Here is a 121,440-nt window from a genome sequence, read left to right as displayed (position 1 = left end):
TAAGTCAAAGCGTGTAATACTTTTGCTAAAGTTTATAAAGTAAGCCCCAGAGAAAGTGCTTGCCCAGTTTTATTGTCCAACTATCATCATCTCCCTCTCTCTCCTTTTCAAATCTGTGGACAGGACTAATTCTGTGCGGCCAGTGGATAGAGGAGGTGGCCCTAGTACGTGTGTGTGTCGTGCTGCGGCTCATTGCCAGAGCTCGGACCTCCTTTGCCGTGGGGAGATCGTGGCTGTGTGGGTGTACGTCCAGTGCGGGAGATGTGCCCCTCTGCTCACCGTAGGTGGTGGTAGCTGAGTGCTCGCATTCTCTTGTCTCCTGGTTGCTTTACAGCCGCCTGTATTTGGATGAGGCTGTAACCCTGGAAAGCCATGAGCCTATTAGGTTGACAGAAACTGACAACCCGCCCCTGGGAGAGTGCCTGTTGCAGTCGCTCAGTGAAATCGGCAAAATCGAGTCCTTGGTTACTCTCATCTATGGGAACCCTGCTGTGTAAGGCTGCTTACACAGGGATGCATAGTTGTTTGTGGCTGTGTGTTGCAATATATGTGAGCATTTCTCTTGAGTGTAACTCCCAGATGGACGGCATGTTTATGTTAGCCATCTGATCATCTGTGCTATCTGTAGCAAGACTGGTGTGTATCTCAGCAAATAACTTGTGGATGGGTTTATATGGATGAGTGTGTGAAAGTCCGTGTGTTTCTACATAGGCCCTGTGTTTGAGAGATTTCCTAACAATACCCATCTTCTGGGAGGTTACTCTGAAGCCAGTTACTTCTCCCTCCCTCCCTTCTCTCCTTTGCTTCAGTTACACTGGCTTCTCCCCAGGAGTAAATGACTTTAGCATAGTGAGGTCTTCTAGAGCACCGCTGCCCTCCAGGCAAGTCCATTAGACTCTTCTTTGCCTCTGGACCCTGAAAACAGAAAGGAAGAAAGGTCCAGCTCCATGATAAGCAACTGCTCCAACTTCACTACCCTGGAAGCCTTAACGTAGATTTCTTTATCTAACTTAAAAATTGAACTTCATTTTAAAAAAGTTTATGACTAAAACCACAGAAATGGTGCCGTAATATTTAAATAGTCCAGCAGAGACCCTGCAGTTGTTAAGTGATTTATTTCTGGGTAGGGTTTCTACTTTATAGTAGATCTTGTTTTACCAAAAAAAACACAAAAAAACACTACCATGAATTTACTACTATGTAACCTTATGGTCATAATCCATTGTAAATGAAAAATGAGTTGCTTTCCTAAGCCCATAGCACAGTGTTTGAATGGTAGTCAGTGTGGTAGTTGTATCAGGGACCATAGACACTACATTAAATGATAGTGAAGTTGCTCGGTCGTGTCCGACTCTTTGCGACCCCATGGACTGTAGCCTACCAGGCTCCTCTGCCCATGGGATTTTCCAGGCAATAGTACTGAAGTGGATTGCCATTTCCTTCTCCAGGGGATCTTCCCGACCCAGGGATCGAACCCAGGTCTCCCGCACTGTAGACAGACGCTTTACTGTCTAAGCCACCAGGGAAGTCCAGACACTACATTATTGAGCTTTAATTAAGTGGATGCCCAGAAAGTTAGATTTTGGATCACATTTTTGACAAAACATATTTGCGTCAAAGAAGGAAGAGAAGGGTAATAGGCTGTGTTTATCAGCTATTGTTATGTTAGATGCTGTCCTCTAATGTGAATTCCTGTAAATCAGGGGTTATCTCAGTTTTACAGGTGGGAACAAGAATGATCAGAGAGAGAAGAACGTGCCTAAAATCTCACAGCTAATAATGAAATTTCACATCTAATGTTTGGCTCCAGTCCCTTGGTCAGTGTACCTTGAGGTATTACCTATATAATTTGGCATTTTCTGGATGTGGAGGAGAGAGAACCATAGGACACAACCTTGAGTCAGACCCTGGGGAGGGGGGTTCATTGGAGGTGGAAGCACTTCTCTTTGACTTTGGATTTGTACCCAGACTTTGGCTCCAAGGAAAGCTGCCCTGTGGCACTGGCAGATTTCCTCAGGACTTTTGATGGAAAGAAGTTGAAAACTCCCCTTCCTCTAGGAAAACCGGCCCTGCCAGTGCTGCGCTTGCTGTAGAACTTGGGTGCTATTGTTCCTGGCAGTCACTTTTGTTTTTGCCCCTCCCACCCTCCCACTCCCACCCTGCTGGCTTGGGGAGGTGTGCTGGGGCTGACCTGGCCTCCTCCTGACCTGAGGAGGCGTCTTCCTGGTGCTTTGTCAACATTGTGCCCCAACAGCGGCCCCCCACCCCACCCCCTGTTGAGATGGGGAAGGGACTGCCTACAGCTCCAGCCGAGGGAGGTTTGCGACTGGAGCCCCTGGCCTCCATGCCTGACTTCCTCGTTCTCAGCAAGCACTTCCATCGCACTATTTTCCCCCACATTTGTCCTCAAGAGTTTTAATCAAGAGACCTAAACCAGGGCTCTGAACACACTGTTTGCCTCTCTTCCACTGTCTTGAGGTTTCTATTGCGCATAAACTACCTTCTTCTTGCCTGCTGTTTGCTCTCGGTGGAGGATAGGAAGGGAAAGATGACACGCCTCTCAGCTTTGCTATTAGGTTGACTCAAAAGTTTGCTCAGATTTTGCCATAAGAGGGTATGGAAAAACCCGAAGGAACTTTTTGACCAACCCAACACTTCCTAGGAAAGAGCACGACACATTTTCAAAGGGTAGGTAGAAAATGTAAAACTACTGACTAAAAGATTTTAGTACTCTGTGTCCCTTTTAACCAGGCCTGCCCCGTTTCTCCTTAGATAACCCAATTTGTTTTGTATCACCTGAAACATAAACCTCTTCAATGAGTTGTTTTAGAGCACCCCAGCACAACTGCAGCTCTCTGATACCTGAAGCAGCAAAATCAAATGTTACTCCCAGTATGGCACCGGGAATCTACAATTGATATGTCTCTCAGCTTGAAAACATCAGTGTTTTGTCCTTGTTTTGATGGGATAAAAACACTCTTATCTTAAGCCCTGGGGACAAACGTGACCAACCCCAAGGCTTTTATCTTGAGTGTCTTTGGCACTTCTTTTGGCACTGAAATAATGTTTGGATAAAAATAGTTGAATATACAGTGTCTGGTTTTATATTTGCTTGTACTTATCTGAGTTTTCCCTTGTAGACATGAACTTTCACTCTGAAGGAGGTCCTCCTTTAGGAGTAATTAAACCCCCGAAAGCCCTCACCTTGGGAAAGCTTCATATCTAGGGACCAGAGACTGTTGCTCAGGGAATTAGTAATAGGACCTGGACATCTGGTCTTCAGATGTCAAGTCTAGTTCAATTCATGTTATAGGGAACTTAGTTACACATCATCACCATTCCAGGGGTCAGGTGCAAATAAGTGGCTGACACTTTTCATTTGGCAGTGCCCCACAGTTATAGAAATAATAAGAGTATTCATCTAGCATTGATTATCGTTCTAAAAAAAAAAATCCAAAGTGTGCTAATAAGTCCTTATTGTTAATGGGTTCACAGTAGGCTTTAGCTAAATAGCAAACTCTTCTGGGACTCCTAAATTATGACATAATTAACAAAGTTTGATTTTCAAGAAGTTGTTTATGACAACTATTGCCTGGACACCAGCCAAGATGAGGGCAGGGGTGGATACAGGCTCACTGGAGTGGTGAATTAACTTGTGTTATCAGGACCACTTCTTCAACAAAGATGCTAGGGAGAAGACCAGAGAGACTGGGACCAGGTCTTACTCAAGAGAAATGTATTTAACAATCACTTTTGTGCTGAAAGAACTTTACATTTCTGGATTTAGAATCCAGTATCAGTCCAGCAAGTACAGTAAGGAAACCATCTGTCTCTATCGGATGGAGCCATAACTGTGCAGAGATGTGGCCAGGGGTCTTTTGTGTTCTCTCTTATTAGTTGATACTGCACTTTGTAACCAGGAGGGGCAGTTTGGCTGGTTAGCAAAGTCCACAGTCACCAGATAGGTATGACAAAGTCTGAGTGTGACCTCTTGCATAAACTGGGTGGTGGGCTTTATTGAGACGTTTCAAATATGTGAATGAATGAATTACATACCAGCAACCATCTGCCCAAGTACATCTATATACATTCATAAGGTGTACCCTGTGAAGCCTCTTCTCACTGTAACATCAGTAACAAAGTTCGAGTCTATGAGGGGCATGGTGAACCTGGTATCTAAGTTATTTTGTTCTTTTGGGTCTCCAGTTCCAATGAACTGTAAAACATTTTACATGTTACATTTTTTATACTGTAAAACTTGGAAAATAAACTGAAATCCCAAATTACATTTTGTTACTTTTTTGATGTGATTACTTCAATCTAAAAAGTTTATTTATTTGTTGAGATATAGTTGATTTATATGTTGTGTTTATTTCAGGTGTATAGCAAAATGATTCAGTTTTACATACCTACATATATATTTTTCAGGTTCTTTTCCCTTACAGGTTATTACAAAATATTGAGTATAATTTCCCATGCTGCACAGTAGGTCCTTGTTTTATATATAGGAATGTATATATGTTAATCTCAAAACTCCTAATTTATCCCTCACCCGGCACGATTGAAGCGACTTTGCAGCAGCAGCAGCAGCTACTTGCTCTTTGGTAATCTTAATTTTGTTTTCTGCTTTTTTAGGGGACATTTTTACTCTTGACATAATTTTGATACCCTTTTAAATATAACCTATCAAGTTTCTCTGAAAACCAAGACAATGTAATGATAGATTGAATGGGAAAGTGGAATTGTCATTGTATTTTATGGTCAAGAGAATGTTTTAAATGAATAAAGTACTGAAAATTAAATTCTTAGGTTCTAAAACTTGGAGGTGAAACAGGCTTTTGAGTAAATCAACAAGTGAAAAAAGATCTTCAAGTTGGTAAGGAGGGAAGAAAATGTCAGACCCTGGATTTGTGAGAAAGGTGAATGTTAGATTGTTTTTGTGAGTGGCTTGCTAATTGAGTTGAAATTATTGACTTATTTTCAGTAGGTCTACTTAAAGGGAACTTGATTATTTGACAAAGAAGTATTAGAGCTTGCCTTCTGCTACACTCAGCTATCCTTAGTACTGAGGACCTGTAGCACACAATGAAATTCTTACCTGTTCCATGGACAAAGATCAGACTAAGCAATTGATGTGAAGATATTCATTGTATGGATTATTGATAAACTCTGTCTCTCTGTGCCATCAGCTAAGATGGACACAGTTTACACCTACACAAGCAAAACCTACTCAAGAAAAGATTAAAAGTGTGTAACAAACATAAAGCAAAGGCTCTTTTTCCTTCATTGCCTGTGATAAAGATAACAGAATTTTGGAAGAGTTTTGAGGATGTTAGGTGACAAGCCATAAGATTATGGAAGTGGAGAAAGGATTATCAGGATGGGACCAGCTGCAGCCACTGCAAGCTTTCCCCGTACCAGAGACAAGGTCCACCAGTAGTGTGTGGGTCTGCGAGTATCCCTGCACCAGAGAGACTTGGTAATGCCCTATCTGTGTCGTGTAGCATCTTCTAGTTATACAAGCTAATGTTGACATGGAAAATCAAAACCATGTTTAGGTTCTCTGTATTTACACCTGAATGTGTTTCTGCAGTTCTGAGAATTCATCTGGTTTTAGACAAAATGATGATGCATTTGTAGAACTGACATGGGAGCTTTAAACATTTTTCCTTTTCTAGCTCCTTGCTCAGCTCTCCCGTCTTACCCACTCAGTTTTGCCTCCTGTGATCTGCATGTGGTAATGAGTTTTCAGGGTCCATTGACTGAATATTGCAATGGGTGAATGAATGAATGGGAACATGGCACACACTCAATGCTAAGACTACTGGATGTAACCTAATCATTTGACTATTGTAAGGGGAATTATTGGCATTTTGTGGGGCTCTAGGGCTGACGTTAAGAATTCTAGTCATCACTGCTCTAAAGAGTCCAGATTGATACAATACCAAGTTAACTTGAAAGAGGTCTTTAATTAGTCTCCCTACCATTTGGGTCTGTGTATTAAAATAAATGCATTTGACATTTAGGTGGCTGTGGTTATCCCATTTTCAGAGAATGGAGCCTGGGACTTCTGCTGTCCTGGGACACTGCTTTGATTCCCACCATGATGAGTATATTCCTGGGAGACTTTGCTAACCCAAGGGAAGAGAATATCCCCCGTTGGAAATCTTACTGAGCCAAGGAGATAGTGTTCCTATTCAGCAGTTGGCTAACCTAAGCAAATCTGAACAGATGACACTGTTGCCAAAAACTTGGAATGAGACTGACTTTCAAGAATCACTAGCACATTCTTAATGGTACTAATAGCTGTTAAATTAGCTTTGTATAGGGTTTAGCAGAGTATTTAGTCAAACACGGTTAATTAAGTACCAAACAGAACTTAGACCCTGAGGTTAGAACAGAATCAGCCAAAATCTCCCTAAGGTCACTCTCAGACTGAGGTGGGGGGGTGCGGCAGGGAGAGGCAGGATCTGCAGAAGACCACCACAGGGTGCTGTGAGGACTAAGCAGAGGATACGGCTAGTTTGCCTGGGACATGACTGGAGAAGAGTCATAGAGTGTATCTCTGGGAGTTTGCTAGGCAGGCACAGATGGGGAAGGACATGCATTCTGGTAGATGGAACATGAGCCAAGGCTTGGAGGTGTTAAACAGCCAAGCAGCTTTGGCCAGTTTCTGAGAGTAGCCGTTTAGTCACTAAGTCCTGTCCAACTCCTTACGACCCCCATAGATTGCAGCATGCCAGACTTCCCTGTCCTTCACTATCTCCTGGAGTTTGCTCAAACTCACGTCCAGAGTAGAGGGGTAGACAGTTGGGAGGTGCCATGAGAAGTGAGGCTCGACAAGAGACAGTTTGCATAGACTTCCATGTCCTACAAAGGAAATTGGTTTTAACCCCAAGACAAGGCTAGTCCTAACCCCTCAGTTCACTGGCAGTGGTACTGACCTGACTTCTGCTGAAGTAACAGCTGGATGTTATCATCTTAATGAGGCGTTTGGATGCCATCATTCCAAGACGGAACTCCATGTTTGCAGCAGCAGTCACCCCAGCAAGACCAGTGCTCTTCCCATCCCTGAGCCCAGATATCACCAGCATCAGCTCTACTCAGACTTTGTTTTTCTCTTGTGGAGGAGAGACTCTTCAAGGAGTTTTAATTTTATAGGTGCTACCTCATTTTTTCCTCCCCAACCTCATGCCCCACAGCCTAGACTGCACAACTGGCCATCAGACAACTTTCTGATCAATAGTTGCTCTTTGTCCTTTTAATCTTTAAAAACAAAATGCTTAAACATTTGTTGGGAATAGAATACCACTTTCCTGATGACTGAGAGGGTAAAGAATCCACCTGCAATGCAGGACATACAAGAGACATGGGTTTGATCCCTGGGTTGGAAAGATTCCCTGGAGAAGGAAATGGCAATTCATTCCAGTATTCTTGCCTGGGAAATCCCATGGACAGAGGAGGCTGGCAGGCTACAGACCACAGGATCACAAAGAGTCAGACATGACTGAGCAATTAAAGCACGATGAAGAATTTTAAGCATGTACGTGACACAATCAGTTTTTCATTTTCAAAAAAACCCTTGATTGCATTGTGCAGGACTGGCAATGGGAGGGCAGTCAGAACCTTGCTGTCACCCAGCTGAGACTGTAAAGCCGTAATTATACAGTAAGAGCAGGTGAAGGGACGAGGACAGGACTTGCTTCCTGTCAGATGTGGGAATAGGAGACAGCGAAATGGCGCCAAGATTTCTGGCTGGGAGATTGTAGGAGGGCAATACCTCTTCCCCGTTCCTGTGCTTCTGTGAAGGACTTTCCCCAAACACTGCTGGCCCTTTGCCCAGCCCTCATTCCTGTACTGAGATGGAGTGAGTTACCTGGTTCGCGGGTGGCAGCCATTTGTCCATGTTTCTTAGGATGAAGTTAATGTGTGTGTTGGGGGAAGAATCCGGTCCATTTCTCCTGCCTCTCCATCCATGACCCCTGAGGGCAATGTCCTCTCTGCACACTTGATTCCCTCGGATGACTTGAACTTGGAGGCAGGAAACTGGGAAGCCCATTTCCCTAATCTTTAGTCTCCAAATTACTGCTTCTCTGTAATCAGGCTGGTATTCTGGTGACTTTTGGACCTAATTTCTCAGTTGGTTCAGATCTCAGGAAAAGAAAGCTACTTTTTTATTTTTTTGACTGTGCTGGGATATAGTTGAGGCATACAGGATCTGGTTCTCTGACCAGGGATAGAACCCAGGCTCCCTGCATTGGGAGCTCAGAGTCTTAGCCGCTGGACCACCAGGGAAGTCTCAAGAGAGCTACTTTTTAAGGGCATCCCCTTAAAGCCCCCAAAATGTTGGTCTGAGGTGATGCTGTCCAGGGAAAATGGCTGGAGCCAGGGGCTTGGAACTCAGAAGCAGCCTGGCTAGAGACAGGTGGTGTTGGATGCTGTGGGCTGGATGAGATGACTCGGGGAGTGGGAAGAGCAGCAGCAAGAGCAGCGGGCAGTGTTGGGTCGCATTGGTCCCCAGCAGAGGGTCAGGCCCGGGTCTGGAGATGGTATATCAGTAGGTCTGGGCTGGTGACAGTTATCTGTGTTTTCTAAAACTCAGACATGATTCTGACCCTGAGCAGACTTGAGGAGACCTGGTGAGAGTGGGAAGTTCGAGGACAGGCCACGAGACCCGCCAGTGCTTGAGGGGGTATCAACTGGGGAGTGTTGATCCAAAGCTATTTGATAATGACCTCTGACTGGTCACATCATTGATAGAATGGGCTTCCTGGGTACAAGCTAGGGCCTGGACAGTATGCAACCTTATTACAGAAAAGACACACTCATTTCAGTTATGAGATGATATTCTAAACAGATACATGTAAATGTTCCTTCTTGATAACAACGATATTTGTTTTTTGCTTTGCTAGCAGAATGGTCAGATCACACAGTTCTCATTAGGCAACATTACTAGCACTGCAAATTGATTACTTGCTTCCAGAATGAAAGGGAGAAAGACATCTTGGCTTAAATAACAAAAAGGATTAAAAGAAATTCCCTTGAGTCCATCTTGGGACACCATCTGAGTAACGGAAATGGAATCTTTAGATTGCTTTATTTAAAGGATTAAATTTAGTTTAAATCTTTAAGTATGAAAATGGGGTTATGTTTACATTCCTTTTAAGTATTTGTGTGACTCTGGGAAAATTACTTGAAGCCTCTGTGCCTCATTCAGTTTTCCCATCTAAAATGGGAAAAATAACAAAACTCATATAAGATCTTTTTAAGGATTAAATGGGATTGTACATTAAAAGCATATAGCATAGTGCTCTGAGCACATACCAAATATTCAATAAATAGCTGAAAAAGTTTTAGACAAATAGCACAACAGTGCTACTACTTACAGATAGTACTAGCTTAACACCCAGTGCTTCTAAAACAGGAGCAGCCTGGCATGATTTAAACTTAATGCATATTATTAGTCAGGCCTCTGAGAACCAGGGAATTTTCCTGGGTTGGGAAATAAACCACTCTGATGACAGAACACATTTCTTGGCTATTTGAAAGATTAGCTTCAAAGATCACTTTATACATTCACCTCTCCCAGAGCTTATTTGAGTCTCTCTGGATGGCTACATAGCCCAGCTTGGGAAGTGTCTGCCTTGCTTTGTGAGGCAGAGAGAAAAATAAGGAGGCCTTGGAAGCACTGTGATCCAACAGAGCTGATAATCATTCACCCATCACTTCAATAAATGAGTGTCTGCGTCATACTAAGCAAAGTGCTAAGTGTTGGGGATACAATGGTAAATAAATCTCTTGTCTTTGAGGAGCCTACGTAGGATTTAATGAAAGAACAGACATGCAAATATGTGTTACACTTTAAATGATAAGTGCCAGGATGTGGGGTAGGTACACCAAGCCATGGGTGCAGAGGGGAAGGGCTCCCCTTCAGACCACCCAGGCAATTGGACAGATGCTGATATTAATCATTTGAACTGGGACTTCATGAAGGGGAGGACAAGTTTAAGGGAGAGGGTAATGAGTTTTGGTCTTGTGATGTTGTTTGAAGCACTTGTACAACATCCAAACCCAGATGTCCAGCAGCAGCCGAATGAGTGAGTCTAAAACCAAGGAGAGGGGTCAAGGTTAGAGACCCAGACTTGGAAGTTATTAGCTGATGGGCATGGATGATAAGCTACCTTGGAAGAATGTTAGAGCCGAGAGACACAGTGGAAGACTGACATTTAAAGGGTAGGCAAAGGAAGAGAGAGGAGAAAGGAAAACTAAGACGGAGTAGAGAGGAGAGAAGGAGCAGAAAAACAAAAAAATCAAGAGAGGATTTTCAAGATAGTCTCAGTACTTTCAAAATAAAACTTTAATGACAGTTAGCTGCTATTCCATAAAAGGATTGTCCTATTTTTAAAGAATCTGCAGTGTCTTACACATGTGTTAAAAGACTGAGAAAATAAATTAGAACATTAGAATGCACACCCAATGCTAGTACTACAGAGCACAATATAACTTCTAGATAGTTTGAAAGGCACATCATTATGAATCCTAATGACTGTCGTCCTGTTCACCTGTGGGAGCACTGATCAGTGGAGAGTGAATTGCCCTCTGGAAAAACCAGCTTGGACTCTGAATGGGAAGGCTGACTAGCAGCGACGAGGCAGAGGGTTATCAGGATCCCAGCTCAAGCTAGGACACCAGCTGACCCAATCGGAGACCTAAAGACATTAAAAGAAAGAGTTAAAAACATTTAATCCTTCTAGCTCCCCAGACCCCTGTGTATATGCACAAAGGTCATCTACAGGGAAGTTCAGAGAGCAAATCAACCTCCCATCCCAATATCCTAATATACTAGAGATGATGGTGACATCAGTACGCATGTTTTTCAAAACCTCACAATAGCCATCCAAAGGCTTGGATCTGAGTTCATAATGGTCAGAGCTACACCTAAAATAATGTTTGATAGAACCAAGAGAAGCTGATTTACAACACTTATTTCCAAGACTGAGCCTTCCCTAAAAGGGATCTTCTCGGCTTGAGGAGGGATCCTAAGTAATATTCTAAGCACAGGGGCTAAATGGATTGTGTGTCTCCCCTGGGCTCTGGTTTTAAGGTCACACTGTGCTTGTGACTTAGCAAGCTGTCCATTCTGCTACTATCATCTTCAAACAAGTAAACTTGAATCGAGGTGTTAGGGGACTGCTCTCTCTAGACAACCAGATTCGGGCACTGCCATGGCCACTGATGATCTGACAATGAACGAAAGCTTTTTTGTAACAATCGAGACCGCCAACATGGGAATAATTCCCCACTGTCCTTGCTGAGCGAGTGGGACTGCTGGATTTAGAAAGGCATTTGCTGAGTTGCACATCTGATGAGAAAGAAGTGGGAAAAGAGACGTCGGTAAAGGGAAAGGAACTGGCTGGACGCGGGCCGGGGCTGCGGGCCGCCACCTCGTGCTGTCTGCATGGTAGTGGGTAGCTGGGGTTCCGTCTTCGTGAAACTCATCTGGAGCTGGAGGCTATTCATCATCGTCATCACTGTCATCATTGTCCTCTTCATCAGAATTGTCATCGTCATTGTCGTCATCTTCATCCTCTTCGTCGTTGTCATCATCCTCAGTGTTTATCTTCCCAGAAAGCACATCCTCAATCCAGTCTTCCAGCTCCTCAGCTGTGGGCAGGTCATCATCATCTGGAATCTCCATCCACACACTGTCAGCCTGCATCCAGAGACAGAAGGAGTGTGAGAGTGAGCGCACTAAGGATCAGCCAGGCCAGAGGGTTCCCAGCGACTGTGCTCAGTGAACCGCAGGCCACTTACACTTATCAGGAATATGTGCACACGGGATCTTCCCGACCCAGGGATCGAACCCATGTCCTGCATAGGTAAGTGATTCCTTACCACTGCGCCACCTGGAAAGCCCGTTAAACAGAAATGCTTAGTAGCAAATGGTACGTGTAGTATCCTGTTTGTGCAATATAAAAGGAAATCTATATTCCATTGCATTATATTATATATATATTCCACTATGTTTTTTAATTTTTTAAAAATTGTTTTCTTTTATTTATTGGACACACAGCATATGGGATCTTAGTTCCCCAACCAGGGATCGAACCCATGCTCCCTCCGTTGGGAGCTAAGAGTCTTAACCACTGGACCACCGGGGAATCCCTCCACTATTTGTTTATATAGCCAGTTAGCAATGTTCTTTTTTTATTTTTTAGCAATGTCCTTTCACTCTCTTGGTAGATGTTCAGTTACCTGGGAAATTCTACATTTATTATTTTGTAAACTAATTTTTAAATTACTGGGCTTCCCTGATAGCTCAATTGGTAAAGAATCTGCCTGCAATGCAGGAGACCCCAGTTCAATTCCTGGGTCAGGAAGATCCCCTGGAGAAGGGAAAGGCTACCCACTCCAGTATTCTTGGGCTTCCCTGTGGCTCAGCTGGTAAAGAATCCACCCACAATGTAGGAGACCTGGGTTCAATCCCTGGGTGGGAAAGATCCCCTGGAGAAGGGAAAGGCTCCACACTCCAGTATTCTGGCCTAGAGAATTCCATGGACTATATATGGTCCATGGGGGTCACAAAGAGTCAAACATGACTGAGAGACTTTCACTTTTTAAAATCACTAATAATGATTAAAATTCTGCTTACATTAAACCAGTTTAAAAAGAGAATGGTAGGATATAAGGTGAAAAGCAAAAGTATCTTTGGTTGCCCTGACCCCACCCCTGACTCAGACTAGGATCGGTCCATGCTGGCAAGTCTCCTGAGCTTTAGCAAGACCAAGAGTCCTGCTTATTTCATGAGGGGCTGGACTCCTATACAGGATCTCACAGTCTGGGCTGTGTGGCAGAAACCAGGGCAGGTGGACGTTATCTGAGCAAGCTTTCATGAGGTATACTCACATCTGTCACATTCACCACCCCAATCTGTGGCTTGAAGAGGTCAATCTTGAAAGTCTTTTCCCAATAGGCAACAAGCTGTAGCAACAAAAAATAAAATTAGACAGCAGGCATCATCCCCTGTTCAAGCCACTTTTTGTGGCTGGACGCACCTGCCATCCCATCACAGTAATGAAGCCACCATTGGTTAAAGGTCTCCAAAACAGCTGTGGGCATGGAGGAAATTGCAGACTTGGCATTCAGCACTTCAAATAAGCATGGAAAAAAGATGTCATAACACAAACTATGAAAGCATGTAATATAAAAGCTTCTAAAGCTGGAAGGAAGAATATTAGAGATCATCCAAAGTTGTTTCCCAAATTCCCTGTGGCTCTTTTATAGTTTATGTGTGGTGAAGGAGCCATTCCCCTCCACAATATCTCACTTAAAAACCCCTTACCTTGAGCCCTTTTGCTCGTGAGATGTCTGGGAAAGCAGTGGTGTGCCGTAAGTGGGCATGCAAGAAAGAAGAAGCCTTCTCCATTCAAACAGACTTGGGTTCATGTGGAATAATATCTGACTGGGGCAGGACTCAACGAGTAAGGGACCATGAAGTAAGAAGATAAAGATATTCAGGGATAGAAAGTCTCCCAAACAAATATATGGTCTGATGGAGATTAGAGGATAGTCAAGAACTTGGATATCAGAAGTCTGAAGATTTCTCATTTGCAAAAGCAAGGCAAACACAGAGCAGGTCAGGAGAAAAGCAGAGCATCTGTGAGCTTGCAAAACAAAATAGTTCAGGTAAATGAGAACTAAAGCCAGGTAGCTGCTAAACAAACAAAACTATAATTACAGCATCTTATAAGGCCATGACTTCGTTATGGTTGCCCGGAATTATGACATTGACCTTAGGTGACATGGAATTCTCTGCCTTTGATTCACTCATCCTCTATGTAGGACTGGGTTCCAGGACCCCTGAGATCACTGACACCCTTCATTTTTGTATATTTAATCATAGTTTGATCAATTGTGACCTATGCAACAAATGATAATTCCTGGAAGAAGATAGAGATCATTTATAGTCTTTTATTTTTTTTCCTATCTTTTGTCTCACCGAAAAGCATGTGGGATCTTTTTGGTCCCCCGCCAGGGATGGAAGCGTGCCCCCTGCAGTTGAAGTGGGGCATCTTAGCCACTGGACCACCAGGGGAGTCCCTATCATTTATATCCTAATGATAGCTAGTACTGAGTATCTGCATTTAGTTCAACCTGAAGTCTATTGGTCAGGAAGCAACAGTTAGAACTGGACATGGAACAACAGACTGGTTTCAAGTAGGAAAAGGAGTACGTCAAGGCTGTATATTGTCACCCTGCCCATTTCACTTATTTGCAGAGTACATCATGAGAAACGCTGGGCTGGAAGAAGCACAAGCTGGAATCAAGATTGCCGGGGGAAATATCAATAACCTCAGATATGAGATGACACCACCCTTATGGCAGAAAGTGAAGAGGAACTAAAAAGCCTTGTGATGAAAGTGAAAGTGGAGAGTGAAAAAGTTGGCTTAAAGCTCAACATTCAGAAAACTTAGATCATGGCATCTGGTCCCATCACTTCATGGGAAACAGATGGGGAAACAGTGGAAACAGTGTCAGACTTTATTTTTGGGGGCTCCAAAATCACTGCAGATGGTGACTGCAGCCATGAAATTAAAAGACGCTTACTCCTTGGAAGCAAAGTTATGACCAACCTAGATAGCATGTTCAAAAGCAGAGATATTAAATTTGCCAACTAAGGTCCGTCTAGTCAAGGCTATGGTTTTTCCTGTGGTCATGTATGGATGTGAGAGTTGGACTGTGAAGAAAGCTGAGCGCCAAAGAATTGATGCTTTTGAACTGTGGTGTTGGAGAAGACTCTTGAGAGTCCCTTGGACTGCAAGGAGATCCAACCAGTCCATTCTGAAGGAGATCAGCCCTGGGATTTCTTTGGAAAGAATGATGCTAAAGCTGAAACTCCAGTACTTTGGCCACCTCATGAGAAGAATTGACTCATTGGAAAAGACTCTGATGCTGGGAGGGATTGGGGGCAGGAGGAGAAGGGGATGACAGAGGATGAGATGGCTGGATGGCATCACTGACTCGATGGATGTGAGTCTGAGTGAACTCCGGGAGCTGGTGATGGACAGGGAGGCCTGGCGTGCTGCGATTCATGGGGTCGCAAAGAGTTGGACACGACTGAGTGACTGAACTGAACTGAACTGAAAGTCTATTGACTAATAGACCAAACTTTGGCATCACATAGACCTAGGTTAGAAGATCATATATTCCACTTACAGCTTAAACCTCTCCAGTTGTCACCCTGTAAGATAGGTATTGTAATGGTCTGTACTTCATAGGGTTGTTGAGAGGATTAGATGAGATGATGCTTGTAAAGAATTTACCATAATTCTGGGCATATAATAGAGTTTATTAGCTACATTCATTACCACTGGGCTCACATATTGCTACAAATTCTGTTTATTCTCTTTAAAATGAAGCATAATCAAGGCTTTGATCATTGACCCAGCAAGAGTTTAAGGGCCTTACACATTCACCAGGTGCTAGATATTATGCTAGGAGGGCATGATGAACAAGACAGACAGGGTCCCTGCCTTCCCAGAAGTTGTTCTTAACTCCATGCAGGATGTTCATCTCTGAAGGTTTAGAAACTTGGGTTGCCTCAGAGTGATGGTCCCCCTCAGAAAATGAAAGAGGTTATAGCAAGGGGTGGTAGGCAGCTATGGAACTGTTGGCAGAAGAATTTCACCCATGCTTGAGTGGGCCCCAGAGGAACTCTGGCCTCCAGGGAGTGAGAACAGCAAGTCTTACCAGGTCAGTGTAGGCACCAGGCCTTAAGCTCAGTGCTGTCCCAGGGGCTAAGACCTTCACATTGGGTGGAGGCAGCCACTGGGCTTCTGCAAGTGCCCCTCCTATTTTACCTCCTCCTTTGTGCATCCGGTTCTCATGCTAAACACAAACACGAGACTGCCACGGTGACCAAGGACGAGGCCCCAGTCTGAGCCACTCACCAGGGGAAAGTCATCAGGATCAATCCATACGATACTCAGGTCCGGGTTGTCTGTGTTGTCCCGGGCAACCTGCTTCAGGATCTCCAGGAACTCATAGCCATCTGAAGCAGGATGCAAGAAGGGTGAGTAAGCTCTGCGCATACATGGTTTCTAAGAGGAAAAGCAGAGCACCGCTTTTCCATGAGGGTTTCTTAGGTTATTTGGTGCATACCCTCAATTACAGGATTATTCTATAAAATGAGCCAGATGAGAACTCCAGACACAAAGCAGCTTATTCAAAGGAAACGATAAACATTTTGAATAAAGAAATTAAAAGTTTCACAGGGAAGTGTCTGGTTGTAACTCAAAGCTAAATTCCGTTTGCTAAATTGCCTGTAAAAACTGACCAGTCTGGGAGTCAGAAAGTGCAACCCCAGAACAGAGAAATTCCAGTCTGGTCCTCAGTGCTCTGCTCCATCTCTTAAAACAAATAATTTGTTATCCCTCAGAGTTCCGGTTCCCCAGGACATTCACTCTGTTGACCAAGAACTTTTCGCCTAGATCCTTAGTTTTCTATAATCTGGAGTTCCTAAAACTTTCAAACCAAGTGGGCTTCTGATTGATGTGTGCGTGCTAAGTCGCTTCAGAGTGTCAGACTCTGTGTGACCCTATACTGCAGCCTGCCAGGCTCCTCAGTCCATGGGATTCTCCAGGCAAGAATACTGGAGTGAGTCGCTGTGCCCTCTTCCAAGGGATCTTTTTGACCCAGGATCAAACCCGCATCGCTTACGTCTACCTGCATTGGCAGGTAGGTTCTTTACGACTGTTGGTTTCAAAGCTGTGAGTTAGTGAATGGGGTTCCCTTCCTCCCTGTCGCTATTTCCCTGAGAGCTCTGCCCTCTTCTTATTCAATTCACAGCACTCATTGCCCCCCAGGGGAAGGATAATTCATATGAAAAGCAAATACAAGCCTCATTAAGACAAGCTGATGGCTTCAAGAGCACAGAAAGCCTAAACCTTCAAGAACTAAAAAAGAGAAACTTTATGTCATAAACAAAAAGTGTGTTTAGTAAGAAAAAAAGGAATGTTTATTAAGAGAAAGCATATCCTAAAGCTTCAGCATCCCTCTCCCCGACTCCCAATCAGTAACAAAGAGTTTAGGTTGTAACAAGTCCCTGAGAATAAGCTCTGTGCCGGTGTGTATGTTTGTGTGTACAAGTCCAGGTGCTGGAAAAAGCACGCCCATGTGTCCCCATATAAAAGCTCCATGGTTTCAGGGAATCCCAGAGTATAGGGGACTCAATGGTTTGTTTTAGAATAAAACTCAGGAAAATGGAAAGACCTCAGAGTCTCTTGGTGAACTCTCTGGTGCAAGAGCCCTAGGACGGAGGCCTCACTGAGTTCTCTGGGGGGACATAGATGAGGTTGAGGGGAGATGGATCTGAAGAGGACCAGCAATTGGGATGAAGAGGACCAGTGATGACTTTGTAGCTCAGATGGTAAAGCACCTGCCTGCAATGCATGAGACCTGGGTTCGATCCTGGGTTGGGAAGATACCCTGGAGAAGGAAATGGCAATCCACTCCAGTATTCTTGCCTGGAGAATCCCATGGACAGAGGAGCCTGGCAGGCTATAGTCCATGGGGTTGCAAAGAGTTGGATATGACTGAGTGATTAACACACACACAGATACAAGGAAGACCTGTCCCCATGCCTGGGTGGACCACATACTGGAAAAGAAATCTATGGCATCCAGTCAATTTGGCTTCCCTGTGGCTCAGACAGTAAAAAATCTGCCTGCAATGCAGGAGACAGGGATTCCATCCCTGGGTCAGAAAGACCCCCTGGAGAAGAAAATGGCGATCCACTCCAGTATTCTTCCCTGGAGAATTTCAATGACAGAGGAGCCTGGTGGGCTATAGTCCATGGGGTCGCAAAGAGTTGGACACGACTGAGCGACTAACACCACCGGTCAATTTGAACCTCTCTCTGCAGCCTCTGCGGAACACGCCTCTCCTCTCTCCGGGCACCCTAGCCTTTGTTTGGCCACCTGGGGCCTCTTGGGAAAGTATTTTCCCTGCACTTCCTCTTCCCTAATACACTCTAGGCAAAATGCACACTATTCTTAGCAGCTCTGCTTTGAGTGGGTGTAGTCTCTTTAAGTGTGGCTGCTGCTGCTGCTAAGTCGCTTCAGTCGTGTCCGACTCTGTGTGACCCCATAGACAGCAGCCTACCAGGCTCCCCCGTCCCTGGGATTCTCCAGGCAAGAACACTGGAGTGGGTTGCCATTTCCTTCTCCAATGCAGGAAAGTAAAAAGTGAAAGTGAAGTCGCTCAGTCGTGTCCAACTCCTAGCGACCCCATGGACTGCAACCTTCCAGGCTCCTCCATCCATGGGATTTGCCAGGCAAGAGTACTGGAGTGGGGTGCCATTGCCTTCTCCTAAGTGTGGCTAAATCATACTAAAGATCCAGAGTGGACCCCTCGCCCTTGTTACCTGGAAGGCAGACCTACCTCTAGCAGAGAAGAGGGTCTTTATGGCCTGCAGCCCTATCCTGCAGAGATCTGGGTGGTTTGGGTGATGTTTCCATCTATCCTCTGAATTGTATGACAGAGATGGATGGGGTTTTGTGCTTTACAGTTTATCATCTGTCACTGCAGGGGTGGAAGTGGAGGTGGGGCTATTCCTCCTGCTGCCCGCAGGTGTGGCCGAGAAGGTCCCTCCAGAGTGCCATTGGCTGCTGCTACCTGGACACTATGAATCTGCCTTCTCTGGGCGTGTCGCTGTGTCACAGGATAGGGACTATGGTGCCACCTGGGTTATCTGTGGGTTTACGTATTATCAAACACACAGACTGCACTGGGGGGTTTTCAGCAGCCGAGAAGAGATGGATGGCTACAAATAAGGTGCAGCTGCCAGTACTCTGGAAAGCGAGAATCACATGTGACAAATCAGAAATTCACAAAGAGGATGAAATTCAACAACACAGTCCGGAATTCATGTAGAAAGCAAAGCTGAAGTGCAAAAGACTGACCGACGTAAGGGAAGGCAGAAGCGGGTCTAGGTACGAGTGTAGAGGAAGAAGATCTGAACGGAAGCCAAATACAAGATGGTACTGCTTGTTTCTGATGGAAAACCCACATATCACGATTTATAAACAGGAATGCACATACAGGGGCATTTTTGTTTCAGAGCAGGTTTGGCGATAAAAAGAGAAAGATTGAAGAGACAAAAATTGGGTCCTGCAAGAAAAACCAAATGATCTGGAGTTTTTACAGAAAATAAGTCAAAATTGTGGTTTAATGCTTGTTTTTAAGAATACAGAAAGGTTTTTTGTGAGGAGAATATTCTTTGTGCCTATGGAGAAGCGAGGAAAGCTCAAAAAACATGCCTCAAATAAATTAATAAATGAGTTACCATTAACATTTCATCCAGAGTCAAGGGCAGTTTTTGACATTCCGGATGATGTATTCTGTAATGGGCCTACTCCCTCTGCAACCCTGAATATTTCCAAGAACAGAACCTATTCTTCAGGGAGGCAGCCCAGCTTGATTCTTAAACATGTGGACACCTGGGCCAAATGGTCCAAATCCTGGGTCTGCTGTTTGGAGTGTGACTTAGGGCAAGTCATGTAATGTCTTGGTTTCTCGTCTGTAAAAGAGGGATGATAACAATAGTACCGATTTTGTGGGATTGTTAGTTAATGAGTTAGTGTCTATAGAACTTAGATGGTGCCTGACACAAAGTAAGGCTTAGCTATTATTCTTCTGAAATTCTCTGACATTCTTCTGCCTGAATACAAGGAACCTGACCATTCATCTGTTTATCCAATCCATATGTCTTAAGTGCAATGATCTGGGCACAAGGGTGGGCTAGATACAGTTTTGGCCCCATGTGGCAGAGAAGACATTTTCCTATGCAGTTACACCAGGAGGTATATCCTAGAGTGATTCCTTCTGGTCCCTGTTGCTGATTGAAGGCTGCAGGGGTGGCTATAGCAGCTGTTACGACTATGAGAACCTTGCCTCAGTGCAGGATTAAAGCAGGGTTTACTTACTTTGTTTTAAAGTCATGAAGCTAATTTTTATATTCCTGATCCAAGGCTCACAAGCCCTATTTACCTCCATTAATTCCCAGCCTGAAATCCTTGTTGGAATGAATTCTCATTCATCTGTGAAAGCAGAATTAAGACAGCCACAATGGCCTCATATGTATTTAGTCACTAAAATTTTAACTTACAAGTTCAGTTTCGTCTTAGGGACCACTTCTGTTTCGTTATAAAATAGGTGTCCTGGAAAAGGGACACATCCATTGTGGACCCCTATTTTTGACCAAGAAGGCAGGCGTTGGGAGCCATATTTCACCTTCGTAATTCAATGTTAAGCACAAGGCTAGTTCACAGTTGCAACTATATGAATGAATGAATGAATGAGTTTGAAATTAATGAACATTTTCTTATCAATGATATACCCAGCCTAGAGGCCTTTTAAGATTGTGACCATGTATTTCTCAAAAAGAATAGCCTGTAATTCTTTTTTAAAAGGTAGATTAAGAAAAAAGAGGAAATATTATTGCTTTGAGAGTTGTAGTCTAGCAGTTATCTCACCATTGAAAGTAGAGAGCTATTCTCTGTGGTCATTAGTTAGAGAAGCCACCATTCTCAAAGCCAGAAGGGATTCCCAAATATCCCACATATCCAGGCAGGTGTATAGATAGCCCCCCCCCCCCGCCCCCACCCAGAACATTGGTCTGTCTTCTGTCTTGAATGTTTCCAGCGCTGAGACCCTCTGGCCTCCCTAAAGGTCTAGTACAGAATCAATAACCAAGACAGTCAAAGTTGTTTTCTTTCATCAAACTGAGATTTCCTTTTTTTCTCAAGAAGTCCATCTCCCAACTTCTTCCTTTAAGCACACAGGGCATTGTTCTTTATATGCAGGAAGCCTGCGATCATGTTGCCCAACCTTGATTTTACCAGTATTTCTCGAGCGTTTACTGGCTACTGGCTAAGTGCTTTTGCATTTAATCTTTGTATCTAGTCCTGATGGAGGGTAGGAAGCTGTTATTATCTCCATTTTAAAGAGGGTGAGATTCAGACACAGGGAGAGTCCCTGATTTGCCCAGCATCTCACACCAGCAAGTGGCAGAGCCAGGATTCTAACGCAGGTCTTTGGTCTACACCGCGGGTTCTGTTTCCATAGTCCATAGCACGTGGGCTCCACACTGACCCAAACTGCCGCGCCTTCTTGCTCAAGTCTGTGCTTGAGACTCGAGCACCAGGAGTGAAAGCATCCACGTGAGGGAGGCGAGGGCATGGACAGTGGGAGACACATGGGTGGACCTGGGGGCTGGTGGGCTGGCCTTTGCCTCCCCTTCCCCCAGTAGCCATGGGCCCCTTCCCTGCTTTCTAGTCTGCAGCTGAGGCACAGCCTGTTCAGTCGGCTGTCAGTGATTTCCCTGAGTGTGCCTGGAATCTCAGAGCTGGATCCAAATACAGAAGAGGGGCCAGTGGTAAAGAATGCAAGAAATGCAGATGCAGACACATAGATCAGACTTATGGACACAGGCGAGGGGGAGGACGGAGAAGGTGAGACGAATGGAGAGAGTAGTATGGAAGCATAAACACTACCATATTTAAAATATATATGCGTGTATGTTAGTTGCTCAGTCGGGTCTGACTCTTTGCAACCCCATGGACAGTGGCCCACCATGTTCCTCTGTCTATGGGATTCTCCAGGCAAGAAGACTGGAATGGGTTGCCACTCCCTTCTCCAGGGGATCTTTCCTACCCAGGGAGTGAACCCGGTCTCCTGCACTACAGGCAGATTCTTTACCATCTGAGCTACCAGGGAAGCCCACGTAAAATAGGTAGCCAATGGAAATTTGCTGTTTGACTCAGGGAACTCAAACTTGGGCTCTGTAACAGACAACATATGTACATACGTATGTGTGGGCTAATGTGCAACTCTTTGCAACCCCATGGACTATAGCCTGCCAGGCTCCTCTGTCCATGGGATTCTCCAGGCAAGAATACTGGAGTGGATTGCCATTTCCTTCTCCAGGGGATCTTCCCAACCCAGGATTGAACCCTCATCTCTCACGCCTCCTGCATTGGCAGGTGGGTTCTTTACCACTAGTGCCATCTGGCAAACCCTGGACATATGTACACCTATGGCTAATTCATGTTGATGTATGGCAGAAACCAAACCAATATTGTAAAGCAATTATCCTTCAATTAAAAATAAATGAATTAAAAAAAAAACACACACACAATAAACCAGACGCAGGTTTGATCCCTGGATCGGGAAGATCCCCTGGAGGAGGAAATGGAAACCCACTCCAGTATTCTTGCCTGGGAAACCCCATGGACAGAGGAGCCTGCTGGGCTATAGTCCATGGGGTCACAAAGAGTCGGACACGACTGAGCACACACACATGCATGCCCAATGCAGTAAGAGCCCTGATTCCTTCCCTGCCAGACGAGACTGGTCCCTGAGATCCCACGACCCAGAGCCGAGGGCTCAGGCTGAGCCAGGTTTCCCACGGTGAGCAGGAGGCCTCTGGGAATCACATCTTTGTGGGAGGAGACGATGATGATTATGCTTTCCTCCTTCCCGGGCAGGGAGGGCTTGGTGGGAATGAGGCTGCGCAAGCCCTGGGGGACCAGTTCCAGGCCAGTCCCAGCCGTGCCAGAAGCCAGGGCCTGTCTGGCAGACACACGAGTGTCTCAGACCCAGCAAGGGCCCCACAGTAACAGGTCCAGGCCCTCTGCATGCTGCCCACCAGGCCCTCACACTGTCCTCCTGACCCATCCTCAGGGGCTGGCGGCACTCATCCCATAAATACGCTGAGAGACACCCCCGCCCCCACACTGCCCCCAGGTGCAGTTATGGGACTCGGAGTCTCGCTCCTGGAGACAGGCCTAGGCTTGGGGAACCGGGCTGGATGGCCAAGTCCTGTGACTATTGCTTCTGGGGGAGGTGACACAAATAAGCTGGCATCACGTGGCTCGCAGGTTGTGTCTGGACTTAGAAGACCCTGCACAGGTCACTTAACCTCTCTGGGGCTTCTATCTCCTCAACTGACAATGGAGAGAAAAGCTTCCCCATTACCTTGGGGGCTCGTTAATAATAATGATACTATTGTTATCATGCCAGGCACTTGCAGAAGAGACTGCAAAGATTTTCCCTGTCTTCTTTCTTTCCCACTCCATCAGCATTTAATTTATGTCAAGTGTTCTTCACTGTATTCATCCTTCGTTAGCAGGAGGGCTCCTGGTGTCACTGGGCGGGTGTATCCTGTGTGCCCACTTGTATCAGACCCAGGGCCAGATGCTGGGACACAGAGGTGTGGAGGGCAGTCACCTGAGAGGTCTCCTCTCAAAGGCCCACTCAGTGCGTAAGCAGCAGCATGGCGTCTGAACCTGGGCCTTTGGGAGCCGTGCGAGACAAAGTTGAGAGTGCATCCCTGACAAGTGAGTCACTCAGTCACCTGTTAGAGAGAGATGGGGGCCTTGGTATAGGCCCCACAGTCCTGAGCTGGCCCCTGAGACATTAACACACCCTATCACTCTGTACACAGCGCTCCTCTTCTCTGTCTTAGCTCTTGCGTGTGTGCATATGTGCTAAGTTACTTCAGTCGTGTCCACCTCTTAGCAACTGCGGTCTATCAGGCTCCTCTATCCATGGGATTTCCCAGGCAAGAATACTAGAGTGGGTTGCCATGCCCTTCTCCAGAGGATCTTCCTGACCCAGGGATCGAACCCTCATCTCTTATGTCTCCTGCATTGGCAGGTGGGTTCTTTACTACCAGCGCCACCTGGGAAGCCCGAGCTCTTGGGGCCTGGAACTGGTGGGCAAGGCAAAGCGTACAGGGGCAGAGGCAGCAGGTACAGTCCAGGGCTTGGGGCTGGACTGCCTGGGTTGGAATCCCAGTTCTACCACTGATTAGTCACGTGACTGAGGGATGCTGCTTAATGTCTCCATCCCTTTGTTTCCCTAACTGCATATCAGGGAAGATGATAATGACAGTACCTATTGCTTACAAGGGCTTCCCTGGTGGCGCAGTGGTAAAGAATCCGCCTGCAATGCAGGAGACACAAGTTCAATCCCTGGGTTGGGAAGATCCCCTGGAGAAGGAAATGGCAACCCACTCCAGTAGTCTTGCCAGGGAAATTTTTTGGACAGAGGAGCCTGGTGGGCTACAGTCCATGGGGTCGCAAAGAGTCAGACACACGATTTAGTGACTGAACAGCGATGACTACCTATAAGCACAGGGCTGCCGTGAAGATGACATGTGCAGATATTTCAGTGCTTGGAACTATATTTAGCAAGAACTGCATTTTGAATTTGATCAAATTTACATTTGGAAGCTCAATTAAGCAGTCAGTGCTCCTGTTTGAGGCAACTAGTGTCAAAAACATTTTACAAGAAACTGAGGCTGTTGAAACTCAATTGGAACAAGGGCTTGGACCCTTGTACTCGGGGCCCCCCACTGGTTGTATACCATAGGCTCAGACAGCAGCCTCAGTGCATCTCCAGCTTGTTAGTGCTAATGTCCCCAGTGCCCTTGGAGGATATCCATCCAGCATGAGCTCACGCAGAAATGCCACTTTGTGACCCTTTAATCCAGTGCTCTAAAGAAGATGTCAGCCTGATGCACACACCTCTGGGGGCGGCAGGGGAGATGGTTCATTTTCACAACTATCAAACAGTAGATCTGGCTGCATTCTGAGCGCAAGAGCTGAGAGGAGGCTGCGAAAGAGGAAGCCGGGCAGCACCACAGGGCACTGGGCAAGACCAGAGAGCTGTAAAGGTCCTTTCCAGCCAGGCCTGCCTGCAGTCCCAACAGGGAGGAGAGCTCACCGCAGAGGAGAGCAGTTGTGCTCGGGGCCAGAGAGCAGGCAGGGTCTGCAATCCCTGAACACAAGCCCTCTTCTGGGACTGTCAGAACTGCTGGGAGAGTCCTTGAGAGACTAGGTCACTCAGAGAGACCTTTATTACTGCTGCTGCTGAATAATCGTAGATTCCAAATCTGGGAGCATCAGTGGGGAGGAAGTTTTCTTCATTGATTGGGCTCTCAAGCTTCCAGGCGGCTCCTTTCTCCTCACTCCCTCTTATTTTTCTTGCTCTCTTGGCTCCCACCTCCCCCATCCCTTGCTCAGAGCCCACAGCTGGCTGGGGCGACCCCAGGGAGGTAGTGTGGTCAGGTGGACAGTGCCCAAAGGAGCCATCCAGAAATCTAAACTCCTGTGCCTGCCATGCCTCTAACCGTGCCATCTTGAGTGCTTCACTGAACTTCTTTGGGTCTTTTCAAATGTTGGAGGTGCAGAGGGTGGTGAAGGACAGCAGAGAGGAAGGAGGGCAGGCTAAACGGTCACTCAGACTCCACAGGGTAGTAATTCTGAGGGACGGGTAGACACGAAGTAGGGCTTTGTGGTTCAGGGTGGGGCTAGGCACCCAGTCGGCGCTCAGCTTAATTCCAGCTCCGCTGCTCCCCAGCAAGTCAGCTGCTCTGGGCCTCCTCGGCTTCATCAGTTGTAAAATGGGAATAAAAGTAGGACCTCCCACATGGGGTTACTTCATCTAAGAATACAATAAGTCACCATCATCCTCATCTTTATCAGAATCACGATGTAGTCAGAGGTCAAGAAAGCCTGCCAGAATTTGAATCTTGGCTTGAATACAGCAAGTGATTTGGGCAAGTCATTTCACCCTTAAGAATCACTTTTCTCATCTGATGCTGGGAGGATCGTCATCATGCATATATCCCAGGGTGGCTTTAAGGACCAGATAGGACCACCTCCAGAAAGCTCACAGCACACTTCTCCAGACTCTTAGCTCTTTAAGAGAGCTGTATTATTTTCTTTGGTGAGTGGGTAGGGGTTTGTTTGGTGCAGCGGGCCATGCAGAGCATGTTAGCAAGAGCAAGGCATATCAGGAAGCACTGTCTGGGTAGGAATGAAATTCCCAGTCCTGCAGTCAGGCCCCTCTGCCCTGGTTACACATCAGTGACCTGCAGTAATGACTGACTAGTCGCAGAGTCAGGGACTTTCACGGGAAAGCCTTTCTCTTTCCCAGCCCTGAGCGGGCCAGTCCCCCACCCCCTCCCTGAGGAAAGATGCTGTGAGCCCGTCCTCCCTCCCCAACCTCCACCCCCAGCGCATTTCTTCCAGCTTCCCAGTAACAAGCCCCAGCATGGGCTCCTGTGGGGCAAGACACGGCTTCGGGCCCAGGGATATTTGTGCAGGGAGGAGGTGGAAGTAGTTTCAGGAGCTTGATTCATTACAGCAGCAATCTCGGTCAAACAGGTTCCTGCAACTTCTCCGAGGCCTCTTTGTTCCATTGTTCCAGAGAGCCAGACAGGCCTCCCCACAATCCTGGGAGGGGGCAGGGGGTGGGGAAGGAAGCCCCCTGGAGTCTCGCCAGCAGGCTGCTGCTGATGGCCATTTCATCTCTGTTCACACAACACCAGGGATCCCATTCTGTTTGATTATAGCTTGTAAACCTTGGGCAACTGGCTTCTTTGCTATTTTCTTCTCCAGGGGCTGGGGGTAGCCAGAATTGTGGAAAAAAGCTGGAAACATACTGATATTTTTTTTGGACATAGATTAGGTTTTCTTGAAGAGTTTTCCCAAATCTCTAAGTCAATGATGGGAAAACTGGGACATGGGTGAACATTCCAAAAACTTAATGAAAAAAATTGGAAGGAAGCTTTCAGATAATTTGGAGCATAAATTTGTTTTTCATACAAAGGAATATTATTTGACTCTAAAAAGGAATGAATTATTGATATATACCACACACAGATGAATATGGAAAACATTATGGTAAGTGAAAGATGCTAGGTACAAAAGGCTGCATATTACATGACTTCATTTACATGAACTATCCAGAACAGTCAAATCCATAGAGACAGAAAGTACACTGAGTTGTTGCCAGCGGGTGGAGGAAAAGGGAATAGGAGTGGCTGCTAATTGAGATGAGATTTTTTCGAGATGATGAAAGTGTTCTGGAATTAGATGGTGGTGATGTTTGCACAACTTTGTGAATATAGTAAAACTGCTGAATTGCACACTTAGAAAAGGTGAACCTTAGGGACTTCCATGGTGGCCCATGGCTAAGACTCAGTGCCCCCAGTGCAGAGGGCGGGTTCAATCCCTGGTCAGGGAACTAGATCCCACATGCTGCCACTAAGAGTTCGCGCATCACAACTAAGACCCAGGGTAGCCAAATACATAAATATTTAAAGAACAATGTATCTTATGATGTGTGGATTATACCTCAATTTTAAAAATTGCATGATAAAAACATCTGGGTTTCAGTTTGTAAGTAACTGTGGAGGCTGACAGTGTTTTACCAAACAAACAAAATGCTGGTCAGATAGTGAAGAGCTGGGCTCGGTCTCAGCCAGTCATCAGCATATCTAATTACCTGCTCACAGGTATTTATTCAGCACCTACTCTGTGTCAAGGCACGGACAAGAACCAGGTATGTATTGATGAATGGGACAATCGTCCCCTCTCTGTGGCCTCCCACTAGCTCATTGAGCCCTCTTCTCTGACCCTCTACTTCCTTATCTGTCTTTATGAATGAATATATGAGAGGCTGAGGCAAATACCATACAAATGTGTCTTACCCGGAACAGTGGCTCCCAAATCCCACAGGGCATCAGCACTTGGCTCAGAGCTTGTTTCAGTCAGTCCCAGGTGGCTTGGTGGCACTGTCGGGTTGGGAAGCCCTGCCCAGGCACCTCACAGCCTGGCTGCTTACCCATCCTAAAGGAAGTTCCCTGCCTTCTCTGGTTGCGTTCTGGACAGTCCCAAGTCTTCCAAAACACACTTTAGAATCACCGCTTACCCTTCCCTTTGGGAAACTTTATTTACAGAGCACTGCTGTAGGAATCCAGAATTTTACCACCTGCAAAATTAATTTTTCCTGCACTTCACTCTCCACTAGTGTTAAAAAGAGTGAAACCAGGAAAAACTTAACCAGGTTAACACCCATTTATAGGGTCATTTTGTACTTTAGGAATAAGCTGCTCGTTTTGCCCAGTTCTCATTATTTGGCGGAATATTTTCTATGAAGTTTCCCAAGCATAGACAATATTTTGCAGACCAAAGGACTCACAGTTGTTATTTTAAGGTAGGATTGTAATTCATATAGGCTAGATCACGACATTGGTAAATGAAGTTTAAATGTGAACAGAAGTTTACCTCCATCCCCCAATACACAGGGGCTTCCCTGGTAGCTCAGCTGCAATGCAGGAGACCCTGGTTCCATTTCTGGGCTGGGAAGATCCCTTGGAGAAGGGATAGGCTACCCACTCCAGTATTCTTGGGCTTCCCTGGTGGCTCAGATAGTAAAGAATCTGCCCGCAATGCAGGAGACCAGGGTTAGATCTCTGGGTTGGGAAGATCCCCTGAAGGAGGGCATGGCAAACCACTCCAGTTATTCTTGCCTGGAGAATCCCCACGGACAGAGAAGCGTGGCGGGCTACAGTCTTTGGGGTTGCAGAGTTGGACACGACTGAGTGACTAAGCACAGCACCCGCATACACATACACATCCTTAAACCTGGGATGTTTTAGCATCCTCCTCCTCAGTCCTTGGTGCTTCTTAATAGGCAGCTAGGCAGCATGAGGTTCAGACTCACTTGTGCTGTGCTTAGTCGCTCAGTAGTGTCTGGTTCTTTGTGACCGCATGGACTGTAGCCCACCAGGCTCCTCTGTCCATGAGATTGTCCAGGCAAGAACACTGGAGTGGGTTGCCATTTCCTTCTCCAGGGTCATACTCTCTTGCTGCTGCTGCTGCTGCTAAGTCGCTTCAGTCATGTCCGACTCTGTGCAACCCCATAGACGGCAGCCCACCAGGTTCCCCCGTCCCTGGGATTCTCCTGGCAAGAACACTGGAGTGGGTTGCCATTTCCTTCTCCAATGCAGGAAAGTGAAAAGTGAAAGTGAAGTCGCTCAGTTGTGTCCGACTCTTAGTGACCCCATGGACTGCAGGCTCCTCCGTCCATGGGATTTTCCAGGCAAGAGTACTGGAGTGGGGTGCCTTTGCCTTCTCCACATACTCTTAGCTGTGTGCAGATTTGAATGTGGAATCACCCCTAACAAGCTACCTACCACCAGGGGGCGCTCGATACCTTGCGGTTGCGGAAGACCGGAAATGACGGAAGAGAGGGTGAGGGCTGACAAAGGAGAGAGGTCAGTTTTGGCTTAAGGTGCGTAAGAGTGGGGATGAGGGTTAGGGTTCCTACCTGGGTCACTCCTCTCCGCAAATGCCACAATGTGGATTCCGTTCAAATCATCTTCCTGTGGGAGAGAAGAGTCAAAGTTACTCTCTTGGGTGGAAAGATACCAGGGAGTGAGTCCCGGACAGACTCAGAGGCTGGAATGAAAATGGGAGGCGGTGGAGCGGGGTGGACGCAGGGGCACACATTCAGGAAGGGAATAGCGATGAGCCGCGGGGAAGAAGACTGGAGTTTAATCAGTGGGTTTGCAAGACAGGAAAACAGCAACCACACACAGACATTAGCATGAAAAGGGCCTCACTCGCGTGGGCTGGAGGATCCAGGGAGCAGCAGTAAAAGGCAAAATGAGGAAGAATGTGAGTTTGGTTCATCAGGAGCTCCGAGAGCCACAAAGCATTCTGGACACAGCTCCGCGAGTGCGTGTGTCAGTGTGTGTTTCAGGAATTCACCGCCAGCAAATATAGTCAAATACCAGATTACAGAAACTTCCGAATGCTGCCAACAGATCCTGAAACTGTCCTTAAACAGGTAGCAGATAAGACTCTATGAGATAAGTGAGGATGTGGGTCTGTTTTGTTCACACAAAAATCTACACCTGTGTAGTCCTTTTGTTAAAGACATCTCTTACTGAAGAAGCAGAACCTGTGTAGGGGGCGCTTTGCTGAGTGTGACCTCCCAAGTTGTTTCCTTGGGGTCCTTTCTGCTTGCCAAAGCAGGATAGATCCTGAGAGTGGGCAGCTGCAGGAAAAGTCTGGAATTTAGACTTAGGGAAAGTTGAGGGTGTGACAGTAGAAGTGTGTGTGGAGGCTGGGATGGAGTAGAGAATCTAGAGAGAGTGTTTCAAATCCATGGGCAACCAAGTGCATCTCGTGTTTGTGTGTCCTGCGCAGAAAGGACCATATATGCACCTTGTGTCTCCTCTGCACTGATTATTCCTGCAGAAGGAGAAGCAGGAGCTTGGAGGGGCCCCTCTTATGAGAAATGTGAGCCTCAGGAGACCTGGAGAGGAAGCTGTGTGAGAATGGGGCGCCAGGGACAAATCTAAGTGAATATGATTATCGCTGACACCGGCAGAGGGATTCACTGGGTGCCCTGAATGTCATATTAGAATCATCCTAGGGAAAAAAAAAACAAAACTCCAGGCATCTCAAACCTCTCATGATCTCTGTTTCCATTTCAGTTGATTTTAATGCTGGTGCAATCCTATCTAAATGCTAATTTTTTTTCCTTTGAGTTTGGAATGGACAAAAACCTCCAAATGGTCTAAGAAAGATTACATGGAAAATATTATTATTAAAAACAAGAGAGTGGGCACTGCCATGGTCAGACTCTAGGGAATTGAATTTTACAGATACGTGTGTGCACGCATACGTGAGTACAGGTTTATTACACAAATCTGACGGCAACCAGAAGGGGAGTCTGAGTTTTCACTGTTTTACATTTGCTATTATCGCCAGACAGAACATCCTCATCAGTTCTCATTAGGCTACCCTGTGTCTCTGTTGCCTGTCATCAGTTGGAAGTAAGCAGTGTTAACTCTAGGAAGAAGGCTTCATTTCTGTATTCCCTTCTACAGTGCATTTGGAAATTAGTTTTAGAATTAAAAATCCACATTAATTTGCTAAGAAGCTGTTCTTAATATGGCTGTCACTCCCCAGGCCTGAGATGGCCCTTGGATGAAGAACCATAACGCAGAGAAAGAGGCTGTTTCTTTATGGACCTCAAAGATTCAGCACGCAAACCTGTATTGAATACCTGCAAAGAGGCAGTTGCTTCTCAGTGCCAGGTATTTTCAGTAATAAGCTCACAGAGCAAGAATCCATGGTCAGGCCGGTAAGCCAGGGCTCCTCAGTGTGAATCCAATGTGTGAGGTGGGGGAAGAGCCAAGCTGACCATCCACCAGCCTGAGAACACCCCAGGGGCTTTCTGTGAACCCCACAGCCTTTGCTGTGCAGATCATGCAGTTAGTCATCACATTACCTTGAAAATAACCTTTTTAATTGCGCAAATCTCTCTCAACTCGATGGCAGGCTCTCTGAAGGAAGGGATTATGGCTTAAAATAATAATGATGGTGAAAATGGCAACAATGATATTTGCCACTCGCCACACAATGCATCAGTACTTTGTAAATACAATATTTCTGAATCTCAAAGTCTGATTCCTATTTAAGGCTTCAAGAATTGAGTGACTTACCTAAAGGCGTGGAGATGGTACATGACACAACTGGCGTTCAAGCCAGCTCTGTCTGACCCCAAAGTCCACTCCTTCTCTTTCTCAATGACGGGGTCCCAGATAGGCCACTGTGACATAAAGCTGTTTTGGCTGAAGGCATCTGAATTCCTGAAATGTTTTAACTGCCTAAAAGCAGAGCCTCCCCAAGAACTCAGTTGTCATCACTCAGACAGACATTATCACAAAATTATCGTTATCTGCCATCTAGTCTCCTAAGGGCCCATTTATCATTCAAAAAAGTCATTTTGTTCTCCCAGAAGTGCTTCTCTGCCCCCCACCCCACCCCCATTCCCCATTAAGACGGTGTATAAGCCCCTCCTTGAGTCACGTTTCTCCCATGCATGAATAGCTGATTAAATCTGTGGTTTTTTCCTCTTGCCAATCTGTCTTTTATCGTTTAATTTGCAGGCCCTAAGAAATAGACCTAAGAGGGTAGAGGAAAAATTTTCCTCTCTGACATTCCCAACAAGAGAGAGAATGGGCTCTGCTAATCTCTTGTCTCTCCACAGGCTTTGCAGAAGATGTTGCAAATGCTGGTCAGTAGCTCTTTCTTAAGTTGAAAGAGGCCAGGGAGGGGCTTTTAGGCCAAGTGTCTGAGCACCAGATCCCCCAAAGAAGTGGAAATTTGGGAGTTACTTTGATGACTCCCTTAGTGTAGATTTGCTAGCACTTTGTATGTCCCTCTGTCATAGCAGCAAACATACTGGGCTGACATACCAGGCTGGGGTTCTATTATTATTGGGACTGTTTCATCTACTCATCTAATTCATCTAATTCATATAACCCTGAATTCCTAAGGACAGGACAGCAATGCTTATTTTTATAACATGATTAGCACAATGTAATAGGTTCTTCTTAATGTCTGTTGAATTTTTTAATAAAAAGAGTATAGTGATAGAAATCTTACATACCTCTTGAAGAAAATTGGCAAATATTAGAGATACCAAGGAAAAGGAAACATCAGTTACCCACCAATCAGATATTACCATTGTTCATATTTAACTCTGTTTCCTTCTAGCCTCTGATGAATGTTTGCTCTCATGTTGAATGAAGAGATGCAAAGAGAAGAAAAATAGTCAAAACTGTCAGATTCCCTAACTAAGGGGCAATCAGTGATGTAGGGGTTCACTGGAGGAGATCCCTGGCCCCCTCTGGGAATGACTTTCCTATTGCAACTAAGGGAAGATTCTTTCAGAAAGAACTAGTGAGTCCCAATTTCTGTGGGCTTTTGCCAAGGACTGTGGCTGACAACTGGCCAGGATGGAGGGCCAGTGGGGAGGTGGAGTCTCAAAGCAGAGGGACAAGTCAGCATTGAGTCTGGACATTCATCGAATATTCTAAGTAAATAAATAAATAGCTGTCTGATTTACACACAGCAAATATTACTAGGTACCAGTATTTTGGAAATAATAATTTATATTTTCTGTGATTTACTGCTGTAAAAGCCTGTACAGTTGGGGAGAGAAGCCAGTCAAAGGTTGCTTTAGCCCTACCTAGTTTTTCTATTTTATTTAAATATCTTGCAATGTCTAAGCAAGTGGGTGTTGAAGATCAAGATTTTGAAGTTCACAAATTGGTCACTTTCCCCAGCCTGTGCTGTGTAAAATAGCCCCTGAAAGTGGGTACATGTGGACGGGATAGGGACCGAGTGGCTTCCCCAAGGTCCTTCTGACAGTCTGATTTCTGCTCCTCTTTCAGGATGTGAAGATAACCCTGGGTGGCCTGTCCTGCCCTCTCTCCCTAGTTGGAGACTTGGATGAGGGGCTGGCTAGGGCTTCTGGGGATGTTATATGGATATTACACGATGGGGTGTTGGAAAGGACTAAACCCCTCTGGTTGCCCTTTTCTCTGCCTGGTTGAATTCAATACACAGCCCCTTTCCAAATAGAAAGCAGTTGAATATACTAATGTGGAAAGTATGAGCCATCACTTTTATTTTATAGTATAGCAAAAGCTATAACTTATTCATTAAGTGAAAAGAAAGCAGATACTGGGTTCCAGTGAAGTCAGACGGCAAACTTCCTTTCTGAATATCTGCCTCTGATATGGGAGAGGGAGCATTTCTTCAGAGCAGTGTGCAGGGGGGTGATTTGAGAGGTGTCCATGATCAGAAGGAGGGGGCAGGACTCTCCTACAGTGGTGGTGTGGTTTTGGGTGTGATACTGCTCTGTCGGTGAGGAAAGGCCTGAGAGAGAAGGGTTCTACAACTTTGCAGTGTTTCCCTTCCAGGAGCCTAGAGACTTATCTCTTAAGAATGAACAAAATAAGAATTAAAGGCATAGCTGAACAGAACAGTAATAATCACTCTCGATTTGAAATAGTACCTTGTCTCATGAAAGACAAAGACAGACCAACAACCTATTTCAGATTAAAGGCAACTAAAAAAACATAGCAGTCAAACACAAGCCTTGGATCAAGGTTTGGATCCTGCGCCAGGAAAAAAATGTTTTCTCTTGCTATAAAGGATACTAGTGACGACTGGTCAATTTAAATGTGGAATTGTGTTAGTATTAACTTCCTGATTTGGATAAGCATACTGTGATTATGTGGGCGTCCCAGGTGGCACTAGTAGTAAAGACCCGGCCTGCCAATACAGGAGATGCAAGAGACTCTGGTTTGATCCCTAGGTTGGGAAGATTCCCTGGAGAAGGGCACGGCAACCTGCTCCAGTATTCGTGCCTGGAGAATCCCAGGGACAGAGGAACGCGGCGGGCTAAGGTCCATAGGGCTACAAAGAGTTGGATACGACTGAAGCAATTTTGCATGCATGCACACACTGATTATGTAAGAAAAAGTTCTTGTTTTTATACAACTTCTGAAGTGTTTAGGAGCAAAAGGGAATTGGGTCTGCTATTTACTCTCAAACAGTTCAGAAAAATTCTATATCAAGAGAATGTGATAAAGCCAAACGTTAACACTTGGGGAATCTGGGTAAAGAGGTCATGGAATTTGTTGTGCTGTTTTTTATAAGTCTGAAATTGTTTTAAGTGAAAGGTGGGAATATTTTTAAAAAGGAATATTATTTTTAAAGCATTGTTATACCCTTTTTTTTTTAAATTTTAAAATCCAATAACAAGACCTCCTAAATGTTAAATTTTTGAAAGGTTTAAATGTTAGGAAAAGATGTTTCTATTGTGCTGTGTTGCTGTTAAATAATCCACTCCTCCAGACTGAATTATTTGCCTTTGGTGTGAAAAGTTTGTTTTACCTTCAGATATCCAAAGAAGTTACATGCCAGTAAAACAGAGAGTGTCAAGTTACCCCATGATTCTGTTCATCTGTCGCTTTAGACTCTGAACTAGAGAATTAATAAACACATGCTTCCATGTTAATCTCTTTCTCCCTACCACCAACCCTTCTCTCCCTCTCCACCAAAATGTTGCCTTATGGGGACATGGTCCACTCTAGGATATATGCTGGAGAAAACAAGAGATTTGGTTCCAGGTGATTTAAATTTAAGTCCCCAGATCTAATGCTTATTGGTTATATATCTTTCAGTAATTGACTCCCCTGATGGCTCAGATGGTAAAGCATTTGCCTGCAATGCGGGAAACCCGGTTCAATTCCTGGATCGGGAAGATCCCCTGGAGAAGGCCCTGGAGAAGGAAATGGCAATCCACTCCAGCACTCTTGCCTGGAAAATCCCATGGGTGGAGGAGCCTGATAGGCTACAGTCCACGGGACCCGCAAAGAGTCGGACATGACTGAGCGACTTTACTACAATTGATTTAATCTGTGCGATTGTCAGTTTTTCTAGGAAGCTAAAATACTACTTGTTCTATGTCACTTTCCAGAACTGTTGAGAGATCCAAGTAAAGGGGCACATGAAATGCTTTGAAAAAAGCTTCACAGATTTCGGTTGTTACTGTTTACTCAATTTTGTATAAAGCCGGGGTGGGGTGGGGGTGTGTATCTTCAAGGCCCTCTTTATAATGCTAACCCACCTGACATATTGTCTGTGACATAGACCTCGGGGACAATCTGACTTGGCACTTTTCAGTGCCCTGAGTTGGTATTTACAAAAACAGCTACCACGCACTAATGGAGTACCTACTGTGTCTGGGTTCTTCGAACCTTTCATCCCTACAATAAGCCTGATTTTAGACGCAGGAGCTAAAGCTCAGAAAGGCCACATGATTTAAGGTAGGACACAAAGCTAATAGGTGGCAGATTCTGAACTTGAGCCCAAGTCTGAAATGCGTGGTCTGAGCTGCTTCTACCTGTGACCTTGGGTTTCTGGTGGCCACTGAATAAAAGCCAGTAGTCACTCTAGGAAATGAGCTCAGAGATACAGTAGTTTTGCCTCGTGGCCAGCCCAGGGGAACGGAGTTGTAACTCACTGTGATGCTGTCCACATGTCAAATTCTCCACCACCCCAGACACCCACTCCAGGCAAATAAGACTTGGTTTGAGGTTTGGAACTCAAAGGGCTATTCCTCTTGGGGAATGTACTCATCTCTACAAGGCAGAAAGAGTTTGCCACTTTCTTACCCATGTTTCAAACATATCTTCTGGGCGCAGGCGACGTAGAGTGGGTCTGGGGGAAAAAAAAAAAAAAGAAGATAAACTTCCTTGAATAGAGATAACCTCAGCTGACACCAAAGCCCCAGCACAGTGAAATGTAGGATGAGATGTTGGTTCACTTTCCCAAGTCCTACATACTTGTTCTCTCTCTTAAGGAAACAGCAGATCGACCCTGTTGTGTGTGACACAGAGCTGGGCCTAAAGGCTTCCCATAGGCCCATTTGAGCCCAAGATTATAAAGTCTATCACAGAAAACGGGTCACAGGGAACGGGGTCAGCTTATGCCCAGGCCAAGAAGCCATTTCCCTTCTCACTGACAGGGATCACTCCTGAGAACCCTGAGCAGGCCCAGAATCAGGAGACCCAGGAGAGGAAACAGCCCAGAGCTACAGTAGTTTTATCACCAGGGTGATCCATCAAAAGCCCTTGAGGGGTGTTTGGAGGAGCAGGTTGGATCTATCTTTTGCTTTCTTTTTGAATGTGGGCAAATACTGTTAGCTTGTTGGTATTTATTCATCCAAGTGCTGCTTCCCTGTGGGGACCAAGGCCGACCCAGTGATGGAGTCATTATGCTCCACGTTCAGTGAGCCTGTGTGGCCGTGAGGAGGGGAGGGTGGGTAGATGAGGCGGTAAGCCCACCACCAAGTTCCATGTGCTGCTATTGTCTCTCCTTAAGAGCTGGGGTCAGCAGACTATCACTGGTGGGTCCAGTCTCCACGTTCAGTGAGCCTGTGTGACTGTGAGGAGGGAGGGGTTGGGTGGATGAGGCGGTAAACCCACCGTGTTCCAGTTTCTGGTATTGTCTCTCCCTTAAGAGCCGAGGTCAGCAGACTACCTACAGATGGAGGGGCCAGTCCAGCCAATGGCTCCTGTTTTTATAAATAAACTTCTGTTGGGACACAGCCACACACATTTGTTTACATATGGCCCATGACTGTTTGCTCACTACAACGGTGGAATTGAGTGCTTGCAGCAGAGACCATCTGGCCCACAAAGCCTGCAATATTTATTTTCTGGCCCTTTACAAAAAAAGTATGCTGATCCATGCTAGTGCTAATGGTATCAAATACTCCTCTCCCAGAAGTTCTATGCACAAAATGTTCATCCTTGGCTTCATTACTTAACTACCCTGAGCCCAATTCCTTGATCTGTAAAATTCGGATATAATTTGTTATATCCCCCATAATGTTGAAGATTAGGTAAAATCGCTTCCCAAAGCACCTGGCATCATACTTTAGGATGCTAACATTAAATCACTGTCATTATCATTGTGGAATTTTACTTGTGACATCTTACTGTATGAGGTGATTTCTTCACTGTGGGGAGGGGGTCTAACCTTGTTTGCAAATGTAAACCCATATTCAGAAAATGTGGCCACTGGTCAATGACCAGCAAAGCCACACTGCTGAGTTCAGTTCTGCTGGGGTACTAACTCCAGGTTGTTACTCTTGGGGGTCTGAAATGCTGGGACTGAGAGGCTTGTCCCCATCCCCCAGGCCCTGGATCACCCTTGCTGCCACTCCCTGCATGCCATCTGGGGCACCTTTGGTGCTCTTTCACAAACTCCACGAGCTCCTCTTCTGTGTAGGGTTTGTCAGGGATGGCAATGGGCTCTTCCATAAATGGCTCGTAGAAGTCAACCTCATTCATCTTCAGGGACAATTTCTTTGCAACCTGTAACAATTAGAAGCAACACAATAGTTTCCTTGAACGGCAGTCTAGAGTAGCAGTGGGCTGTCCAGCTACAAGTGTGTGTGTTCTCTGCAAAAGACATGGGAGCGTATGTGTGGTTTTAACTTAAATGTTGAAATGATAGAAACTCAACACCTAGGCCTGGCTGGACCCATCTCCTTTTGTGATCAAAGGACAGATAGGAAAAATCCTCTCTGGCAGATGAGATCCAGTCAGGGCCAGAGAGCAGTCAGAATGGAAGGTGGGAAATTTAATTCCATAATCACCATCACTGAACTGTGTTTGCCAGGGCCTGGAGGAGGAAGCAAATGTCAGCAGATCATGTTCAGTGTCCTGGGATGCATGGATTTAATTGAACCGATTTTGATAGACCAGGCAGTTGATGGAAACCATGGAAAGCACACAGGTACTCAGAATCAGAGGCCAACCCATTAGTCTGTCCCCGATCAGCTCATAAACTGTAATTACTATTTCAGTTGAAGCATTGGCCCGAGGCTGTCTCTCAGTCCTGGGTGTGTCTGATGGTTTCTGAGGCTCTGGAAACTGCCTGGTTGGTTACCTGTCAGAAGGTGACCTGCCATCCTGGTTTGTCCAGGGTGGAGGGGTTTCCCAGGATTCAGACTTTCAGTGCTCATGCTGGGAGAGTACCCAGCAAGCGAGGATGGGTGGCTCACCCTGTGTCAAATAGAAGGCACGGGGAGCCAGCCTATAGACTGGGAGCTGTGTGCTCTTTTGATTAACATGGCTGTGCAGCCTGGTCAGGGCAGAATGGTTGCTGTGTTCACTGGCAGAGCTGCTGAACTCACATCTCCTTTTGTGAAATGATTCGAGAGGCTTGGAATGTGCAATGCTCTGTAGAAAACCAAATGCCATTCTTTTCAAGTTCAGAGCTGTGGTCCCAGAAAGCACAGGGATGAACAGTGGTTCCCTTGAAGCTAAAGAGGAATTGCCTAAGAGCTGACGCCCCATGGTGGTAACCAACGGTGCAGAGGCCCAGGGCACCCATGACTAACTGGGGAGGGGGAGGAACTGGGTGTTACATAAGCGGTTACACAAGGAGGTCCATTCTGAGCCAACACTGCTATCCCTATGGCTTTTGTCATCACTTGCTATTAATTCTGGGTCACTGTATTCCAAAAAGACGTGTTTTAAGGACTTAAGGGAAAGCAACACCCACATGCTACTCAAGAGCTAACAAAAACAGCTGTGTTAAGAGCCAAAGTCTGTCAAAGAGATTTAATGGTGATGTTGATTTTGCTTTAAGGAACAAAAAGGTGTGGGGTTTTCTCTTTTTTCCCCTCTTCTATGGTATGGGGGTGGTGTGGATGATGGGGTGGGGAGTGTGGTTAGGGGAAAGGGGAGGAAAGAGCAACCATAGAAGCATGGGTTGGGTTTACACACAGTTCTTCACTAAGCTGGGCCCTCGCAGAATGAGCTTGAAAATGACATTGGATTCTGGTTTTCTGAGTTCACCTACCACATATCTTAGGAACCAGGAAACTGTGTTTGTAGGTGACGACCAGATGAATAAAAACGAATCATAGCAAACACATGGAGAGCTTGCTGTGTGCCAGTTACTGTTGCAAAGTGTTTTAAGTTGATTACTTTATGAATCTCCACTTTGATTGTACGAGGTCGGAGCTATTATTATACTTATTTTACAAATGATGAGCTTGAGGCACAATTTGAGGATGAATTGTTCAAGTGGAGCGTTCTGAACTGCCAATTTGCCTCCATTCCAACTTTTCATTTCATTTCCTTCCAAATTACCTTTTCCTTGACATTGTACAGAAAGGAATGCATGCTCCTTTAAATACCAGATTGGCACTGCGCATGGTGTAGGGAGATGTTTCCTTATTCCTCTTGTAACAGGTTCTCATCAACTCATCCACAGATCAGCCTACCAGCATGAAGGCTTCCGGAAGGTGAGAAGGAGCTCATCACACCCTCCGTTAAGGTAAACAGTGGAGATGCACCTGTGTGTTTGAGTGTGTGTGTGAGTGTGTGTGTGAGTGTGTGTGTGTAAGGATGTGCAGTGTTAAGACCATGAGTGTGAAGTTGGGATATGATGTTTGTAAGTTTAAATCTCGGGCACTCTGAGCAGAATTTTCTAGAGGCCAATATCCTCTATATAGGCCCGTTTTCTATATCCCCGTCACTACCATAGAATTTTCTCATCTTGAATCTCAGATAATTCCTTCCTTTTCCTTTCAGTTGTATCTTAGATGGTAAAGACTGAAGGAAGCTTAACTGATTGAGGCACTGATTGATTCTTCAATAAATATTTAGTGAGGCCGACTATATCCAAGGGACCCAGACCTGTTTCATGGATGGTACCGTTAAATAAGAACGGATTTTACTATTAAAATCTGAGGAGATTCAATCATGAATTCTTTTGTCTTTTTTATTAGTTGGAATGGAGTTTGCCAAGGCAAGAAGATTATAAAGTACAATGGCCGTTCTTCTGACTCTTGCACGTGTATAAATCTTGATAACATGCTTTTCCACAAGTTAGCAAGTCATTTCGGTTGTTGCAGATGAAACCAACTCAATGAATTTAGGTCTTCTCAACATCTGTCTTCTCTGTCAACTTTGTTTAGAGAATCACAGCTTCTTTTGGCCCAAAATGGTTCCAACAAATGATTTTGCTTCTCACTGTTTTACTCCAAGAAAATAATAGGTCAGTGGGAGATGGCAAGAGATAATTAGAACTGACATTTTTCAAGCTGTGAGGTGCCATAGAGTGGACGCCATCCTCAGTCCTTTGACTCTTTTTCCATTTGCTTCAGGCAGGTTGGGCCCTTGTGTGGCTTGATACAGAATCAAGATCCATTGATCAGTGCTGGTCCCAAACCTGTGTGCCAGCTAAAATCTCCCAGGGAGCTCTTAGAATATGCATATTTCTGGGTCTGGCCATAATGCTAAAAAAAACCCAAATTTCCAGGTGTGAGTTCCAAGAACCAATGTTTTCAAAAGCTCCTTGGGGCCTACCAACACGGAGAGTGGTTGGAAACTGGTAAACTCCCAAATCTACATGAGCAGCCCTGATATCTCATCCTCATTACAGTTCTCCAACTCTTATATGTATTGAACCTAATATATTTATTGGTTTGTCTACTTACTTTGTGTCTTCCCATCTTCTCCTTCCCCCAACACATAATAAACTCTAAATCCTACAAGGAGAGAAATCTGATTTGCTCAGTGTTGGGCCCCTGGCATCTGGAAGAGTATCTGGCACATAACAGGCCCTCAATAAACGCTTGCTAGGTGGGTGGATAAATAAATAAACGAAAGATCCTTGCAGTTGAATGTCTTCCCAACTTGTAGAAATTAGAGCTCAGACCCCGTCTTATGTTCCTCAATAGATTCTTCTTCCTAGATTTCCTGGTGTTTTCAGTAGCTTTACAGTCTTTACTGTTCCAAAGCAGAGACTTGCAATCTTAAGCTGTTTGTGTGTCTTCTCTTGTCTTTCTCTCCATCTCAACAGTGGCCAGGTCCCCTTGTCATCTCAACCTCTGCCACTTGGTTCTTTAACTTTGGGACTGTATTAGGGTTTCCTGGACTCTTGCCTGTCCTGCCTTCAAACCTCTATAAAGCCCCTCCCTTTCCAGATCCCTCTGGCATTCCCTACGGTGGAGTGTCTCACTAACAGGTCCTTCTGCCCACTTCTTCTGCTCTAGCACCCCCTGCTGGGCACCAGTGAGGCTTAGACTAGGGACAGCCGTGCCTCCTGGACCTTACCGTTCCCCCCACTCTGCAACTGATGACTATAAATTCTTAAATACCTTATGGCATGATCAAGACTGCCCAGTGCCACAGCTCTTCCTTCTGTGTTCTATACAGAGGTATAGAGTGTATCTTTTTATAAATGTCATAAAATCCCACAGGGCTACGTGACAGGGGCACTTGTGACTCAGTGTCTTTCAGAGTTTTTAGTGAAGAGCCCTGTGAGTTTTTAATTATAGCCTGACCTCACCTTCATGGGCCACATATGGTTGGGCGGGAAGGCACAGCTAAAACCAGACACTACCCTGAGTTTAGCATTGGACCAGCCTTCTAGGAACTGAGGCCTTCCTGCTTGGCCAAGCTTATCTGTCTGACCGTCTTCCTTCAGATGAGTTCTTACCCAGGAGCTTCCGTATTCCCTCCCAGCCCATTATAACCAAACGAGAGTGATGAATTTCCTTTATGCTTCTCTGGGCCTCCCCTTGTCTACTAATACTCCCCTCCCAGTCTCCCTTCGCCTGGGCTTAGATGACTGCCTCTTCGTAACAACAGTACTGGCTCACCCTTACTGAACATCTACTATGTGCCAGATGGCAGCTAAGCGTTGACATGTATTGTTTCTTTCTCTTGAGAGCAGTAGGACAGAGCATTTGACTTTGAAGTCAGGCTGACCTACTAACTATGTGACCATGAGCAGAGCTATTTTGTCTCTCCGTGCCTTGGTTTCATCTTCCATGGATTGAGAATCCTAATTCCTCTTACACAGGAGTGTTGAGAGGATTAAATGAGAAAACCTACACAAAGCTCTTAGCACGAAGCTTGACACGTTAAAAGTACTTAATAAATGATAGTTATTATTCCTTTTGATATTCTTGTTCCAGCTGTCTCCCAACTCTAATCCACACAATTAGGGTACGCATTCTTCAAGTTTGGGTTGTATTACTTATAGAGCTCTCTTCTGGATTATAGGCTTGCAGACGGGGGTCATACCCATAGAAGTGGTTATGTATATATATTTAATGCAATCTCTTTCCATCATACTCCTTCCCTGCTCCAGCACTTACAGGCTTCCTCTTGTTTTTTAAAGAAAACTTGAACTCGTGAATGCTGTTCCTCAAAGCCTCACTCCTCACTAGGAGTAACTTTTTACCTTTTTTGCCTTTAACTTTTGCCACTTGAATTCGATCAAGACTCCAGAACTTTGTCCTAGATTTATTTGTTCTAGTAAATATTGCGATTTAGAGCTTTTAGTTTGGGGTATATGTGTATGTGTGGTGTATGGTTGTGAGTTTATTCGTGTTATATATGTGTGGGTGTAAGTGTGACTGTGTGAGGAGGTATATGTTATGCTTGTGTGTTGAATGAGTGTATGTATTGGTGTGTTGTGTGTGGTTATATGCATGTTGTGTGTGTTGTGTATGTGTGTTATGTGTGTACTGTGCAGATGTGTGAATGTGAGTACCTGGGTGTACACCCTGAATCGCAAGAGAAGATACAGAGTCTCCTACTTAATGGTGTGGTACAGAAGAAAGGTCATGGATTTTAGGTACAGGGTGTCCTAAATTGTGATCTCAGCACTACTACTAATTCGCTGGAGACCTTGGATACTACTTAACATTTCTAAATCTTTTTTCTCATCTGGGAAATGGTCTTTTTCCTTTTCAGAGTTGTTTTGGAGTTGTTTAAAGGATTAGAAACAGTATAGATGCAATATATCAAATTGTGCCCAACACAGAGAAAACCATAAATAGCCCTTTTGCTAATAACTGGAGCAAGAGTAGAGACTCCAACCATAGTAGGCCCCAAAGAAATTCCCCGCTGATTTAAAGTCCCTATATCACTGCAGTTCTTTAGCTTAAAAAAGACTTGCCATATGCAGAAAATCTGCCATATGCAGATCCACTGAATTATAGCCGAGTACACCAGTGACATCTCCTGAGGAGTAGGAATGGGTAACTTTCTGAAGCACCAGGGCTTTAGATGGTCTGTGCTCCTCCTGACTCCATCCCCTATCCTTGCCCAGTAGTGGGGTGGTACACAACCCCAGGAAGGGAGAGGATGGCCGTAAACAAAAAGGAAGCAATGACCAATGGCCCAGCACATCTGGGCTCATACACTTCCCATTCTTAGTGTTGAAGGTGATAAAGAATGGTTTATCTGTTTTTATTGCATGTTTTCAGAAATATCCTTACATCCTCTGAATTAATAATTGTTGTATTCGACTGTTATTCAATGGTAATTTAATGCCATATTTCTAACACTTCTGGCAAATGTATTAATGGATGGAGGAGTGTTGGTCTTGCGAAAAGAGAAAGAAAAGTGGTGGGAAGTTCAAGTTTAAAGTGTTTAAACAGGTTTCTTAGGTACTTACGCCTTTGTCGAAAGTAGCAAAAAATTTGATATAAGGCTGGAAGTGTTCAGCTGCCTCTTCAAAAGCCTTGTAATCTAAGAGGAAAGAGATAAAAGGGAGAAACATTCTCAAGATTCACGTTGCATCAGAAATTTCTCTCTTTGAATAATGTAGAGAAAGTGGGAAGCCAGTTAATTCTGATTGGATAGTTATTTGGTAGATATTATTTAGATAAGCATTTGATACGATTTTAAATCCCAAGGAATTTGGGTGGACTGTCGTTCAGCCATCCTGAAAAGGATCTCTTATTTATTTGTTTATGTTTGCGCTGGGTCTTTGTGGCTGCTCCCTGGCTTTCTCCATTTGCAGCAAATGGGGGCCAGTCTTCGTGGCAGTGGGAAGCTTCTCGCCGCGGCTCTCTTGCCGCAGAGCTCAGGCTCTGGGGCTCACCGGCTTCCGTAGTTGCGGCACGCGGGCTTAGCTGCTCCCTGGCATGTGGCTGTGTCCCCTGCCTTGGCAGGTGGACTCTCAACCACCGGACCACTAGGGAAGTCCCCTAGAAAGGAGCTTTCATCGCACTTTTATGTGTTTTAGGAAACCGGGTGAATCCAAGAGAGGACAAGAGAGAGAAAAACCAAAAGAAGTTTTTTCTCTCAAACTCACTGCTAGTTATAAGTGTACCCTCTAAAGAGGATGCATCCTGCTGTAAAAGTGAGCACTAAGTAAGACGAAAACTCACTTAGTATGCAAAGCAACTCAATCAAAAATGACATCACAGAAGAATTTTAAACTTCCTAGCAGGAGTACTTCTTTGGGTAAATCCTAGTTTTTCTTTCTCTCTTTTTCAGTTTTCTTTTTTCATTCTGATCCCTTGAGAGGAAGACTTAAAGTTAACCAAGCCCAGGCTTGATTCTCTGTCCATAGAATTCTCCAGGCAAGGCTGCTGGAGTGGATAGCCATTCCCTTCTCCAAGGGATCTTCCTGACCCAAGGATTGAACCCAGGTCTCCTGCATTGCAGGCAGATTGCTTACCGTCTTGAGTATGGTAAAGAACCTGCCTGTAATGTAGGAGACCTGGGTTCAACTCCTGGGTCGGGAAGATCCCCTGGAAAAGGGAATGGCAACCCACTCCCATATCCTTTCCTGGAGAATTCCATGGACAGAGAAGCTTGACGGGCTACATTCCATGGGGTCTCAAAGAGTCAGACGCAACTGAGCGACTATACTACTATTAGACTTGACTTTGGCCCCAGACTTGAATCTAAATAGGTCAAGATAAGCATGAGAGCCTGTGAGTGTGGCCATGCTGGGCCTCACTACACCTAGGCAGTTACTGCTTGGTAAAGACATTCATACTCTTGCCTGATATGTGAGGGTGATGGAAATGGTGCTCGTGTGGATGATTCTGCCTAAAGTCTATAATCCTGAGAGTCAATGATCCTACCATTCATTTTCAATAAGATTACCTTTTTTTTTTCCATTTCATGAAATTTCATGTCCCTTCATCATCAGAGGCATAAGCTTTATCTAGAATCCTAGAAGCAGGCAGAATTTTCTAATATTTAATCAAAAACATTTCAAGAATAATGCTGACTTAGGGGACAGCAAGTTGAGTAAGACAAGTACACTGATCTCAAAGGCTCACGGCCAAGGAGGGTTATGGGTCCTCATAGGACCACAATGCAGTGTGATGATTGTTAGAATAGAGGAAAGCGCATAAGCCCAGGCAAGACAGGCGTTGGAAAATCTACAAGAACAGCTGTACAAGCTGATGCAAATTTACACAAACTCATTCCTCATAAAAGTAGTGGAGTTGTCGGAAAATATATCACAAAACCTGAGAGCTGGGCTAGACGATTAGGTGGAGGGGACGAAGATGGGTGAGAGATTCGGAGAATGAATAGAGAGAAGGTGAGAGAATGAAGAAAGTGGAATGGTTATAGCCGTACCTGAGTTATTTATGTCTATCTAAGGCAGCAATGGGCTCCATCAGAATCCTCTGTCCCCCCTTCCCTGACCTCTTGTTCCTGATGAACCTCTCCTTGCCTCCAGGAACCCGTCTTGATAGAAAGAATGGCCTTTACCTGTGTCCCAAGATCTCCCTTCTTCACTTGAGGAGCCGGTCTGTATCCCTCTTAAGATGCAGAAGGGTAGAGCAAGGTAATTTGCCAGCTTCAAACTGTGGTTTCAAGGCTTCTAACTGCGGTTGAGCCTTCAGCCTCACCCAAAGAGCTGCTGGCTTCTAGGAAACCCAGTGTAGTCTTCTGCTCTGTTTGATCTCATGTGATCCCAAGCTTTCTCCTACCCTTGTGTGTGGTTTTGATGCTGACCAGGTCCTTCCTGGCTCCACCCAGTCTGACTCTGCAGTTACTTTGATCTTTCCCCTTCTGGAACATCAACTTTTAACCTCAGACTTACTGCAGTCGTGTCTTAGCATTTCCTCACCTTTCTTCCTTATCACTCTGAGTTTTCCATACTGGGTATTGACGTTTTAGCTCCACATTTTTCTTAGTTGGGTATTCTTAACCATTACCTGATCTCCCTCAGTAAGTTTTTGTCACGCTGTCTTAGCACTAGCATCCATAGTTACATGTTCAAACTGGAGATGGACCTTCATGTCCCTGGGAGATGTTGCCTCCCAGTTCTTCCAGATCCCTTCTAATTTGGTACCAAACGTCTTAGGCAGCCTTCTGTCCTAAGACCATTGCACTCTACCTATGTTTTAAATCCTTCCAGTTTCCCCACTGCCTATCCATTTTTCTTGCTCAATAGAAAAGCTTGAGATCATTTGCAAAGCCCTTGTCTTCTGTGCCATTACACTCCCTTGACCAGTCACCTTCAAAATACAGCAGAAAACACAGGATTCTCAACAATTGCTTTCCTGGGTGCCTTACCACCTCCTAGCTTCCCCACTCACTGACCTTGGCCTCTTCTGAAAGGCAAGAAGGAAACAGATAGATGGGGATGCCTGGTAAAACAACATGATTTCCGCCAGTGTGTGATGGCCACGGGTGTGTTACAAGAGGCATGATAGATATAAAATATTTTACAGTGATAAATCTTTCCAGATATTTTCTACAACCATTCAGGTTTTTGAGTAGTTAATATTATATTTGAAAGCAGTGGCTCCCTCAGTGAATGTTCTGTCTCAGCAACAATTATTTTGTGCCTAAGACTAGTGAGCATCACAGCTAGAGACAGGCTGCTCCCCTGTCTTCCCCACTGGATCATCTCAGTGTGATTGTTGCTTTAGTCCAAGTTGGTTTTGGTTTGTGAGGCTCTGTAAAATATTTAGTTTTTTCTTTTGATTTAGTTTATTTTTTTCTGCTAATACCAGTGGAATGATGATAGCCATTTATTATGCTAATAATCATCACGATCAACATTATCAACAAAATCTGGTATTAGGTATCTCTAAAGAGGATAAAACTGATTTTCTTAATTTTCTGAATTATTCAATTTATGCCTTCCTTCTTCCCTTTCTACTGTTCTATCTTCCTACCTTCTTTCCTTTTTCTAATGCCTGTATACATTAACAATTAGCCAATCAGATTCTAGATGGGCTTTCATAATGTATTATTTATTATTTTTGTAAATTAAAAAAAATTATTTCTTTCAAAAATAATAATTGGGAATAATTTAATTAGTTGATTCATTAAAGAGGACTGTAGGCCTTAATGGCTTCAGAACTGATGGTGAAGCTGTAATGACAAGAAGGTGTGAAGACTGTGTTGTCCAGTTTTTTCTGAAAATTTTGAGATTCAAGCAGTATTTACTCACAAAAATTCTTTGTTAAAAAACTTTTATCTGTTGGTATGAATTCCATATAAAAGATTGTTATTTTAAAAAGTGACCCCAGGGACTTCCCTGGTGACCCAGTGGTTAAGAATCCACCTTGCAGTACAGGGTACATGAGTTTGACCCCTAGTCAGGGAACCCAGATCTCACATGCTGCGGAGAAACTAAGTCCATGAGGTGCAATTACTGAGCCCACGTGCTACAGCTGGAGAATCTGTATACCACAGTGGAAGATCTCGCAATGAAGATCCTGCATGCCACAGCCAAGACCTGAGGCAGCCACATAAATTAATTGAAAAAGTGACCCATAATATCCAAACCTCCATAGGCCCTTTTCTTCTTGTGTGTGTGTGTGCTCAGTTGTGTCTGACTCTTTGCAGCCCCATGAACTGTAGCCCTCCAGGCTCCTCTGCCTATGGAATTTTCTAGCAAGAATACTGGAGTGGGTTGCCATTTCCTACTCTACGGGATCTTCCCGACTCAGGGATTGAGCACACATCTCTTGCACTGGCAGACAGATTCTTTACTATTAGCAACAGCAAGCTTCTCTCCTTCATTCCAGGTAAAGAAATAGGTTCAGAAGACTTGTCTCTGCTGTATCATACTCAAGCAGGCTCATTGTGCAAGGGGAATTTTACTAAGAGTTTATGATCCACTGGATCATGGAAAAAGCAAGAGAGTTCCAGAAAAACATCTATTTCTGCTTTATTGACTATGCCAAAGCCTTTGACTGTGTGGATCACAATAAACTGTGGCAGATTCTGAAAGAGATGGGAATACCAGACCACCTGACCTGCCTCTTGAGAAATCTGTATGCAGGTCAGGAAGCAACAGTTAGAACTGGACATGGAACAACAGACTGGTTCCAAATAGGAAAAGGAGTACATCAAGGCTGTATATTGTCACCCTGCTTATTTAACTTCTATGCAGAGTACATAATGAGAAACGCTGGACTAGAAGAAACACAAGCTGGAATCAAGATTGCTGGGAGAAATATCAATAACCTCAGATATGCAGATGACATCACCCTTATGACAGAAAGTGAAGAGGAACTAAAAAGCCTCTTGATGAAAGTGAAAGAGGAGAGTGAAAAAGTTGGCTTAAAGCTCAACGTTCAGAAAATGAAGATCATGGCATCTGATCCCATCACTTCATGGGAAATAGATGGGGAAACAGTGGAAACAGTGTCAGACTTTATTTTTCTGGGCTCCAAAATCACTGCAGATGGTGACTGCAGCCATGAAATTAAAAGACGCTTACTCCTTGGAAGCAAAGTTATGACCAACCTAGATAGCATATTCAAAAGCAGAGACATTACTTTGCCGACTAAGGTCTGTCCAGTCAAGGTTATGGTTTCTCCTGTGGTCATATATGGATGTGAGAGTTGGACTGTGAAGAAAGCTGAGCGCCGAAGAATTGATGCTTTTGAACTGTGGTGTTGGAGAAGACTCTTGAGAGTCCCTTGGACTGCAAGGAGATCCAACCAGTCCATTCTGAAGGAGATCAGCCCTGGGATTTCTTTGGAAGGAATGATGCTAAAGCTGAAACTCCTGTAGTTGCCACCTCATGTGAAGAGTTGACTCATTGGAAAAGACTTTGATGCTGGGAGGGATTGGGGGCAGGAGGAGAAGGGGCGACAGAGGATGAGATGGCTGGATGGCATCACTGACTCGATGGATGTGAGTCTGAGTGAACTCCGAGAGTTGCTGACGGACAGGGAGGCCTGGCGTGCTGCGATTCATGGGGTTGCAAAGAGTCGGACACAACTGAGCGACTGAACTGAACTATGAGCTAAGAGATGAATTGAAAAAAATTGTGAATTATGTTTGATTTGAAAGCTCTTCAAAGGATAAATTATTGGCTTCAAACATGCTGGACCTTGCTGAGCTCCTGAATAAAGTTAACTGGATATTGCAACAACACTGTGAAATATACAGTGTACAAAGTTTATCAATTTAAAAGCAAAAATTTAACCTCAGAAAGGAGGTTAAAATGACTCACTAGTAACTTTATTATTTAAATCTTAAGTTGTAAGACCAGTAGAGTGATAATTGCATATTCCAAAGCAAATGCTTCATTATTATTTTTAAATATGTAGTATGGAAAAGCTTAGCTGGGTTTGAAATTTTTTCGGATGATCATAAGAAATATTAACATTACATTTGTCATTGAAAAGGAGAGCAATATCTGTTAGATGGAAAGAATGTTCACATCCTTGAAGGACAATTTAGAGATTAGATTATCTAAATTCTGTTCAATGGCAAGAAAAGATGGTTCATCAATCAAAGGAAAAAAAATGAATATTGTCCTGTCATTTGCCACCATCTACATGTGCCAGCAAAGTCTCTGGCCAAGGGTGACTATCCAGAATTTGAAAAGACCATTTAAAACCTTGATCAGGAACTGTATATTGCTATTTCAAACATAAAACCTGATATCAAAAGCTGTATTCTCAAAAGCAAGCACAAGATTTTCATTCAAAATCTATAAATATTTTACTTGGAAGTTTTATACAATGTAATATTTGATATCTTTCCTATTATTTTGTAATTATTATATTAAGGAAGTGAAAAAACATTTTTTTTTTGGTAAGCCCAAATAAATCTCTTCCAGTTTACCCCTACATGCCATACAAGCATGGTCACATTTCGTGTGTGCCTTGACCTGACACAGCTGTGCAGTCTTGAAAGTATGGCCCAGTGGGTCAGTGTATGAGCCTTGAAGCCACCTGTCTGGGGCTGTCTGGGATGTAAATCTTGGCTCTACCATTATTACTAGCTGTTTGACATTGGGTGAGTTCACTCCACCTTTCTGTCCCTTTATATCCTCATCATTAAGCTGATAATAATGGTAGCTACCTTACAGGCTAGTTATGAGAATGAAACTAAGGCATCTACAAAAAACTCCTAGCACAGGCCCTGGAATATGATAAACGTTAGTTGAATGGAGCTATTACTGTTATTCATTTAGGGTTGGGGAAGGTAGACAGTGGAAGATGTGCTTCTCTGTCTCTCTCTCTTTGGCCACATTGTGCAGCCTGTGGGATCTTAGTTCCCTGGCCAGGGATCAAACCCAGGCCCTTGGCTGTGAAACCACAGAGCTGTAACCACTGGACCATCAGGGAAACTCTGGAAGATGTCCTTTTCATCCCAATCCTCCCCCCGTCTATGCTGTCCTAAGCTCAATGGAGGAAGAGAGAGAAACAGGATGGGAATGGATAGAAACAATTGAGGGGGTCGGGGAAGGCAGAAAAGGATTAAGGGAAATGAAAGGAAGAGGAGAAAGTAGAAGGGGGTGGGAGGAGAACCCAGAGTAGCCAGCCTCTATATAGGAATGTGAAAATTGAAATAAAGTCACCTGAAGAACTGGGTTGAAAGTTCTTAGCTAGCCTTCTTCCCAGAAAAGCATCCTTAAGGAGGGTGAATCTCTATTCACCTTTTATGTAGCAAATTAGAAAAGGGTTGAGTCATAGGAGAGAGAAAATAGGTGGGTTGTTGATGAGATGACTAAGGATGCCAGTTGGCAGATGGAATACAGAAATGGCTTCACAAAGAATTTCAAAACATTTTGGAGATTACAGAAATAGTCATAAGCAGCCCTTATTTGTACCCTCCCACGGGCTGCCATCTATGGGGTCGCACAGAGTTGGACACGATTGAAGCGACTTAGCAGCAGCAGCAGCAGCAGCAGCGTGTACTAATGCTACCCAATTCTCTTTCATAATTATGCCCACTCCTACTAGCACTGTCCCTCTCGCCACAACTCAGACTCAAGAAAAAGCCTTAACTCATAGGACCCTGGGAGACGGAAATGGCACCCCACTCCAGTACTCTTGCCTGGAAAATCCCATGGATGGAGGAGCCTGGTAGGCTGCAGTCCATGGGGTCGTGAAGAGTCAGACATGACTGAGCGACTTCACTTTCATGCATTGGAGAAGGAAATGGCAACCCACTCTAGTGTTCTTGCCTGGAGAATCCCAAGGACGGGGGAGCCTGGTGGGCTGCCATCTATGGGGTTGCACAGAGTTGGACACAACTGAAGTGACTTAGCAGCAGCAGCAGGAGACCCTTGCGGCCAAAGCACTTTACAAAAAGTCCTCAAGTAGTTGGCCGTCCTGGTTCCTCCTCTTCCTGTCCCTTCCTGGCTCCCACTGGCTACCCCAGTCACCTCTGTGTAGGTTGTAGTGATGCTCCTCTATGTTCCTCTGCCCACCCAAAACCTGGCCACAAAGCTCTCAAAGGGAATATACCCAAGGGTGTGGCCATGCCACTGCAGGCAGCCTTGGTGGTCTGTGGGGGTTGACCAGCAATTTCCCACATTGTGCTGCAGCTGCCAAGCTGATCCCTACCCAGATTTTCCTCAAATGCCTTCCAAGTGACTGAGAAGCTCTCCAGCTGCTGACCGCAGGAGCTGCCACTGTCAGGGAGACAGCCCTTTCTGCCCCATCTTGGGAGAGAATCCTGCAGGTAGATGGGCAGGTGGAGATGGCCCTACCTCAATATTCTTTCAGCTCCCCCACTTGTTTTGCTTAATTTCTGCTCATTTGTCCCACTGCACAGGGTACAAGGAATATTCTCCCTCTATGTGCTGATGGCTCATCTTCTTTCTGGATAATCTAACACACATTGTTGGGAAAGGAGTCTTTAGACTGACAAGCTGGGGTGGACAGACAACTTACGTTCTGATTCCTCACTCTTGAAAAAGCCGATGAGTTTGATGTGGTCCTCAATCCGCTCAAAGGCTTGGACTTCCAGTTTGCTATTGATGATCTCCACCGGGTCTTCAATGAGCTGGAATACCACACATACAACACAAAAGATGTTCAAATAAAAGAACTGTTCCTGCCCAGTAGGAGAGTCAGGCGCATGTGTAGAGTGCTTTGAGGGGAAGTTGTGAACTTAGTCTGAGTTCTTCAGGATCCATTTCACTTTCCCCAGTGAGGTGAAATTTCTTCCTTTCTTAGAGGAACTGACCCTAACACATGGAGTAGGCTGACTGGTCTAGGAGCAACCTCATTTCTCTTGCCAGCTATTGATTCAGGAATGGCCTGTGACTCACTTCTGGCCAGTGAATCTCCAGAGTACATCAGCTTGAAGGCCTGGGGAAAGTTCTGCTTTCCTTTTAAGAGAGCAGTGGAGGCCAGATTCTTTCCCCTGTCTCATTGGATACGAATGAGGAAATGTGGTGTGTCAGCTCCTGCTGCTGGACCTTTATAAAAATTTATTTTTAATTGGAGGATAATTGTGTTACCACGTTGTGTTGCTTTCTGCCATACAACACGGACCAGCCATAAGTATACATATGTCCCCTCTGTCCTGAACCTCCCTCTCACCTCCCATCCCATCCCACCCCTCTAAGTTGTCAGAGAACTTGAAAACAGTCAGCTTGAGGACAAAGCCAACACAATTACCTGATTTACAGAAAGAAATGGAGCTAGAGCCCTGATTTGGTCAAGTCTAAAATCTGCCTCCCCCTGGTCTTCCGTTTGTTAGCGATGTTGCTCATCATTTAAGGTACTTGCATCTAAAAGCCCCCTCCTAGCTGACAGGGCCGGGGCAGGGCCATGTGGGAAGTTGTTCTCTTGCCTCCCTCAGCCTTCTTTAGGGCTTGCCAGCATGGGTCAGTGAGATGAGAGTCTATGAGCACTGGTTTATAGGAGGTAACCTTCGACTTAGCTTCTGACCCTCTCATAGAATTTTTGAGACAGTTGGGAACAGGCAGTAGTCCACGGTGTTCTAGCTGGTAGATAAGGAATCACCAGTATGGATGGTCTTTATCTGCCTCAGGCACCTGCGTTCCAAAGAACTTGACTTCACAGCTGTTAATGAAAGTGTGAGTTTAGCTATGGAAAATATGTCTGTGTAGTGTCTGTTCCTCTACTGGCCTGAGCACGCGGACACCAGGGTGTTGTCCGTCCATGGCTGAGCAGGAATGTGGTATCGGAGGGCTCCTCAGCCCTGCCTCTATCCTGTCTGAGGGTCACTCAGCAGGTTATTACTCCTCTCCCTCCTCCATCTTCCACTGACCATCCTCCTCTCTTCCTTACACCCCCTTCAGAAGCCCTAGAACAAAGCCAAGGGGATTCTGGGTGACCATCCTCCTCTCTTCCTTACACCCCCTTCAGAAGCCCTAGAACAAAGCCAAGGGGATTCTGGGGATGTTTGTGTATACTTGCTCAGAGAGTTAACATCCTACTACTACGATGTCCTAATCTGTGACCCTCTGGTCACTAATAAAACAGATTCTGAAGTGATTTACAGGCCAGCTGCTGAGTAGACATAAATACTGTTGTGATGTAGGCGTGCTTTAGTTTTTTCCTGAGGCTTGAGAAATCTTTCTTAGACCAGGTCAGGTTATCTACCTTTTCCGTTGTTACTTTGGAGTCTTACGTCCCCCTATATTTGAACCCAAACAGTGCCATGCGGGGCCACTGGGCGCAGAAGCTTACATCCAGGAGAAATTCCACCAAGACGTCAGCTGCAAACTCGCCATCAAACTCAATTGTGCGATCACCCTTAAGAACGTACAGGCTTCCTTCTTCAACAAAACCTAAAAGAAACAGAGTTCCCAAAATATAATCATCCTGATGAAAGAAGAGCCATCCTGTTGGCCAGGGTCTGGCTCAGGTTTCCTGGGTGACATGGGGGTCAGGCTCAGTGGAACTAGCATTAACCCTAAGATTGGTTCCCTTGCAACCACATTTCAGAGGGGTTCCCAAAGTGGAAGCTCAAAATGAAATAGTCAGGAACCAACAATTCCGCCTGGACTTTAGCTTCAAAGAAAAACCTCATCACCACTCTACCACTGTTTTCATTTTCCAAAACCTACTGCTGACTCCATCCTTCTTATCAGAAAGTGTTCACACCCACTGCCCATCGGGCTCTGTAGCCTGGCATGAAGCCTTCCACAGCCTAGTGCCAGCCCTGTCCTCTACGTTCTCCCTTGGGTTGAGAGCTTCGCTTTTCATCCCTGTGCAGCTCCCTTGGCTTTTTGCCCAAGAGCTGAGGTGAAAGGGGACAGAAAGGGAAAGCCATAGAGCAGGATTCCCTGTACAGTTGTTCTCCTTGAGCCTGGAGTGACCTCCCACCACACCAACACTACTACCACTCATCTTGGTCACCTCCTGTGGGTCTTAGCTTATGGCCCATTTTTCAAGAGAGCTTCTCCCGTCTCCCTTGCCATTAAGGATCTGCTCTCAGCTCCGTGTACAGGTACTCACTCTAGCAGCGATCCCTCTAGAAGGGTAGGGCTGTGGTCTTCTTGGGACCCCAGCACCATGCTTGGAGTCTGGACCCCTTGGCATCCCATAAAAGTTTGCAGTCAGAGTGAACACCTTGCTTTCCTATTGTAGCTGAATTCTGCACATCTTCTTTTCCCAGTCTGCTGATAATGCTGCAAGAGCAGGTTCTGCATCTTCTTTCCTGCCCGCCTCGCTCTCGGCTGTGTACTTTCACAAATGCTCGCTGGAGAACTGCATTTCCCCCCAGGAATGCTAAATAGCTGAGGCTGGCACTTGGTCCAACTGCATGGCATCCTTAATTCCTTAGATTAATTGTTCTCAAACTCTCAATTAGCTGGAGGACGCTCTCTCCAGATGAACTCTTCTGCAGAATCTCTAGGGGAAGGGAGGCTGGCCCACTGCCCACCATGTCCCAGGGCACTTCTGAAGAAGCCCACGCATGCTGTGGAGCTCTTTCTGTAAATCTAAAGGAGCAGAGTGCCAGGTATCCCCGAGGCAAGCAGTGACCGATCACAGAGGGTGCATGGTAAACCTCAGCAGTGTCCTGCTGTTGGACTTTTCTCTGAGCCTGAAACCAGTGAGGAGATTGTTGCATTAATTCAGAGACCAAACTCTGGCAAATGGAAATGGGGATGGAGTTCAAGGAGCAGGTTTACAAGATACAACTGTCCTGTAAACTTCGGGGATTGAATAATCAGAAAGAACCTGCCCCATGTCATTTATAAGTTGATTTAGACATTTAAAACCCATCACATCACTGGGAGAATATCCATCAGTCCATTCTTAAGAATGGTTGCCAAGCTTGAGCTCCCTAAATTCCTAGATTGCTAGAGCACTAGTGTTTTCCTCTAACTATACTTACTAGAAATTCTCCCAAATTCTCATTAAGAGTGGGAAGAGAGAAGACTAGGGAATCAAGAGGCACTGGACTGAATTCATCAACTCGCTTTTGACAAGGGAAAGAGTTGAATATGCTTTGCACAAGGGGAAAAAGTTCTTGTCTCCAGGGAAGGAGATACTCCAGGCATTCTTAATAATAGTCATGAGTCTGCCTTGTATCCTACAATTTAAATCTTTTTTTAAAAAACTGGTCTTGAAAACAAAATAGGAAGCCGTTGTTTGAAATTCTCGAAGATAATGAACTTTCATATATATCTGAAGGTGTTTACTGAACCACCGCTAATCTTTTTCTTTATTCTGTGATTACTACTCCCAATCCAATTAACCTTTCTTTAAAGGTCCTGTTTTATAACCTTCTGCTCTCTTTTACTAGCCATCCTTCACTGGTGATGCAGAAAAAGTGAAATGGTCAGTACAGGTGCAGGGGTTTTTGCAAACCAAGGAGTAACCTATATTCTCTCTCCTTGGGATTAGAGGTGTAAGAATCTTAAAGTGCACTCGCACTTAACCGTGACATATTGACACAAGAGATTACAACTTGCACTGTGCGGTCATTTAACCATACCTCCTCTAAATCCTCCCTTACATCCTTGGTGACAGTGCCCAGCTGGGGTTTGGCCTTCCATATAGAAACAACTGGGGCCCTAGAGTCACTGCTATTAATGATATCCTTTGTTGGCTGCTTCAGCTAAGAGGTCAGGAAATAATAGGTGACGGAAGAGGAGATTTGATCTCCCTCAAACAGACCACTGTGTCAGTGAGGTTGGCCCCCCTCCCCTTTTTTAAAATCAATATATAATTGATGTACAGTGTTGTTAGTTTCAGATGTACAGCAAAGTGATTCAGTTATACATACATGTATTTTTCAGATTCTTTTCCCATATAGGTTATTACAAAACAATTGAGTATAGTTTCCTGTGCTATGAGTAGGTCCTTGTTGTTTTTATGTAGTGTATACATGTTACTCACAAATTCCTAATTTATGTTCCCCCATCCCCTGCCAAGAAGCCAGCCTTTTAACCTTTTCTAAGAGCTGGAAATTAAGGTTTGAACCATTAGTGTCCATTTTCCCACGAAGAGACCCTCTTTCTTGTACTGATCCAAAGATATATTAAATGTCTAATGTGAAATCATTGAATTCAGGCCTGTATTTACTTTTTGTGAAACTCTTCCCTGAGCTAAGACTAAGCTGTACAGGATCATTTTATATTTATTTAAAAACAAGTCTAGTTATCATGCAAGAAAAAAAAGTGACTGTACCTTTTTTTTTTTGCAAGACACATTTGTTTCTTCATGATATATCTAAAAAAAAAAAGTCACACTTACCCAATTTCTTGGCAAGCTTGGCTTCTTTCTTGGCATCCACCATCACAAAGCCTATATCTTTATGTTCCAGGACCTGGGCCACAAGCTGAAGGGAAAGACAAGTGGGAGAGTAAGTGAGTCAAGGGCAGCAAGACGGTAGAAAATACTGTGGGATACTCTTCCGATATGTTGACAAGAAGATTTCTCTCCATACTTCCTATTACTCTGTGACCAGTTCAAGAAGCGATGTAGAGATTCTGTGTTTATACCCTCAGGAGAAGGATGATTCAGCAGAATTCCGAGAACCAAGGAGAGACAAACGTGAGGGCCAGAGCTCCGCTTTGGAAGACCACACCCATTGTTGCACACCCTTCTCTGCCCTCGGGGTAGATAAAATTTGAATTGGGAGAGAGCAGAATCAGAAAGGAGACAAAGAGAACTCGGTACAAACAGATTCCTACTAAGGTGCCTGGAGCCCGTCCCCAGCCACTGGGGTTTGGCAGGGTCAGGAGAGACGCCAGATAGGCTGAGGGACCTTCGAATAAAGGAGACTTTGTCCCCAGTACCCAAGATAGTCTTCAAATCCCTCTACCCCGTGGACTTGAGGAGTAGGAATGTCCATTGAGGGTATCTGGTAAAACGACCTGAGATGACCTCTGACGTTTTCCTGCTTCCAGCTGAGAGGAAACACTAGCAGAGTACCTGGGTGGATTCATAGCCTCAAAGGTGAAGGGTGTCAGGTGGACAGATGGCTGGACTGGGTGGACGCCAGCCCCTGCTGGCACCAAGCACAAGCCTGGCATCATGGTAAGCTCCCTGAAACTTAGTTATGAGGAAGTAGTGCTCAGCTGCTCAGTCGTGTCTGACTCTTTGCAACTCTGTGGACTGACCATAGCCCACCAGGCTCCTCTGTCCATAGGATTCTCCAGGCAAGAATACTGGAGTGGGTTGCCATTTCCTCCCTCAATTGACTGAGATCTAATTCCTGCCATCCGGCTGAATGGAGGCTTAAAATAGAATAGAGTGGGGAAGCTCCCAGAAAGATCATGAAATATTAATATTACATTTCTTTATTTAAAATTTTAAAAAAGATAATTGCAGATTAACATGCAGTTGTAAGAAACAGTACAGAGAAATCACTCATACATTTTACCCAGTTTGCCCCCAAAGTAACATCTTGCAAAACTATAATACAACATCAAAACTGAATATTGGTATTTATATAGTAAAGATACAGAAGATTTCCAGAACAATGAGGATCCTTCATGTTGTCTTTTTATAGTCACATCCACTTGCTTCCACTGTCATCCCCTCCCTAACCTTGGCAACCGCTGATGGCATCACCAAGTCAATGGACATGAATTTGAGCAAACTCTGGGAGATAGTGAAGGATGGGGAAGCCTGGTGTGCTATAGTCCATGGGGTCACAAAGAGGGGGACATGACTTAGTGACTGAACAACAACATGTTCCCATTTTCTGTAATCTTTTCATTTCAAGAATGTTATATGAGTTGAATCATATCATATGCAACCTTTGAGGTTTTGTTTTTTTTTACTCATATTTCTCTAGAGATTCATCCAGATTCTTGGGTATATTAATAGATCATTCTTTTGTATAACTGAGCAGTATTTCCATATTATGGAGGTACCATAGTTTCTCAATTATTCATCCACTGGAGAACATCTGGGCTATTTCAAGTTTGGGGCTATTGTGAGGAAAGCTGCTGGAAACATTCATATACAGGTTTTTGTGTGAAGGTTAGGCTTAACATCTTTAGGAAAAAATACTCAGGAGTGCAGTTGCTGGGTTGTATTATAATTGCATGTTTAATTTTAAAAGAAATTCCATTTGAGTGGCTATACCACTTTACATTCGGGCTGCTGCTAAGTCACTGCAGTCGTGTCTGACTCTTCATGACACACTTCAGTCGTGTCCCACCAGGCTCCCCCATCCCTGGGATGCTCAAGGCAAGAACACTGGAGTGGGTTGCCATTTCCTTCTCCAGTGCATGAAAGTGAAAAGTGAAAATGAAGTCGCTCAGTCCTGTCTGACTCTTAGTGACCCCATGGACTGCAGCCTACCAGGCTCCTTCGTCCATGGGATTTCCCAGGCAAGAGTACTGGAGTGGGGTGCCATTGCCTTCTCCCAGTAGCAATGTAGGGATGAGGAATCCAGTTCTTCTGCATCTTTGCCAACATTTGGTGTTGTCACTTTTTAATTTTAGATGTATAGTGATATCTCATTATGGTTTTAATGCATTTCCCTAATGATGATGAATACTTTTTCATGTACTTGCCATCAGTATGCTCTCTTCTATGAAATACCTATTCCTGTCTTTTGTCTATTTTCCAAATAGATTTATTTTTGATAGCTGAGTTTTGAGAGCTCTTTAAATATTAGTCCCCCAGAGAAGGAAATGACAACCCACTTCAGTGTCCTTGCCTGGAAAATTCCATGGACGAAGGAGCCTGGCAGGCTATAGTCCATGAGGTTGCAAAGAGTCAGACACAACTGAGTGACTTCACTCGCTTTTGTTGGATGCTTGGTGTACAAATATTTTCTTCCACCCTGAAGCTTATCTTCTCATCCTCCTAATAGGGTCTTTCTCACAATAAAAGTTCTTGATTTTAATGAAGTCATATTTATCAGTTTTCCCATTTATGGATTGCACTTTTGGTGTTAAGTCTAAGAATTGTTTGCCTAATCCTGTATCCTGAAATTTTTTTCCAATTTTTCTTAACAGTCTTATTATTTTCTCTTGTTGTTGCCTGTGGCTTGAGGGATCTTAGTTCCTTAGCCAGGGATTGAACCTGGACCATGGCAGTGAAAGCACTGAGTCCTAAGCACTAGACTGCTAGGGATCTCCCTAGAAGTTTTGGAATTTTAATTTTACGTGTAAGTCCATGATCTGGTTTGAGGGTTTTGTGTGTGTGTGTGTGTGTGTGTGTGTGTGTGTATTTTTAACCAATGGTGTCCAGCTGTTCCAGCACCATTTGTTGAAAGGGCTGTCTCCTGCTGTAACTGCTCTATTTGCCTGTTCATTCTTCCCTTCTTGACCTCCTATGCTGTCTGTTCTCTTTCTTCCTCTCTAGCGCCTAATCACTCCTTTCGTCTAAGGCCAAGGATATTGGGCAGAAGCACAGAAAGCTGCTCTGCGGAGTCCCTCTGATGACTGGAGGTGGAGGGGCAGGTAACAAATGACGCCTCCACCCCATGGACAGTTTTCTTTCTTGAATTTTGGCTGAGACTAGGGAAGGGTTTGGAAGAAAGATATCATCAGTGTTTATTTCATGACTCATCTTGAACGTCCCTGTAATGCTTAAAGAGGCCTATATTTCTGCAAAGTCACTTGACTTTAATCTCTTGCATTCAGTTTATTAGACAAGGTCATTTTTGAGTTTTCTGGTGTTCAGTGCAAGCTACTTTGTCCTGTTTAGTGCTATCAGTACATTAGCTGAAATGCTCCCTTTCTATAATTAAAAATTAATGATGATGAGACCTGATAGCTTTGTGATTTTAGACAGTTTCCCTATTCCGAAAGTGTGAGCCTCTAACAGTGGTTCTTAAACCTGGAGCACTGGGTGAAATGGAGCTTCCTGGCCTTCACTCCGGAAAGTAGAGAATAGAGCTGGGGTGGAGCTCAGGAGAAAATATTTTCATAAACCATACCACCACACCCCATGATTCTGACACAGCAGATCCTGTACCACATTCTGGAAAACACTGCTATAAATGGTTGTCAGTTCATCCAAAAGTGATGTGGTGTGGTGTTTTCCAACTGTGACCCACTAGCCATGCTTAGCCCTGTTGGTTGCTTCATCTTAAGTGTAGGAGAAAAATATTATTAATAGTAAGAGTTTTCAAGATTAACTTGAAAATTACAGAGAATTTAATTCCAACCTCTCCTAGGCACATACCACCACATTGTATTGGTTTTTAAGTAGATGCCAAGTGTGCCTTGCCTAGGCTTGTAAAGCATAACATTCTGATTACCTTATTGATATTGATACATGACAATTGAAGATACATGAGTGGAAGGTGCTATCGCAGACAAAGTCAGTTCTGTTTTTTTATGGTTTTCTGTTTAAGCCACAGCCAGTTACTGTTCTAGGCACAGATGAAGAGACAGATGCTGGCAGCCACAGATGGGTCAGGAACCCATGCTAGCTAAGACCTGTCCACCTTCTCCTTGGCACCCTTTGCACAATCCGTGAGGTGTCCTGTCACTCTCGCCTCCTACCCTGATTAGGCCCAAAGCCTGCCCACTTGAGCTCTGTCATCACCTCCATCAGCCCGAGCAAGCACCCTTCTTGGGCCTGAGCCAGGGGTGGCCAAGGCTGGCAGCCACCCAAGAGAGAGCCATGAGACTGGGCTGGGGGAGAAAGGGTGCAGTGAAAGACTGGGGCCTTCTGGGCTGACTCCTGACATGACCATTCTCCCCAGGATCAAGAGCCCCTGCTGGGCTGATGGGGCAGGCCAGACATTTTCCACCTCTCCTACTTAGCTTAATCCCCACCATTGCTCTGCTCTTATATCTCCAGCTCATATTTTCCATTCTCCATTCTTCTGTAGCCTAGTCTCACTGAGCTCTCTCAGGTTGCTTCCAGCCTGGCCTTGGCTGCAAAGCCCAGCTCCAGACTCATCTTTGACTCCAGTCTCTTTTCTGTAAATTCCAATAGCCCGTTATAGGGACACAACACTCTGGCACTTATTTTGCAGTCATTAGAGTTCTATATTGTGCATCTTTCCTCCCTAAGGAAAAAAATGCTGATTTTGTGCTTCTTTTGTATCTCATATAGTTCCCTAGAGACCTTCAGCATACTTTGGATGAATGGACTGGCCCAAGCACTTCATAAGTTTAAGAGACTTTTGAGCCAAAAGGAGAAGAGTAAATTACACCCTGTCACCAATTACAGGGATGCCTCCCTCATAGCTCAGCGGGTAAAGAATCTGCCTGCAATGCAGGAGACCTTGCTTTGATCCCTGGGTTAGGAAGATCCCCTGGAGAAGGGAAATGCTACCCACTCCAGTATTCTGGCCTGGAGAATTCCATGGACTGTATAGTCCATGGGGTTGCAAAGAGTTGGACAGGACTGAGCAACTTTCACGTTCACGTCACTTCACTTCACAGTAATTAAAAGTTACAACCACCAGGAGGAGAAAGGATAGAGTCAATGTGTCTCCCAAATTTCCAGAAAACCAGAATGCTGTTTTCAGATTAGACTCTAGTTTTCTCATGTTGACTTCTGGCTCTGTCTGTTTTATTGATTGGTTGGTTGGTTTCTTCTCACATGGTCTTGCCACCTGTCCATCCTAGAGAATGAAGTTGTCTCTTATCAGTTGGTACGTGTAGCTGCTGGGCATGAGTGCAGTTCCAGAAACATTGATTTGTTTGACCATTGCTGATTCTTTTGAGTACAGAAACAACGTTATATTAAAAAAATCATATTAAATAATATGCATGTCAACAGCAAAATTGTAGATATTTATAGTATGTCTTTTTTAAATTTTGCATCATATAGGTATTTATTATACTATTGTTACCTCTGTAATGATGTGGTTGAAGTAGATCTCATCTTTAAATGAGTAAATAACCCAGAGGTAATATATCCTAGTGGTTAAGAGTATACAGCTTGGCATCAGAGACCTGGATTCCTGACTTGGTCCTTGCTATGACTCAGCTGTAAAGTATGGGGAGTACCAATATCTGTTTCATAAGGCTGTTCTGAAGAAGAGTAAATGAGATGATGCATGTAAACGTCTTGACACAGTTTTTGGCATCAGTAAGTGCTTAAAAAATGTTATATTTTCTTCTTACTATGATGACAGCTTGAAAGGGTCAGCTGTGCCAATTAAGAAATACCAATGCCTAATGTATGGTGATGGCAAGAAGACAATAATTATTAGTTGAGGACCTACTATGATCAAGGTGCCATCCAAAACAAACGTGCAAGACACATTCCATAGTCAAGGAGTTTGTGATGTCATTAGGAAGCTAATGGAAAATTAGCTGATAGGAATAATTGTAATATATAGCGGAGCTATATGTAACCTTGTTCTGTATTTTCTAAGTCTCCTGTAAATATGTTATTGTACTTTCATAAGTTTAAAAAATAAAAATTAAAACAAAAAAAATTAGCTGATAGATGTCGAAGAACTAAGACAGAAAATAAGGGTTCTGGAGCCAGAGCATGAGAGTTCATGGGCAGGGAGTCAATCATACAGAGCTTTGAAAGTGATGCGAAGAAGTGTGGATTTTATTTCCACACACTCAGGATGAAATCTCAGATGCCTAACATGACCACAAAGGCCCTACACAGTTTGGCCCAGCTGCCTCTCCAGCCTCCTTGGGGCCACTCTGCCTCTGACTAACACATCATTTTCAGTTCCTCAAAACAGCAAGTTCTTTCCTGGATCAGGAAGTCTTTGCCCAGGATCACCTCATTCAGCTGTGCTCCCAAGTCCTAGGGCAAGGCACGGACTGCAGCTGCCTCTGGGGACACCTTGATCTATTTACACAAAGACACTCAAGATGCTCCTCTACTGTGCACGCTCTTTCCTCTTTCTAGAAGAGCCTTCCCTCCACTCCTATTTCTCCTTGAAGTCTATACATTAATGTCAGTAGCTCAAAGGGCATTTCCTGACTCCCTGGTGCTCTTTCTGAACTGGGTCGGAACTGGGCGCTCTTTCTACCCTTGTCCATAGTGCTTTGCCTTCACAGTCCTTTCTCAGTTTGTATCAATAAGTACACACTTACTGTATGATCGTTTGTCCGTCAACTGTCTGCGTGTGAGCCTGTAAGCTCCACGTCCCTGCCTGTTTTCCTCTGTGTACTATCTCCTGCACCAGGATAGAACCTGAGAAGAGGAGAGCTGAAAACAAAACAAAATGAAACATTAGTGTATTAAATAAATAAATGGAAGAAAGAAGGGAGGCTAGCTAGACCTTGAGAGGGGAGGTGTGTCTGAATAGGCAGAGGAGAGCTGCACGGACATCTGAGGAAGAAAAAAAATGGCACAAATGTTTTTGAAGGTTTGGAGGGGCAAACGCGCAGGGTGAGTGAAAGGGAAGAGGCTTCTGTCCTCAGGTAGAGGGTTTCTCAGGGGAGCTGGAAGGAGCAGTGTGCTTAAGGCATGTTAGAGAAAGAGTGTGAAGGACTTTGAACATTAGGACCGGCAGTTCTGATGTGGAAGACGCTTGAGTAGAAGAACAGTATGGTTAATTTGAGTTTGGGGAGGGTTGATCTGAGCGCATAGATCAGACATATAGGAAAATGGAAGGGAAGGCGACCAGTCGGGAGGCTGCTGCTAGAGTCTCAGTGGGAGATGTCAGGTCTCCAGCGAAGGCAGCAGATGAAGCAGCCTGTGAAATGAAGTTAGAGGCTTAGAATCAGTCAGACTGGTAACCACTGTATGGTTTTGGAGAATTGGGGAAGGTGGGGGGAACCAAGGAGCGGAGGAGGCAAGACGATTCCAAGGTCTCCAGCCAGGGAACAGAGTGGAAGACAAACAGAGATGTCAGGAGGGCACACCAGAATCACGAATGAGCTTCTCAGCTTGGATTTAGATGCAGTGAGTTCATGGCCGTGGAAATCTAGGCAGTAGTTGGGGGTGCCAACCCGGAGTGTGGGGGAGAGGTTTCGAAGGACCTCTGCAAGTGAGAGGTGAAGGTGTAAGGAGAGTGTATGAGAAAACCACAGGGTCGAGGACTGGCCGCCTTGTAGGAGATGAGGAAAGGAGGCTGCCTGGAGGCAGAGAGGTGTGTGGGAGAAGCAGGGGGACAAGGAACGCGGTGCCAGGACTCCATAGTCACAGAAGCTCGAGAACAAGCAGGTGGTCAGATAAGTGTTGCAGAGAGTCCCCGGAGATGGGACCACCACTGAGGTCTCCCTTTCAGGATGGTAAGTCACGGGTGACCTTTAGAGAGGAGCTGGGCCGGAAGCCAAAGCACTGAGAGCGAGGCCGATGAGTGGGTGGCAGGGTCACAGTAGAGCAAGTGTAGATCACTTGCTCAAGAAGTTTGCTGTGGAGGGAAGGGAAACTAACACAGCAGCCCCCAGGGACCCGCTCCCTTTGGCCTAGGAGGACAGGCATGTCTGTCTATGTTTGTCCCTCCGAGTCCATTCCCTTAGTAGGACATCTCAGCCCTGATCCAGGGACCAACAGGAAGAAAGTTCTGTTTCTCAAGAATTGTCCTCCTGGAGGAAAAAGACTAATTTGCTTCATTGTCAGAAGAAGGTGGGGTAGCAGGGACAAGGGGCTGCTTACCTACCGAAAAGAGCTGAAGGGGCTCACTTTCTGCATGGTCAAGAATCTGAAAAAAAATCAAGGTCTGAGAAGCATGGGGGGATATGTCACAGATCTTCGCTCCAAGTGAGTGTCCCTCAGGCCAGCCATTAAAAATACCCTGGCGGCAACCCTGCTCTCTCCATGTAAGCCAAGAGCCAAGTGGCTCTTCTCACCCACCATCCCTGATACCATCTGGCCACATGTCAAGCAACTCCACTACTGTGCGCGTCCTCCCCTGAAACCGGAGAGTTGACGTTTATCTCCAGTAATCTCCTGTCACTTTCCACCACCCTCGGATGAGGCCTGGGCTATGTATAGCTGGGGGCTTGGCACGTGATGGGTCCATGCAGGAGGCAGGTGAGAGAGGGGGACCACTATTTTATGAGCTGAACACTGGGGCCTTTTGGGGCTGGACCTGGTGGCTTTTAAAAGAACCTTGAGGGAAAGTGTGTGGGAGGGGGGCGTTGTTGATTGTTTTTATTGGCACTTTTGAACTATCACCTTGGTCAGAGCCAAGGAAAAGGCCCAAAGGTCACTGCTGTGTGTTCATTCCACTCCACCACATTGAGAAGCAGTATTTAACAACAATAAAAATAACATCTATCGAGTGTTCCCTGTATGCCAGATACTGCTGCAACACCTCACTTGAGTGATCTCATTGAATCTTCACAAAACTCACATGAAGTATAAGTTCAAGATGAGGAAACAGAGGCACAGAGAGGCTAACCAACTTGCCCAGAGCCGCACAGCACTCAAGTGATCCAGGATTCCAGCCATGACACTCTGGCTCCAGGGCCCAAACTTGCATCAATTACATTCTGCTCCCTTCACGTGGGCCTCAGAGGGACCTGGGCCCCAGTCCTGGCTCTGCCGCTTATCAGCTGTGAGACTCTGGGCAGCTCACAATGTCTCTGATCTCAATTTTCTAATCTGAAAAGATGAGATCTAATTCTTGCAGGAGTACTATGTATTCAAGTGCTTATGAATGTTTGTTCCCTAGAAATTCACTGCAGGGCAACCCCATTACACTAAGCTAGTGGTTCTTGAACCTGAGCCTGCATCAGTATTACCTGGAGGGAAGCCTTGTAAGAACACAGATTGCTGGGTCCACCCCGGAATTCCAAACTCAGGAAGCCTGGGAGGGGCCCCATGAATTTGCATGTCTGACAGGGTCCAGGAGACACCCATGCTGCTGGTCCCGAGTTCACACACTGAGAAGCACTGCTCTACAACAGTCTCTAACACACAAGCACAGTCTTCCTGTGTAGCACGTGTGATGTCCAAAATGACTGATTAAGGGAGGCTATTCCTGAGCCAGGTTTCTGTTTTTTTATACTAAAAATATTATTGCAGTGGGATTTTTTTTTTTTAATGGATATGACTGACCTAGGGGCCAGGCCACTTTTCCAATTTTTCTCAGTAGAGTTCTGTTCCCAAGAGTCTGTGAAAAAGCAGTCTGGCAGCTCAAATGCCCACACTCTCTGGTAGCCCCCTCCCTTGGACAAGTCCCACCAAGTATCCATCATGTTCCTGCAGCCAGGGAGACACTGTCCCTTTTCTAACTATACCTTCCATAGGTTGGTGCACCTAATGAAAAAAGAGAGAAATAAAGGTGGAGGGAAGGCGGGAGGCTGCAGTCAGTAGAGAGACCTTCTAAATGTAAAATGATGGCAGACAGGCCTCTATGCCTCATCTCCCCAGTACTGAACATTACAAAGCAGAAGAGAAGCCTGCTGCTGCTTGGCTAAACTTTGCAAAATGTCTGACTAGGGTTTATTTTGATGAACTCTACTAATGACAACAAATACCACAGACAGCTAACCTGAGAGTTCATTTTCAAGGTGCTTTCACATAATAAATTCTAGAACAGTTCTTTCCTGAGCACCTGACATAGGCTGTTCACTTTACACACCCCCCTCTTTTCTCTTCAGAGGAACCCTGGGATGAGGGGACGGTGGTCTTTATTCCATGAAGGGAGAGGCTCGGCCTTCGAGAACTCAGTCCATGGTCTGGACGTTGCAAAGACGTCCACAGGTTTCTGTGCCGAGTGTGTGCTGCTTATGTGGCCAGAACATAGTGTGGGCTGCAGCTTATGGGCTGCACTCCCTTTTCTTTCAGCTTTGGGAAATGCTCTCAGTTCCTTCATAGGGAAGCCAGGTGTGCGTGGCCAGGCTAAGGAAGGCCTTGGGGTGCTGAGCCAGGGCTGCGTACGGTAGAGGCGGGTGAAGGAGTATCTACTGGCCCATCTTCCTGCCCAGCGCATGGCAGATGGTGAGGAGAGGCCTGCTGGCTTGGGGCGCTGGGCAGCAGGCGGACGCTCCTGGAACAGGCTCTCTGGGCGCTGAGGAGCGGCTGGGCCTGCCCGGCCCATCGCTCTGCAAGACGGTGCACTGGCCGTGTTCCCGCGTGTCTGTCCAAAGAGAAATGGCTTATCTGAATCGAACCACATCCAGCCTACAGAAGAGGGAACCTCAGAAGCTTCGCTGTACAGGTGCAGACTTTGTGGGGACTGGCTTTTTTGATAAAACCTTTCATTTTTTGGCAGTAAGTGCTATTTTTATTTTTTAAAATTGAAGTAGAGTTGATTTACAGTGTTGTGTTAGCTTCAGGTATGTAGCAAAGTGATTCAGTTATACAGGTATGTGATGTATAATACATAACACACATATTCTTTTTCAGATTCTTTGGAACAAATCGTCTTAGATTCTAAGGCTGAGCTGATAATTATGCAAAAATACTCCACACCAAGCAGTGAAGTTAAAACTGCAAGAAAAAAGGGCAGCTGCTTTTAAAGAAAAATGTTGTGATTCTGAAACAGATTTTGTCTGTTTGTGCTTTATTGCTTTACGCTAGAGTAGTCCTTACAGTACTTTCATCGCAGTAACGTTCATGGTCTCACATGTCTCCATTTAGAAATGTATACCTTTGTGAGGAGGTCTACCTCAAGAATACAATGACCAGCTATCCTGTTTGGGCTTGAATATTATTGAGGGCTGTTGGGGGTGGGAAGAGTGAGAGAAGAAGGTTCCAATGGTCTAAAACCTTCTAAATCAACAGTGTATTTGCCATTTTGTAAAATCTCTATCTCCCTGTTAATTCTGTATGGAAGAAAGAATTGAACTATAATCAACTCAGTCCATACTTTGAGCATTTCTTGTCTTTTCACATCTCACCCCAGGCTCTAGTTTTATTGCTGAGAAGTGCACAGCAAACACACATCTCTTAGGAGAAGTGCAATTTAAGAGTGAGCCTGGGCATCCATCTTCTGAGAGCTCTGGCTCTACATGAGGACTTATTCTCAAAGCCAAACCAAAATAAGCCTGACCTCATCTGAGTTTTCAGAGTGCAGCAGGTGCAAGTTTGGAGAACGCCATCTTTGGGCAGTGAACAGTTGGAAGAAATACCTGAATCCTGTGTATGTTGCTATTCTCTGCCCAGTGTTCCCACATCAACCCATCTGTGGATTCACTTGCCTCCAGAAATTTCATTTTGCCTTCCTCTCTTGAGGTTTAGAAATGCAGCCACTGGGACATTTGCCAGTGCTAAATAGGTTTGAAGGCAATGACAGCCTTAGAGAGCCCTGAGGTTTATGCCCATGCTGTGCATGTGTTTTGGACTGAGAGTCCCATGGTTTTAAAAAAATCTGTTTTACTCATATTTCAGCAGGATTAAGCAAGGATGACAAACGGTTCCCTGAATCTGATAGATTCGGTTTAATTTTTCATCTTCCTACTGAATCTTTTTAAAAATTGATTTAATTTTTAAAAGATATCAAAGAGAAATATATTTCTAATATGAGCAATATATCCATAATTCCTTGCCTTTTTCTTTTCTCTCCATCCACGCCTCCACCCACCTACCCAACATTTATTAAATACCAAGTAGGTGTTAAGCATTAGTCCCTTTACTCACACTTCAGTTCAACACATAGTCCAGCTATGAAATTAAACACTGCTCAAATGTGAGTGAAAATCCCAAATTCAAATTAGAGACGCTTGTCTTTTTGTAAGTTGGCACTGCTTACAAACAAGAAGCAACCCCTTTATGCTATTTCTTGGTGTAGTGAAAGGAACACGAAGTTTGGAAACAAATAGATGTGAATTCAAATCCTGCTTTATGCTGTGCCATTTTCTAGCTTTGTGACTTTGGGCAATTTCTACTCAACTCTAGGGAATCATTTCTTTGTACATAGTGTGAGAATATGTTGTAAGAATTTAACAGAATGACGTATGTAAAGCACCCATTTCGGGCATGTGATTTCCCTACTCCTTCTTCCTCTTCTGTTCATTTAACATTCCTTCAACAAGCACTGTTGAGAGGCCACACTGAGTCAGACACTGGCCTAGGTGCTGGGGTACAGCAATGAAGAGAACAGAGTATTTGCCTCTGTGGGGGCTACATGCTATAACCATCTCAAACAATATGCGCTATGTCTGCCAAGTGCCATGGAGAAGAATAAAGTAAGGTTGAAGGGATAAGGGGGTGCTTGGAGTGTGTGATTTACAGAGGTGGTCATGGAGATAGCTTCTTTCATAAGATGACACTTAAGCATAGACCTAAAGGAAGTGAGTTCTTATCATCAACAAAAGACCAACCCCTGAGTTATCAGGAATCATGTCATCTGCACTTTCTAAGTAAACAGTGCGTGAATATTTGACAAATAAATGAAAGAATGAATACTTCTGTTGGGGTGTTCACAACGCTTGAGTACGTGCATGTGTACTCAATTGTGTCTGACTCTTTGTGACCCCATGGACTGTAGCCTGGGATTTTTCAGACAAGAATACTGGAGTGGGCTGCCATTTCCTCCTCCAGGGATCTTCCCAACCCAGGGATCAAACCCAACTCTCCTGTGTTGTCAGGCGAATTCTTTACCACTGATCCACCAAGGAAGCCCAGAACTTAGTTCCACATTATAGAACACTCATCAGTTTGCTCTGAGCAGCTTTCTCATACTTTCCTGTTAAATATGCTAACATCTTAGTGTCCCATATTCATATACCTCCAGGGTGCTCGAATTTGTCATCTCTTTTGGAGAAAAGGGCAATGTGACCTGGCAACCAAATAGATGATTTTCCTCCCTTTCCGAGGGTAAATCCTGGACTTTGACCTAAGGTTCCTTAGAAAGGCACCTTCTGATCTGGCCTTAGAAACCCTTGTAACTCTCCTGGAAACCTCTCAAGGAGGGGGAAGCATCACACGAGCCCAGATTCTCTCCTTCTAAGGAGGTCCAAGTATTAATCACTGATGGTGTGGCTGGGGAGACCATGGGGGAAGACTGGGAGACTTGGCTGAGTCCCAGAGCAGACCTGAATCCCCGCAGCCCCAGACCAAGTTAATATCTCAGCAGTTCTCCAAATCAGAGGAATGCTGACAGGTCCATTGTCATTCAGGGGAGTCAGCAGGCTGAAGGTCAAGCAGGTGCACTGTGATTCTGGGCATCTGGAAAATTTTTCCAATCCAACAGACCAGTACGGTGCTTTGAAAACTTTCACATACCTATGAATCACCAAAGGATCCTGTTGAAATGTAACAGGTATTCAGGTGATACCATTACTGCTGGTGTAGTCTGCCGACCAAATTTTGAGCATCAGGCCTCAACTGGTCCACAAAATTGGCTGCACATTAGAATCACCCAGGGAGCTTTTAAAAGCTAGCACCTGGATAACATCCCTTCCCCCATGACCAATTAAATCAGTGTCTAGGGGAATAAGACCCAGAAGCATTATTATGAAAAAACTAGTGGAGATGACAGGATTTCAGCTGAGCTATATAAATCCTAAAGGATGATGCTGTTAACAAGTTGCACTCAATATGCCAGCAACTTTGGAAAACTCAGCAGTGGCCGCGGAACTGGAAAAGTTCAGTTTTAATTCCAATCCCAAAGAAGGGCAATGCCAAATAATGTTCAGACTACTGCATAATTTCACTCATTTCACATGCTATAATGCTCAATATCCTTCAAGCTAGGCTTCAACAGTGCATGAATGGAGAACTTCCAGATGTACAAGCTGGATTTAGAAAAGGCAGAGAACCAGAGTTCAAATTGGCAACATCTGCTGGATCATAGGAAAAGCAAGGGAATTCCAGAAAAACATGTACTTCTGCTTCATATACTACACTAAAGCCTTTGACTGTGCAGATCACAACAAACTGTGGAAAATTCCTAAAGAGATAGGAATACCAGACCACCTGATCTTCCTCCTGAGAAACCTGTATGCTGTTCAAAAAGCAACAGTTAGAACCGGGCATGGAACAATGGACTGGTTCAAAACTGGGGAAGGAATATGTCAAGGCTGTATACTGTCACCCTGCTTATTTAAATTATATGCAGAGTACATCATGCAAAATGCCAGGCTGGATGAAGCACAAGCTGGAATCAAGATTGCTGGGAGAAATATCAATAACCTGAGATACAAAAATGACACCACCCTTATGGCAAAAAGCAAAGAGGAACTAAAGAGCCTCATGATGAAGTTGAAAGAGGAAACTGAAAAAGCTGGCTTAAAACTCAACATTCAAAAAACTAAGCTCATGGCATCTGATCCCATCACTTCATAGCAAATAGATGGCGGGGGTGCGGGAATGAAAACAGTGAAAGACTTTATTTTCCTGGGCTCCAAAATCACTGCAGACAGTGACTGCAGCCATGAAATCAGGAGACGCTTGCTCCTTGGAAGAAAAGCTATGACAACCTAGACAGTATATAACAAAGCAGAGATATTACTTTGCTGGCAAAAGTCTGTACAGTCAAAGCTATGGTCTTTCCAGTAGTCATATACAGATGCAAGAGTTGGACCATAAAGAAGGCTAAGAGCTGAAGAATTGATGCTTTCGAACTGTGGTGCTGGAGAAGACTCTTGAGAATCCCTTGGACTGCAAGGAGATCAAACCAGTCAGTCCTAAGGAAAATCAACCCTGAATTTTCACTGGAAGGACTGATGCTGAATCTGAAGCTCCAGTACTTTGGCCACCTGATGGAAAGAGCTGACTCATTGGAAAAGATCCTGATGCTGGGAAAGATTGAGGGCAGAAGGAGAAGGGGGCAACAGAAGATGAGATGGTTGGATGGCATCATCAACTCAATGAACATGAGTCTGAGCAAGCTCTGGGAGATGGTGAAGGACAGGGAAGCCTGGCGTGCTGTGGTCCATGGGGTAGCAAAGAGTCAGACACGACTGACCAACTGAACAATAAAAAAAATAGGTATTTTTCTCCTTAGGTTGAGTCCTACGTGCAGCCAAGGTTGAGAACTACTACAACTGGCCAAGAACATGGGCTGCCTTTCAAGTGACAGGTGAAGGGAATTAACATTTGATAAGCATCAGCTGTATTTCAGGCACTCAGCATTCTACATAGATTAATTTTCTAGTAGTAACCAACATAACAAAGTAATAACACCTGACACTTGTACAGCTCCTTAAAATTTTATGGGGAATTTTTATTCATTTAATTCTCTTAATTCACTAAGGTAGAAAGGGCATAGTTGATTTTTGTAGATGAGTAAAATGCAATGCATATTCATGACTTGCCCCGATCAAATAGTAAATGGAAGAGAAGTTGTTACCCTGACCCATAGCTGTCTGCTTTGCCTAAGTACTTCAACCTCATCTGAAGTTGGATACACGAGGATGGTCGTGCACAAGAGTCATGTCAGCAACACTGGACACATGACAGAGTCTAAAGAGGCTGCAGTCATCTCACCAAAGATATTCTCACTGATACACAGATTGATTAGGAGACTGAGACCTGAATAGAAAAGGGAGCTCAGTCTTGACAATCTGAGAGCAATGGCATTAAGATACTTAGCAGAACCAGAGGCCTGCATTGCACAGGACTCACTTCTTAGCTCTGCCACAGATTACGGAACCAGCCTTCTCCTTCCCATAGGGCCTAATGGACGATCTGTGCTATCTGCTGCTGCTGCTAAGTCGCTTCAGTCGTGTCCGGCTCTGTGCAACCCCAGAGACGGCAACCCACCAGGCTCCCCTGTCCCTGAAATTCTCCAGGCAAGAGCACTGGAGTGGGTTGCCATTTCCTTCTCCAATGCATGAAAGTGAAAAGTGAAAGGGAAGTCGCTCAGTTGTGTCCGACTCTTCATGACCCCATGGACTGCAGCCCACCAGGCTCCTCCATCCATGGGATTTTCCAGGCAAGAGTACTAGAGTGGGGTGCCATCGCCTTCTCCGGATCTGTGCTAGAACCACCTCTAAAAAATTATTTGCAGAGCTTCCCTGGTGGCTCAGTGGTAAAGAATCCACCTGCCAATGCAGGAGACATGAGTTCAATCCCTAGTCTGGGAAGATCCCACATGCCACGGAACAGCTAAGCCTCTGTGCCACGGCTACTGAGCTTGTGCTCTAGAGCCTACCAGCCACAACGACTGAGCCCACACACCGCAGCTATTGAATCCTGCTTGCCTTGAGCTTGTGCTACGCAACGAGAAGCCACCACAATGAGAAGCCCGCACACCTCAACGAAGGATAGCCCTGGAAGCAACAAAGACCCAGCACAGCCAAAAATAAATAAGTAAATAAAACTATATTAAAAAATGCAAAATACAAATTATCTGCAACTGGAAAGAGATTAATCTCCAGAATATACAAACAGGTCATGGAGCTCAACTAAAAAAAAAAAGGACAACCTAATCAAAAAAATGGGCAGAAGACCTAAATAGACATTTCTCTAAAGAAGAGAGACACAACTGGCCAAAAGGCACATGAAAAGATTCTCAACATTTCTGACTATTAGCGAAATGCAAATCAAAGCTACAATGAGGTTATCACCTCCCACTGGTCAGAATGGCCATCATCAAAAAAATGTACAATGAATGCTAGAGAGGGTGTGCAGAAAAGGGAACCCTCTCACACTGTAGCTGGGAATGTACATTGATACAGTCACTATGGGGAACAATATGAAGGTTCCTTCAGAAACTAAAAATAGAACTACCATATGACCCAGCAATCCCCATCCTGGGCATATGCTTGGAGAAAACCATAATTCCAAGAGACACATGCACCCCAGTGTTTATTACAGCACTGTTTACAATAGCCAAGACATGGAAGCAACCTAATGTCCATCAACAGAGGAATGCATACGGAAGATACCGGTGTATATATACAATAGAACATTACTCAGCCATACAAAGGAACAAACTGTGCCATCTGTAGAGACTTTGGATGGACCTAGAGCCTGTCTTACACAGTGAAGAACGTCAGAAAGAGAAAAACAAACATTGTTTATTAACACGTGTGTGTGGAATCTAGAAAAATGGTACAGATAAACCTATTTGCAAAGCAGAAATAAAGACAGAGGTAGAGAACAAATGTATGGAGACCAAGCAGGGAAAACAGTGATGGGATGAATTGGGAGATTGGGATTGACATACATATATATATGTGTGTGTATATAGCTATATATATGTATACACGCTATGTATAAAATATAGAGCTAATGAGAACCTACTGTATGGCACAGAGAACTCCACTCAATGCTCTATAGTGACCTAAATGGGAAGAAAATCCTTAAGAGAGAGGGGTATATGAATATGTATAGCTGATTCACTTCGCTGAAAATAACAGCAGAAAATAACACAACCTTGTAAAACAACTGTACTCCAATAAAAATTTTGTTTAAAAAGATTAAAAGAAAATTACTGGGAAATAGCCTGTTCACCAGGGGTTTCCTGGGTGGCTTAATGGTAAAGAATCTGTCTGCAGTGTAGGAGATGCAGGAGACATAGTTTGGATCCCTGGGTCAGGCAAATCCCCTGGAGGAGGGCGTGGCAACCCACTCTAGTATTCGTGCCTGGAGAATTCCATGGACAGAGGAGCCTGGCGGGCTCCAGTTCATGGGGTCGCACAGAGCCGGACAGGACTGAAGCAACTGAACACACACACACACACACACAGCCTGTTTACCAGCAGTGGAAAATCAGTCAGAGCAGTAACCTTTACTGCTGGCAGACAGGCCATTTCCAATAACTTTTAGGTAGTGATCCTGCCATTTGCTATCCAGGAGGGCCTGGGAGAGAGCCCCTAGGCAGGTCATGTATGGGGATGGTAGCTCCTTTATTGTGGGGACGTCCTCAAGCAGGAAGAGCAGAAAACAATGCAGGGAAAATTCTACAGAGCAGCCCTGGGTCTCCAGAGAAACTACTGGGGCATCTGGTCAACCCAGCGGACAGCTACCAGGATGATGTAACTATTTCTGCTTCAGGACCCCAGGTTGCCTGCCAGTACCTGCTAGTTCATCACCCTCAACAAATGAACGAATTTTTACTCTTCACCGTGTGGAAAGCATCGCTTGTTCACCATCCATTCAGTGACTGATTCATTCACTCACTCATGCTACGGTTACTGAGAGCCTGCCTTAGCAACAGGTATGAATGAATACTGATGAATGAATATTTCTATTCATGGATTCACAGTAAGAATGTTCATGTTCTGAAACACTCACTCACTTGCCTGAGGGAAATTCCAGTAAATATATATATTGGTTACAGGTTGGTGTGTTTAGTTGCTCCCACAGGACTCACACAAACACATCACAGGTGAGGAACCTGAATACAGACAGACTTCTTCCTCGGGAATTGGACCCAGGCCTCTCTGGTTTGGAAGCCCATTTTAGAGCACACCACCTCTCAAGCATTTCAACCCAAGAGAGGCCAGTGATGTCGGGTGTCGGAGTACTTTCTCTGCAGTATTTATAGAACATGATAGCAGCAGCACTTGTTTCAAGGTGAAAGTAGAAGCCGGCAGCAAAGAAGCAAGGAGGAGTCAAATTCATTGCCCGTGTCCTCGTCTTGAGTCTCTGAGTCCTGCCGCACTAATAGGGTTTGGCCAGTGAGGCATGACTACATTTGCTGACTTTGCTGAAGCTGAAGGAAATAGCATATAAAACTGCAACTCCCTTTATAATCTGAGTTGATATCTCAATAGGAAAAAAATGGGGGAAAGGCATAGAAAAATATGAAAAAACTTAAGTGTCAAATAATTTCATGAAAAATTCAGTCCAGCTAGAAATCAAAGAATGTCCATTAAAACAATAAAAATATAAATAGGCAAAGATTTTTAAAACTCTGAAAACTGTGCCAGTATCCAAAAATAGAGGAATTCTGTAATAGCCTATATGGGAAAAGAATCTGAAAAAGAGTGGATATACGTTTATGTATAACTGATTCACTTTGCACAGGGCACCTGAAATTAACACAAGATTGCCAATCAGCTATACTTCAATAATTTTTTTTAATTAAAAGAAAAATTAGTTTAAAAATATGTATGATCATATAGTGAAGTCCTATGCCAACATTAACATCATGTTTGCCAAGAATTTAAAACTAGTTAGTGACATAGGGGTACTCACAATATACTGAAATGAAAAAAGCAGGAAGTAAAACCATAAAAATGGTATACATCTAATTTGAAAGTGTGTTCTTATGCATAGAAAAAAAATACTGGAAAGAACTCTATCAGAACACTAGCCATGTTTATTTCGGGGTGCTTTTTCTTTGTCCACATCATCTCACACTCCTGCATGAGAGTGTGTTATTTTGTGGATGAAGCGCTCCACCAAGAGTCAGGATTGCCAGCTGTGTAACTCACGTCACTGCAAGGCCACATCTATGACATGAGGGGTTCAGAACAATCTAGATGGTTCTCAAAGTTCTTTTGAGCTCTAACATATCAGACATTCATTCAACAAACATTAAAGGGCATCTATATAGAGCTACGGGCACTGCACCAACCCTGGGGTCTTCCAGAGGTAGATTCCAGTCAAATGCAAAGCGGAGTTTGAGTGTGGCCTCCTGGTGCCATATTACTTGCCCTGTTTATGACTAAGCTTTTTTAAAAATTCATTATTTTTTTAAAATTTAGCTGTGATGGATCTTAGTTGCAGTATAGAAACTCTCAGTTGAGACATGTAGGATATATTTCCCCCACCAGGGATCGAAATTGGGCTACCTCCATTGGGAGGGTAGAGTTTCAGCTACTGGACTACCAGGGACGTCCCTCTCCCTAAGCTTTTAATGGCCTCATATTCTTCCCTTTCTTCTCTTCCACTTATCAAACCTGCTTTCACATAGAACTCAACTTTGATCAGATGGAGGTGTAAGTGAATGGCAATATCTTACAAGACTATCTCTTGCAGAAGGGCTTGACTAAATAAGAATAAAATTTTTACCTAAAGGAACGAGGCCCTTGTGGCCAAATTTTAGGGAAAAGGTATCAAGTTGGAAAAGGTTTTAGGGCTGTCAGAATCTTGTCTCCTGGATTTCCCTTCCCCACCCTTGCTTTTTTGCCTAGTAAATGCTATTTATTTTCACAAACCAATTCTTCTTTGTCATGCCTTCCACATGTCTCCCAGAGAGCAGGGCATTTCCTCTTTGCTCTGCACTCCCAGAGGAGCTTCTGTTGCCCTACTATTATGGCAGCCCACTCCAGTACTCTTGCCTGGAAAATCCCATGGACAGAGGAGCCTGGTAGGCTACAGTCCATAGGGTTGCAAAGAGTCGGACACGACTGTATGACTTCACTTTCACTATTACAGTGACTCCCTTGCACTGTGGCTTTTCATTAGTATTTCTTTGTAATTTCCACATTAGGCTGTGAGCCGCCTGAGTGTTTCATGTTCCCTGTATCCACAGCGTGCATCCCCAGGCCCAACCTAGAGTAAGTGGCAGATGTAAGACTAATTGATGGGCATTTTAGGCCCCGAGTCTGGCAGTGACCTCCTCACCCTGTGGATGGGGCTATTTCTAGGTATTTCAATAATAAGGATTGATATTGAAATCAGTGTTTGGTCTGACCATAGTATCTTTGGGTTTTTATCAGAATGCATGGCCCTTTTTTAAAATTAATTTTTATTAGAGTATAGTTGAACAGAGGAGCCTGGTGGGCTACAGTCCATGGGGTCACAAAAGAGTTAGACCCTGACTTAGCAACTTAACCACAGCAGCAGCAAGAATAGTTGCTTTACAACGTTGTGTTAGTTTCTTCCATAGAGCAAAGTGGATCAGCTATGCTGCTGCTGCTGCTGCTAAGTCGCTTCAGTCGTGTCCAACTCTGTGCGACCCCATAGATGGCAGCCCACCAGGCTCCTCTGTCCCTGGGATTCTCCAGGCAAAAATACTGGAGTAGGAAGGGTGGGGCATTTCCTTCTCCAATGCATGCATGCATGCTTCAGTCGCTTCAATTGTGTCCGACTCTGTGCGACCCTATGGACAGCAGCCCACCAGGCTCCTCTGTCCACGGAATTCTCTAGGCAAGAATACTGGAGTGGGTTGCCATTTCCTTCTCCAGAGCCAGCTATATGTTTACATATATCCCCTTTTTTGGATGTTTTCCCCATTTAGGTCAGGGATGGCCCTTAAGGGGAGGAGTTATGAACTTCTAATTCCTCAACTTCTAACCTTTAGAAATTCTCCAGGTTTATCAACTTGGGGGTGTCAACATCACTGGAGAGGGAGATCAATTTAATAGATTGAGATCAATATGTTTTTTAATGAAACACAATCGAAGTATAGAAAAGAATAATAAGAAAGAAGACAAAAGAATTTTTGATCCAACTGCTCCCCAAATAACAACGTGTTGTCTTGTGAAACTGTTGTTTCTTTTGTGTATGTATGTTCTGTACACAGTGAGTCACAGTGAGCTATGATAGAAGCGGGAAACCACCTTCCTAAACTGTTCAGAGGAAAGGAGCCCCGCCCTTCCCGTGCTGTCTGCCCTGGGCTGAGATTTCACTGCCTTGTGGATGCACCCTGGGAACTGCCCCCTCCCCTCCTAGTTTGCACAATAACAGCCCTGGAACTGGCAGGATATTGTCCTTAGTGTTTTTTGTTTAGAGTCCAGGGAATTAAGAAGACAAAAATGGGCTTTTTTGACCAGAAAGAAAATGTAGAGGTTCACACCCCCACTCTCTTACCATTCCTGGGGTTCCTGGAACCAGTCTAGTCCTGGATTCTGAGGCACGGCCTACACCTGACAGGTATCTCAGCAAAGGCCCCCCTTCCCTCCCCAACCCTCAGGGAGGTAGCCCAGCCTCCTCCAGGGTTTGCATATTTGTACGAGCAGTGCCTCCTCTGGGACTCTGTGCTTCTCAGCCCTGTTGCTGATATGGCTGGCATCATCAGGCCCAGGCCCACAGGCTGAGCCCTCTATTTAAGGAAGACTCTTGGAACAATCCTGAAGAGGGTATCCACCAGCAACTTGTACATCGCCTCATTTGATTCTAGCAGTAAGGCAGTATAGGGACTAAAACTGCCTGCACCTACACTAGTTGATGGAGAAAACAATGGCACCCCACTCTAGTGCTCTTGCCTGGAAAATCCCATGGACAGAGGAGCCTGGTAGGCTGCAGTCCATGGGGTCGCTAGGAGTCAGACACGACTGAGCGACTTCACTTTCACTTTTCACTTTCATGCATTGAAGAAGGAAATGGCAACCCACTCCAGTGTTCTGGCCTGGAGAATCCCAGGGACGGGGGAGCCTGGTGGGCTGACGTCTCTGGGGTCACGCAGAGTTGGACATGACTGAAGCTACTTAGCACACTAGTTAAATGGCCTTGGGCAACTTAGCCTCTCTGTGCCTCAGTTTCCCCATCTGAAGATGGGGATGGCAACTGTACCTACATCAGAGAAATACTATAAGGCTCAAACCAGCTACACGTACAAAGTGCTTAGAACAATCCCTGTGCAGAGTAAGCATTCAATAAATGTTTATTATTAATCATCCCATAAGCCTGTTGGACAATTATTATTTTTCCAGATTTATAGATGAGAAAATGGGGTGCAGAGAAGGTAAGTAACCTTCCCTATGCCGTGTGTCCAGTAGAGGCAAAACCAGAATATAAATCCAGATCTCCAGACTCCAGGTTCTGTGATCTCTTTCCCTAAGGATTTAGGAGCCTGTGGGGCATCAAACCACCTCCTGTGCTGAACTTACGCCTTGTCAGTCTCTGCTGGGCATTCCTGGATCAAAGGCGGCTGGAAGGATGGTGAGTCCAGGGCAAAGTCCCTTCTCAGGATTTTGCTTGGGAACACAGAATTTGTCTTTGAGGGAAAATGTGTGTGTGTATGACAGGGATTCAGAAATTGGGGTCATGGCTTGCACCAGCCCTCTTTTTGAGTTCTAGGCTAAGTTGACATTGGTGAGCATATATGGTAGAGTCCTTGTGCCTTCAGCTAACTTTTCAGAAAATTGTCACTATAATTGAGTAGGGCAGTTTGAGATGGAGATGGTAATGTGAGTGAGGATTTCTTGGGCTGAGCAGCAGCTGTGCTGTGTGTCCTGGTTTTTTTCCAGCCTGAGATTTTCCTGTATATATAGTACAAAGACCTAATAACTGTCTCTGCTTTTTCCTTGCTTATAACTCACAGAGGGAACTGAACTTCCATGTTCAGGCCCCAGAGTAGAGCCTGAGGAAAAAGATAATGGGCATGGTGATATTTTTAAAATGCTTAGTTTTTCATCTACCAGAGCTCTCTGTAATGACCATGCTGCCATATATAAATCCTCTGAAAATAAATACGGGTATGATGATCGAGAGACACAGGACTCTGCAATGCTTTTAAAATTATCAAAGATATTTTGATGTGTTTGGGATGGTTTTCCTGGATTTTATTATGTGCTCAGTCGTGTCCTACTCTTTGTGACCCCATGGACTGTAGCCCACCAGGTTCCTCTGTCCACAGGATTTCCCAGGCAAGAATACTGGAGTAGGTTGGTATTTCCTTCTCCAGGGGATCTTCCTGACCCAGGGATCAAACCCGAGTCTCCTGCATTGGCAGGCAGATTCTTTACCACTGTGCTGCCTGGGAAGCCTAGATTTTCTTATAGTTTTTTTTTTTTTTTGAGAACTAAAATCCACATGGGTTTTCTATGATAATTCTGTTCATCAAAGTATTTGATTATAATGTATGTCTGTTATGTCTCAATAAAACTGAAAGAAAAAGAAAGAACAAAAAGGTATCTGATTGAGCTGAGCTTTCTGGTAGGGCTGGTCTCCAACAGTCCTTTTTGCAAATAGGTGTGTGGGCTGAGCCGAGCCTGGGGAATGATGAGGGATCTCGGTGCTTACTAGAATTCTTGGCACTCCCAGGTGCTCCTGAGTGTAACTGATCTGACACTGTCCAGGAGGAGCTACGGGAGGAGTTCCTGGGTCACTCACACAGGATTAAAGAGCCAGCCCCCGCGCCAGCTTCACAGAGAGGCCAGTAACGCAGACAGAATAGGAACTGACTTCAGCATCGTCCCTGACCTCACACCAAGAACTTTCTGAGAAAAAGAAATACTCCCGCTACTGAACACGCAGCCAAGACCTTCCCACATCTCCCGTGGCTGATGTTGACTGATACTGAGTCCCAAGAGATGAGCACTACTCAGCGGTGCTCCCCATCTGACCCACAAGCAGAGGCAAGGTCAAATGACTTCTGCTGCCCCAAGATCGTGGGCAGACTTACAAGAACAAACAGCAGGAAATTAGTACACCGAATGAAGCCTGCACATAACCCTGAATCCCATGTCATTCGGGCCTTTTAACAATAGCTTTAACGTTCTCTGAGGAAAAGAGTGGCTGGAACCATTGCCCTTGAGAAATCAAGAGGGCCGTCAGCTGATAGACTTTACAACTTTACAGACTATGATACAGTGGGCAGACTTCGATGGTGGCTCAGTGTAAAGAATCCTCCTGCTAATACGGAAGACGTGGGTTCGATCCCTGGATCAGGAAGATCCCCTGGAGAAGGGAATGGCAACCCACTCCAGTAATCTTGCCTGGGGAATCCCATGGACAGAGGAGGCTGGCGGGCGACAGTCCGTGGGGTCGCAAAGGAGTCGGATACGACTTAGCAGCTAAACAACAACGACAAGCAGTGCAGTGCGCAGCACGTTCACTTGTCCTGTCTGAAGAGTCTGAACACACCTCTGGTTTTCACACATCCCAGCTTTGCAAGATTTCCAGTGTTGTATGAGACTGCAATGGGGCCAGACTTTAGGATATATTCTCAGCACCCTGGGGTCCCCACATCCCGATCACGGGCCAGTTCCCGCCTCCTTGGATGCCATGGTCCCGGGGTCCCCCCCCACTCACCTCCAGCACGATTTCTTTCAGCTGGAACTGTTTCTGCACGACTTTATCTGAAGACAGGGGCTCATGGTAGTAGAGGCAGAGCAAGTCGTATTTCTTCAAAACCTGCTTGAAGTTCTTCTCAGTTAGACTGACCACGCGGTCCTTGCCATCATAGGTGGGGAAGTTCAGTCCCTCCTCTGCCCTGCAGGAAGACAGCAGGTAGACCCCCACCACAAACAGGTGGGCTCTCTTCATCTGGGCAAAATTTTTCTTTCCCAGAAACGCTGATGGTAGGAAAGTGAATGGAGTCTTAGAGGACTTGCTGGGAGTCATGGGGAGCAGAGAGGCTGATCTGGTCTCTCTCCCTGGCCCTCCCTGGGCCCGAGAACCCCGTCTTCACCTCTGCAGGCTGCTGACTGTAGCCCTGGGCTCAGACAAAGCGAGCAGAGGCTCACACCCATGCGTGCGTGGAACTGGAGCCAGGCCGGGCCACCCAGCCCCAGATAGCTTGCATAGCTCTACCCAGCCCGTGTCTCATCTGGAACTCCATTTTTAGGATGCAGTTGTTTCAGGCTAAAAATAAATCATGCGATGAATAAAAAAGTTAGATATGGCCCTGTTGAGGGATTCGCTGATAGTTTGTCAGGCTGGTGGAGAGGGAGGAGGCAGGAGGGAGACGGCGGAACACGCGCACATGAAATAAGGAGGCCGGGAAGGTCAGAGGAGAGAAATTCGCCTGGAGGGAGGAGGGCAAAAGGAGGGGAGGGAGACATGGGGTTGTGACGTATGCACGTGCAGGGGGTCCCTCAGATGCTTTTGAATCAGTCCATTATCCCAGGGAACGGTGTCAGCCTGTCCCTTCCTGGCAGGCTGCTCATCCGCACCCCACACACACACCTACTCACCACTGACCTGGAGACCAGCCCAACCCCCAGGGGGACTGGACGTTCTGCCCCTGCCTTCCCCGGGCTGGCCGCTGCGCCGTGTCCCCCATGGCTCTGCCCGTCACTGAGCAAGGGGTCTAGGGTCACCCTTTCTCCGTGGAAAGAGCTCCAGAGACCCCAGCCCACCAGGGTCACAGTCGTTCTCCTTCTGCCCCTGCTCATGGCTTAACGTTGCTGACACCAGGAGGTCCTGCCCCATTATAAAATTAAATATAGTAAAAGTTCAACTATCTTCCTCAGAAACCTTCCTAGGCTTTTCACTATCATCCCTGTCATCTTCTTTTCTAACATTAACCCCCAATGTATCATTTTTGCCCCTTTCCTCTCCATTAGGGACAGACTGCTGTAGAGAGTCCAGAAGCCAGATAGGTCTGAGTTCAAATCCAGGCTCTGCTTCTTAATGGCTGAATGGACTTTGGAGGGTCACTTACCCTCTCTCTGATTCTCCATCCATCACCTCCACCCCTGCTCCTTGTAAAGTGGGGATAATTATAACTATATTGTAAGGCTTGGAACACAGAGATGGAAAAACACGGTGCAAAGCAGTTACTCAAACACAGCAGCTGGTATATTATTCCATTCTTCTTGGAGATGGTGGAACATAGGTTATTATCATAATTACTTGTCAGTTTCTAAAAGTAATTGTTTCTGAACCCTTTTCTGTCTGCCTTCTTCTTGAATCCATCAGGCATTTGGGGCAGATGTGATTAAAAGGTCATTGCACAGAGGAGCTAACTGAGCTTCAGGGAGCTCAGCACCTAGTCAGAGATCGTGTTACCGACTACCTGTTGGTAGAGGGTAGGCAGAGAGTTCAGTTGTACCCTGGAGCCCAGTACTCCTGGGTGCTTTCACTCTGATGGGGTAATTCCCCCATAGACACCTCTTTTCTTAAAAGACTCCATCTTTTCTTGTCAAACAACAGTCCACTCTTGTCTTTCCACTCTTCAGAGTGGTCTATGGCTCTCATGATTTAGGCCGAGTTTTTGTCTTCTTTTGGTTGGAGAATCAACTTTGGAAATAGCAAGGACTCTGTCCCATACAAACTTTGCAGGGGACAGAAGGTAAAAAGAAAGTAAAAAAAAAAAAAGAAAAGAAAGTCAGTGGCAGGCCAATGGGAGTTTCTTCAGAACACTTTCACATCCAGGAAGCCAGCACCTTGGGGAACCCAGGACCTTGGGGAACCCATCACTGAAATCCATGACAGCATTCAGTTCTTTTTGATGGTCACTTTGCTAGGCTTTTAAAGATAGAGTCAAGAATAGCTATTCTAAGATATGGTTAGCTTTTCAGATCATTGGCAAGCATGCAAGATCTCTGCTTTCTTTAGAAAATTTAGGGGGAAAAAAGATTGTCGCGTGAAACAGTGTATGTCTTGTCTTTTCCAGGTCAGCTTCCCAAAACTGTTCCCAGTTGTCTCAATCTCATCGACTTATCTTTATTTAGAATTTGCTCCACTTTTCTTAATATATGTTTTTTTTTTAATGTTACCAAAAAACTGGGAGATGTTTAAAGTCAGAGTCTGTGAATTTTGCACTGACTTATAACTGATGAGAAGTACCAAGGCAAAGGGATAAGTATTAAAAATTCAGCTTAGCCCTAAAGTCTGTCTTATGACCAACTGTGTATCAATAGAAAAACAGCCCCAGTGGGGCAAGTTCCTGTCCCTAAATCCCAGCTCTGTTTGGGGCCTCAAAGCCCAGCCTGAGGATGGCTCAGCCACTGACACCTGTTGTGGTGATCGTTTCCCACTGCCCACCCACACCTAGACGTGGAGGCCAAATGTGTGTCTCACTCTGGATGGGTTAGGTTTGCCTGGTTGAAGCCTTTCTATGTCCCAGCCATCTTTTCTCGGTGTCTTTTATTGTTTTCATTTTTCTTTTGCCTTCTTGCTTGCCAACTCTAATGTATTTATTTTGTAAACAAGGGGTGCTTCTGACATGTCTGAGTCAACTTGGCATCTGGTAGGTTAACTCTCCATTCCAGTTTTCACAGCTACCCAAGTCAGAGTGTCACCTACACATGCCCAGTTTATGTGACTATGCTGAAGTGTGCGAGTGTCTTTATGTGCCGTTAGCAGGTATTTGTGGTCTTTGTTTTTAAACAGGAAAGGATAAAACTAAGTACACAAATCAATATAAATGTATTCTCACAGAATATGATGTAGGCCGCTTGTTTTTGCTGGCAGTTTCCAGTTCCTCACGCTGAGTGGCCTCTCCCTAGAGTCCCTTACTCTAACCTCACCCCTTTCATTTGTTTACCCTTGACAGGTGGCAGGACAGTTTTGCACGTATTATTTAACTGGATCTTCACCATAGCTCACTCTACAGATGAATCAGGATTTGAAGCCACGATCTTTCATGTATTAAGTCAACGGTAATAGAATTTCATGGGGCATCTCTCATGTACCAGACACTCTCCTGGGTAGTGGAGTGGGGCACGGTGTTCATCTGAACTCACTGAGTTTACAGCCGAGAGGGAAGACAATACATAATCAGCGTATGTATGAGGTATGTGTGTGTGTGTGTGTGTGTGTGTGTGTGTGTGCGCGCACACGCGTAAAATTGGACTTCAAACAGAGGCATGTGCTCTAAAGATCAGCTGACGACGAGGGAGAGACTGTAACCGTGTAGGAGGTGGCCCGTTTGGACTGAGGGTGAAGGAAGGTATCTCCGAGGAGGGAACTTAGGAGCAGCAGGGAGGGGAGAAGCAGCGCGCAAGCTTCTTCCAGGGAGAAGCGGCAAGCGCCTCCGCGCCGAGACCTACGGGCATTCCACCACTAGGGGGCGCGGCATCCCCCGCCTCAGCCCTATGAAAGCATCCGATTTCACTCCGGACTTCTGGGTCAGTATATGGGCTCACACCTACACGGCAGGGTCCACAGGACAGGGAACCTATCTGAATGACTGGGAGGCAGCTCAGAAAGAGCTGAGGCTCCGAAGTCAGGAGACCTTGGTCTGGAAGGGCCCAGCCCGGCTGTGCGACCTTGGTGAATCTCCTCACCTCTCGATCCTCGCATTTCTAATTTGTGGAAAAGAGGGTCAGACCCACTGGTCTCCCACGGACCCTTTCTGGCTCTAAAAATCTAGAATTTGTTCCGGCCGTAGAGCATTTTCTTTTCCCAGAAGAGACTTTGGCACAGGCCATAGCTTTGAAGAAGCTTGCTGACTGTTAAGCTGCGGAGAAGGATTTGATGGGCGTGTCTCTTACAAGTCAGAGCTTGCCGCTCCCCTAAGGCGGAAAGATCTAGGACTTTACTGCCTCCAAAGGCCCCTTCTTTGGCTAAAATGCTCCACCTAGTGGGCAAGGCGGAGTATGGCATCTTTGTTTCTTTGAGGCCGTTCCTCCCTCCCCTTTGGCTGGGCTACTGGCGGGGGCAGTTAGCCTGCTGGCCTGGAAGGCAAAATCCCAGAAATGCCTTAGTCCACAGCCCTGTGCTCCACGGCCTCAGGCTTTCTCTGCTCAGATCTGAGCAGTGCTGTTAGCAACCCCAAGACCCTCCTTTTCCTCTTGACTCTGAATATCAGGCTCCCCAGCACCAGAAAACTTCTTAATAAAACCGAACAGAAAAGATCAATGCTTGGATGAAAAAGAGCTAGGCTGTATAACAGTCCACGTTTTAACAAACGTCACTTCCTCAGGGAGACCCCTAAGTGTAGACCAGAGGCTGACTTTCACTCCCTTGAACCATACTTCTTGGAAACACCCGTTCCACTGGGGATTCTTTCTCTGCAGAGAGACTAAGCCTCCTAGGAGCCAGGGCAGCATCTGTTCAAAGTATTCCTTGAAACCTGTCTTGCCAATAGTAGTTCTCACTAAATATTTGTTAAATAAATGTGAAGCACTTACTTTGTACTGGGTCTTATTTTAAGTGCTTTACAAAATTTTAACTTTTTTTTTTCCATAGTTGGCTGTGCTGGACCTTTGTTCCGGTGTGCAAGCTTTCTCTAGTTGAGGCATGTGAACGTGGTTGCCCCTCGGCAGGTAGAATCTTAATTCCCAAGACCAGGGATGGAACCCGAGTCCCCTGCTTTTGAAGGCAGATTCTCAAGCACTGGACTGCCAGGAACGTCCTTAGCTGTTCTTAGAAACCCTATAATTTAACACAGGGAGCTCAACCCAGTGCTCTGTGACAACCTCGAGGAGTGGGATGGGGTCGGGGGTGGGAGGGAGGTTGAAGAGCAAAGGACATATGTAATCTTATGGCTGATTCATATTGTGTATAGCAGAAACCGACACAACCTTGTAAAAGCAATTACCCTCCAATTTAAAATAAATTTGGAGAAGGAAATGGCAACCCACTCCAGTATTCCTGCCTGGGAAATCCCATGGAAGGAGGAGCCTGGGGGGCTACAGTCTGTGGGGTTGCAAAGACCTGGATACGACTGAGCAACTGAGCAATTAAAATATATTAAAAAAAAAAAAAACCCTATGAGGCTGATAGTTTCAGTATTGCTAGATAAGTAAGCCAAGGCACAGAGAGATTAACTAACTTGCACAGGGTTAGGTCACTAGTGACGGCAGAGCTGGGATTTGAACCCAGAAGGTGGATCTTGTGCTCCATTCCTGTCTTCCCTGCCACTTGGAACCACAGCTAGATGCCTCTTACAGAGGGCTCCTGAAGTCACTTGGACGAGCCAGGAATCACTTCAGAAACAACAAATGGCTCTCCACAACGTGACCTGGGGATAGGTTCTGAGTTTTGGCCCTGCCCTGAGGCACCTCCTGTTCTTTGTGCATAGGAAGAAAAGCAAGAAGGGGACTACTGTTTCAGTGCTTGTGGTGAGCCAGTCACTGGGCTCATGACATTTTATACATCATCTCATTTAAAATTCTATCAAGCTGAGTGCTCTTCCTTCCATTTAACAGTTGAGGAAACTGAGATTCAAGATCAAGTAAGTAGTCTCCCGAATTAGTACAGCTTGTAAGTAGCAGAGACGGGATCTGGACCCTGTTCTTTCTGACTTGTCCGACCCCAGGCTGTTCTGCATAAGGAGGGGAACCTTCTCTGTCTCCATGGGGGAAAAACAAAAATAGAAAAACTTAGGGTACTGAAAATTCAGAGGACACGAAAATAAAAACAAACCAGCATTTTTTTTTTAACAATAAAGAGGAACAATTGGAAAAAAAGAGAAGAAAGAAAATGAGAAGTTTAGTTCAGAAAGAAATGTACACGAGAGCAAATAAAGGGAAAACTTAAGATTTATTTGTCCTGGAACTGGAGGGAAATATAGACTTCTCAGGGAAAGCAATAAAATAACAGGAAAACAAAACCAAAAATCCACCTGGATATAGAGATTATGTCAGAATGTCCAAGCGGAGAATGTGATAGGTAGAATAGTGGCCAGCATCCACTCCCCAAGATGTCCAGGCCCTAATCATTTCCTTGTGAACTTCAGAATCTGGTCATAAAGGTAAAAAAAAAAAGAAAGAAAAAAAAGTCAGTTGAGATTTTGATCATATTTACTATATAAACCTGTTTGGGGAGGGTTTACAACTTTACAATATTGAGGTTTCTCAAACATGAACGATGTATATATCTTTCCATAGATTTAGGTCTTCTTTGATTTCTTTTGGCAGTTTTTTGTAGTTTTCAGTATACAGGCCTCATAGTGTCTTTTGCTAGATGTATCTGGTACTATTTCATATTTTTGATGGTATTAAAATGACACATTAAAATTTTTTTTCGCTTATTTTTTAAACGTTTATTTATTTATTTGGGCTTCCCAGGTGGCATTAGTGGTAAAGAACCTGTCTGCCGGTGCAGGAGACATAAAAGACGCAGGTTTGATTCCTGGGTTGGGAAGATCCCCTGGAGGAGGGCCTGGCAACCCATTCCAGTATCCTGGTCTGGAGAACCCCATGGACAGCTGAGCCTGGCCAGCTACAGTCCGTAGGGTCGCAAAGAGTGAGACCTGACTGAAGCAACTTAGCATGCACAGGTACACACAGTTATTAATTTTTGACTGTGGTGGGTCTTGGGTGCTGAGAGGGCTTGTCTCTAGCTGCAGCAAGTAGGGCTGCTCTCTGGCTGTGGCGCTCGGGCCTCTCGTGGTGGTTTCTCGGTTTCAGAGCACGGGCTGTGGGCACACAGGCTTCAGTAGCTGTGCGTGGGCTTAGTTGCTCTGCAACATGTGGGCTGTTTCTGGACCAGGTATCAAATCTGGGTCTCCTGGATTGGCAGGCGGATTCCTATCCACTGTACACCAGGGAAGTCCCTGTTCTGCTGTTGTCTTGCTTGCATTGTTCCCTACAAGCAATTGTTGTCATCTTTACCTTTTTTTTTCCTTTGTAAATAAAATTTTCGCCCATGGTTGCTTTTAAAATTTTCTTTTTATTCATAGATTTTTAGCAATTGGATTCTGATATGTCGTTAGTGGTTTGGTTTTCTTCATGTTTCTGTGCTTGGGGTTTGTTGTACTCCTTGTAACTACAGGTTCGTAGTTTTCATTACATTTGTTAAATGTTTGACCACTATGTTTTCAAGTATTTTTTCTGTTTCAAGTATTTTTTTAGTTAAGACTCCAACTACACGTATGAGTCACTTGGGATTACCTCACAGTTCAAGGATGCTCTTCTCATCGTCTAAAATTCTCTTTTCCTCTCTGTGTTTCATTTTAGATCGTTTCTATTGCTAAGTCTTCAGGTTCACCAGTCTTTTCTTCTTCAACATACAATCTTTTGTTAATTCCAGCCAGTGTATTTTTCATCTTGAACATTATAGTATCTATCTCTAATAGTCTGACTTAGATCTTCTTCTATCTTCCTTGAATTAAATTTATGAAGATATGGGGTATAATTATATTAACTATCCTAATGTCCTTGTCTGCTAATTCTAACAACTGCTTTGGTTCTGGGTCAGTTTCAGTTATTCTCATCAGTATGGGGTCATATTTTCTTGCTTCTTTGAAAGTCTGGTAATATTTGACAGGATGCCAGACTTTGTGAATTAATACGTCACTGAGTGCTTTATTTAAAATTTTTTGTAAATCTTCTTAAACTCTGTTCTGTGATGAAGTTAATTGTTTAGAAAGTTTCATCCATTCTGGTTTTAGTTTTAACATGTCCTCCCCTGTACAGAAATAGAACAGCAGTTAGCATAAGACTAATCTCCAGCTGAGGCAAGACTCTTCTGAGCAGTCTACCCAGCGTCTCATGAATTACGAGGGTTTCAGTCTGGCGGGTGGAAACAGGCCCTCTCAGTGACTCTAGAGGAGCAGAGGATACTGTTCCATCTAGTCTAACCCTTTTGGATCATTCTCGTCCCAGTCTCATGTAGTTTCCTTATATACCTGCACTCATCATTACTCTGTTCAATACTGAATGGCGACCTCTATCATCTTCATGGTTGTCTGTACAGCTCTCTACTCAGGTTCTATGACCTGTGAACTTCAGCTTTTTGGTCTCCTTAAACCGTCAGCTCCTTCTCCTCAACACAGGGCTCTGTCTTGTTTCCCCCTTTCTGTTCCACCCTTAGAGGCTCTCTCCAGGCAGTGAAATTGAAAGTGAGAATCGCTCAGTCTTGTCCAGTTCTTTGCAACCCCATGGCCTGAATTCTCCAGGCCAGAATACTGGAGTAGGTAGCCTTTCCCTTCTCCAGATGATCTTCCCAACCCAAGTATCAAACCCAGGTCTCCTGCATTGCAGGCGGATTCTTTACCAGCTGAGACACAAGGGAAGCCCCAGAATACTGGAGTGAGTAACGTATCCCTTCTCCAGGGGATCTTCCCAACCCAGGAATCAAACAGAGGTCTCCTCCCGCATTGCAGGCAGATTCTTTACCAGCTGAGCTATCAGGAAAGCCCTTCCCCAGACAGTAGGCTGGGGCAATTGTAGGGCTTGATTCTTTTGTTTCTTCTCTTTTGGGGATCACACTCTTTTGCTGCCTGAAGTACAGTGTCTTAAAAAACGGTTATTTCAAACATTTTTCTAGGGGTGTTTTTTTTTTTTTTTTCCGGTTGTTTCAGTTGGGAGAGTAGATTGGTCCCTGTTACTCCATTTTGGCCAGAAGCAGAAGCCTTGGGAAATTGAAATTTAGTTATAGATTATATAAGCAAAAATAGACAAGAACTTCTTTTATGATATGATGTGGGTCATTCTTGTAGATTGTACTTATCTCAACAAATTTAGTTTTTATAATTTTTTAGTTTATTTCTAAATAATTATGAAAGCTAAACGTATAGCAGTGACATTATGTTAGGATCCAAGTAACGAAAGCCCCATGCAAGCTGGCTTAGCTCCTATTACTAGAGGCAGGAAAGGCTGTCAGGTTGGTATGATTCATTTGTGTAACAATGTCATCAAGATCTTTTCTGTTCTCAACTCTCTGCTCTATCTTCTCTTGTCTTAAATCCTCATCATATTATTGATAATACCTGGTTGTTGATTGATGACTGAAAACAACTCTTCCACTTCCAGGAAGAGAGTGTGGGTATTTTTGCCCCCAGAACCACCAGAAACCATCTTTTATAATCTCCTAAGCTAACATTAGGTAGGGAATTCCTTGGTGACTCAGACGGTAAAGAATCTGCCTGAAATGCAAAGCAGAAGATATTAAGAAGAGGTGGCAAGAATATACAGAAAAACTTTTAAAAAAAAGTCTAATGATTCAGATAACCATGATGATGTGATCACTCAGCTAGAGCCAAACATCTTAGAATGGGGAGTGAAAATGGGCCTTAGGAAGCATCACTATGAACAGAGCTACTGGAAGTGATGGAATTCCAGCTGAGATATTTCAAATCCTGAAAGATGATGCTGCTGTTAAAGTGCTGCACTCAATATGCCAGCAAATTTGGAAAACTCAGCAGTGCCCACAGGACTGGAAAAGGTCAGTTTTCATTCCAATCCCAAAGAAAGGCAATGTCAAAGAATGCTCAAACTACCGCACAATTGCCCTCATCTCACACACTAGCAAAGTAATGCTCAAAATTCTCCAAGCTAGGCTTCAATAGTGTGTGAACTGAGAACTTCCAGATATTCAAGCTGGATTTAGAAAAGGCAGAGGAACCAGAGATCAATGCCAATGACCCGCTGGATCATGGAAAAAACAAGAGAGTTCCAGAAAAACATCTCCTTCTGCTTCATCGATTATGCTAAAGCCTTTTACTATGTGGATCACAACAAACTGTGGAAAATTTCTTAAAGAGATAGGAAACCAGACCACCTGACCTGCCTTGCGAGAAACGTGTATGCAGGTCAGGAAGCAGTAGTCAGAACCAGACAGGAAACAACAGATGGTTCCGAACTGGGAAAGGAGTACATCAAGGCTGTCACCCTGCTTCTTTAGCTTCTATGCAAAGCACATCGTGTGAAATGGCAGGCTGGATGAAGCACAAGCTGGAATTAAGATTGCAGGAGAAATATCCATAACCTCAGATATACAGATGACACCCCCCTTATGACAGAAAGTGAAGAGGAACTAAAGAGCCTGTTGATGAGCGTGAAAGAGGAAAGTGAAAAAACTTGCTTAAAACTCAAGATTCAAAAAATTAAGATCATGGAATCCAGTCCTGTAACTTCATGGCAAATAGATGGAGAAACAATGGAAACAGCAAGAGACTTTATTTTGGGGGGGGTCCAAAGTCACTGCAGATGGTGACTGCAGCCATGAAATTAAAAGACACTTGCTCCTTGGAAGAAAAGCTATGACAAACCTAGATAGCATATTAAAAAGCAGAGACATTTCTTTGCCTGCAAGGTCCATCTAGTCAAAGCTATGGTTTTTCCAGTAATCTTGTATGGATGTGAGAGTTGAACCATAAAGAAGGCTGAGCACCAAAGTATAGATGCTTTTGAACTGTGATGTTGGAGAAGACTCTTGAGTGTCCCTTGGATTGCAAGGAGATCAAACCAGTCAATCCTAAAGGAAATCAACTCTGATTATTCACTGAGGACTGATGCTGATGCTGAAACTCCAATACTTTGGCCACCTGATGGGAAGATCCAACTCATTGGTAAAGACCCTGATGCTGGGAAAGATTGAAGGTAGGAAGAGAAGGGGGCAACAGAGGATGAGATAGTTGGATGGCATCACTGACTCAATGACATGAGTTTGAGCAAGCTCTGAGAGATGGTGAAGGACAGGGAAGCCTGGTGTACTGCAGTTCTTGGGGTCTTGCATAGAGTTGGATGTAGCTGAGTGACTAAAGAACAACAATGAAATTAGGTCATATGCCCACCTCTGAAAACTGGAGTCCAGAGGATGCACTTACAGTGAGTCATTGCAACTCTGATGGGGTCAGCTTCCCCCAAAGCCATGGGCTGTCAGGAAGGGGTGGGATACCCAAACAACACTCAGGTTCATTGTCAAAAGTCAGAGGCATGCGGGAAACAATCACAGTGTCCATCTGGGAGGGCAGTAGGCTCTTTATAAGTTCAGTTCAGTTCATTTCAGTCGCTCAGTTGTGTCCAGCTCTTTCTGACCCCATGGACTGCAGCACGCCAGGCCTCCCTGTCCATCACCAACTCCCGGAGTCTACTCAAACTCATGCCCATTGAGTTGGTGATGCCATCCAACCATCTCATCCTCTGTCCCGCCTTCAATCTTTCCCAGCATCAGGGTCTTTTCCAATGAGTCAGCTCTTCGCATCAGGTGGCCAAAGTATTGGAGTTTCAGCTTCAACATCAGTCCTTCCAATGAATATTCAGGACTGATTTTCTTTAGGATGGACTGGTTGGATCTTCTTGCAGTCCAAGGGATTCTTAAGAGTCTCTCCAACACCACCGTTCAAAAGCATCAATTCTTCGGTGCTCAGCTTTCTTCACAGTCCAACTCTCGCATCCATACATGACCACTGGAAAAACCATAGCCTTGACTAGATGGACCTTTGTTGGCAAAGTAATGTCTCTGCTTTTTAATATGCTGTCTAGGTTGGTTATAACTTTCCTTCCAAGGAGTAAGCGTCTTTTAATTTCATGGCTGCAGTCACCATCTGTAGTGATTTTGGAGCCCCCAAAAATAAAGTCAGCCACTGTTTCCACTGTTTCCCCATCTATTTGCCATGAAGTGATGGGACCAGATGCCATGATTTTAGTTTTCTGAATGTTGAGCTTTTAGCCAACTTTTTCACTCTCCTCTTTCACTTTCATCAAGAGGCTCTTTAGTTCTTCTTCACTTTTTGCCATAAGGGTGGTCTTTATAAGTACTTTGGGACAAATAATACATTAGGTGTGGTAGTCTTTTTATTCCTAATAAATAAAAACCCCAATTCACTATAATTACAATAGTATTTTTTTGATTCCAGGTTTAGAAATTTTGGATATGTCTGGATATGTAAATTAGGATTTTGGATGAGATTAATTACACTTGGGAAGTTAGAGAGATCACCTCCAGATGCATCTGTAGAATTAATTAATATGTACATGCTTCCTCATAATGTGTATTTCAGCCCCAGTGTCCCTTGTATTTCTTGTCTGTGTACAGTAGTGTATTGTGGGCACAAATTAGAAGACATGATGACTAAGAACAAAGATTCTGGAAAGCCGTGCAGTCACCAACACCGTGCTGGCAGCTGAAGGATACTCTGAGGGTCAGGAGCTGACCTATCTGACCCCACTACGGGGTGCATATACTGATATTTAATTGGAAGCTCCCAAGCAGTTTTACTTCAAGTGCCAAGATTTTAAGTTAGTATTTCTTTTAGGTACTTATATGGAAAAAAACAATTGAAAAAGAAGTCTTAATGCCATCATGCCTTGAACACTTGGCGCAGTATCGTAGCCCCTCAGCAGAGAAATGCTAGCATAAGTCATCTCTAGGGCACGTCACATGCCAAGTGCTTTGTGAATACTTTATGGGCAATGGCAAATGTATATCCTCAGATATTCTTGTCCCTGTGGTTAGCCACAGTTTACAGGTGAAGATACCGAGGCACAAAGTGATGGAAGTCCCTTCCCCGTTGTCACCCAACCGTAAGTGATAAAGCTGGGATTGGAGCACTGGGATTCTCACTGCAAGTATGTATAATTAACCATTACACTGGAAGCCTCTGTGAAGTGCTTGGGGCAATTTTTTATAGAAATAAGGGTTTTTGGCTTCACAGCTGTGAGTAAACCAGCATACGATGTCCCTGCACTTCTCACCAAGCTTTACCCTCAAGAAATGTTATGCAAGCGCTAGCTGTTCTTCCAGGGTTTCCCTTGTGGCTCGGTGGTAAAGAACCTGCCCGCAATGCAGGAGACACAGGGTCAACCCCTGGATTGGGAAGATTCCCTCAAGAAGGAAGTGGCAACCCACTCCACTATTCTTGCCTGGAGAATCCCATGAACAGAAGAGCCTGGTGGGCTACAGTCCATGGGGTCACAAAGAGTTGGACACTGAAGAGATCAAACAACCACAACAGCAGTTATTCTGAGGCTTACGTCCAGACGTCCAGATCCGTGATTCTCAGCAGAAGATGACTTGAAAACCCAGGAGACATTTGGCACTGTCAGAAAGCATTTTCAACTGTCAGTCCTCCGAGGGAGAGATTTGGGGTGTTACCGGTCCCAGTGGCTAGAAGCCGGTGTTGTACTAAACTTTCAAAGCACAAGGCGGCTCTCAGCAGTGAGGAGTTGTCTGATCCCAAAATGCCTCTAGGGTTGAGTGGAAACCGACACAGAGCTCGTGATGGTTGAGGGTCCACTCTGTGGAACTTCCCTAGAAGTTTGGTCTTTGTGATTTGAGTAGCAGTGATCTTAACCCTGAGCCCAGGACCCAAAGAGGATGTGACCCACTTGTTTCTTGTATGTGCAAGAGCACTGGCTGTCTAGCCCTGGTAGCTCAGTTGGTAAAGAATCCACCTGCAATGCAGGAGACCTGGGTTCAATCCCTGGGTTGGGAAGATCCCCTGGAGAACGGAAAAGCTACTCACTCCAGTATTCTGGCCTGGAGAATTCCATGGACTATATAGTCCATGGGGTCACAAACAGTCGGACACGATTGAGCAGCTTTCACTAGCCCTGGTTGTGGAGCTGGTTGCTTTTCAGAATCCTGTCTCTTTGCCTTGTGGGCCCCAGGATAGGTTTTGATTGGGAAGGACACTCTATCCTTGGTTGTTCCAGGATGAGTTACACAGCCTGCATGGTTCTTCTGCTGTTCTCAGAGTTATGCTTTAACGTGGCCCTCTGATTACTCTTTCCACCTGCCATGTTTCCTGAGTCCTGTGGTGGGAGCGGCCCACTGCCTGAGATGCCCTGATCATCCATCTTCCATGTGACCAGCCCAGTGGAGTGGAGACGCTCAGGCTCCTGTGGGATTGTGTCCTGCAACAGATTTCCAGCCCTAAGGAGGCATGGACACGACCAAAGTGGAGCAGGGGCAGGGGCCAGTCCTTCTGGAGCTGGTCAGTGACACCCTGAGGCATGGGGGCTTTGCAGCAGGGACAATCCCCTCTAAGCCATCATCTCAGCAATGTTCCAGGAATAGCCACTGTATCTAGCAGTGGGTGGTCTGGGTTTGTGACATCCAGAGACATTCCTTTGCCCCTCCTTCTGAGGGCAAAGGGACGGCTAATCCTTCCTCTGACTCATAACTAAAACCAGCTTCCAAACTGGTGAGATTGTACAGCTTGAGGGAGGGGCCTCATAGCCAAAATATCTCCTCCACCTGTTTGCTACTCCAACAGATTCCTACACATTCAGTTAATATTACTATCATTAACTCCAGTTTTATAGATAAGAATCCTTAAATTCAGAGAAGCTAGGTGACTTTCCCAAGTTGACATAATAAGCTCGATGATCCATATCTGTATATTTCAGGCTCCCTACTTTTTGCCAGGTTATTTCAAGGTACAGTCTGGCTGGAGTGAAGATTGTGTGCAGCCAAAATGGGCAGTAATGCTGTGAACATACATGGGACTCAGACTGAGCAAAGCTGTGAACGTCAGGTGCGGTGGACGTCTGCTGTGTTTCCTGCCCCTTCCTCTTTCTCCCTTCTTCCCATAACAGCCTTCCGCTGGACACTGTCATATGGCTACCGCGGATTTTGCCCACCACAATGCATGCTTCTCTCTTCTGTCCACAGTGAGAGGTCCCAGGAGCACTGGTAAACTTCACTTGCCTGCCTGGGCATGAAGACATGCCTGAAAGCTAGTGTGTCGAGCCCTGTCAGCATGATCGGTGATACTTAAAGAGGCTAGACTTGCTGATGGCAAGTCAGCTGGAAGCATCTTGGTCCAGGATGACACACACTGCATCCAGCACACTGGAGTCTGACACATCAAGCGTGCTGGCAGGATCTGTTTCCTTATAAAATCAAACCACAGAACCCTCCAAGGAGTGAGCTGAGAAGAAGGCTGAGAGAGGGGCTGTGAACAAGAATTCTCAGAAACTGTTCCCCTGAGCTTCATCTCTCGCTTGGGATTTTCACCGCAGGGGACATCAGTTTCCATTTAAAGTCAGGCTCGAGGGGGAACAAAATTGTTTCCCTTGGTTCTTCACAGCACAGCTGAGACAATCTGACATTTTCAAAAAGAATTTAACTAAATACTAAGGGAGAACAAAAAGGAAATAATAGCAGACAATACAAATAGTGAGCTTTCAGAGCATGAGTTTCTAATCCTAAGATAACCAAATGCTGGTCTTAAGGATAGGGTAATAATTTGGATTATTGTTCAGCAAATATTCATTCCCTACCCCCTCACTGTGGATGGAATATACTCCCTGTCCCATTGGTATTGACCTTGGCCGTGTAGCTTTTTTTTGACCACTGGAATGTTAATGGATGCAACATGAACAGGGTCCTTAAATGTGCTTACATGGGTGGCTTCTGCATCCAGTGGTCAGCCACGAGAAGAACCTGCCTTGGGTAGCACTGCCTCCACAGCCTGGACCCTAGGATGTCACGTGGTACAGATCTGAAGCCCACCTGAAGCCAGGAGCCCCCTCTAGCTGACATGGCAGAGCCTCCCAGGCAGCCCATTCTAGATCAGATGAACTGCTGAAAAGCTGCAGATTAAAGCACAAGCTTTAATCCAGACGTGGCAGCTCACTGGGCACTGGGCTGACTTGTTTTTCAGCATTATCACGAGAATAGCTGACTGACACAGATAATGCAGGGTTGTGTGCTGTGTTGTTGAAATCCCTCCCTTGGAGCAAGACTTGCCCATCTTACTGTCTGCCACCCATGAGCTGAATCAGGACATCTCAACGTTGTTCCTGATAGACAGACAGCCTCACTGGACCTGACTTCTACCCCCAGCAGAGGGGGAAGCTTATCATCCGACTCAAAAGAACACCTGCCTCATCACCTCACTTGTCAGTGGAAAGTGGCCTTGCCTTAATGGTATACTGTAGACCTAGAGCATAATATGTGTGAACCAGGCAATAACTGAGGCAGTGAATGCTTGGGATTGCAGAAGACTTTTTTTGCCCCATGCTGCTCTGGCAGGAATTTTCATCCTTCCCTCCCTCAGGGAGTTAATGCCCCTTGTCAGCTCAGTTGCCACTTCCTCAGTGACCTTCACTGACAAGTCCCCCACTAGCCACTCCCATAGCTCTGCTTCTTCAGGGCTTTTAGAGATATAATTCACATTTGATTTGTTTCATGTCTTTTTGCCCCTCAGACGGTAAACTTCATGAAGCCAAGGATAAGCTTCTGGTTGTTTTTTTCTTCAGCACTGCACACTCCATGCCCAGCATGTATCTGGCACACAGACCTTAGTAAATATCAATTGACTAGAGAAGGCTTTTGTCTCTCCCGACCCTCACAAGTGCCTGTGCCCTGGGAAATTATTTGATTTCCTAGACTTTCATTCCTTTCTCTAGCACTTTTTTTTTATCCCACAGCTCATGAACTTGTATGGTTCTGATCATAATTACAAGCTTCCTTCCAGCCCCTCAGAGTCACGTATGCAGGCACAGAAATGGAGTCTTCTACACAAAAAGGTCTCATCGTCTGCATGGATGTGAGGATTCCTGCCTCTCAGTCAATAAAGAGGGAAACTGAGGCGCATGGTCCTACCAAGTTTACCTGGCCAACCTTGGCAAATGTCAGAGCTGTTGACAGGAAATTGGTTCTGCCTCTTTTGTTGTCACTGTGGGCATACAAGGTTTTCCTCGTCTCATGATAACTTTGGCACTGAATACCTTTGGTCTGAAATGCCCAATCCACGTTAAGCAGCCCTGGCTTTAGAGGGTCCATGGGTGAATAGGGGCGGATTGGGAGCCGTCCACTGGCCAAGTGTTTGGTAGCAGCTGCCGCATACCTTGCTTTGTTTTTTCCACCATCGCTGGTTTTAACCCTCATCGAGAAGGCCACTTTGTCTGGGACAGGGAGGTAATTTCGTCTCGCGTCTGTTTGGCAGCTCCCTGATTACCAGCTGAGCCTGATTACACAGTCTGTGTGCCTGTCCCAGGACAGACGGGCGGCTGCTGCTCTGGAGGATGGAGGCGGCTCCAACTGTGAAATTGCGTTTTGAAGTCTCACTTCCAACACTTCTCTGGGGCGAACCCAGACCCCATTCCAGGGGGCAAAGGGCTCCTGGTTTCCCAGTTAATTTCAGAGCTCTTGCACTCCCTTTCTCCCTCTGGCAGGAGGTCCTAATGCGTTAGACCACGCTCCCCTCTCTCTGCAGGCTTCAGACCTGCTGCTTTCCTAGTCGATCCTTGGTTTTCTGTTGGGGTGTGGTGTGTGTGTGTGTGTGCATGTGTGTGTGTGTGTGTGTGTCTTCTCATGAGAGCAACCTCCCATTCGTGAATTCTGCAAGCTTGACCACAACACTCACAAAGGATGATTGAGGACTTCTGTGTGAGGAGCTGGTGATATAGGCTGAGTAAGTAAGATGCAGTTCTGATCCCAGGAACTCTCATAGTAGAGATGAAGATACGCAACATGGAAAGTTATAATCGTGGAGACCCAGGAGAAGACATTCCTCTTCTCAGAGAACGACAGAACTGAGTAGGTCTAGGAAGCTTTCACGGAAGACATGCCACCTTGATTGGGCCTTAAAGAGAATAACTGAGTTTTTTCCCCAAATAAGGAATTGATGGAAGGACAGACGGAACATTGTTACACAGAGAGGCATGAAATTGTGAGGTGTGAGGTGGAGAAACAGCATGGGTAGGTAACCCGTCTGGGGTGAGTGGAGAAAGGGGAATCATCACGCGTGCCTGGAAGACACCCTAGATGGGGCCTGGGGAAGGAAAAGGGTGAAAATATGGCTGGGAAATTGGTCTGAGGTCAGAGGATGTTGTTATATGACAAGCTCGTCTGCTGTGAGGGAGGCAGGGCCACCAACATCACCACCTGTTTGAACATAAAGCAGGTCATCAAGCTTCTGTAAGGAATTCCATTTTAATATGATAGGTCAAATATTTCTCATAGATACATCAACTTTTGATAGATAAAACACATCATAGACAAATCAAGGAAAGCAACTTTAAAAAAAATAATTTTCTTAAAGTACAGTTGAGTTACAATTGTGTTTAATTTCTGGAGTACAGCTGAGTGACTCAGTTATATAGGTGTTCTTTTTCATATTCTTTTCCATTGTGGTTTATCACAGGATACTGAATATAGCTCCTTATGCTATACAGTAGTGAGTGAGTGAAGTCACTCAGTTGTGTCCGACTCTTTGTGACCCAATGGACGGTAGCCTACCAGCCTCCTCTGTCCATAGGATTTTCCAGGCAAGAGTACTGGAGTGGGTGCCGTTTCCTTCTCCATGCTATACAGTAGGACCTTGTTTAATCCACCCAATAGATAGTAGTTGGCACCTGCTAATCCCAAGCTCCCACTCCTTCCCTCCCTCACTCCCTTGGCAACCACAAGTCTGTCCTCTCTATCTGTGAGTCTGTTTTTGTTTATAGATATGTTCATTCATGTCGTATTCTAGACTCCACATATGTGGTATTCGTATGGTATCTGTCTGTCTCTGTCTGATAATTCACTTAGTATGCTCATCTCTACATCCTTTTGTGTTGCTGCCAATGACATCGTTTCATTCTTTTTATGACTGAGTGATATTCCATCTTGTTTATTGGAAGAAGGTAACTTTTAAAAGATCCTTTGATAAAATGAGTCTATGGCTGGATTGAGAATAATTGTCAAATGAAAGTTGGAGCTGATATCCCTGAACACTTAGGATGCCCCAGGCACAATGTATGCACTCGATGTATGTTCATCTCATTTAACCCTCAGAACAACACTACAAGGCAGATATTAGTGCCATCCGCATATGGTAGTTGAAAGTGCCTAGAACAATGGGCACTTCTGAGTCATGCAATTTGAAGCCAGTTGGTCTGATTCTGGGGATTGTGTAGTAACTTATGGGCTGTTTGGGAGATAGCCAGAATCCTAGGCCAATTTTCCCGAGGCAGTGATAAGCCACAGAGGATTCAAAGCAAAAGCAAGGTCTGATCAGAGGATGATGGCTTCTCTGTTGAGCGAATAAGCTGCAGAATAAATACTTGCAGAAGTTTCGGGGACAGCCGTTCAAACTGTGAGTGGGCCGTTGGGAAGAGGAGGCCAGACAGGTGAGTAGGGCTCTCCCTAGAAAAAGTTCTATGCTAACAGTGCCTTTAAGGAGCCAAGCTGCACAGTGGCAGGCTCTGAGCACAGGGGGCTGCCTGTGCACGTCAAAGGACGGTACAGACTTGATGGCACACCGATCTTTTCAATCATCCATACGCCTTAAATCACCCCTCAGCAGGAGAACCTGCAATTACGAAAGCAGAGATCTTAAATTCCCTTTGTCCTCTTAGGTTGAAATGCAGTCATCTGAAGACACTCATAGCCCTTTACTTTGCCAGGCCAACCTCCTAAAACGATGTGTGTGTTCCCCAACAAGTAGGGGTTGCTTGTGTTAACGACTGTCTCCAGGACACTTGCAGAATTCCTGCAGCCTAAGATGCCTTTCAACCCACCGCACAGGAGTTCCTGCCCTCAGATTCATCGTTTCACTGCTTTCCAGCCTTCTTTGTCCTTTTCCAACCACCTTTCCCAATGAACCTCTGAATTTCATCCCTGCTCTTCCTGGGGTCTGCAAATCCTCTGTAATGAGTAGCCATCTGCAGATTTCATTTTTATGCAGTCTCCCCTCCCCCTTCAGGTTGGTAATAAAAATATTAAACAGGACTAAACCCTTAGCTGACCCCTGCAGGGCCCTGCCAGACAACTCCCCTTGGGATTGGCCGCCTTTTATCACTGCCCTTTTCTTCCTGCTGTTGTTTGGCCAATTTATAGTCATCTCCCTCTGTCCTCAGCCTAGTCAATCTAAACTGATTTTGAAAATAAGAATGTTGAAAGATATCCCAAGATTTTCTAGTTAAAATCCAAATCTGTGTTTTTTCCCCTATATAGCAGGAAAGAATTATGATATATGAGTGTTTTTCCTTCCTAACCAGATATTAAATATCAGCATATTTTGAGTGATCTAGAAAGTTGATGAAAATGTTTTATTTTCCACAGGCTCTTTGAAATCCTGTGTTCATGAGTTAGCAATTGCTAACAAAGAGTAAAGGTTTCACTCTGTTTTTATTTTGTTCACAAACACAGCCATAGAGCGTTTTGCACTTTAGTTTCTCTAAGGTGTTAAAAAAAAAAAGTAAACCTGACAAATTTGTGTTTATAACAAACTCCAAGGAAACATTTGATAGACCTATAAAAAATTGTTTACCACCTAGAAATACTTTTGTCTTTGACACAAATATTCCCCCGTGTTTGGAGATCCTACCTAGAGAGATACCATAGTGGTCTATTTTTTTAAATATACTTTTTAAATTCTTTTAAAAATAGACTTTATTTTTTAGAGCAGTTTAAAGTTCACAGCAAAATAGAGTAGAATGTCCAGAGATTTCCCATGTACCCTCTGCCCCCTCCCACACAAAACCTCCCCAACAATCAACATCCCCACCAGAGAGGTACTTTTATTACAATTTATGAACCTACATCGACACATCATTATCATCCAAAGTCCATAGTTTACATTAGGATTAATTCTTGGTGGTGTGTGTTCTATGGGTTTTGACAAATGTATTTGACATCATACATTATGACGTCATACAGAATAGTTTCTGTCCTGAAAAAACTGCCCTAAAAATCCTCTCTTCTCTGCCTATTCATCTCCCCGTCCCCCTACCACCCAACACCCGCTTATCTTTTAAGTCGCCATAGTTTTATCCATTGCATTTTTATCCTGCATATACCACACTTTTAGAAGTCCTAGAAGAATAAATGTAGCATCTCATTCCTCTGGGACTGCATTATGAGTGCATGACTGTGCTGTGAAATTTGAATACATCTGTTCCTGGACAGTTTTTTTTCCCCTTGCCCTCCCGAGACGTGGAGCTCATTGAGTCAAAAGCTCAGGTGGTAGCATCTGGCCATGAGAAGACATCTTTTCAGGCTCTGTTTATCTTTGCCTCAGTACCCTCGTCATAGCAATGAGGATGGACAGAGATTTAAAAGCAAATATCATCTAACAAACTGGCCAGACCAATTCCTCATCCAGCATCCAGAACAAGAGATAGCACTTCTCAGAATTTGCTCGTCAGGGGGAAATACCCTTATCTAGTTCTGTAATGCCTTTCTCTTTTCCTCAATATGTATGTATGTATATATAAATATATGCATATATATATGCATACACACGTATATATATTATATATATACATATTGACGGAAAGTGAAGGGTATTATAGACCATATATATATATATATATATATATATATATATATATATATGCATGTATATGGTGGTGGTTTAGTTGCTGCGTCGTGTCCAACTCTTGTGATCCTGTGGACTGTAGCCTGCCAGGCTCCTCTGTCCATGGGATTCTCCAGGCAAGAACACTGGAGTGGGTTGCCATTTCCTTCTCCAGGGGATCTTCCCAACGCAAGAATCTAACCTGGGTCTCCTGCATTGTAGGCAGATGATTTACCAACTGAGCTATGAGGGAAGCCCATACTTGTATATACATATATGCAAAATGTATATGTATAAATGTAACCTATATATTGTCTTATACTTTTATAAAGACTTCTAAAGGGACTTTATAAAGCCTTCAATATTTGGACCATATTTTTAAATTTTTTGTGACATTTTTCTTGGTCAGAAGTGCTTTAATAAACAAGACCTTCCAAACTGGAAACCTTAATAATATTTTTTACATTACAACTGAACAAAAGAGCATGAAATATTAAGAACCCCACTTTCTCAAAATATTTCAACTCTATCATATAGAAAGAAGATAAAGGGAAAAGAATTTTATAGTTCACAGAAAATCTGTATCTTTCATCACAAATGTGTTATTTGTATTCTTAGGATGTCATTATATATGATAAAGGAATTCATGAAAAGATATATTTTAGATAGCATACACAGTAGACAGACTTATTCTATACATGTAAAATTTGCCTGTGTTGTGTAGGCACATATTTTTGTGAACGTGTCTGTAAAAACATACAAATGTAATCTCGCTGGTGAGCCATCTCAATTGAAATGGTGATGTGGGTCCTTAGCCAGGTTTTCTTTGTATTTCGGCACACCGGGTCTCAATGGCAATGGAGTGGGAGCTGTCCTGTTTCTAAGTCCCAGAAGCCCAGGTTTGTGTTTGTGTATGGGGAGAGTTAATGAGAACAGAATGGCTTTCTTTCCCTTGCTTCCCCAATCCCATCTGTTCAAACAAAAGGCTGAAAGGGAAAGAGAACTGAGACCCTGCTGGTCAAGGGGGGAGGAATAATAACACATATCCTTGGGCAACATTTCAGCACATGCAACCCTTTTATACTGTGCTAGAGCTTTTATTCAGACAAAAGGAAGTCAGGCCAATGTAGGTTCCATTAAAAAAGAATCATTATTAAAAAAAAATACATTAGCCCCAAAGGCTAGCTTTTTTTTTTTTCAATGACTGCATTTGTAAGTTTAGATTAAAAAATAGAAAACATGTAAGAGGGGATGAAAGCAGTTTGGCTCTAGTGAAATCTGCAGTGTAATCCACATGTGTAGAGAGCTGTAGAAGAGCAGTTTTCACTTACTTTGCATCAAGTTCAAGGTCCTAGTAATAAATATGATCACAAAAGGAGTAAAGAAGGCACTACCCATTCTTCCTAACCTATGAAAATATTGGAATTTCCAGTGGTGGACAAGAAAACAAATTGCCCTCTGTCTTTCAGGTCAATAGCTTGTCAACAGAAGCCTGGCAAGCATCTCTCTGGAAGGTCTAAGAACTTTCCCCAGAACAATTCTATAGAGGTTGGCTGGCTCCTAGAGATGGCTCCTAAAATACCAAGGGGACATCCTCAAGGAATTATCCTACAAGGTTTGCTGATGCTCTGAGACATCACAAGGACTTGCTGGGTATTATTCCACTAACTCCAGGCCTGAGCTATTGAATGATCTTAACCACAGTGAGGAAAGTGAATTTGCCATCAACCAATTTTCTTTTATCTGTATTTCAAATGTTGTGTTTTAGTAAACAATTCATCAAAATAGCCATGGTGCCATCATGTAGGGAAAGGAAAGGGGAAGTGTTAGTCGCTCAGCTGTGTCTGACTCTTTGTGACTCCAGGGACTGTAGCCTGCCAGGATCCTCTGTCCATGTAATTTCCCAGCAAGAATACTGGAGTGGCTTGCCGTATCCTCCTCCAGGGGATTGTTCTGACCGAGGGATCGAACTTGAGTCTCCTGCATTGCAGACAGATTCTTTACTGTCTGAGCCGCCAAGGACAGCCTGATCATTCATTTGAAAGTATGAAATGAAGTGGGAGAAGGCGAGGGTGGGATGATTTGAGAGAATAGCATTGAAACATGTATATTATCATATGTGAAATAGATCGCCAGTCCAGGTTCAATGCATGAGACAGGATGCTCAGGGCTGGTGCACTGGGATGACCCTAAGGGATGGGATGGGGAGGGAGGTGAGAGGGAGGGTCAGGATGGGGAACACATGTACACCCATGGCTGATTCATGTGAATGTATGGCAAAAACCACCACAATACTGTAAAGTAATTAGCTTCCAATTAATATAAATTAAAAAGAAAAAAAGAGAAATGAAGTCTATTTTCTCCTCTTGAGTTAACCCTGATGCCATTGCTCTTGTGACAAAGAAAGTAAGAAAGGAAGGAGAGGGTCACAGAGACCACCAAGGCTGTGGATTATGATCACTATATATTCAAAAAAGGAAGGAGATCAAATCTTCAAAATACTTTATAAAGGATCAAAAAAAGAAAGGAAGTGGAAAATGAAAATGTGAACATTAAGAAATGTCATTTTAACCTAGAGGGGTGAGATTGGGGGGTTGAGTAGGAGGCAGGCTCAAGAAAGAGGGGATATATGAATACATACAGCCGATTCATTTTGTTATACAACAGAAATTAACACAACATTGTAGAGCAATTATACCCAATTTAAAAAAAAAGAAAGGAATGTCGTTTTAGAATCTTCTAAAATTGTGAATATCTGAGGAAACTATAAGGAAATGTTTCAGCTATCACAGGGACACACTGAGGTGTGGAGAGATAATTCACTCCCTAGAAGGTCCATCAATGTGGAAGGCAAAGGATACCTAAAATCTAAGGAGGCACAGGCTCTGAAAACAAGGGAAATTTCCTGTGAGGGGAGTCTTGGAGTTTAGTAAGGCACAAGTTTAACAAATCTTGATCATCTTGATAGCAATACTTGGTAGTAATATTTTCTCATAAGTGCTCCTTTTCATCATGTGTTCAAGCTTCAATTACACATGTAAATAGAAGGGAAAGACAGTCCAGAGGGGTGATTGATCAAAACTGCATTATCCAGCTTTCACCTGCCTCATATTGTTCTTTTTCACAATGCATTCTGTTTCCTTATTATTTATTTTCTCTTGGACTAATTTTAAAATGAGTTTTTATTCCCTAGTTACTTTGGTCAGTGTTAGCCCAGAATAAAAAACACACCCTTGGTAATCCATAGAGAATGTAATCCACAACATTAATAACTGGTGAGCTGAATGCATTTGCCTATCTGTCTCCCTCCTCTATCCCTAAAGGAAAAGACGAATTATACCTACTTTACAGAATAGATGAGTTTTGAAAGGCTTGGCTACAAAAGTTAATTTTGGTGAACAGAATTCTTCTTTGCCATGGTTCTTGATCTGAAAGCTAAAGTTGTGCCACCTGATGAAAAGCCTACTCTGAGAGATAATAAGAACCATACTTAAAAGATAGTAAAGCTGTTAAAATTGTGCTTTTAAAGGTGATCAAGGCTAATTGTTGGGTGACTATCATTATACTGTCCATACTAAGTCACAAGAGACAATATACATTGTATTAATAGTTTTGACAAGAGATCCCCAGCCCCAGCTCCCAACTGTACAGTTTTGGGGACCTTTAAGGAATGTTCTGGGGCTTCCCCACTGGCTGAGCAGTAAAGAATCTGCTTGCAATGCAGGAGGCGTGGGTTAAATCCCTGGATCAGGAAGATGCTCTGGAGGAGGATGTGGCAACCCACTCCAGGAGAATTCTTGCCTGGAGAATCCCATGGACAGAGGAGCCTGGCAGGCTGCAGTCCATAGGGTTTCAAGGCATCAGACATGAATGAAGTGACTACGCACGCACACAAGGAGTGTTTTGTTGGGTTTTACCACTGTTTTCTATATGAAGGTAGTTATACAAATAAATTGGACCCATTCTCTCTGCCATCATTGACAAGGTATAGATACATTTGAAAGAGTTGTTGCCTTCTGAGCATTTGACTTACATGCTCAGGTATCAAACACAGTCCACAGTCTGAGGAACTGAGTCCACAAATTGTTTGAAAACTTCTAATTTAGAAGATTGGAGGTAAATATTAATAAAACAATGTGTATCTGTATATCATGGCAGGCACTCAACATATTTTAACTGCTCAATCCTTCCTCATTGGCTTTTTGTTTAGCAAAAGGGTTAATATCTTGTGTTACACTAGGACGTCTCACCTTAATTAACCTTATTCCCCTGAATTTTGACAGGATGTTATGCCTTTGATATAATATTTTTTTCATTCAAGTTACGTTTGAAGATGTCATATAAGACCAAGTCTTACTCAGTTCTGTATGTTCAGCAGCTCGTATGATGTTTCATGCCTAGTGGGTGCCCTCTTCCCCAAATACTGAGTAGAATGAACTTGCCAAAGTATTAGGGTCTTCCCTCCAGGGGTGGAAGGTGATGGTAGGAGAGTTGCCTGACTTAGGAGAAGGGGAAGGGAGAAGAAGCACGCTCTGACAGTCTAGTCCTCAGACTGACAGCTCTCCCTAGCATGTCCTGTTCATCTTCCAAACCAACTGGGAGGGCCAAAATAAGAAGTGAGGAGGATGACTAGGCTCTTAATTCAAAGTACAGTAAGTGTCTCCTTCCCACTTTTGACACAGGTGCCCATGTCTCTGACCCCTTGACTCAAAGTGAATGGAGATAACTCCTGATTGGCAGTCACGACATGTGTCACTGGCTGAATATAACCTTTGGTCAACTAACTCTTGGTTCCCTCAACTGAAAGGGGTAGAGTTGTTCCCGTAAGGTTGTAGCTCCAAAGGGTTGTGATTTGCAAAAGCCCTGAGATAGGGTTCTATGTGGGTGGTCATGATGGAGAAGCAAAGGTGGGGTGATCCTGAACCATGGTCTGGATATGGCACTGTGTTCTAGGCTTGTGGTTTAATAAAAAGCATTGAGTGAATAGATTATTCCCCAATACCTAGCATATTATCTAGCCCAAACAAGTGCTAAGAATATGTGTCAAGAATCATAATGAAGAATATAGCTGGTTTTTATTTTTGGTTCCTGGCACAGAGTTCCAAAACTTCTTGGAATTTCCTGAGTGATAATAATGTCTTTTATCAGTATAAGAGCCACTTTTGACCATACTCGAGTGTATGCTACTGAGATGATTTTTGATGGGACCTGTTATGATCAACCTAGATAGCATATTCAAAAGCAGAGACATTACTTTGCCGACTAAGGTCCGTCTAGTCAAGGCTATGGTTTTTCCAGTAGTCATGTATGGATGTGAGAGTCAACTGTGAAGAAAGCTGAGTGCTGAAGGACTGATGCTTTTGAACTGTGGTGTTGGAGAAGACTCTTGAGAGTCCCTTGGACTGCAGGGAGATCCAACCAGTCCATTCTGAAGGAGATCAACCCTGGGATTTCTTTGGAAGGAATGATGCTAAAGCTGAAACTCCAGTACTTTGGCCACCTCATGCAAAGAGTTGACTCATTGGAAAAGACTCTGATGCTGGGAGGGATTGAGGGCAGGAGGAGAAGGGGACGACAGAGGATGAGATGGCTGGATGGCATCACTGACTCGATGGACATGAATCTGAGTTAACTCTGGGAGTTGGTGATGGACAAGGAGGCCTGGCGTGCTGTGATTCATGGGGTGGCAAAGAGTCAGATACGACTGAGCGACTAAACTAAATAGTTTAAGATATGAAAGAAAAACCAAGCATGTCATTACAATGAGGATTAGAACTTTCAACCCCACCCTTGATCTCTGGGAAGAGGGAGAGAACTGGAGGTTGAGTTCAATCATAGCCATTATTTTTTAATTGTATTGACATATAGTTGATTTACACTGGTGTGTGTGTTTATAATATGTGTACAGCATTGTGTTTAATTTCTGTTAGACAGCCGAGGACTCAGACTCAGTTTTATATATACATATATTCTTTTTCATTACGGCTATCCCAGTAGTACTTTGTTGTTTATCCATCCTATATATAATAGTTTGCATCTACTAGTCCCAAACTCCCAGTCCTTGCCTCCCTCACTCTCCGTACCCTTGGCAGCCACAAGTCTGGTTTTGTTTCATAGATATGTTCATTTGTGTTGTATTTTAGATTCCACATATAAGTGATATCATATGGTATTTATCTTTCTGTTTCTAACTTAGTTAGCTTAGTATGATCATCTCTAGGTCCTTCCATGTTGCTGCAAATGGCATTATTTCCATTCAATGGTTGAATAATATTCCATTTATATATCTATACCACATCTCCTTATAAGTACTGCGTGCTAACCGATTGCGCCACTGGAGCTCCTATATCACATCTTCTTTATCCACGTGGTCAATCATTTAATCAACTATACTCATGTAATGAAATCCAGCAATCAGGAGAGCTTCCTGGCTGTCAAAGAGATTAATGTGCTGGGAGGGTGGCACGCCAGAGAAGGCAAGGAATCTGTGCCTTTCTGCTGAGAGCTTGCCCTATGCATCTCTTCCATCAGGCAGGTCATGAGTTGTAGACTTTAGTCATTCTAGTGAATTATCAAACCTGACAGAGGGTCATGGAAACCCCCTAATTTGTAGCCAAATCTGGCAGAAGTGCTGGCACCCTGAAAACACCACTTGCAAGTGGCATCTGAAAGAACAGTCTTGGGAGTCTTGTGCCTTTTCTTGTGGGGGTGTGTGTGTGTGCTAAGCCACTTCACTCATGTCCAACTCTTTGCCACTCTATGGACTGTGGCCTGGCAGGCTCTCCTGTCCATGGAACTCTCCAGGCAAGAATACTGGAGTGGGTTGCCATGTCCTCCTCCAGGGGATCTTCCTGACCAGGGACTGAACCTGAGTCTCTTTCGTCTCCTGCATTACCACTAGAACCGCCACACTAACTTCAGTGTCCTAAACCTGTGGGGTCTTTGCTTACTCTGAGTAGTTGGTATCAGGATTGAATTGAACTGTTAGAACACTCAGTTGGTGCCAGAGAATTGATGTTGGAGCATAGTAAATATTTGCATAATATTTGCATAAAAATAAATAACACTAATGGGGATGGGGAGGGAGGTGGCAGGGAGGGTCAGGATGGGGAACACATGTACACCCATGGCTGATCCATGTGAATGTATGGCAAAAACCACCACAATATTGTAAAGTAATTAGCCGCCAATTAAAAAAAAGAAGAAGCTGCCTGCCAAGGCAGGAGACATGAGAGACTTAGATTCCATCCCGGGTTGGGAAGATTCCCTGGAGAAGGACATGGCAACCCACTCCAGTTTTCTTGCCTGGAGAATTCCATGGACAGAGGAGCCTGGAGGGCTACAGTCCAAAGGGTCCCACTTACTGTATTTCAGGCACTGTTCTGAGTGCTCTTTGTATATTACCTCATCTAATCCTCACAACAAAACTTGAGATAGAAGTCATTATCATGCCCACTTAACATGTAGGAAATGGAGGCATCCAGGGGATAAGTAATTTCAATGTTACACAGCTGGTATATAGCAAAATTGGGAATTAAAACCAGGCATTGTAGCTGCAGAGCCTACATCCTAAACCGCTACCCACATGCAGTCTCACTGCTTAGCTCTGTCTTCTTGACCCTGGAGCAGCTTAAAACACTAAACGAGTCAGATCTGAAGATGTTGAACTAACCTGCTGGCAAACATTCAGAAATCTGGAAAGGATTTCTTTTGAGACACTTCATAAAAGGCTGCGATGGGGTTGCCAGGTCTGGAGAACTGAAAGGATGCTACATGCTGTATCTCAACTCGAATATTAAGTGTGAAATTCCTCAGACCCTATTAATCAAAGCAATCTCCAGAATCAGTATTCATTACACAGTTGTGTGCATGGACAAAAGTTAATCACGTAGTAGACATCTATGCTACTCCCAAGCTGGCTCTGTCCAAAAGGATAGATAACACTACCTATGGGAAGGAGACGAACCTTCCCATCTTTGGAAAAGAGAGTCCCACTTATCTGAATGAATTTGAAGCACTCCACAGCTGCCTTGTGCCCTCCCCATACCTCTTCATATGTAAAGTATTTGCTATTTGGACCACAGAGCAAGACTAGATGACTAACATGGCTGGTGACCCTTATCTGCAAAGGGCCTTGGCCTCTCATAAAAATACTTAATAGAGTTCTTTCCCTTTAATTGCATGCCACAGTCTTTGGAGGCCCATCCATCTCTATGGATGCTCCAGGCACTAACCCCCCTTTATAATGTGGCTCTGCCTGAGTGTGGAATCAGCTGATGAGGCCAGGGGTCCCAAGGCAGTACACCATCTGGTCAAGGTCATGGGTGGCAGATTACCAATTAGGAAGCATGGCAGGGAGGATGCTGTGTGGCTGGGGGCCAAGAATAGATGGTGGATCAGCCATTAGTAAGGGAACCAGAGTAGGTGTTGCAACAGATTAACACACGAATCTTTGCTTTCAGAGGATCTTATGTGAAATCTTAGATTTGGTCACTAGGAGCTTTCAGAGGTGGATAATGAAGGAACTTTTTAAAAAGATGAGCCTGCACTTAGAGCCAGAGAAGGCGATGGCACCCCACTCTTGCCTGGAAAATCCCATGGACGGGGGAGCCTGGTAGGCTGCAGTCCATGGAGTTGCTAAGAGTCGGACATGACTGAGCGACTTCCCTTTCACTTTTCACTTTCCTACATTGGAGAAGGAAATGGCAACCCACTCCAGTGTTCTTGCCTTAAGAATCTCAGGGACGGGGGAGCCTGGCGGGCTGCCGTCTATGGGGTCGCACAGAGTCAGACACGACTGAAGCGACTTAGCAGCAGCAGCAGCACTTAGAGCAATGGGTCTCAAACTTTACCATGCATATGAATCACCTGGGGATCTTGTTAAAAGATCCCCTGACTGTTTCTGATTCTGTGGGTCTGAGGTAGGCCTGAGATTTTGCATTTATAATAACCCAGAAGATGCCTGGGCTTCCCTGATACCTCAGCTGGTAAAGAATCTGCCTGCAATGCAGGAGACCCCGGTTTGATTCCTAGGTAGGGAAGATCCGCTGGAGAGGGGATAGGCTACCTACTCCAGTATTCTTGGGCTTCCCTTGTGGCTCAGCTCCCACAGTGCAGGAGACCTGGTTTGGTCCCTGGATTGGGAAGATCCCCTGAAGAAGGGAAAGGCTATCCACTCCAGTATTCTTGCCTGGAGAATTCCATGGACTGTATAGTCCGTGGGGTCACAAAGAGTTGAACAGAACTGAGCAACTTTCACTTTCGGAAGATGCCAATGCTGCTAGGAAATGGACCACTCTTTGAGTAGCAAGGTCTTAGAACACATCCTACCTGGATTCTCTGCTTCCTCTCCAGAAGACTTCCCCTATAATTCTCTACATCTCTGGAATCTGTTTCCTGTAGTCATTCTACTCAACACCTTAGATTAAAAAAGGGTTCTTGCCTCTTTCCTGGCTGGAACCACGGAGGGTGCAGAAGAGAAGAAAAAGAAGGTTCCTGCTGTGCCAGAAACCCTTAAGAAAAAGCGGAAGAATTTCGCAGAGCTTAAGATCAAGCGACTGAGAAAGAAGTTTGCCCAAAAGATGCTTCGAAAGGCAAGGAGGAAGCTTATCTATGAAAAAGCTAAGCATTACCACAAGGAATACAGGCAGATGTACAGAACTGAAATTCGAATGGCTAGGATGGCACAAAAAGCCGGCAACTTCTATGTACCCGCGGAACCCAAATTGGCGTTTGTCATCAGGATCAGAGGTATCAACCGTGTGAGCCCAAAGGTTCGAAAGGTGCTGCAGCTCCTTTGCCTCTGCAGATCTTCAACGGCACCTTTGTGAAGCTCAACAAGGCATCAATTAACATGCCGCGAATTGTGGAGCCATACATTGCATGGGGGTACCCAAATCTGAAGTCTGTAAATGAATTGACCTACAAGCGTGGTTATGGCAAAATCAACAAAAAGCGAATTGCCCTGACAGACAACGCATTGATTGCTCAATCTCTTGGGAAATATGGACTCATCTGCATGGAGGATCTGGTTCATGAGATCTATGAGATCTATACCGTTGGAAAACGTTTCAAAGAAGCAAACAACTTCCTGTGGCCCTTTAAATTGTCTTCTCCATGAGGTGGAATGAAGAAAAAGACCACCCATTTTGTAGAAGGTGGAGATGCTGGCAACAGGGAAGACCAGATCAACAGGTTTATTAGAAGGATGAACTAAGGTATCTACCAGGATTATTTTTGTAATCTGGTTTATAAACAATTGAAACAAACAAACAAAAAAAGAGGGTTCTCTTGTATGTTAGTGGAGAATAAGGAAGACTTTGTCCCTAAACTTTCTTTTTTCTTTTCATTTACTTTTTAATTGTACAAGTAATTCTATTTGAGCCAGCTCAAATGCTGTATCATTTCCTATGTGAGCTCTTCCTTGTCTATCTCTAACATAAAGACTCTTCTTTGAAGGTTAACATAGCCACAATACCATTATTATTCTCAACAAAGTTAATAATAATTCTTTAATATCATATAATATCTGAAAAGTGAAAGTTTTAGTCACTCAGTCGTGTCTGACTCTGAAACCCCATGGACTATAGCTTGCCAGGCTCCTCTATCCATGGCATTCTCTAGGCAAGAATACTGGAATGGGTTGCCTTTCCCATCTGCAAAGGATCTTCCCAATCTGGGGATTGAACCTGGGTCTCCCACCTTGTGGGCAGATTCTTTACCATCCGAGCCACCAGGAAACCCATATAACATCTAGTTCAAGTTTAATTTCAGTTAACTGTCCCTAACATGTCTCTTTATAGTTGGTTTTTTTGAATCAAGATCTAAATCAGGTCTGCAAATTGCATTTGTTTGATTTATTTCTTAATATCTCAAACTTCTTAATCTCTTAATATCTCAGACTTCTTAATCTCTAAACAGCTCCTCTCTCTCTCTTTTTTTTTTTTTGTTATTTCATTCCAGTTGAAGAAAGTAGGTTATTTGCTCTGTAAAATTTCCCTCATTCTGAATTTGTCTGCATCTTCTTGGTGTTATTTACCATGTTCCTTTAACCCCTATATTTCCTGTAAATAGGTAATTAAATTCAGAGATTTGACCAGATTCATCACTGTTTTTGTTTGTTGTTCAGTAATAATCCTGGTGCTACGTACTTGCTACTCTATTGCATTGGATAGAAAGTATAATGGGTTGTTTCACCTTTAGAGGTGTTAGGATTGATCCTTGGGTTCAGATAATGTGGTCTTGAACCACCTATCACAGAGCCCTTCATCATCCTTTCCAGTCTTAACCATCGTTGATAACCCGTCTGCACTCTTGAAAGTGTTCCTGTAGCGCCCTGTGCTTCCCTATTACACTACTTTATTCATCAGTTTTCTCTACTTTGCAGTGAATTTCCTCAAGGCAGGATCATGTCTCACTTTAGCACCTAGCCTAGTACCCAGCATATAGTTAATACCCAATAAATAGTTATTGAATGAGTGAATTCTGCCCCTAAGTTCTCCTGAGATCAGTGGATGCCCACCAGGTTTTGGTGTCTATGTTGCATTCTTTGTGGAGATGTTCAGGATTTTTAAAGGCCTAGTAGTACAGAAGGAATTCCTTCTAAAATTCTACCACTGTTGGGCTTGGTGTCACTTGAAAGACAAGGTATTTAAGACATGACCTGAGTTCCCAGGCCCCATGGTGCCACAGTGGAGGTAAGGAGAGAAAGAGGAAGAGATTTTCCTAATCTTTGAGCCAAGGAAACAGATCTCTCCTGGTCAGATACATGATCACATGCAGAGTTACTGAGGGGACGGAAGTGCCTGCTTTGGAAGGAAGCAAGGAGTACTCCAGGCAACAAATTCCCATCTACCTCTTTCCCTCACTTGAACCCCAATAACTTGTTTCTGGGGTTTCCCAGGTGGATCAGGGGTAAAGAATCCACATGTCAATGGAGGAGATGCAGGAGACACAAATTTGATCCCTGGGTTGGGAAGGTCCCTGGAGGAGGAAATAGGAACCCATTCCAGTATTCTTGCCTGGGAAATCCACGGACAGAGGAGCCTGGCAGGCTACAGTCCCTGGGATCGCAGAGAGTTGAACATGACTGAGCGAGCGAGAACCTGCTTCTGAGTAGAGGGATCACTGGTGCTTGCACTGAACTTCTCCCTTCTTCCAGGACATCTTTGAATTTAACAGCCCTCATATGGGACAGTTCTTCCAAACTGCTCCATTTGTGGGATGGTAGATGACCCTTGAATTTTTTCAGTGCATTCATGACAGGGAATTAGGGGTAGGGGGTGGCTGGTATATCCTAGCACAAGGAGCAAGATCTTAACTTTTGGAGACTGAAGGATTGATAACAGCATGTCCAGTAGGAGGTGGTGGTGGTGGTTTAGTCACTAAATCATGTCTGACTCTTGTGACCTCATGAACTGTAACCTGCCAGTCTCCTCTGTCCGTGGGGTTCTCCAGGCAAGACTACTGGAGTGGGTTGCTATAGGAGGAGCCCTTATCAATGAAGATGCTGATGGTATTTTGGAATGAAGAGGAAATGCTAAAAGGAGGTGTTTGTAAAGGTCCTGGAAAAAACCCCTTAAAATAAATGTCTAAGATTAAGAGAGAACTGCTATGTGTTCTTGCCTGGAGAATCCCAGGGATGGGGGAGCCTGATGGGCTGCCGTCTATGGGGTTGCACAGAATCGGACACAACTGAAGCGACTTAGCAGCAGCAGCTATGTTTCCAGGTTCCAAATGCTAGGGGAGTACTCCCCTAGTACTCTCTATGCTAATAGAAGTCTACACATGGATACACAGCCTATTTGTTAAGACACTGCTTCTCAACTGGGTGATGATTTTATGCCCCAGGAAACACTGATCAATGTCCGGAGGCATTTTTGGTGGTTAAGACTGTGGAATTGCTACTTGTATCTGATGACTCCAGGCCAGGAATGTCACTAACCATCCTACTATGCACAAGACATCCCCCACAACAAAGAATTGTCTGGGCCAAAACATCAATTGTGCTGAGGTTTTAAAAAACCCTACCTTCTAACAGTCTGTCGTCCCTTCACCAATTGTAGTCACATTCAATTGCACAGCTCTGAGATGCTTCAGCTTAATGTCTTCCACCTGAATTCCTAAAATCCACTCTCAAGTTCTTTGGACTCTCCCTTCGACACCCAAGGAACAGTTCTGTAATATCCTTCAAAACCAGAGGTCCCAAATGCATTTCTTTTACTAGCCAAATCTCTGCCATATCCCCACCCAAGTACCCTCTTCGATTTGTGCGTGTGTTGTTTTTTAAGCCTTGCTTTTCATACCTCATATTTTTTAGAAAAGACAGTACCGAAATATACAGAGCAACCAATGAAACAAATTAAAACATCTCTGGTTAAAATATTTGTATTTTCTGAATACTCCCTCCCTGCATTCCCTGTTTCAGAGTTAAGGAAGCTCTTCCCACCCACCCTCACCCCCAATAAGGCCCAATTAACCAGGGCCCTTTTGGGGGCATACTGCATTCAAAATTAAGAGACCGATGCTTGACAGAAAAGGTTAGAAGATTTTAACCCTTGCTGAATCTGAAAATGGAGTGCTATGGCATCTCTGTCATCAGTGAGTTTCTTTAAATATTTTGATCAAGGTGGTACAAAACCCAAATGATAGAGTTGGCAAGTTACTGAAACTCTTAAGAGCCAGATTTTTCCCTATAAAATAAAGTGTTGTCTTTAGGATGCCCTTCAGCATGAGAGACTAGATTGACACTCTTTCTGGAACTAGTCAGAAGAGCTGCAAGTGAAGTAGGCAGGACAAGTTAGGCTGCAAAAGGGAAGACATTTCAGGGAAGTTGTCTCATCTCCTCATGCCTTTCCTTGGGAGTATTGTGGTCTCCTTAAATCGTCATCCTCATCATCATTCTCACAATCTCCATAAGCCAAGCACCAGTGCTTGACCTGCCCATACACAATCTTCAAAATAATTTTCTAATGACCGTAGAATATAAGCAGTTCCCTCAAGGATGGGAAGGGTGTACACATATTTGTATTTAAGGAAGGGAGTTTGGGATGAGAGTAAAATGGAGAGAACTGAAACAGTGTGGGCTTCCCTGGTGGTTCAGATGGTAAAGAGTTTGCCTGCAACACAGGAGACCTGGGTTCGATCCCTGGGTCAGGAAGATCCCCTGAAGAAGGGAATGGCAACCCACTCCAGTATTCTTGCCTGGAGAATTTCATGGACAGAGGAGCCTTGTGGGCTACAGTCCATGGGGTCACAAAGGATTGGACATGACTGAGCGACTAACACGTTCACTTTCTGAAAAAGCATAACCTGCTCTCAGATTTTGGAGTGTCCAATGAGACAGACCAGCCATCACTGACTGAAGGCTAATAAGCTCAACCTCATTGTCTGATGAGGTCTTGTGTTAGTAAAAGCTACGAGTTCCCATCATTTTATATGTCTTCCCTGTCATCTCTTAGAACTATAGACAGTCTAGGTTGCCAGCTTTCTCAATCTATAGATAGAAGTAAAATTGTATTACTAACAACCAATGGAAGTTTTTATTTTTGCCCCTCCTTGCACCCACTTGCCTCACCTCTTCAAGTCCTTTTCTTTCCCACTCCAGTATTTTGGATAGTCCCAGAAGAGGTGCCACCATATGAGTTCATAAACCACTACATGGCACCTGTCATCTTTTTCCTCTGATGGTCCCCATCTAGTTGACTAATCATGGAATTTCAAGAAGAGTGGCAATACTGATAATTTAGATGGTGTCCTCCCTCCCTCAGGAAGACAAGATCCATCCCAGGATGGATGCTCCTAAATCACCACCAGTCCTTAAAGTGCCAGAGCCATGCTGAGTTTTATGGAAAAGCCGGGGGAAATTCCTTTCCTCATCTCTGTGTGGATCTGTGCAGCTGCTCTTGAAAGTTTTACCCAGAATTGAACAAAAGGCTTTCAGGAAAACAGCCTCCACTACTGATGCAATGAATTGGCCAAGAACACACGTGTGTATACACATGTACATTCATAGGCTCACATAAACAAGCAGCAGCAGAGGTGAAATCTCTGGGGTTTTTTAAGTTGTTTGTTTTTTAAAAAGTATGGACCATTTTTTAAAAGCCTTTATTGAAATTGTTACAATATCCCTCCCGTTTTATGTTTTGGTTTTTGGCCCCATCACATGTGGGATCATAGCTCCCTGACAAGGGATTGAACCTGCACCTACCCCCAGCATTGGAAGACAGAGTCTTAACCACTGGGACCATCAGGGAAGTCCCTGAAATCTCTGTTTAGAAAATATTTTTTTTTTCCAAAGTAAGTGAGGTCTGCAGAGAGGCAACTTTGCCTAAAAACAAGATAACCTTTATCCAATAGCTTACATTTCTTTTCTCCCAGCTGTGATGTCTTGACCATCCCACTTCACAATTATGGGTCCTGCTTTTTATTTTCCTATTTAAATTTCTATTCCAAGAGCTTTCCCAGATTACAAGAATAGTATCTCTTCCTCTTACAAGACATAAGTCTCTTGCAACTTTTGAATCATGGTTTTAAAAGCTATGCCTCCTTCCCAGAAGGCCTCCAAGTGATTAAGGCAAAGCTTCATCAGTTTCAGGTTCAAATATCTTGACGCTACTTCCTGCTCCAGCACATGACCTGGAAATCACTTCTTCCTAAGGAGATGGCAGCGGAGGAGAAGATGGTAGCAGAAGGCACGCTTCCCTCTTCTATATTCTTCTCTAGAGATTGTTGTCTTTTCCTGCTCAGGCATCCCAGTTAGATATGGAACATTAGGCTTGAAAGAACCTTTCCAGACTGCAGTAGATGCAGCAAATTGCCTGCCTGAGTCTGCTTCCTCACTTCCTAGTACGCTTCCTGCACCGCAGGCGCTGGGAAGTTCAGCATTTCATTTCCCAAGCTTTCCTTGCAATGGGGTCTTGTATGCACTTTAGGTTCTGCAACTTACGTGTGTCAGGCAAGTGTATGCTCCTCAGTTCTGTCTCATCACAACAAAGATTTGGAGTGATGGACATTAAAGTCCTCGGCGCGTCACAGCTCTCGCGTCTTGGACGGACCGTGTTATAGCTCTTAGACAAATCAGTGTTACAACTCCGTGTTACAGCTCTATTTTATCTAGAAAATAGCAGGAAAATCCATCCTCGAGGCGTGAGGGCATGCCAACCCAAAGACGCGAAGAGAAGAGAGCAGGGGAACGCGCCAGCACGCGGGAGAGAAAGAGAGAGACCCCCGGCCCTTTGGCTCCTCTTTTTAAATGTTTTTTCCTCCCTCTGGGCCTTCCCTATGTAAATTGGGCCAGCCAGGAGTGTGTTTGTTCTACCTGAGGCCCTCACTCCGGTCCGCGGACCTTCCTTGGTTCTATTTTCGCAGGCTTTTCCCGTCCTTATCTTTTAGCCACCACCATTCTGGACTCCTACTTTCTGTTCTAACCACCTAACACATGCATGTGCAGGGTTCAAATCATCAAAGTGAGGCAGGGGCCGTCTTCTTGCTCCACTGTCTGATGAGTAAGGTCAAGGACTGCAGCAGTGTTCACTCTCTAGTTCCCTGGCGCCTACAGGCGGTTCTGCTGGAGGTAGCAGAGGCTGTGGATCCTTGGTTAGCAAGCACGGCAGTGCGGACTTGAGCTCAACGGTTCCAGGGTTGGTTTTCTGGAGTCCAGCCTAGAATTCACTTCTCCAGCTCTTCAGTAACTTTATCCTGCTTCATTTCCTGTATTAAGTTCCTTTCTGCTTAAAATACCAGATATCTGTTCCCCACTTTGAACCCTGCCTCATACAAGGTCCTAAACAGATGGAGAACATCTGTGTTGCTTTTCACTGATCTAACTGCAGAACTGGGGACCCTGCTGCAACAGAGTGGGAGATGATGAACAGGAAACTAAGCCAAAATGTGACAGGACCTGGGGAGAACTCAGAGTTGCTTTACAAAGATGTACAAGGATACGTTCTTTAAAGTCATTAGTTAAACTATAAAGAAGGCTGAGCACCAAAGAACTGATGCTTTCAATTTGTGGTGCTGGAGAAGACTCTTGAGAGTCCGTTGGACAGCAAGGAGATCAACCCAATCAATCCTAAAGGAAATCAATCCTGAATATTCATTGGAAAGACTGATGCTACAGTTGAAGCTCCAATAGTTTGGTCACCTGATGCGAAGAGCTGACTCACTAGAAAAGACCCTGATGCTGGGAAAGATTGACGGCGGGAGGAGAAGGGGATGACAGAGGATGAGATGCTTGGATGCCATCACTGACTCAATGGAAATGAGTTTAAGCAAATTCTGGGAGATAGTGAAGGACAGGGGAGCTGATGTGCTGCAGTCCATGGGGTCACAAAGAGTTGGACAGGACTTAGAAACTGAACAACAACAACAATTATTGAAATATTGCAAATAATTTCTAGTGCCTAGGCTTGGAGTTGAAAATAGGATGAGCTTAGACTGCAAATGAGGAGAAATACCTGTTAATCTAAGTCTTTGTTTAGGTAAATGTGAAGAGGAGGTGGGCACTTCTAGTTAATTACCTCTCATGTTCTGTAAAATGATAAAAGTAGTGAGTGAGATTGTGCACA

The 121,440-nt window shown here is 44.5% G+C and overlaps 1 protein-coding gene and 1 pseudogene across 1 annotated transcript; one reads left to right on the top strand and one right to left on the bottom strand.

The window, feature by feature from the left end:
* Positions 1-11,512: 11,512 nt before the first annotated feature.
* Positions 11,513-82,638, bottom strand: CASQ2 (calsequestrin 2). The gene is made up of 11 exons (XM_068965681.1): positions 82,327-82,638; positions 56,968-57,052; positions 53,950-54,050; positions 52,180-52,291; positions 43,725-43,798; positions 37,479-37,609; positions 35,903-35,948; positions 29,185-29,239; positions 15,951-16,051; positions 12,907-12,981; positions 11,513-11,713 (listed from the first exon to the last, which is right to left on the bottom strand). Exons 1-11 carry the CDS (start codon positions 82,636-82,638, stop codon positions 11,513-11,515), a joined length of 1,293 nt encoding a protein of 430 aa, XP_068821782.1.
* A 30,705-nt stretch (positions 82,639-113,343) lies between these two features.
* On the top strand, positions 113,344-114,089 carry LOC138074116 (large ribosomal subunit protein uL30-like; annotated as a pseudogene).
* The last annotated feature ends 7,351 nt before the right edge of the window (positions 114,090-121,440 follow it).

This window comes from Capricornis sumatraensis, chromosome 2 (genome assembly GCF_032405125.1).
Source record: "Capricornis sumatraensis isolate serow.1 chromosome 2, serow.2, whole genome shotgun sequence".
NCBI classification, from domain to species: Eukaryota; Metazoa; Chordata; class Mammalia; order Artiodactyla; family Bovidae; genus Capricornis; species Capricornis sumatraensis.
This window is presented reverse-complemented; position numbering and strand designations above follow the sequence as displayed.

Excerpts from the sequence above, each read along its gene's own strand:
- CASQ2 (XM_068965681.1), bottom strand. The coding sequence starts at position 82,638 with ATGACTCCCAGCAAGTCCTCTAAGACTCCATTCACTTTCCTACCATCA. Across the intron at positions 37,610-43,724 it reads TTGCTACTTTCGACAAAGGC|GTTGCAAAGAAATTGTCCCT; the intron begins GTAAGTACCTAA and ends TAATTGTTACAG. Across the intron at positions 16,052-29,184 it reads TGCGGAGAGGAGTGACCCAG|ATGGCTATGAGTTCCTGGAG; the intron begins GTAGGAACCCTA and ends ATCCTGCTTCAG.